This window comes from Protopterus annectens, chromosome 14.part0, assembly GCF_019279795.1.
Source record: "Protopterus annectens isolate FY-2018-M chromosome 14.part0, PAN1.0, whole genome shotgun sequence".
In the NCBI taxonomy this organism is placed as follows: Eukaryota; Metazoa; Chordata; order Ceratodontiformes; family Protopteridae; genus Protopterus; species Protopterus annectens.
Window position 1 is genome coordinate 556,062,766 of NC_056748.1, and position 144,179 is coordinate 556,206,944.

A 144,179-nucleotide genomic window follows, 5' to 3' on the forward strand; every position below is an offset into this window, starting at 1 on the left:
ATGGAATAAGGTGAAGTCCCCAAGACAGGAAATAAACCCTTATCAGCCTCAGTGAAAAGATGAAATCCCTCATCAAATACTACAAAGTTAGCTGTGAGAACAGAATCTGATCACAAGGCCTCATACAGTTATGTAAAGAATCTCCAAGCAATACCAAGATTTGTTCTGAGCTATTAGACAATGGTACCTCCCAGACTAAGCCAACAAATAATGCCAATATACTGGCTGGCATCTTGAGTGCAAACATTACCCCTCACCCCCCAAAGCACCAATCACAATACCAGTACAACACCAGGCACCCAATATTACTGCAGCACAGGTTAAAACACCACTGCCCAAGGCCAAGAATACAGCTTCTATGGGACCTAACAATATCCCTGGCTGTGTTCTACATGAACTACAGAGTAACCTGGCAACTTACCTGTGTGGCCAGTTCAAGCACAGCCTCACCTCAGGCTTTGTCCCAACTAAATTGTGCACTGCTATAGTCACCCCTCTCCAACAAGGTGTGACTATAGACCCTGGGAAATAATGCCCCAACTGCCTGACAAGTCTGTTATGTGAAGCTATGGAATGTATCATCATGCACCTAATAAACAGGGATATGGGAATCTGCAGACTCAGGATCCCACACAGTTTACTTTTGTGAAGGGTAGGTCATACCTGCTCATTCAACCTGGTCATCTTCTTGGTGTCAGTTACCTGAGCTGTGGATAAAGGCAAGGTGACACATACAGCCTACATTAATCTGGCCAAAGCCTTTGATAACATTCCCCACTCACTGAGCTCAGCATCAATCCCTATATCACTAGGTGGGAACAGAGGCACAAATACAGGGGTAGATTGGAATACTGCTGTCATACATTGAGACAGCTGCAGATGTCACTGGGTTTGTTGTAACATCCTTTATGAGGAATATGACATTGGTAATACCAGTAGATGTGAGTATTTACTGACTGCATTCCCCAGAGTCCACAACTGATTTACCAAAGGCACCAACTGTCTGTTGAACACACAAAACATAACAGGCAGACATGTGGCCACTCTGTGGACAGTGTGCCAGTGGAGAGGTATGTCAGAGACATATCACTGTGAGTCATCACATCACACAAAAAATGCAGGCCCACACCAGAATACAATGTGAGCACATACATAGTGTTATGTCAGTAGCAATACCTGACATCTGCACATCTGTACAGAGGACAGACAGAAAGTAGATAGCCAACAGGTTATGCATTAGGATGAATGTTTAGAAAGATACACATATGAAACTGAAAGGTATGCCATTACTAAATGACAGCAGTCCTCAATGACATGTCCAAAAACATAGTAGTCTACAGTTAATATCAACATATCAGATTAATATCCAATATGTGATACATATAAACATACAGCTCAAACACCAAGAACAAGATACTCAGTATTCAGAGTCCAGCTTTGCATGCAGGGTGTATAGTTCCAGTACTACAATCTGCAATCTACTCATACTTGAAAAAGCACTGTTAAAAGTACTAACGTGATGATACAATAAGTGTTAAACTATTTCTGTCAACCAGTGCACTGTAGCTGGTGTAACATGCAAGTGTGACTGCATATAACTGGGATACTACCCATGTATGAAACAAATCCAAAGAGAAAAGATTGTGGTACTACCCATGTATACTCAGGTATCCAATACAGTATACTCACACCCTTTGCTACTATAATGACAGCACATAGAAGCATGTTATGTACAGGGAATTAAATACACTTATTAAAGATGTCATTACTCTGCTATTTTATCAGACTGGAATGTGATCACTAGTTCCCAGGACTGAGCTATGCTTAGCAGGTGTAAGCATTGCTTTAATGTAAACGCTAACCAGATTTGTGCACTGGTAAGTGAAGCCTACACAATGTAAGCGACTATTCATTTAACCATATATTAGCACCGCTTACCGTCGCACAAACCCATGCAAACACACTCAAAGCTAGTAAAAACTGCTTTAACCATTCTATATCCAACAGTTCTTGTTCTACCTAGCAGCAAAATAAACAGCCCTTGCAGGTCATGAACCCAGGACCTTGCACACCATAGCCTATGCAATTTAACAGTAAGCCACCTCAGCTGTATTGCTTGTGGATGTTGCTTTACCTTCCTAATTGCACAATAGGGAAGAGACAAGTGTGCAATTAGGAAGGATTGGTATCTATAAATATATATATATACGAATAGAAACATACATAGAGTGAGATATGTAGGGAGATCCATATATGTGTACAATATATAGATATATTGTCAATAAATACTAAGGTGTAAATATACATATATGTATGTATACAAATATATACATATACACACACACACACACACACACACACACACACACACACATATATATAAAGATATATGATCCGCGGTGGTGGTGCTCCAGTAGCGTTGTCGCCTCACAGTAAGACGCTGACCGGTTCGACTCTCAGCTAGAGCATTTTCTGTGTGGAGACATGCGTGAATGGGTGTACCTTCATTGAAGGTTGTGCGTCAGGGCTGGTAACTCTGCACGTAAAAATCAACTGCCAATCATTAGCAGACCGGAGTTCCGCTGTGGCGACCCCTAACTGGGAGAAGCTGAAAGACACAACAACATATATATATAGACAAGTATATATACATATATATATATATATATATATATATATATATATATATATATATATATATATATATATATATATATACAGATAAATATATATTTATATATATATAAATACATGTCCCAAGATGCCCATACAAACATATGCTGCTGATAGAGCACTCATAACTGGGGCAGCATGCACAGTTGGATACAAAAGCAGTCATGACACTCACATCTGGCCCCCTCAGTCCAAATAAATAAGTGAACAGTATACTGCTTCAAAATCATGATAGGCCATGCACAATGGTCAGACATGCAACAACCTCTTAGCAAAACAAATAAAATATTTGAGCATAGCAAAGAAAAATACAACCAGCCAGTAATTCACACATGTTTATTATGCTCTGATTGCTTGGCCAAAGCCTTCAAGGAGTAAACACTACCAGAAATACATGCCTTAATCACAAGAAGCAATTAACACCTAATTACATAATTGAATGCACAGCCTCCAGTTACACTTATTTTATTTATTTATTTTATTTATTTTACATTTGTTGACCAGGCTAGTCTAACTGGATATATGTCCATTTTCAGTAGAGGCCAGGGGAGAAAAGCTCCACATAATAACAAAGCAGAATATTGCAACTACAAGTACAGTTCACTTGTTAGACAAAACAGCCGTTTACATGGTAACATAGTAATCATGATAGATAACAAACATTTTTTTTTGTTAAGACCAAACAATAATAGAAGAAAAAGTATTTGGAAGGATGGGAGACATTCCAAAATCAAAATTGTATATATGTCACAGAAGAACAGATAATTATTTACAAGGCAGGGACACATTATTTAAAAGGCAGTGACTCATCTTTAAGACAGTGACACATTCATGAAGTCCTTTCTGGGTATGATCATCCTAACCTATAATAGTATATGAGAAGAATGGGTTTTGTACAGTCTCAAGTTAGCTATCTGATCAGATTAACAGAGTGTTTGAAGGTAATGTCTTTAAAATTAGCTATGAAGTGAGTAGTATTTAGTGCTAGAACCTAGGATAACAGGAAGAGGAATCTTAGTCTGGGTTGATACAAGGACATAGTCAGTGGGTTGTAAGATAAATGTTGAGTTTCTTTTTGAATAGTGGAGTTGAAGAAAGAGTTGCGAGTTCACCAGGAAGTAGGTTCCAGATTTTTCCCACAGTATTAGAGAAAAGAGAATCCCCTGCTTTATTGTTGGGTTTTTGTCTAGATACCAGTAGTTTATTTGCTGAGTGTAGGTTTGTAAGATTTTTATATTGGGTGATTAGACTAATGTGTATTGGTGTATTGCTTGGATGATAAAGGGTCTTATGGGCAATAATAGGATGGTGGAATTGAATTTGATTATGCAGCTCCAGCCAACCCAGTTGTTTCAGATTTTAGCAGTTGTGGGTTCTAAAAGGGGAGCCAGTTGAAAATCTGGCAGTGTTATTGTAGGGGGTGGCCAGCTTGATGAGGTTGCTTTTTGATATATTAGTGTATATAGGAAAGGCATAGAGGAGAGTTGAGATAAGGTGGGTGTGGGCAGTAGTAGTTCTAGCTATGAGAGTAATGAAGGGTTTAATCTTATAAAGGAGCCTAGTTTTCTGTTAACTTATTTGATTATGGTGTTGATATGAGTATCATAGTTAAGGTTGTGGTCTATTGTTACTCCTAAGAGTTTGGTGGCAGTGTCAGGAGATATGACCGTGCCATTATTAGATTTGATAATGAAGTCAACTGGAGTGGACTTTTGTGTGGTAGTAAAGAGCAATAATTAAGTCTTTTGGGGGTTAAGGAGGAGACAGCGCTGTAAGAACCAATTTTCTACTAATTCAAAGACATTTTGTGTGATGGACTGCAGTACAGATGGACCAGTAGTGGACCATATTAATGTGGAGTCGTCTGCGTATTGTATGCATGTAGCTTGAGCAATGTTTACATTTAGATCGCTAATAAAAATTGAGAATAGAAGAGGGCCCAATATAGAACCTTTGGGTACACAAGGGTAACAGGAAGGTGGTTAGATTGACTATTATCCCAAAGCACTGCCTGTTGCCTGTTATCTATGTAGGACTTGAACCACAGTAGTGCATGTGTATCAAGTGAGAGGGACTTAAGTATATTCAACAGTAGCTGATGGTTGACCATGTCAAATTCTTTTGAGAGATCAATAAAGACTGTGGAGGAAAGAGTGTTACTGTTATGGTTTTTGTTAATGTGGTCAGAAAATGATAGGAGGGAAGTGGTGGTGCTATGGAAAGGTCTAAAGCCATGCTGAGAGTTAGCTAATAGACTATTTTGGAGAAGGTGGTCTAACAGTTGACTGTGGATGCATTTTTTCATACCTTTAGCTAAGGGAGAGAGTAGGGCAATTGGATGAAAGTTAGAGAATTCTATTGAATTACCACCTTTGTGTAGGGGGATTATATGGGAGATTTTCCAAATGGATGGGATGGTACCTTCTGTTATGGTTCTATTTATTAAGATAGAAATAGGATAGGCTATAACTTTTGCTGCTATTTGCAGATATTTGGCTGGTAATAGGCCAGCAGAGGGGGTAGATGGTTTGAGTTTTTAAAGAAGGGTACAGATGAGGGGTGTTGGAACAGGTTGTAGTTGAAATGAAGGCGGTAAGTTAGTTGAGGAGTAAGGCAGATTGGAGGATATGGGAGGTAATGAGATAACAAGTGATTGGATGGCTTTAGTAAATAAGGTATTAAAGGCATCAGCAATTTGTTTGGGAGTCTCATGGGCTATTCCTGATGGGGTTGGTGTCTGAGTGGCCTGGATGTAGGATTCTACTGATACCGGTCCAGAATTTTTGCGATTTATGTTGGTTAGTTTGTTGAAGTTGAAAGTAGAAGTTTCTTTTATCTAATAGTATTGAGGTTTTACTAGTATTTTTAAGCAGTTTAAATTTTAAATGATCAGCTGCATCTCTAGTAGTGTGTCATTTGGCCCAAAATTTGTTTCTAAGTAGAATTTTTTGCTTAGTTTCCTTTGTTAGCCAAGGAGCAGTTTTTGTCCTGTTCTTAAGAGTACGAGTAGGGGCATGGTAGTCCAAGATTTCTAAGAATTTGGAGTTGAAGTATGTCACAGCATCCTCTAGCTGGAGGTGTTTTAGGGGTGACCAATCGTACACACTAAGTTCATTTTGGAAGTTTTCGGGGTTAAAATGTTTATTGGAACAAGTGGTTCTGTAAGCGGCAGGGTAGGGGATGTTAGTCTTTTGTTTAATTATATAAGTTAGTGAGTGATCACGAATATCATCTAGTAGGGTGCCTGCTTTATATGTTAAGGACTGAGTATTTGTTAGAATCCAAGCTAAGATACTTTCTTTATTGGTATGTTTGTGGATTCTGGTAGGAGAGATGATAGTTTGGGAAAAGCCATGTAGGTTTATATGGTTAGTAGGATTTTCTGTATTACAGCTATTTCAGTCTATATTAAAGTCACCTAGCAATATGGTTTCTAGTGGGTAGTTTGTGGATAGCCAGCAAAGGATATTTTCAAGGGTGGTGATATTATTACCAGCAGGAAGATAGGAGCATATAATGTAGATGGACTTACAAGTGTTTAGTTGAAGCTTAGTGATAAGAATTTCAGTATTGTTATCTGAAGGTGGGTGGATATCTAGTGAAGCAACTTGGATACCTGCTTTATATATTATGGCTATGCCCCCACCCTTCTTGTTCAGGCAATCTAATCTCAAAATATTGTATACTGGAGCGGTGATTTCATAGTCTTGGGTTGCTGGTTTTAACCATGTTTCAGTTAGGCATAAGATGTCAAATTCATGTGTTTCTAGGAGAGCATGAAGGTGAGTCACTTTATTGTTTATACTTCATATATTTAGGTAAAATATGAAGAGGGAGTTAGGAGGCCTTGTAGGGGTGTGAAAGGTAGAGGGAGAGGGTCTAACTGGGTTAGTGGGGCAGTTATTGGTGGGGCCAGGGTTGGGATGAATTTCACCATCCAGTAGGAGGTGTTGGTGTAGTTTGTGTGTGTGAACTAGAGGTTGATACAATATTTTTTTGGGTTTTCTTGGCTTGGAGATGTTTATAGGTGATATGGGCAACTCTATGATACTTTGGGAGGAGATAGCTGGCTGTTGATGTTATGCTGATGTGTTCATGGGTGGCTGATATAGCTGGTAGGGATGTTTGTATAGAGGGCTGGTGGAAATTAGAGTAGTTGATATGTCTATAGGCTGTTATGATATAGGGTAGGAAAAGGAAAGGTAGAAGTGAGTACAAGAGTAAGGGTTTAATGTATGTTGACATGGGTGCAGTAGGCACTGTGATGTAGAAGTTTTAAGGTAGTGAGTGAGAGGTGGAGTATGTAATGATGTGGGAGGAGTGATCAATTACCTAGGGAATACCCCTAATGAGAAGCAGGTTTTGAATGGATAATGGGAATGTGGGTGTGACTAGAGAGGTATAAGCTTAGGAGCAGTGAGGGTGGGTGGAAATTGAGGGTAGGGTAGAGGAGCAGAGTGAGCCCGCAGGGTGAATGGAGAGGATTCAGACAAGTAAGTATGAGAGTTTAGAGAGAACAATCAATGGATTGCTAATTCCTATGAGGGTACTATCATGCAGGTAGAAACCCAGAGAGAGCAATAGAAGAGGGGATCCCTGAGTGCTCTAGTGATGAATGAGGTGGATGTTAGGAGAGATGTACATGTAATCTACTACAGCACTGCTGTATATAAAGTTCAGCTAGGAGAGAGATGGGGAAAGAATGTTGAGAAACACACCTAGTGAACGTAGCCACCTGTAGGAGAAAAGTAAATTGCAGCAGAAGCAGCTGTTATGAAAGAGATAGTGAGAAAACAAGGTAGGGAGTCTCTGGTTATTAACTTCTGGAGGCTATACAAGGAGGAGAAAGGTTTAGTTGCTAAGGGTAGAGAGGGGCATGGCTGCTGTGCATCTGGCTAGGTAGTTTATTAGATATAGCTGTAGGTATTTTAATAAGGTCTGTCATACACCTAGGTTTGTATAACACATACTTCTTTGCTCCATTCAGTGCTAGGACTCTGAACTTCCTTAGATTAGGTTGAGGTGGCTGGTTTTGATTGAAAGGGGTCCTTATTCTCTGGTCAGGAAATCTCTGAAAGTCCCGTACAGTATAATGGAATGGAAAGTGGTGTACATTGGAAAGAGAGGGAGAATAAGAACAAGTCAGTATGAAAAATTAAGCAGAAACAGCTTTACAATAATAAGAGTAGTACCACAGGCATTCAGTCAGTTGCAACACTTGGTTATTAATCTATACATAGTCACATTAGCAAAAATAAAATAAAACAGTATAGGGCTACAAGTAAAACAGGGTGTATCATATTATTAGAAGCACTGCTCAGAAAAGGGAACTACAAATGGTAAGATAACAGTTCTCTTAATCCTTCTACAAGCTAGTTGAGAGAACCTAACAATGATAACAGCTATGTTCTACAGAAACTATGCTGAAGTTCTTCAGTACTAAAATATGCCCCCTAGTTTAACATGTTTGAGGGGAGGCAGTGTGCTAAATACAGCCTTGCACAGCCTTTAAATATTAGTATTTTCCAGCTCCTATGAGCTACACTTGTAATTTAACCCCCATGGGATAAAGTATCACAGTTAATATTAATACATTGAGCCTATACATAACAATTGTCCTTTTATGAATGTTTCATCACACTGAGGAGCAGATGGTTTCAGAAACAGTACATTGAGACCCACTACTGTCCCCATGGTGAGATGTATTCAAATGTACAGCTACAGAATTGACATTTTTCTTATCAGTAATATGTCTGACATGGTCTAACAGCCTAGTTTTAAAACAGGTTACTGTCCCCCACATAAAATAAGTTACAAGGCCATCTAAGAGCATTCTCTATACACCAACCTCTTGAATGTACATTCCCCTAAGCAGGAATTACAGCACTAAATGATAGAGCAGTATACCTGTCCACCTACTACTGTATGACATCTGGACAAAGCTTGGCATAATTGGTGGACAGAAGCCACAATTCACAGCCATACATGAAATATTGCTGTTATACAGTGAGACAGTTGCTGGTGTTACAGGGCTTGTTGTAACATATCTTTTCTGAGGGATATAAAGTCAGAAAAACAAATGGGTGTTACCAGCTACATAATGCAATCACCAGAGTATGCTACTGATTTGCCAAGGACAACACCTGTCTGGGGAACAGCCCATACATAACAGGCTAACCTGTGGCCATTATGTGGAAGGCCCTACAGTTGAGAGCTATGCAGATACAAAACTTTGTCAGACTGAAAACCATGCAGAAGTAGCATCTGCAGACAAACCCTGTCAAACTAGCAGTATTCCAAACATATAACAGCAATACTCACATTCTGCCCCATAAGTCTTGAACCTTCCCCACCATTTAGTTGGCTTGTCTCCACAAGTCTTGTTGTAAGAGGTAGTAGTTCACACAACTCCAGAATGTCTTCCTCACAAGTAAGGGAAAGGGCCAATGCCCACATGGAGTACTCATTTATAGGAGTGTGTTGCCATGACAATGGCTATTGGAAGAACCACACAGCTGCTCTGCATGCAATTAGCAAGTGGGGAATGCCAATAGTTCCACAGGACATCACTTGGTCATGAGCATCACCTACAAAAGCCATGCTGCCACCTATTCAAACCAGCTCTATCCCTGTAGTGCACAGAGAGAGAGAGAGAGAGAGAGAGAGAGAGAGAGAAATAAATTAAACATAATGTGGAAAAGAAAAGAAAGAAAAAAGGTAAGTGGAACATGTAAGCAAGTAATTGAATGTAGTACTTGGTCTGTAATAATAGGAAATATGATTTGGAGGAATATATGGCCCAACAAGACATGCTGTACTAATGTCCTACTAAACAGCTGCAATGACCATAGCATCTGGCCCTCTCTGCAGTGGGAGATATCACAGACATACCTCTCAACTGCACAGATTTTCACAGAATGTCCACATTTTACCATCATGTATTTTTGTCTGTTCCTCCTGAGATCTGTACATTTCTGGCAAATAGCTGAGGATTAAAGTCATCAGGTAATGACAAACACTTGAGTTTAAGACTCCACATCCTTAAGAATATTCACCATAATGCAAAATGCATCATTCTATGAACTTCCTATGCTTGTAACAGGAATATTTAAAGTCAGTTCCTATCTAACCCCATCATTTTAGGCTTTGTCCAGATTTGATGCTCAGAGGTTGTGAGGTGGGATTACAGCTCAGGGGCCTGACTCACCCTGGGAAAGGACAGCTCATACATGACAACCGTTGGGGTGTCTGTCAAACAGTTGTGACTGTGCCACTGCTAGGCCATTTAATGGGATGTTGTCCATATCCATGTTACCTGTGATTATGAGTATGACACGTTTGCCTTGTAAAGCTAAGAGACCTATAGAGGGCATGTGCATAGTAAAGTACTGTTGCAGGCATGTGTGTTGAACTGCATGTGATATATTGAATTAATAATATTCAACTGTACAGTGTTCTGCTGGACAATAAGAACATTTGTGACTGATATCTGTAGTCACATACACATATACCTGTGTTATGTCAGCCAAACCATTGGCAGGCCTGTGAGCAATGACATTATAACATAACAGTCTACTTATGACAGTTGGACATCTTCCAGGTTATTACTGTGATGTCAAACGCTACTGTGCAATCAACGTACTAAGGTATGGTACAGCTATATTAATACAGTACCAATACTGATGCCCCCTTTGACACCCATTTATGTATGCTATTGTCCAGATGTACTGCTGTAACAGGTAGAGAAGTATGACTGAGCGGCAAAAATGTAAATACAGTATACCATACTAACATACAACAGAAATGTTTACCAGGTATCCCCTGAGCACATGTATGTATGCTTATGTTTAAGTAGAAGGCACAAAACTAAATCACATGGGTTTCAAGCATTCAGGTACATAGGTTGTGCATATTGCACTTGTGTAATATCAGTGTCAGTGCATACAACAGACAGAAATGTGTACAGCTACTGGTTGTTGCAGTGCCCTGCCACTGATATGGGTACTAGTGTAGGCATGATATTCAGCTATTAATCAGAGAAGGGTCCACCTGTGTTATGACCGTCTCTCCATGCCTACCAGTACCAGCTATATCCACACCTATATGCAGTGGATATCACAACGGTACACACCTCTGTTAGAATGCCAGGTAAGTGTGCTGTATGACAATCTGACCACAGAAGATCATTTCATAATGTTTCTCATCTTTATGTGACCCCTAACCTGTACAATTCCATTGAAATACAATCAAAGGTGCTTCTAGGATTGTGACCAACTATTGCCAAGTGAAGATGTGCCATGCTGTTAGAGTCCAGACCAAGATGGATGAATGCTGTAACCATCTCAAGAGGTACATACACAACATATCAGTTTAAGGATGTGCACACTCATTCAACTGGCTTATTGTACTGAGTATTATTTCCATATGTTTTCACAGACCTGCTTGTTATGTTTTCAATTGAATTATACAGGTTATAGGTCACACTACAGGTGGGAATTGTTATGAAATAAGTTATTGTGGTGTCATGTTCCAATTGCACAAATACCAGGCAGTGTATCAGGTGTGTGTACCCTTTATATCCACTGTAGCTATATGGACACAGCAGTACCTGACCTGTATATCCAGCCTCCACCAAGGTAGAGTAATCCCCTTTGGTGGATAGCAGCAATACATAAACCTCATAACAATTCCCACCTGTAGTGTGACTTATAGCCTGTACAATTCAATTGAAAACATAACAATTGGGTCTGTGAAAACATATGGAAATAATACTCAGTACAATTGTGTATGCACCACTTGAGATGTTTACAGGAACAGGCAAGCAAAAAATAGGTTGATGCTACTCAGTGCTAGAAGTCTAAATTTCAAAATGCACTCACTCGAGGCACTCCTTAAAATGGAGAACATCAATGTCTGTGCAGTGACTGAGACCTGATTCAAGGCTCCAGAGAGCACTCCTGCATTACCAAGCTAAAACTCATGCCACACTTTTCGGCCATCTAACCTGGACCGGAACACCAAAGGCAGAGGTGTGTCCATATTCATTAAGGATATCCACACCACCAGGCTAGTTGCTCAGCATAATGCAGCCGAGGTTAACCAGGTGCAACTAACTCTGGGCCAAACTGCAATCCAAATTGTAGCTTGTTACAGATCCCCCACCATGCCCCAGGATTCCCACTCCTCTTTGCTTGATATACTGGAAAACATTAGGGTTTAACCAAACACCCTAATGTTGGGCGATTTCAACTACCCCACCATTAACTGGGAAAACTACTCATGTACCAACTCCTTCTCTCAGCGCTTCCTGGAATTCATAAATTCCAATGCCCTGGATCATATTATCCACACCCCCACCAGGGGCAACAATATCCTAGACCTAGTCATTACCAACATGAGTGACCGATGTTCCATACCTGAAGTCAACTCCTTGTTGGTCCGATCTGACCATAAGCTAATCACCCTAGATATCCACATCCCACCCCCATTAAGGAAACCATGGTAAAAAATTTCTCCAAAGCCAATTTCATGCTTCTTAAGACAAAAGTGGTGAACTTCATTACACCCATGCAGATGGACAATACAGTTACGACTGCTGAATCCTACACAAATGCACTCTATAAGCACTTACATGAGTGCATGGATCGTGCTATCCCAAACAGAACCAAGACACTATCCTCCAAAAAAAGTAAGCCAATCTGGTGGTCCCCTGCCATAAACAAACTCTACAACAGAAGGAAGAAATTGTTGCAAAAGAGAGTAAAATCCCATGAGTGGAGGAGCTCCCCGGTCAGCCTCAGCAAGAAGCTGAGATCCCTTATAAGAGCCTCCAAAGCTTGCAATGAAAACAAGATTGCCACTAATTCTAAGGACAACCACAAAGCATTCCACAGCTATGTCAAGAATCTCAATGGCAACACCCAGATCTGCTCGGAGTTATAGCACAATGGCACAAAAATTACAGAACCAACTGATATTGCCAGCATCCTGGCAGATAGGTTCAGTGCTAACTTTATCCCCACTCACCCCCTAAAGGGCCCATATTTATAAAGGAAGAATGCAGAGTCCTTGTAATCACAACTTCACAGGTAAAAGCAGGACTCTCTAAAGCCAAAAACACAGCATCCATGGGACCGGACAACATCCCAGGCTGCATTTTACATGAACTTCAGAATGAACTGGCTCATCACCTAAGCACCATGTTTAGTCATAGCCTCACATCAGGCTTTGTGCCCACTGAATGGTGCACAGCAACAGTTATCCCACTCCACAAATGGGGAGCCACCACTGATCCTAGGAACTATTGCCCTATTAGCCTGACGAGCCTGGTCTGCAAGGCCATGGAATGTATCATCATGGAATTCCTAAACAAAGACATTGGTAATCTCCCAACTCTGGACCCCACCCAGTTCGGGTTTGTGAAAGGCAGATCTTCAAGACTTCTTTGAGGCAGTCACCAAAGCTGTAGATGAGGGTAAGGTGGTTCACACAGCCTATCTTGACCTCGCCACAGCTTTCAACACCATCTCCTATTCTGGAATTATAGCTAAACTCACTAAACTAGGTATAAATCCCTATGTCACAAGATGGGTTGCCAACTGGCTCACTGACAGAACCCACACTGTAAAAGTTGCAGACTCCAACTCTGACTTAAAACCAGTGACAAGTGGAGTACCACAGGGTTCAGTCCTGGGACCTCTCCTGTTTGGTATCTACTTCTCTGAAGTACAGGCTAACACAGAAGGCCTCTGGCTGATGAAGTTCACAGATGACTGCAAACTAGGAGCTATAGTTGAGTCCACAAATGATGTGGACATCCTACAGAGGGGTCTCACTGAAACAGATGCCTGGTGTTAGAGCCATGGCCTCAAGCTCAATGTCAAAAAATGCATTGTCATCCCCTTTGGTAAGAACTCTGTATCCATGAACTACCACATAAGCAGCAGTCTTCTTAACACCGAATGTGTGATAAGAGACTTTGGGACCCAGGTGGACAGTAGTCACTCCTTTGATAATCACATTGCCATAGTAGTCAGGAAATCCTTCTACATGGCGCACCTCATCACTAAAGGGTTCTCACTCAGGAAAAAAGAGGTAATTGCTCCCCTCTACTTGACACTCATTAGATCCATTATAGAGTATAATGCCACTTTTGGAATGTACCTCACAAGACATCTGCAGCAGCTGGAAAGGCTACAGAAGTACCTCACAAAGAGAATTACTGGCCTCAAACTGATGCCCTACACTGATCACCTCAAAAAAACTCCATCTTTACTCTGTAGCATATCGCCTACTCTGAGGTGATCTCTGCCTAACATATAAAGCTATGTCAAACCCAGAGCTGTTGGACATGCTACACCTAAAGAAATCCCAATCCCTCCAAGCTACACGCTCTAGGAATCTAAATCTGGTCACCACAATAAACAGAACTTGCTGGAGGGATAGATTCCTGTTCCAGAGACTTCCCATAGTCTGGAACAGTCTACCCATCTATGTCAAGCAAAGTTCCTCATTAACACTCTTCAAGAAAAATTTTGATGAGTGGATGGGAAATAGGAAATACACCCCAGGGATCACTTCTGTGGCTCTGCTCAATGGGGGCACAGGAAATTAACTTTCTTGGGTTGGCGTAAGCCAGGAAACTTTGTTGGCTAGATAGCCTAGTACCTACATATGAACCTATAATAGGCTGCTACATTGGTTGTACAGGGACACATAGGTGTAGGCAAAAACTTGGAAGCAAGTCCACCTATATCTGAGCAAGCATGTAAGTTCACAAGTGACTTCCTGTAAGAATGACTATGACTATGAATCAGACATATCCACATCACCAAGGACAATTGCAACCGTGTCTCCACATATGTTGTAAGTCTCAGATAAAACAACACAATTCACCCTTTACTGGGGGTAAATAACACCTCATAAACACATGCCATGTATATAGGCAACCTACATCGCACAAGTTAGGTGGGAACATTGCCATCCTGTCCATCCCAGTTGTACAGGGAGATATGCACATCAATCACACTCCTCCCCTCAGCAATGGTGAGCATGTACATATTGCCTATTGATGGCAACAACAGCATATCTCCATGGGGCATAATGACATCAGTGTCTGCCTCCTACATGAACTCAGACCTGTGCTCAGAGCTCCATCACACACCACAGTCAAACACAGACCTGCCATCATCCACACACCATCCACATGGAAGATGCCCACTGTCAACCCTCTACACTGAAATGAATGGAGGATAGAGGATTATGCAATCAAGCGTCCAACATTGGGTGGAATAAGATAGCTCAGGGACAGGTGTGTAATGCAAGCTGTTATAGCCATGACAGCTTGGAGGGTTTCGGTGTAGTGTGGATTATTTGCAAGTAATATCCACTGTTGATGTGCATTTTTACAACCGTATGAGATCTTGTGACCTTTTTCCTGTTTATGTCTTCCAGGTAACATGCAGAGTGCTCACCTACCAGCATTCTGTTGGGAAAATAGACATCATCACCCAATATCCAGCCCCCACTGACACCCACCGAGGAGCTCCTCACCACACTTGGGGCCATACTCTGAACTCACAAGCCATGATGCTGAGGGAAGCATTGTGGAGGTGGGTTGCATACATACACACACACACACACACACACACACACACACACACACACACACACACACACACACACACACACACACACACATACTAGATGAGGAGCATGCAGATAAGGGCCCAATGGGGATTAGTACACTAATGTATCAGACATACATGTATCTGTATTGTATCTAGATGCATGTGTCAGGTCCAATTGCAGTTGTGGATGGGGGTTTATAATGCACAGAGGTGCACATCTATAGTGAGGACAGGACAATGTGTATTATTGCTATTAGTACTGTAGATGTGCAGACATGCTGCATCCATCCTGTACCAAGGCCACATGTGCATCTGCTGACAATAACTCCCTCTCACAACTACCTAGGACCCTCTGGTCTGCATATGGGAAAGCAGCCTGAAGCTGGTGAGTATGGCATTGTTCTGTTGTTGCCTGGCAATGCTGCAGGCATGTGAAGCACATGCAATTTATCATGCACACAACCATCAGTAATAGTTATATTGCTTTATGTAATATCTATATTGCTTGTTGTGCTTGTTCACTTGTGCTGGGGTTAATTGTATTGTATCATAGTGGTCACCACTGCGGCCTATCTGACGTGAATTCAACATTCCTATAGCATACCTCACAACTTGTCAGTGTCAAGACATTTGGACAGAGGCCAGCAAATTGTGCTGGACAAACGGCCTAAGGTAGGGTCATGTGTGACACATTACTGGTATACAGTGGATATAAATTGTGTACACACTCAAGATGCAAGGTGTTCCTGTTACTAATTTGGACCACAATATGACAGTCCACACCTCTTCCAGCCTTTAATGTGACCCATAACAGGTACAGTTCACTTGTAAAATCAAGCATTTGGGACTTATGTATTGCACCTACAAGGCTGGCCACCTGTAAGGGTGGTAGATGTCCTATCAGCATGATGTTTCAGTTAGGTATGATACTTCATGCTGCCATATGTGTCAGTATACTCACTGTGACCTATATGGCTATAATATCACATACATGGGCATTGTTAAGGCATACAGACCACTTCTGACCACATATAGGTTTTAAACATATGGATATTCCAGATGCATCTCTACAGAGGATTATACAATGGTTTAACATGCTGCATGTGAGGCAGATGCTGTTACCACACTATATAAAGTAATGGCAGTGGGAGGTGGTCACCAGCCATGTATGGTATACACATCAAAATGGTAAAAGCCACACAAGATATGATCCTCTCACACACACAAACAGTTGCCAGCATTAGGATTAGAACTTCTGCCTATCCAGGTATTTTTACTATAGTGCTATACAGTTATCAGGCACGCCACAAGGCTTATACATTTCCAACTCTTCCAAAGGTACTTCTCAGGTGGATAACATCAACAGGTCTACTAAATTGGAGTGAAGGGAAGTGTAAAGGGTAGTACACAGGTCAAAAATGGTATGAGCCAGACAGTACAATGATTCACATACACATGCATACACACACTTGCCAGTATTTGGATTAGAACTCCTGCCTATCTAGGTATTCCTACTACAGTGCAAAGCAGTTATCAGATGAGCCACAGAGGTTATACAGTTCTACTTCTTCCAAAGGTACTTCTACAGTGGATGACATCTACAGGTCTACTATATTGGAGTGAAGGGAAGTGTAAAGGGTAGTACACAGGTCAAAAATGGTATGAGCACGACATTACGTGATTCACACATACACACTTACCAGAATTGGGATTAGAATTCCTGCCTATGTAAGTATGTCTACTATAGTGTTACACAGTTACCGCATGAGCTACAGAGCTTACTGAACTTTCACATGGCCAAAGCTGCTGATAACTGGACAGCTGTGGTAAAGTATTACAGGTGGCAGACAGTCTGCCCTCTGTTTCACCCATACATCATGCTAGTTCTTTCTATCTTGCACTTCAACTAGCATTATGGCTTGGCACTTCACCAGGTTATTGTATCAAGAAGTGTGGCACACCTGGGAGCCATAAGCAGTACTCGTTCATTATAGATGTAGCCTCAGTACTTACTAGTCATGTCCACCCCTCCTAGAATGTTTGAAGGGTGGTTATCTGTGCTTTCAACTATTAACCTGGTGCACTTGTCCATTCTGGAGCACTGTTGCAACTGCCTCATGTACGCAGACAACCCTTCCCTCTAAACTCCAAACACTCAGACCTGTGAGGATTACCCATATGTCCACACTCTCTAGCAAAGACTGGACTAGAAAGGTCAAGAGGATAAGATCAACACCTGCACCACACCATGTGGAACATGTAGCTCACCATGACACTCACTTTGACAGCCATGACATACAGTAAAAAGCCACACACCCACATTCCCAGATGCACTTAATGAACATTTACCCAAACAGCACAGACCAGCAAGGCAGACACCCACTCAGACACTGCAACATGGCACATGTCATGGGATACATATTTAACCTACAACATATGCCCCCAACCTAAGCTCCTAAGGCTAACCACCTTGCACAATACAGTGATCATGGGTAACTCAATACTGAGGCACACACATCCCACTCACTAAGGTGAATACAGAGCAAGTAACAGCCAAATATCTATCATATGCCACCATCTAACACATGACACAGCCAGTCATGTCACTTCACAACTACTAGTATCACTCCATATCCATGTGGGTATGAATGACTTGGGACACACCTCCCTGGACTACATGACAGGAGACATGGTTGAACTCTCTGATTATGTGGTCCAGGCAGGTGTGACAGTAGCCCTGGGCAGTGTACCGCTGTCACTCAGAATGATGCTGTGGTACTATCAATAGATGATTGACTCTGAAACATTGGGTTATGTGTTATGTGTCATTCACAGGGGATCCAGAGCCTCTCTGCTTCGGATGACATGATTGACAGAACCCAATGACTTGCCACAGATGTCTTACATCTGTCACTGCTGGGTTGCCAGGTACTGGCTAAGTGTCTTGCCACCCCTATGGTGCCTTATTAGGCAGTGTTTCTAAAGTTATTACCACCATACAACTACACATGTATGCAATCGGTGGGTCATGCTGCTCAACAGTAGACATCTAGCTGTCAGGATACAGTCACTCATAGCAGTTGTTGGAGTGGAGGACACATGCCTGCTGTAATGGAGAGGTGGTTCACAACAGCAGACAGCAGACCTGCAGTATCAGGCTATGTCGTATTCCAAAGCCGTCAGCCCCCAAACATGGACCACACCACACCTCCACAGGTGGTGTTGTCTCCATATTCATTATGGATAGGAACACCTCCAGACTAGTTTCCCATCATAATGTATTGGGGATACTTCCAATACAACTGCCTTGGGGTAATACTGCAATCCAGACCATAGCCTGCTATGGGTCCACATCTATGTCCCTAGACTGTCAATGCACATTCCTCAACACCCTGCCATCTATGATGGCCCAAACCAACAATGACATAGTATGAGTCTTCAATAACATCTCAATCACCTGGGGAATGTAGCCAAGCACCAGTATAGTGGCCCAACACTTCTGGGATTCATCATTTCCATTGCCCTTGACCAGCTCATACTGACACCTGGTAGAAGATGCAACAACCTTGACCTATGTTGACCACTAAAATAAGGGACTGTTGCTCATCTACAGATGTCAATCCCTGCATGGTGAGATTCACACAGGCTGCAATCAACATGGAACTCAACATGTCAGCTACACCCGCCACAAAGATAACCACTTGGCAAAACCTCTCCAAAGCTGACTTTGCAGCCATGAAAACAGGGGTGGATGTCATCACTGTAACCATGGCAATGGGAAATAGCTGCATGACTGTGGAATCATGCACATAGGCAGTGTACAAAGAGGTACATGAATGCATGGTACTAGCCAGAGCCAACAGAACCCAGACACTATCCTTCAAACACTGGGAGATAATGTGATGGTCCCCTGCCATTACTAAAGTGTATATCAGAAGAAGGACACTGTTGCAGGGAAGGGTGGTGTCCCATGGCTGTTGAACTCCCTTATTAGCCTCAAACACAACTTTGGATCCCTCATGGAATCCCCAACAGGCATCTATGCAGCAGACATGCAGTAGACACTGATGACAGTCACAACAGCCTTTGATAGTTGCATCAACAACCTCCACAGCATTAAACACAAGTACTCCAAGTTACTGCACAATGCTAATACCTATCCTGAGACAACAGATATTGGCCACAGTCTTGGAAACACATGCCAGCTTTACCCCACTATCCCCCCACAAGTGAAGTTCTGAGTGAATGTGTTTTCACATGCCGTATCCAATTTCCGTTCTAGGCATCTGTGTGTCACCAGGATGTGGCCCTGCAGCAAGGCCATGGGGTATGGCAGTGTGGTAATACATCCACCATGTCATAGGCAGGCATATGCCTTGCAGATTATAGGGCTGAGGGTTGCACATAGGTATATGTTGATTTACAACATCTGCTATAAAATGGAGAATGGTACATGTTCTGGTTTGGGCACGCCTCCAATTGCTAATAACCACAACCACAGGGGATATTCATCAACCAAACACACTGGGATTACTATTCACACACACACACACACACACACACACACACACACACACACACACACACACACACACACACATTTGCCAGTACTGAAATCCATAGGTTCATTGCTTCATAGGTGTGCATTAGGTGAATGGGCCTGAAGGCTCTACAAGGCTAGCCCAAGGGAATACTCTGGCATCAGGCCACATGAAAATAGTCCCCAGTGTGGGTTAGGAGTATAGTCACTGGAGTGGTCTCCAGGGGTGGGTATTGTATTCCCCATCCACTCATCCAGATTTCTATTGTGGGTGGCCAGTGATGTGCATTGCTTCACATGTATGTGATTTATATTCCATAACGTGGGCAGCATCTGGGTTGTGCACATGTCCAACATGCATGTTCTTTGAAGTGTGGAAGTTCTTTGAAGTGTGGAAGTGTGCTTGAGGTCTCTGGGGCATGTTGTGTGGACAGATTGGTTCTTCTGATGTAGCATTCCTGACTTCATTTGGTGAGACCTGGCTATGTAACTGAGGTAGTGATTGCACCTACATTGACAGTATGATACGGGTATTCATTGGAGTTACTGGCATCTGTCCATACAGGGCATGTGTATAAGGCATGGTATTCCCTTTGTGGGGTATGTTTGTAGACTCTACAGTTGTTGCAGGAGTCCAGTGGGGAACATGACAAAAGGCTCACTGTACACACTGATTCGGCTACTGAGGGGATGGAACAGGGTGTCATGTCCTTTTACTTGCTGGATAACACACAGTCAGTCAAGAGATGTAACACATCAAAGTACTTTCTGATGTCAGTGGCACTGTTGTGGTCAACAGGCATGTAGTCCACTGCAATCACACCGTGGGTACTATCTGTGAGGCAATATGGAGGGGAACTACCGAAATAGTGGTTGTTGCCTAGCCAAGTGTGTTTGTGTATGATTCGTGGCTGGAGAGTGATCTCTGAGTATTAGAAGGGTTGCCTATATTGTTCACTAAGCCATACTGTCAGATAGTCATTGCACATGGCACTAGACATTTAGGGCTGTGGATTGTCTACACCAACCTTTACATTGTTTGACCACTGTTGGCTTTGTAATGTGGACATTGGGACATATACTAGGTCCTTAACATAAAAATTTATCAAAATACACCTCCCAATGGATCCTGTTATTACACAATCACACCAACCCCCACACAGGATACTGATGACACACACACACACACACACACACACACACACACACACACACACACACACACACACACACACACACACACACACACACACTTACCAGTACTGAGTTTTGAACCCCTACCTAGCTATGTATTGCTAGTATAGTGTTATACATTTATCGCACTCGCCATGGAGCTTATAGGATGGATGCTGTCCCAAGGTACTTCTAAGGTGAGGAACATCACCAGCCCTTGTAAATACTGGCATTGGGTGATGTAGTGGGTGAGAGATTCCACAAAATATTTTACCGTACACACAGATTTACATTTGCCAGGAATGAGGTTCAAACCTCTATCTAACTATCTTTTAGGCCTATTATGTTACGCATTTACCACATGCACCATAGACCTTACATGTTTTAGGGTTGTCAACAGGTATCTCTAAGGTGAATGATATCTGCCGGACTGCTAAAGTCAGGCACTGAGATATTTACTGGGTATAAATAGGGCAAAAATCTTTGAGGTATGGACATATACAGGTAGACATATGAACACACACAAACACTTGCCAGGAATGAGATTCAAACACCTACCTATGTAGTTATTACTAGTATATTGTTCCACATTTATCACATGGAGCTTGCATGTTGGAGAGCTGTGCAAAGGTATCTTTGAAGGTGAGTGACAGCAGCAGCAGTACTAAAGGAGGGGTAAGGGGAGTGTTGTAAGTGTGAATGACCACAAAATCAGGTCTCTACAAGGAAACACACACTCTCTAAAACACAAATGCTCACATTTACACAGTTGCCAAGATCAGGATTGGAGCTCCTACCTAACTATTTTGCTATACTATAGTATTATGTAGTTATTGCAAGTTCCACAGAGTTTATATGTCAGAGAGCTGTCCAAAGGTATCGTTGAAGGTGAGTGACATCAGCAGCAGTGCTAAAGGAGGAGTAAGGGAAGTGTATGAATGACCACAAAATCAGGCCTCTACAAGGATACACACAATCTCTCACACAAACACTCACATTTACACAGTTGCCAAGTTGAGGACTGGAACTTATACCTAACTAGTTTACTACACTATAGTATTACACAGATATCGCAAGTGCCACAGAGCTTATATGTTGGACAGCTGTCCAAACATATCTTTGAGGGTGAGTGAAATCAGAAGCAGTGCTGAAGGAGGGGTAAGGGAAGTTTAGTGAGTGTGAATGGCCTCAACCACATTCATCTAGAAAAACACACACACACACACACACACACACACACACACACACACACACACACACACACGCACACACACACACACACACACACACACACACACACACACACACACACACACACACTCACATACAAGTTTACATTTGACAGGACTGAGATTACACAGCTTCTCTGTTCACCAGTGAGAGTGGGGAGCTATGAGCAGCCTATCTGTCCCTGGAGGAGTGGTCTCAGCCCAGAAACTAGTAGCTTATTGGCCATTTTGGGTCAATTCCTATCTCTTTCAGTTTCCCTGCCTTAAAACCCGCATTTGTGTGGTTTTGCACCAGTATACAACTCTGCACAGCTCCTCGTGGTGTCCTGCAGACTGATACAGGCAACAGAGAGACATAAGAAAGACTTTCACCAGATTTAAGTATTTTTTTCTCTGTTTTTTGCAACGAATGTCTTTTCTCACCTAAAAAGCGAGTTTCTAACTGATCTGTGCTTGAAAAAGTTATAATTGTATTGCCTTACCTGCTTTTTACAGTTTGCACTTGTTAAATATCATTTTAAGTCATTTTTGTATTGTTTAACTGTTGTAGGCTACACACTCAAGTGCACTAGCCTGTTTATAACATTTACAGTATTTTCTGTGTGATTTTCTGTTGTTTTCTGCAAAAAAAAATAACAAAAAAACAAAAAAAATTCATTTTTCCCGCCTTTGCTGAACTAGATTAGTCCAGATTTCAGGCTTTGCTGAATTCCGGACTGTGGTATAGGTTCCTGTGTTGCCCATATCCTTAATTGAATAGGAGGAAGCTTCTCTGTTCACCAGTGAGAGTGGGGAGCTTTGAGCAGCCTATCTGTTCCTGGAGGTGTGGTCTCAGCCCAGAAACTAGTAGCTTATTAGCTGTTTTGGTCAATTCCTATCTCTTTCAGTTTCCCTGCTTTAAAACCCGCATTTGCGTGGTTTTGAGCCAGTATACAACTCCACACAGCTCCTTGTGGTGTCCTGCAGAGTGATACAGGCAAGAAAGAGACCTAAGAGAGATTTTCACCAGATTTAAGTATTTTTTTCTCTGTTTTTTGCTCCGAATGTCTTTTCTCGCCTAAAAAGCGAGTTTCTAACTGATCTGTGCTTGAAAAAGTTATAATTGTATTGCCTTACCTGCTTTTTACAGTTTGCACTTGTTAAATATCATTTTAAGTTGTTTTTGTATTGTTTAACTGTTGTAGGCTATACACTCAAGTGCGCTAGCCTGTTTATAGCATTTACAGTGTTTTCTATGTGATTTTCTGTTGTTTTCTGCAAAAAAAAAAAAAAAAAAACAAAAAAATTCTCTTTTCCTGCCTTTGCTGAACAAGATTAGTCCAGATTTCAGGCTTTGCTGAATTGCGGACTGTGGTATAAGTTTCTGTGTTGCCCATATCCTTAATTGGATAGGAGGAAGCTTCTCTGTTCACCAGTGAGAGTGGGGAGCTTTGAGCAGCCTATCTGTCCCTGGAGGAGTGGTCTCAGCCCAGAAACTAGTAGCTTATTGGCCATTTTGGGTCAATTCCTATCTCTTTCAGTTTCTCTGCTTTAAAACCTGCATTTGCACAGTTTTGCATGATTTTGCGCACTGCTCATTATCGGGCAGCGCCTCTTAAACAGGTTTAAACTATTCCCGGCTCCACAAAGTCTACTCTTCACTTTTTCCCTTAGAACTGTTCTAACTCTCAAAGTAAGCACTTTATTTTCATTCCAAAGCCCTGCACTTGTTCTTATAAGTAATCTTATAAGTAAACACTAACAAACTAAAGCACTACACCCTCTTATACATTTTATAAGTACTTGGGTCCCTATTGGTCCTTTCTGATCAGTCAAAAAGCAGTTCCTTACACTATTCTGGCATGTCCAAAAGTCAGTCTCAGGGTTACTCTCCAGTCCAGCTAGTGAGTCTGGGAATCTTGAGGCAATGTTACAATTACCTTATGTATGCAGAACACCCTCTTCTCCTCCCAACAAGCTCAAATATATGTGAGAGATGCAACTATACAGCCAAACTGGAGGATGAGCTCTCTCAACCCAGTACTGGCATAGTCAGTCAGGAGGAGAAGGTAACCACACACACCACAAATCCAGTCTCACATAGACTTATAGCATCAGCAAACCAAACACATAAACACACAAAAACATACTTGGAGGCTCTAAATAAAAATCTGCCAAAGCAACTGAGACCTCCAAAGCAGACATCCAAGCAACAATACCCACGTATCACATATTTCACAAAGTCAGTGTGCCACACAGTCACAGCCCTTAAGGCTAAACAACACACCTAATACACTTGTAATAGGTGACTCTATTGTCAGACACACTGACATCCCACTCACCAGACTGAACAAGGAGAAGATGACTGTAAGCTGCCTGTCGGGTGCCAGGATCCGCCACATAACACAAGCACTCAGGTCACTCCAAAGCAAGTACAAATATGACTCTGTCATTGTCCATGCTGGTGTGAATTACCTGAGACGTACCTCCCTGGACTATATGAAAAGAGACATAGATGAGCTCTCTGCTCATGTAGCCCAGGCCGGTATGACCCTGACCTTGAGTAGCATCTTGGCCTCACCAAGAATGATGCCACAGTATAAAGACAAAATGATCAATTTTAACAATTGGCTAAAATATTGGTGTCATTCAAAGAGGATCCAGAGTCTGTCAGCCTGCGACGACATGCTCGACAAGCCAAGTTGCTTCACTAGGGACGGCTTGCATCTGTCACCTCTGGGCTTTCAAATACTGGCTAAGGCTCTTGCCACCCCCATAGTGCCTTTTTTAGGCAAGGCTCAAAAGACAAACCCACCTCCATAGACAACATAAGGAAAAAAAAACTAAGGGTAATACTGCTCAACGCCAGAAGTCTAAACCTCAAGATGCACGCACTCAAGGCTCTCCTCAGTATGGAGAATATCGATATCTGTGCAGTAACAGAAACCTGGTTCAAGGCTCCCGAGAGCACCCCAGCACTACCAGGTTATACCTCATACCATGCTTTTCGGCCCCAAAACTAGGAATGAATCACAAAAGGAGGGGGAGTATCCATATTCATCAAAGATATCCACACCTCCAGGTTAGTGGCACTGCACGAAGCATCGGAGACCATCCGTATGCAACTAACAGTGGGCAAAACTGCCTTTCAGTTTGTAGTCTGCTACAGACCACCCTCCCAAACTCAGGAACCCCAATCAGCTTTCCTGAGAACACTGGAGAATATGAAGGTTTCTCCAAACACCATAATATAGGGTGACTTCAACTACCCAAACATTGACTGGGAAAACTACTCAAGCCCCAACACCCTCGCCTAACGGTTCCTAGAAGTTATAAACTCAAATGCTATGGAACAACTGGTCACCACTCCCACAAGAGGGGACAACATATTGGACCTGGTCGTCACCAACATGGGGACTCTATGTTCCACACCAGAGGTAAACCCCTCATTGGTAAGATCAGACCATAAATTAACCTCACTGGACATCCATATCTTGTCCCCACCCCCAGCCAAGGAAACCACTGTGAAAATTTCCTCAAAAGCAAACTTCACACTTCTCAAAACCGAGGTGGAATCCTTCAAAGCCCCTGGGCCAGTAGAAAATACTTTACAAACTCATTCTATGGACACCTACAGGAATGCATGGATCATGCTATCCCAAATAAAACCAGGATTCACTCCTCCAAAGGCAGGAAACCTGTCTGGTGGACCCTGGCCATAAATAAGCTATACAACAGAAGGAGGAAGCTACTACATGATAGAGCAAAATCCCAAAAAGGGAAGGCATCTCTGATCAGTACTAGCAAGAAACTATGATCCCTCATAAAATCATCTAAGGCCAGCTTCGAAAGAAAAATTTCACAAGACGCTAAAGATAATCACAAGGCCTTTTTTAGTTATGTCAGGAATCTGGGTGGCAACTCCCAGATATGCTCTGAGTTAGTGTAAAATAACAAAAAATACATTGAACCCACAGCCATTGCCAACATCCTGGCAGACAGGTTCAGTGCAAACTTCTCCCCCCTTCCCCCCAAAAGAGCAAATGTCTATCCCAACAGAATATAGCCTCCCTGACATCACAGATGCATAGGTGAAAGCTGCCCTCTCCAAAGCAAAAAACACAGCATCAATGGGACCGGACGGTGTCCCAGGCTGCATCTTACATGAGCTCCAAGAAGAACTGAACCCTCACATAAAGTCACTGTTCAATCTCAGCCTTACTACAGGATATGTACCCAAAGAATGGCGTACAGCAACAGTGGTCCCACTCCACAAAGGTGGGGCCACAATGGACCCTGGAACTATCGCCCTATAAGCCTGACTAGTCTGGTCTGCAAAGCTATGGAGCGTATCATCATGGAACTCATAAACAAAGACATTGGGAACCTCCAGACACTGGATCCTACCCAATTAGGCTTTGTTAAGGGCAGATCTTGCCTCTTAAACCTAGTTTACTTCTTTGAAACAGTTACCAAGGCCATAGATGAAGGGACGGTAGTCCACACAGCCTACCTAGACCTCGCAAAAGCCTTCGACACAATACCCCACTCGGGCATCATAAATAAGCTCACCAGCTTAAATATCAACCCCTATGTCACAAGATGGGCTGCAAACTGGCTCAGGGATAGAACCCACATGGTCAGAATTGCATGTGCCATGTCAGACTCTAAACCAGTTAAAGTGGCATCCCACAAAGCTCAGTTCTGGGACCTCTCTTGTTGGGTATATACTTCTCTGAGGTACAGGCTAACATGGGAGGACTATGGCTGACCAAGTTCGCAGATGACTGGAAACTGGGAGCCATAATCGACTCTCCGGCTGACACAAGCATCCTCCAAAAGGGTCTCACAGAGATGGATACCTGGTGCCAGAGCCATGGCCTCAAGCTAAATGCTAAACAGTTCATAGTCATCCCCTTTGGGAAAAACAAAGTGCCCACAAATTACCACATAGTTGGTAATCTATTAAGTACAGAAGAAGTAATTAGGGATTTGGGGACCCAAGTAGATAGTAATCTCTCCTTTGACAATCACTTTGCCAAAGTGGTTAGAAAGACCTTCTATATAGCCCACCTTATCACGAAAGGGTTCACATCTAGATCAAGAGAGGTCATTGTGCCCCTCTACTCATCACTCATCAGGCCCATAATTGAATACAATGCCCCATTTGGGATGTACCTTACCCGACACCTGCAGCAACTGGAGAGACCCCAAAAGTACCTCACCAAGAGGATCAAGGGCCTCAAACACATGCCCTATGCAGTTCGGCTAAAGAAACTTCAGCTCTACTCAGTTGCTTACCGCCTACTCAGAGGCAATCTATGCCTGATGTATAAAGCCATGTACAACCCAGAATTAATGGACAGGCTCCACCTCAGGAAATCTAAATCCCTTAGAGATACATGCTCCAGGGACTTAAACCTCAGCACAGAAATAAATAGGACATGCTGGAGTGACAGATTCATATCCCAGTGGCTCCCCTCACTCTGGAACAAAATCCCAATCCATGTTAGGCAGAGCCCCTCACTGACCCTCTTCAAGAGAAATCTTGACGAGTGGATGGGAGATCGTAAGTTTACCCCTGGGATCTCTTCTATGTCTCTGCTAGACAGAGGCACAGTAAACTAACCTTAAAAGAGCTATCTTCTGTGACCTACTATACAGAGGCACAATTAACTAATCTAAAAGGGAGGCGAAAGCCAAACACACTCTGGCTAGGCTTATAAATGCCCTAGGGCAGAAAGCCTAGTATCAACCTATAAACCTATAAACTGCTACATAAATACCTATTTGCACTGCAGTGTTACACAGTTATCACAAGCACCACTGAGACTATAGGGCTGAGGGCTAAGCAAATGTATTTCTACAGTGAATGACATCAGCACATCATGTGATAAAGACCAATGGGATATGTAGTGGGTGGGACAGGCCTAATAATGGGATTCTCTCTGTCACTGTCTGTCTTTCTCTTCCCCACGTCTCTGTGTGTATATGTTTGACATATTATATTATGCTGGCCTTAGATATGTGTGAGTATCAATGGTGTACAGCTTGGTGTATGTGCACAGACAGCTGCGAATAATCGATATCTGTAGTCCACTGTGTTGTGAGACATGGGCTTCATTTCTCTAAGTATAGGAGCATGCCCAGTATGACCTTCTATATTGAGTGTGTGCATCCATTCCAGGGAGGGTTGGACTCTAGTTCAGGGTTTATCGTGCTACAGCTACACCTAGCAAACTGTTTCTGCAGGATATCTGTAGATAGGTTGCCAATATGGAGACACAATGGGCTTAACATATGGGAATACTGTAACTATTGCTGCCTATGCTGCTTGTGTGACATGTTTGGTGGTAGCATAGATTTTCTGACATATGTACAGTTTTACACTGTGATGTGTCATGTCATCAACTACTGACAGTTATCATTCTTTGCTCACAGTTATTTACCGGGAAATACAAGATGAATGAAGCTGAGACAAATATTCTGAGGCATACAGACTACACATTCTGGCAAACACCTGCATTGTGGAGGGGTAGCTATAGACAACAGACTGCTGGTTCTGTGTAAATGGTCCAGCACTTTGTTAGTATGCTGGCCGGGGATCCCCTCCTTGTGCTTTTCTCAACTTCATGGACTGGCTATATCCTGCTAGGGCCATATCTCTCAGCTGTACAGATACACCCAGGTTAGCCAGAGGCAGGACTCATACATCTAGTCAGTTTACCTTCAAATTGTGGTTTACAAGTGGTTTTGTGGCTATTCATTCATGGGTTTGCAGTTGGGAGTAGTATGGGTGGACATTAGTGTTTCAGACTTCACACACTCCATTACATCCATGCTTCAACACCCCCACTCTGTTATTCTCTCTTCCACCTAACATTATGTAAGCAATATCCCAGAAGTATCCCTATAATTGGGCCTTTATCCCAGTAGTATTTATGGCCTGATCCACAGTCCTTGCAGTAGGACATGGGGAGGCATGCTACTGGTATTTGTCAACATGGCCTTGCATCTGTTTTCTGTTTACTGTGTGAGGTTGTTAGTTGGGACCCCCTGACATTCCAAACATTGGCACTATGGGTGAGGCATGGGCCTTTGCCAGAGGACTGTAGGCCATTTGAGAGTGCTGCAGGCAATCTGTTACTGCATTTCTACATGGGATTGTGGGGAGGTGCACACTATGTTGGATGCACATATTACACTCCCTATACATGGTAAAGCTGAGGTAGTGTCATGTTTGGCATACCTTTTACTGTATGTGCGAGTCAGCGAGAGATATCAGTCCCTTGGTCCCTACAGTGTCAGTGTGTGTGCTATGAGTTGCCTCTTTGCCAAGGCCTGGGCATACTGGGCATGCCTCCTTCTGCCTACAGGGGCAGGTACAGGATGTTCCTCCTCTGAGTCACTCTGTGCCTGTGCTGGCCTTGGCAATGGTGGGGGTTTGATGTGGCCCTGCCCCATGCTGTTCCAGCTGCAGCTGTTTCTGCAGGATCAAACTATGTAGCATGGCACATACTATGAACATTTGTGTACAGATAGCTGGAGAATACTGCAAGGCAGTGGAACTATGACTTGAGCATCCTAAACACACTCTCTACAATGATCTTGGTTTGTGCATTTGCCTTATTATAGCGTTCTTGTTCAAGTGTGTGTGCATTTCTGATGGGTGTCATCAGCCATGGCTCCAGTGCATAGCCAGCATCTCCCACTAGATGGCCATATGGGATGTCCTCCCAGGCAAACGCCTGATACAACTGTGAGCAATGCCATATGTGGGAGTTGTGATAGCTTCCAGATCTGCCAGCACACACATTCATGATAATGCCATGGGCATCGCACACAACCTGGCAGTTGATGGAGGGGAAGCCCTTATGATTTATGTAGGCCCTACCCCGCTCACCAGGTGGTGCTTTGATGTGGATGTGCGTGCACTCTATAGCACCAACTACCTCAGGGTATTCTGCTATATGGTGGAAGAGACACATACATCTGGTCAGCGCCTCATGGGTGGTGGGGAAATATATGTGCTCATTGGCATGTTGTGTCATGGCATCCAGGAACTGGTGGAGTAACCTGGATGCTGATGACTGTAAGACTCCCATGATATCCCAAGTTGGTCTTTGGAAGGTACCTGTGGCTATTATTCTTAAGCCTAGACATACCTTGGTATCCACTGGAATGGGTTCCCCTCTATTAGTTCTGTGTGTGAGGCATGGCCGGCACAGCTCAACGATTTGCTGTAAAATGTCCCTGTCCACCCTATAGCAGTCTACCATCTCCAGCTCATATAGGCCCTGGTAGGTTACCCTGGGTCTGTACACTCTTCTCCGTCTCCTCACTGTAGGTCGGTTGTTATCATTCTCCACCTCACCACCCTCATTCTATAGCACATATTGATGGAGTAAAGCAGCAGCCTCTAACATTTTTAGTTAGTTTTGCCAGATAAAAAATCTCCCATCTGTGTACACTGGTGGAGTAGAGTTTGTGGGAAAAAACAGTCTGTAGGGTGTTTGCATAGTTGATATTAGTGTGCTGGGCTGCTGCATGTGTAATTGGCTGATTCTGATACATTCCACCTGCCAGCTTTGCTAGTTCTCCTTGATTGCCTTCCTAGTGCTGTTTCTCCTTCCCAGTTTCTCCCTATTTAAGCCCCGAGGCACACTGCACATACCCAGTGCTCAAATGTAAATGGTGCTGCCATTTCCTCTTTTTCTTTCTTTTTTTTTTGTTTAAACTCGGTGTGCGGCACACACACCCGTTTAGGCTATGTACACAGTGCTCAGGCACATCTGACACACCCCCTTCCTTAGCTGTGCTTAGCTAAGGGGAAACACAGACCACAGAGCTCCAATGAGCTTACAGCAAGCCTGACACACCCCCTTATGAAGTCATTCAGCTCTCACACTTGCACTGTTGTATTGCTGTACCTACACAGTTAGGTATAAGCTGACACTTTGAAGAAATCTGTGATTCAGTATAACCCCTCATTAGCATACCCCCTCATTAGCATACCCCAGTGTGTAGGTCGTTAGTTGCTGCACTAACACAGACCCTTTCCACTTGACAACCAGTGCTTCCTGGTATTGTTTACATTCTGCATGTCATTGACTATAATGGCAAAATGCAGATTTAACTTAAAATTAAGTTTTCCCATTTTTTTTTATTTTCGGCACAGATCCTGTTTGCGCTACGCAGCCCTGTGCTTATACAGCCGAGATTGGTCAAAGAAAGCTTAATTTTTATAATAATGAATCACTTATGTCAATGGCCTTATATTTGGCCATTGGCATGTCTAATGTACATAATACATGCTTTTCCACGAGCTGTCATGTCTCTGTTTTGTCAGTTGCAGAAATGTACTGTTATTTTCTGAATACATTTCTGCACGGACATTGTTCCACTATGGAGACCTGACAGCTTGGTGGATCACAGTATCACCTCATTTGGATGGTTTTCACCAGCAAATGAGGTGATTTGCATATTTGCAGGTTTTCCATGCTAGAACCGTGTAGGACTGATTGTGCACGTGAAAACAGCACTATCCTGAATCGCTCGGTGGCCATTTACCCTGCAGGAGCTCCTATACTGTTCCTGCATGGAAAATACAGCTTCCTGAATCCCGGAGAAGGCTTTTCATTCAGAACTTTCTGCAGCTTACATAGGGCCAACAAAATAATCCAATTTTTTTGTATAATTCTTTTAAGATCACCTGTTCTTATATTAAAAATAGTTACATACCTAATTTTACTACATTGAACTCCCCTTTGTACTACTACTTCTGCCCCTTTAGAAAATATGGGTTTCAGAGAGGTTTCTCTGTCCTTTTTACCCCATGACATATTCTAAGAAGTTCTGTTTGATTATAACCACTATTTATAAATTCGTCAACCATCTTTTCTAGCAGCTGATTAAATTTCTGGTCACCAGTATTTAACTTACTGATCCTACTCAACTGAGCCTTCATTATTCTTGAAAATACATGAGGTGCATGCATACTTTGCTTATGCACATAACGGCAAGCATGAACTTCTTTTTTGTGAATGCTGGTTTCTATTCTTTCTAATTTTTTCTCCACCCAACCTCTTCCTGAGACAATAGGTCTCAGTGGTGGGTTGGTGAGCGACTTATGAATTTTAGGTATACCATACATCTGAGGAATTCTGGGGCAAGCCACAGTAAAGTAATTAAACAATTTAATATTTATATCACCATCAAGCTGCAAGTCATATATAGCCATGTTTACATCACTAATAGATTTTCTAACTTCAGAAAAAGTAATTTTCTTAAAAGTGTGCTCATCATTCAACAACAGTTTTAGTGAGGACATGTATTTAGTTTGATTCATGATTACAGTGGCCCCACCCTTATCAGCTTGTTTAATAATGATGTTACTATCACTCTCCAAGGTTTTCATAGCTTCATACTAATCATACTTTTAATTATAATACTTCTTTTTAACATCTTTGGCATACAGCTGCCTAATTTCATTCTCACAGACATTATGAAATGCTGTTAAAACTGGATTGCTAATTGGTACAACTGTGCTTCATTGTTCACAATTCAAAACATCAGTCTGAGTATAATTTTTATACTGCAATTTCAAATTTAGAGTTCTACAAACAACTTTAAGTCAGTCAGTGTTGTCACTATATGATCTGAACTACTTGGAATAAACTTTAAACTCTTCTCCAACAATGAAATATGGGCATCTGACAAAACAAAGTATGATAAGTTCAAAATACCTTTGTTTAAACCAACTACTTTCATGCTGATTTGTTGTAATGCAGTGGGCTGTTGTTTTTCCTCTTGGCCCCACTCAGTATTTTTCTCTGATGCGACCACCCTCTTGATGGAGTTCTCCGCCGCACTGCAACTTTCTCTGGCAAATTTAGCTGAAAACACTTTTGTGCAGAAGTCAAATTCAATGTTGTTTGCTGTACAGTCATTTTTTTCTCCGATACCACCACTGCATCCATTGAGTCACTCATTCCATTCTAGGCATTCATATTCTTGAAAATAAGAGTATGAATGGATTATTAGATTATGTGCAGAGTTTGAACCTGGTCTTAATACTGTGAGTATTAAACCTGTTTTAGTAAGAATACAAAAACAACATATTTAATGTATTTTTAAAAACATTTTTTATGCAGTGTCATGTGATATGCTGGCTGTGGTCATGTGATACTTGCTTCCTTTAAAAGCCTGGCCATGCAATCCTACCCAATTGTGTCCCTATGTATCTTGGGCATTTATTAAGAGGGGTATGTTAGGAAGTTTCTAGAGGTTATGTGGAAGGGTATGTTAGTTTGGGCATTACTGTCTGCCTCTGTTTGTGGGTAATATATAGTTATTGGATATGGGATGGGTAAGGCTAATCTCTAACCAAATTGTATAGATTAATTTAAGCTCAAAAAGAGAAACTGGTTAGATTTAAAATGGCTCACAAGGGCAACTAACCTAGTACTTACCTGTGAACCTATGAACCTATCATGTACCCTTCATAAGGGATGCCAGCAACAACCTGCTCACCAGTCTATAAGATAAAAAAAAAATCAACAAGTAGTTCCATCAGCTTTTGAATAAAGAAAACCCTACAGAAGCTCTAGTCACCTAGACATAGCCTATGATGAAAGAAGAGGAGCCTGCCCTAGAAGAAGTAAGAACAGCACTAAGGAAAATGTTGTTGTGTCTTTTGGCATTTTCCCGGTTAGGGGTCGCCATAGTGGAACTCCGGTCCGCTAATGATTGGTTGTTGATTTTTACGTGCCAAGTTACCAGCCCTGATGCACAACCTTCAATGAAGGTACGCCCATTCGTGCATGTCTCCACGCAGAAGACACTCTAGCTGAGAATCGAACTGGACAGCATCTTACTGTGAGGCGACAATGCTACCGCAGCACTACCACAGCGGGTTAACAGCACTAAGGAAAATGAAGTCAGTGAATTCCTAGAGTTGAAGAAAGCATATGACAAGGTCTCAAGAACGTTGATTTGGGCAGTCCTGTAATGGTTCGAAGACCCAGCAACATTGGTAGAATTAGTGCAGAATGTGAACAAGGACCAATGACACAAGTAGGAAAAGTGTTCAGATTCACAGAGGGCTTCCTAGTGGGAGTGGGTGTGCACTAAGGTTCAGCTGTGAGCCCTCTGCAGTTCATACTTGGAATGGACTACATTAGTAAACAGATCAGAGGGGACAGATCAACACAGCTGCAGTATGTAGATGTGACATTGCAGGAAGACTCTGAACAAGAAATTCAGCAAAGAATAGGGGGATGTAATGCAAAACTGAATGCGTGATGAGATAAAACTGAGTACAGACACAAGAGTTGTAATGGCAGAAAATGGGGGAAATCAGAAGAAGCTGAGAAGTGTGACAGAAGGGAAAATAGTGGAACAAGTTAAAAGCTTTGAGTACCTGGGAGAGGTGGTTGAATCTGGTTAGCAAAGGATAAATGATATAAATAAATAAGGTCAAAGCTGGAATAGGAGGGGCTATAAACAGTGACACAGAGTGTTATGGGTAGTGTATGACAGAAGAATGCTAAAGAAGCTGAAATGCAAGGTGTACAAAACAATGGTGTGATCAGTACTTCTGCATGGTAGAGAAATCTAGGCAGTGAAGGTAGAGCAGCTAAGGAAGCTAGAAGTGATGGAAATGAAGTTCCTGAAAAAGGTGGTAGGATGCACACTGTGGTACAGCTGAAGAAATGAGGACATCAGAGCAGAAGTCCAAGTAGCTCCACTTGCAGATAATGTCAAAGTTAACACATTATAGTGGTTTGGGCACATGTGCAGAAAGCAAAAGGAAATCTGATGAAGAAGACTTGGGACAGACATTTAGAAGGCAAGAGGAAATGAGGGCATCCAGGAAAGATTTGGATGGATTGTGTGAGTGAAGACCTGTGACAGTCAGAAATGATTATTGAAGAAGGTATGAAAGTGACACTGAATAGAGAGAGAGATGGTAACAGTTGACATAATATCCCAACCAAAAGCAATGTCTTTTGGCTTCTCCTGTTAGGGGTCACCACAGTAGATCACCAGTCTGCAGATTGATTGGCAGTGGAGTTTTTACGGTGTTGAGTTGCCAGCCCAGTGTCCAACCATCACAGAAAGCACGCATACTCGCACTTCCTTAAAACTCACTCGACCGCAAGGTGGACATGCAGATGCCACACAGAAGGTGCTCCAGCCAAGAATCAAACCAGAGAACTTCTTACTGTGAAGTGACAACACTAACCACTGCACTACCACAGCCACTTGACATAATACCCCAACCCCATGTAGAAAATTGGAAAAAGAGATGATGATCATCATTGTACAATGGACATTTTGCTCAGAGGTTGGGATGGCAGCACAGAAGTTAGTTGTGCAAATCTGAAATATGTCTGTATCCTACTTACTATTCATTTTTTCATCTTTGATCCTGACATAAGTAATTATCACTCAACAAAGTCAGACTTTTTGAGAAGCCATAAGGTGAGTGGGTAGCACTTACTAAACTGTGGATTCCATAAGCCTCTGTTAGAAAGAGATGTAAGTAGGATAGGGCAAAGGAGATTGTTGCACCAAGTGCAAGCTGTGAGTGGGCATGATTGCAGGAATGACTTGTTAAAAGCCAAGTGATATTGTGGCTTTTTAAATGAATGCTGGTACTACATTCAGGGTTAGGATCTCATTGTGTTCAAGGACTTGCTACAAGTTCATAGGTTCATAGGTTGGTTCTAGGCTATCAGCCCTAGGGCCTATACAAGCCTAGCCATAACAATTCCCTGGCTATTTCTTCCCACATTATTTACTTTCCTGGACCCCTGTCTAGCAGGGTGACTGACGTGATCCCTGGGGTGAATTTCCTTTCTCCCATCCAATCGTCAAGGTTCCTCTTGAAGAGGTCCAAAGAGGCACTCTGCTTGACATGTATGGGCAATCTATTCCAGAGTGTAGCAGAGCTTGTTACAGTCTGAAATGGAGCTATCTTTTTATTTGTTGCTGTGGTCCAGAGTATCCAGCTTCAGAAAGACCTTTTTTTTGGGTCAACTTTAGATTGAGCGGAGCATCTGTATGGGGAACTGCCCAGTGTGCCAGATGACCTAACTACAGCTTGCTGATAGGATACTTATTCTGTGACTTTAAATGAGTCTATTAGCTGTCCTGTTCCTGTGGATGCTTCAAGGGACATATGCTCTGAGTTGCCATTCTTAGCTAAGAAATTTAAAGAAATAAGTTTATTAGAAAAGGGTCCCTGTAGGCCAGGCCACTTACTGAATGACAAATGGGCTAGTAAATACATTACCAGAAGCTCCAGAACTTACCACCAGAACATGCTCGATACATTTTTTTTCTTTTCTCTGTCAATTGTCCATGATTACAAACTATTTCTTAGATGTATGTATGCCCTGAAATGCATTGGTCTTACTTGTCAGTGATATCCTACTACAGATTAATAGAAGTTTACATTATTTGTAAGCACCTTAGAAAGCTACCTCCAACACCTGAACAATCATTCAGATTACAGTTTGTTTACGTGGCTGTGGAACATTTGTTTCCACTTAACCTCTCCCCTCCTATACCTTACTTTTCAGTATTGATTCAGACAGATTGCTGTCTTTGAAGAATCTCACTTGCCCAATTTAGAACACATTACACTGCAAACAATAACATTCTGTAACATAGGAACAGGAGGACAGGTAAGCTGTAGTGGTATGCAATGAGGTGTACTCATATAAAGCAACAGTATCTGGTGGACTGGGACTGATGCTAGTACTTTCATTATTTCTAAACCTCTGCTGTTGCTGCAATAGTATGCAGTGCTTTAGTGTCATATAGACATCATTTTGTCACCAAGACAAACATGACATCATTCAACCTAGATATCTCATTTAAGGTGGTTCTCTGCATAGCCTTCAGTTTAGAGAGGAATATGATGTAGGTGTCCAGTCTTATTCAGAGTAGCTTTGAGTCATGACTGGACTGTCATGTTTTAATAATTGTCTCATTCATAAAGTCTTACACTATGAAGGGAATGTGCAGGATGCCCAGACTCATCACAGCAATTCACACTTGTGAATGGAATGCATGGCATGTCCTATCTCCTTCACAGTGACTCACACATGTGAACAGTATGTCATGTGATGTTTTGTTTCATTGACAGCAGCTCACACCTGTAAAGGGGCTGTCATATGATAGTCTACCTCATCCACAGGGACTCACACATGTTAAGGAAATGTGTGCTGTCCTCAACCATTTACAGAGACTCACACATGTGAAATGAATGCCATTTGATGACTTTTTCATCGACAGTGACTTGCATTTGTAAAATTAATGTTATGTGATATCTTCTTTCATTCACAGAGAATCACACATGTGAAGCGAATGTCATATGATATCCTGTCTCTTTCAAAGTGACTCACACCTGTGAAGAAGCGTCATATGATGGCCTGTCTCCTTCACAGAGAATCACACATGTGAAGGGGATGTTACATGGTAATCTGTTTCAGGAAAAGTGATCCTCATGTGTGGTGTTATATTCCAGGTCATATATAACAACTTTCACTTATGGAGGGGAGTGCCATATGATGCTTAATCTCACTCATAGCAGCTCTTACTGGTAAGGATGGTATTAATTTCATGCTGTCTCACTCACAACCACTGAACCTCACTGAGGAGGGGGAATGTCATACAGATATAAAGTTACACTCATGGCAAACTTCAGATGGGAAATATAATGTTGTTGTTGTTGTCTTTCGGCTTTTACCGGTTGTATGGTATTCTGTCCCACTTAAGGTGGCTAACCCTTGGTTGGTGAATCTCATGTTCAGTCTTTGTTTCGATCGTAGTAACCCTCATCTTTGAGGATATTGCCATATGAGAGCTGTGCCTCTCCAATGGTTACATTCAGATTGCATGCAGGCAAAGTTTATTCCAGAGGTTAGAGAAGCACTAGTTTATAAACCCATCCCTCTACCATGTTTGATCTGTTCTAGTATTGGTGGAACCATTGGCCTTATGATACAGATGGTACAGAACAACCGAGTTCCCAGCGCCATGGTAAGTGACACAGATATTTTCTATCAAATGTCTATAAGACACTGAATGAAGAGATAGATATTCCAGCTTCTCTTGATAGTTCAGGGACTTTAAGCCTGTGATCTTTTTGATTAAGAACCTTTGGGATTTTTCTAATCATTCAGTTTGGTTAGTAAGATATATTCTACATTTGCTTTAGGTTTTCTGTGTTATTTTACGCTAGATCAAATCAGAGGGTCATTTTATTTTAGCTCAAATGAGGTAGGTCAGGTAATGTTTGTTGGGTGATTTTTGAATGAAGTCTGATTTTAGTGATTTTTTTTTTTGTTTGTTTTTTTGCTTTTGTCAAGTATTTTTTGTTTGCTGGTGTGGGTAAATGTGTGAATGTTTTGTCAAAGTGATGTTTTCTTGTTTCTTTCATTTTGGGATGGTTTGAGATTAAGACTTGGTTTTGATTTTAACAACAATTTAAGCGAATGGCTTTGAATCGATTTTTGTATTTATTTGCAATCTTTTGTTTCATTTGATTGATTCAAATCACTGTTTGCATGAGAACACTGTGCTTTTCAAAAGAGAGATACTTTTTGTGTGACTGAGAAGTTAGTATACATATTTCAGGGACGTGTTGGGTGTTGGGTAGTAGTTTCCTGTAAAAAATACTTCTTTTCAGTTTCTGGCTTTGATTTTCAATGAACATTTTGTTCTTAGAGTGTGGAAAACCAAAACATTTCTCTTACAGTTAGGTGTCAATCCCCTAAAGGCAGAACATGTTAAGTACAATGGATGTGCACAAGCTTTGCTTTTGTTTCTGACACATACGTCATTTCGTTTCATGATTAATTCATAATAAGACAGCATATTTTGCACTAATCTTTGATGGGGCATTATTACATACCATAGCAAAAACACAAAAATATTGCAATGTATCATCAGTAGTAAAGATGATTTTAATGGGGCTATATCATATGAGTTTATCGCACAAATTGCGAACGCTCATAATATTGAACGTACCAGACCTCAAAGTGCTTTTTCTGAGATTGCGGTACAGTGAAGAATGGAATATTTGCCCTTTTCTCACTGTAGTGCGATCTCGGAAGTTCGAGGTCCAGTACGTTCGATATTATGAGCTTTTGTAATTTGTGCGATTCACTCATATGATATAGACCCGATTTTAAGGGTCTATATTAGATCAGCAAACGATTAAAAAAGCGAACGCTGATTGAGCGACCTTATGTAAGAGAAAGATTATAATCTCGAACTGTCAGATCAGCAATTGTTTTCCTAGGGAAAAAAATCGCTGATCCAAAACACATACACACAACACAAGCACACCAAACAAACAGAAATCCACACACATACACCTAAAATCTGACACCTAACCCTACACTAAACTATGCACACACCACTAACTATCCACTTACCTTAACCCAAACCCTAACCCTAAGGTCCGTCACTATTGCACACTCACCTCACCCGCTCCCTAACCCTAACTCACATAAATCCGCCCTAACCCTCATGTCCACACAATCGCACACATACCTAACCCAAGCCCTAACCCTAACTCACCTAACCCACCCTAACACTCACATCCACACAGTCGCACACTTACCTGAATCCGACCCGTAACTTTCCACCACAGCACTGAAAATACCGAAGCAACAGAAATGGACAACCGAATTCTTTCCCTAGGAAAACATTTTAGTTTCTGTTGCTTCGATATTTCTAACTTTCGCTAAAATAAGGTCAATCAATCAGCGTTCACTTGTTTAAGCGTTGCTGATCTAATATAGACCCCGATTTTAAGTACTATTCCTCACTTGGAATAATACAGTTAATGACATTGCAGAACCTTGTCTATATAAGAAATACATCAGCTGCTTGTCATTCTGTGACTCATAATACTATCCTGCAGCTGATTCCTGTTATTTTTTTGTTTGTTTACGAGAATTGTAAACAACTGTCAACTATGTGTATCTACAATGATAGCCTGTATTTTCCTTTTATGTGTAATCATATTTGGAATGTTTTTGTACAATAATTTACTTCCTATGTAATTTTTGTTGGCCTATTGCTCTACATATTGCCTTATTATTATTCATGTTAGTTTAACATTCGTCAGTGTTAACTTTTGGCTGTACTGGAACTTTTCTCCCCGGGCCTTTTCTGAAAATGGGCCTCTGCCCAGTCAGACACTCCTGGTAAACAAATGTAAAATAAATAAATAAATTATTTTATTTTATTTTATTTGTTATGCCCAGGTAAGTCACTTCTAGAATGAAATAGTGATACATAATTAACAAGATGAAATAATTATTGGTTTTAGTATGGCTTGTTTACTTCTCCAAAGATAAAAGTCTGTGGAATAATTTATAATTTAATCTGAGATAGTCCTTGAAGTTATCAAATGGTAGCCATGGTAATTTTAGAGATATGCATACCCTGGGAGGGAGCAAATATCTTCCCGACCCATAGTGAAATCACTGAGGAAAATTTTCAAACTAACAGGTGTTTACACACATGTCCTACTTGGACAGACTCAAGAAACTTCAGCTGTTCTCAATCTCTTATCATCTACTTAGAGGTTATCTCTGCTTGACTTACAAAGCCATGTCTGACCCAGCCCTACTCAAAATGCTAACACCTAAAGAAATCCCAATCCCCCCCTGCCACATATTCCAGAGATCACAACCTCATTACCACAATTAACAGAACATGCTGGAGGGGCAGATTCATCTCCTAAAGACTGCCCCTACTCTGGAATAAGCTTCCCATTCATGTCAAGCAGAGCGCCCCACTGGCCCTCTTCAAGAGAAATTTTGATGAGTGAATGGGTAACAGAAAGTTCACTCCAGGGATCATTCCAGCTGCCCTACTAACATTGAACTAACTAACATTGGGTGGCACAGTGCCTGGGCAATTTTTTGGGGCTAGGCTTGTAAAGGCTCCAGAGCCATTGGCCTAGTACACACCTATGAACCTATGAACCTATGAATACAGTCCATAATTCAAGCTGTAAATCTAATGATATTGCTGAGTACATCTAAAATTATGTTTTTTCTGCTTTTAGTATCTAGCATGTACACAGCATGCATAGTTGTAGAAAAGTAAAACAACACTCATTTGCCTCTTTCATTTGCCTTCTCACTTCTAAAAGGCAGTGGCTGTGAAAAGCACACTTCATGGTACAAATGGTTTCAATCATGATATATGATGCTTCAGAAACCTGTACTTACTTGCTGCAAAGTATTGCACCGAGTGTCAGTGCTTTGAACTCCCAGTCTTCAAAAGTTTCAAACTACTAGGCAGCAGGTGCACATTTGCTGTTTGGATTGCACAACAACAGAGAAATGGAAAAACTTGGTTTATTTGTCAAACTGAGCATTAATACTTTCTCAAGAGTGAGAGAGATTGTGTGACCTTGAGGTTAGTATTTTCAAACTGATGTCGTATAGAGTCTGATACCCTGTGAATACTCAAGGCTTTACTTTTGTTTGACTGAGATTTCTTTGTCAGAACGTAGTTTCATCACATTAGTTTTGCTGGCTTTCTGTTAATATATTTTCTTTCCTCAGTACCAAATTGGATCTGGAAAGTTGAAAATTATTCAAGTGAGTTACAGTGATTTAGTGTAAAAGGGATTCAAACACAAGGTATTATAGAGAGTATTTAGTTCTACACATTAGTATATTACGGAAGAAATCATTCATGTAAACAAGCATTTAACAACTGCATACAACTATGCACTTGCTATACGTAATGAGAGTGGTGTGACTCAAGAAGAGATAAAGCAGAGTCAGATAAGGTTGAGCAGTGTCTGCTGGTAGTGCTCAGACTTGAAGGAGGTATAGTAGTGTAGTGCATGCTGGTAGTACAGAGACTCATGAATGCTAGAAGTGCTAATACTCAGAGAGAGTACAGCTATGCATGGTGGTAGTGCTGAGAGCAGATCAAATAGAGCATCTACATACACATGGTCACACCAGCACATGCGTGCAAACACACACACACACACATACACAGAAACACACCACCCACATACACATTACACTGCTATACTGTGAATATGGCAGTTCCACGTTGCTATTATTTCCAGAAATATGGTCTCTACACATATTGTATACACATAAAATAATGTGTCATATTCCATGTCATCAGAAGACTGGCCTACCTTCTTTAAGTCCTATACTTCACAATTGTTGGTGAGTGTGCCTCACGTTAACTTTGATATTGCTTATGAACAACACTATATGTACCCCTCTGTCAAGTCTTTTCTTTTTTAAACACCTAATGAGCCAATGCATATTTCCCCAAAGCATGTATTTCCTCTGTGAAACAAAAATGTACATTCATTTACAACTACTAGTGAGTAAAAAGCTACACATACTGTAAGCATTTTTTCAACACCTTCTTTATTAATATTACATACAGATGATTAGAACAAATACACACAAAAATAACATAAGCAAGTCTGAAAATCAAATATCCACAGTATTACTTGTTGAAAACAGGTGAAGCTCCACAACTTCTTTGGTAATGTGACGGGGCTGCCCGACACTGCTTTTATTTATATTACTGAGTGTCAGGCCTATGACTGCAATCATTATGCAAATGAGGGCTCAGGTGTCAGGCTTATGACTGCAATCATTATGCAAATGAGATCTGAGGTTGTGAATGTCTCTAAATCAGTCAAACTGCACACCATGCCCATGCGTGGACTCTTGCAGAAAATTCTTCATGGCGTCATGCATATGCCTGAACATCTCTAATATAACAAGAAGGTTCTGTGTAATTTCTAGCTTCATTCTGTATGGCACAGGGTCTCCAAAGAACAATCAATATAACATTCACGCAATAAGCCATACAGCTAAACTTTAATTATCTTATTTCTCACCTATATTGCAGAAGTTCAAAAATGGGAGAATCCATCTCAGACTGTACCACTGATAGTGCTGCTGATCTGTTCTGCAGTGTGCGACAATTATCACAACAGGAAATGGACATAACCACCATGATTCTGGTATGACAGCTGGTGCATGTCTGTGCCTTCTGAAGGCACTGTTTGTTACAAACCACCCTGGTGGTGCTTAAGAGAGAGAGAGAGTATAATCTTTCCCTATTTCTTCCACAGAGACCACCTGAAACATATGATGTGGACTCATACTAGGGGCCCCCTGTATAAAGTGGAGGCCTAGCACTGTCTTGCCAAGGTAGAGATTGAAGCCACTAACAGCCTACAAACTGGTGAGAAGTGAAGGCAGCACTGAAGTGAACTGAAGATGTGCCATTCAGTCCCTCTTCACTGATAGGAAGAAGAGATCAGATTTAGAGATCCTAAGCTGTATTGTAAGTATATTTTATTTATTTTTTTAAAGTAATCCTGCCAGTCTGGACTGTAGTGTACTAATGTCTGTTTCTTCTCCAATGCCCTGGATCAGCTAATCCATAGTCCCACCAAGGGCTCCAATATCCTAGACCTGGTCATTACCAACATGGGAAATCGATGCTCCACACCTATGGTCACCCCCTCATTGGTCAGGTCTGACCATAAGCTAATCACCCTTGACATCTACATCCCTCCCCCACCCCCCACCCCCCAGTAAGGAAACCTCCATAAAAAACATCTCCAAAGCCAACTTCATGCTACTCAAGTCAGAAGTGATAAACTTCATGACACCCATGCAGACGGGAACTGAAAGTTTGACTGCTGAATCTTGCACTAAGGCACTGTACGAGAACATCCACTCGTGCATGAATTGTGCCATCCCAAATAAAACCAAGATGCTCTCCCCAAAAAAAGAAAGCCAATATGGTGGTCCCCTGCCATAAACAAACTTTACAACAAAAGGAAGAAACTGTTGCAGAAAAGAGGAAAATCCCAGGATGCAAAAAACTCCCTTACCAGCCTCAGTAAGAAGCTGAGATCCCTCATAAAATCCTTCAAAGCTAGTTACGAAAATAAAATTGCCAAAGATTCCAAATGCAACCAGAAGGCATTCTATAGCTATGTCAAGAATCTCAATGGCAATGCTCAGATCTGCTCTGAGCTACAACAGAATGGCACTAAATATACTGATCCCAAGGATATTGACAGTATCCAGGCAGATTGATTAAGTGCAAACTTCACCCCCCTCTCACCCCCTAAAGGGCCCATCTCAATACTGAAAAATTGTCAAATTCCATTAATAATGGCCGCACAGGTAAAAACCGCACTCTCCAAATCTAAGAATACAGCATCCATGGGACCAGATGACATCCCGGGCTGTGCACTACATGAACTACAAAATCAACTGGCACCTCACCTAAGCGTCATGTTTCATCATAGCCTCACCTCAGGCTTTGTACCTACTGAGTGTTGCACAACTGCAGTTATCCCACTCCACATGGAGGGATCCATCTTGGATCCTCAGAACTACCGCCTCATCATTCTGATGAGCCTGATCTGCAAGGCCATGGAATGTATTATCATGGAACTTATAAACAAAGACATTGGCAACCTTTAAACACTGGACCCCACCCAGTTTGGGATCGTGAAGGGCCGATCTTGTCTCCTGGACCTGATTGACTTTTTCGAATCAGTCTCCAGAGCTGTGAACAAGGGTAAGGCAATCCACACAGCCTATCTGGACCTCACCAAGGCCTTCAACACCATCCCCCACTCTGGAATCCTAGATAAACTTACTAAACTGGGCATTAATCCATATGTCACTCGATGGGTTGCCAACTGGCTTACTGACAGAACACACACTGTAAAAGTAGGCAACTCCAAATCCAGCTCCAGACAAGTGACAAGTGGAGTACCTCAGGGTTCAGTCCTGGGACCACTCTTGTTTGACATCTACATCTCTGAAGTACAGGCCAATACTAAGAGACTCTGGCTAACAATGTTCGCAGATAACTGCAAACTGGGAGCTATTAGTGAATCCCTTAATCATGTGGATATTCTACAAAAGGACCTTACAAAAACAGATGCTTGGTGCCAGAGCCATGGGCTCAAGCTCAATGGCAAGAAATGTATAGTTATCCCCTTTTGGAAAAAACATGTACCCGTGAATTACCACATAGGTGGCAGTACACTAAACACCGAAAGTGTGATAAGAGACTTAGGGACACAGGTGGACAGTGGTCTCACTTTCGATAACCACATCACCACAACAGTCAATAAATCCTTCTATGTGGCACACCTCATCACCAAGGGCTTTTCATCCAAAAAAAATGGAGGTTATTGTCCTACTGTACTCATCGCTCATTAGACCCATTATAGAATACAACGCCCCATTTGGTATGTACCTCTCAAGGCATCTACAACAACTGGAAAGGCCGCAGAAATACCTCACTAAAAGAATCACAAGCAGATGCCCTATGCTGACCATCTAAAAAAACTCCAGCTATACTCTGTCACATATCGTCTACTCAGAGGCGATCTTTGCTTAACATACAAGGCCATGTCAAACCCAGAGCTGTTGGACAGTCTACATTTAAAGAAATCCCAATCCCTCAGTGCCACACGATCCAGGGATCTAAACCTTGTCATCACAATGAACAAAACATGCTGGAGGGATAGGTTCCTGACCCAGAGACTCCGCCTCTTTGGCCATCTTCAAAGGGAACCTTGACGATTGGATGGGAGATAGGAAATTCACCCCAGGGATCACGTCAGTCACCCTGCTAAACAGGGGTCCAGGGAAGTAAATATTGTGGGAAGAAATAGCCAGGGAATTGTTATGGCTAGGCTTGTATATGCCCTAGGGCCGATAGCCTAGTACCAACCTATGAACCTATGAACTTAGCTCCATAGGCCATTGTAGAGAATTTCCAGCAGCATCAAGTGAGGTTAGCCTGTCTTTCCAGGCACCTATTTTATTCTGTACCATATTTGTCATAATTACAGCCTAGTTAATTGGTGTACCACTATGTATTTAAACATCTTAGGCAATGCCATTGTGGGGACTGTGCTTACACCTGTTGTCTGCTAGGGAGTACCTATCTACTGCTTTTAGCAGTTAGCCATTGTAAGGTATTGTTGGTATATGTACATATCGCCTGATGTTTGGAGGTAGTAGTGGTGCTTGGATGGCTGCACAGAGTGCTTGCCTTTCATAGTGGGAAGTTCCATGTATGATTTCCATAGTAGGTGCCCCCCTTCCATCTGATATACCTGCAGGATTTTATACCATCTGAGGAAGCGAGGCACAGGAACTGCTGTCATGTGAATGAAACTTCTGTCATATCTATGTAGACAGACTTTGAAGTTGCTTCATACTACAGTCAGAGTAGCATTTACTGTGCACAGAGAAGCACTTATGCATAAATACACTTCCATGTAAACACATGACTATGTGAAATGCACCTTTTTGCACACACATTCATTGTGCATTAACAAGAGTCTGTATACATTTGACAGTATTACTGCCACTATGGTATGTAGGTTTGAGGTTCTAGTGAAACAGCAGGTGATTTCCTCCCATCTACATGCACTGCAACATGGGGGGCACAGAGGTTAGTAACATCAAGGTACATATTCTTCCATTTGTAGAACATACTTGTTATAGTCAGTGATGTGTTATCCTTGTGTATTCCAATTACAGTTGAGGTCATCTGTTTTCCTGGTTATCTATTACTGTATGTATCTTTACATTTTTCTCCCCCACCCTTTATGACAGTAACTTTTCTGTTTATTACATTTCTTTCTGGTTTCTTTTGTAGTTTTTCCCCATTTATTTCCCCACCATGGCCCACCAGCAACCAGAACCAGCACCGAGTATTTGCGATCTTTTCATGCTCTGACAGCCTTGAACCTGGATAAGTATACTACAGGTGTATATCACATACTGGCTGAGGAAATGTTTGTTTGCTGTCAAAGCAGTACTAGGCTATAACAACAGTCTTTACTTTTAGGCATACCTATACTCTGGTTTCCATTGAAATATTCCCAAAATGTATCATATATTTAGCAATGAAAGAAGCAGGTCCAGTGTTCCACACATTCAAAAAGTTCCATATTCTTGTTCAAGGTTGCATACATTCAAAAACACCATTTTATTATTACTTTAAGTTCTTTCTTGAGTAATGCTCCCTGTCAGTGCTGTAGATCAGTGAATAACTGCACAACTAAACCTCACTTTATTTATTTAGTTATTTTTTTTTTTATGTTTTTATTTATTTCCATTTGTGTTGACTGGGAATCAATCAATCCATCCATCCATCCACAACCCCCTTTTTCCCATTTTTGCACATGGGGTCAGGGTGTCTCTTCAACAGTGACAATGATAGGCTCATAGGTTTATCTAGAGAAAAGCTCCACAGTTATACAACATAAGTAACAAAAATCAACTGTACACAAACATTTCACTTTTCCCTTCTCTCTGCTCCCTTTCCCACCCACCTATAAAATCCCATCTTCACTAACAGACACTCCTTTTAAGCTATTATCCAGTATGGAAGTGACATTTTACATAATCTGACTATAGTCTTATGGCTAGCCAATCATAATTGCTGCACCCTTTCTCAAACTCTAGTTTTATGATTCTCCAGTTTCACAAATATTCGTTGCTTCTCACTTGTTCCTCAGAGGACTGCTGGATGTGCAGCATCTAAGAATTGTAGTTTTAGCAAGCTGTTTTTTTTTTCTCTACTACTGCAGGTGCTTCATCTAAAATAATACACACATTTACAAATTATTAGCATTATTATTAACAAATTTGTTGAAAAAAGCTTCACAATTCCCTTCCACATAATCCTCTGTATTGGCAACGCTGTCTTTTCTTACTAACGCCTAATCTTTTTTCCCTGTCACAACTTTGTCTATCACTTTCAAATATGAAGTCTGCCTAAAATGGCAGCACAGGCTTCTGCCTCCCTTGAACAACCTATTTTTAGATGCATTTTTTTTTTTTTTTTACTGTTGGGGAACTGTGTTCCCCCAAGGCATGTTAAACAGAGTTTACAGCATGATGACAGCCTGTGACTGCACAACTACTGCACTCAAACTTTAATAATGTTTAATGGGCACAATGTCTTTATTCTAAGGAAGTGCTTAGATTCGGACCCTACATTTCATCAACATTTTGGCTTATTTATTTAATTTACCTTGTTTAAAGCTAAACAGGAATACAATAGCAATTTTGAAATGATATACACGTGGTCTGAATGTAGATGGGGATTACTTACATGGGGACATCCTGGCAAGAGTGCACTCTCTACATAGTACAGTAGTGATTTAACATTTTTTTCTTCTAATGAATTAAATATTTCATTCATAAACCCCTTTCTTAGCTCTGCAGATATATGGAATTTGAACTGCTATCTTCTTTTTGTCCTACTTCCTACAACAAGCAGAATAGAACTTACAATCAGGCTTAGCCTTGTAGCATTGTCGTACTATTGTCTCTTTTTCCAAGTCAAAACAATAATTCTTGCTTCTTTCCCAAAGTCAGATCAACTACACCAAACCCACCTCCTTAGGCTAAGCTGGATAATCAAAGTAACAAAAGCACTTACTAGTTAAGATATGTGGACAAATTTTATTTAGTCTGTTACAACATTGTTCTGTATAACAACACAATTACAAAAACATAAAGAATATGGAAGATAAAGCACCAGTAATCATTTGGTGCATATACCCCAGTAGGTAGTTTTCATCCAGAGGGTTAAATTTCTACAAAAAAAAAAAAATTCCAGCCACTCCATATACTATAAACAAATTTAATCTCTAATAAGGAACACTCCCTCCAAACTGGTCAATACTAACTAAAAAAATATTTTCTTGCAGTCATAACTACAATTTTTCACTTAGCTCTCACAGCTAAGCAAATAAAGAAACAAGTGCAAAGAATTATACTGCAAACAGGAGCTCCATTTAAATGAATTTATGTCTCAGCACAATAGTTACACTTATTTTTGACAGAGACCATCACATTTATGTAGAATAACACCTAAGTTAAAATAATTTCTGTTACACTCCCAACTTTCTCCTACTCACTGCAATCTACCTTGAAAATATCTTCGGTCTCTCCATTGAAAAACTCCAACAAAGCATTTCATAAAAAATATTGCACTGTACACCACAGTTTTAGTGCAGTTATGGTAGCAAGAACTCATAAGTTATGCCATCTGCATAAATAACAAGCAACAAAAAAAAAATAGTCTTTCCTCTTGCAACAGAAAATCATCTCTTGTGTTCACACGGAATATTGCTTAGCTCTTCAGATGATGAACCAAACCATGGACCCCTCCCCCCCCAACACTCCACCAATTAATACAACAGTGCTCACTTGATGATTTACTGGAGAAGATCCTTTACAACAACATTTTGAACACGCTTCCAAGTAATACCTTTCTTGAACAAATGGTATGGATTCAGATCAGAATACAAGACAGTAACAGCAATTTGCCTAGTTGCAAACAAAATATATGACTGTGATAAAATTGTTTTCAGACATTTTATCAATCTCAAACATGCTTTTAGATCCATTAACTACTGTCTCTCTTACAAACAGCACTTCAGAAGTATGTTTTTTTGTGACTAAGCATTTTTTTGTATTTGGTTTTAAAACAACAAATAAATCAGTTATAAAACAAACAAATAACTGTTTACATAGGCCCACACCTGATCAATACATAAAAGTTATACATCATCAACAATTAGTATCTTTCAAGCAAGCCTTTAAGTTTTAGCCAAGATTAATAATATTATTATTATTAGAATAAGTAATAACTAATATTAAGTAATACATAATAACTAGTAATATTAGAAGTTCTCATCTTTATAGTATGCAGTTCACTACTGGAAACAATATTCGCCATACTAATAAATTCAACACTAGAGGGGGTAACTTTATTTTTCTAATTATTAGTAATTATTTTTCTGGATATAACAAGAATAGACCAAAGAAGGCTAATTTTTTTTAATTATCTCAGGAATCAGAACATTAAATAAAACTTGATTTAGAAATATTACATCTATCTGACCATAGAACTTGAATAAAGTTATTCATTTCTTTCCAAAATGGGAAGATGACTTCACATTCATACACCATATGTGTACAATCAGCTATTATTTCAGAATCACATCTCCAGTATTTAATTCTATTTGATTTATACATAATTGTAATTTTGTTAGGAGAAAGAAAAGCTATGTGTAAAAATTTCCAAATGAAACTTTTCCAGTATAATGAAGATGTAGCTTTATCTGTAGATTTTAATATTAATTTCTTGTATTCTTCAGAGAAGTTTTCATTATTAATTTTTGAGGAATAATTCCAATAAGAGTTGTCTAAATATGTGAAATCTAACTTAAGAATTTTATACATTTGTGACAACTATGATTTATTTTTCATTGTATTATCACTGATATTTATTAAGAATTCCAATAATTTGGGGAATGATTTCTTATCTGGGTTAAATATTTGATTTACCTTTGTGGTCGCAAAGTCTGTAAATATTTGTAAAAATAATCAATTCTCACAATCTTGATTGTATTTGGACCTTAAATTGTCAACAGTATATGTATCAGTACCAGTTAAGAATTGATGCCATTAAATTAAATTAATTTGTTATTTCAATACTAGCATTTTGTTGAAGTTATGAGTTTTTAAGCATTCATTTGTATATGCAATTGGAAGCATAGAAAATATTAAGTTTTTAATACAATGGTTAGAATATGTGAACTTTTGGAAAGAATAAGTGTTATTTAAATAGGGAATTTGAGAAGAGGGTTTAATACCATTTATGCAAAAATATTTTGTATTTTCATAGGATGTTACTAGCCTAATGGCCCTAGGGCCTTTACAAGCCTAGCGATGCAAAAAACCCAAGTACCCATATTGACTTTGTTTAGACAGCTATCATTTGCAGATCGATTTTGTGATCAGTGTGAATTTACTCAGAGTTTTATAAGCAGCTAAAACTATTGGGTACTATTTGTTTATGACTGGTTGTTATGTATTTATTACTTACTAATAATATTTCTTAATATATTTGTTTCCATTTTGAATCATAAGATGAATTTATCCACAACACTATGTTTTTTAATTGTTGAAGTAGCATACAATTGAATATCAGGGAATCCTATTCCACCATTATCCCAACCTTTTCTGTGCCAAAGGAAACTTTTGGTTTATTAAGAGGTCAAAAAAATTAAGTAGAATATTATTTATCTTCTTTATCATTTTTTTGGTGGAGATAGTACTAAAGATTGTAGGACAGACAATATTTTAGGAAGAATTTCAGTATTAATAAGCATTAATCATTTTTCCATGGTAAAGAGGAATTTGTTCCAATTTGTGATTAAACTTAAAATTTTACCAACAGCCTGTTGCAAGTTTCTTTGTATTATTTCTTTACTACTAGACATAATGGTTATACCAAGGTAGTTTATTTGTTTACTATTCAAGTTGAAGTTAGAATATTTTTGTATGATTTTTTTTTTTTTTTTTATTAATTATGTACTTGTTTTATTATGATTAAATCTTAAGTTTGAGATTTCTTCAAACTGACTCATAGAACTAATTATATGTTATAATGAATTTTCTATATTTTCTATTGTTAATAAAATATCATCAGCAAAGAGCTGAATCTTTAGTACAAAATCATTTATTTTGTTACCGTTAATGTTCTTATGTGATCTAAAAGTACTAGCAAAGGTTTCTATGGCTAATGCAAAAAGTAAAGGTGGGAACGCACAACCTTGTTTTTGGCCTTTTTGTAATTTAAAGGAATTAATAAGAAAATAACCTATTTTAACATAAGCACAAAAGTTATTGTATAACTTAGAAATTAATGTAATTAGCTCAGGTGAGAAATTATACAGTTTAAGCATTTTAAATAGATACAACCAATTAACTGAGTCAAAAGCCTTATCTAAATCAAGAATAATGATAGAAAGTTATTTTTTATTTTTATTTGCATAGTCTAGCAACTTTATGGTTTTCATAATACATTAGCAGAGCATTCATTACCAAGCACAAAAATACAGCCTATGTTCGTGGTACTTTCAGTGCTGGTTTTCTAGAATAGTTTGTTCCAGGACCTGCACTCTTTCCTTGTGACCTCCCTTCTTTCAGTTGCTGTGCTGACAATATTCTTATCAACAGCTGTGACTCTTCTCCAACCAGACTTCAAGAAAATTTACAAAACAAGTTCAGTCTTGTCTGGAAGTGACTAAAAGAGAGAGAGAGCGAGAGATAGTTATTTAGTGCAACACTTCAGCTAACGTGTTCTTTGGTACTCTGCACAGGCTAGCCAATAATTCTATCCTATTAGTAAACAAACCCATATGTGTCCCCATCAGAAGAAACCTGGTCTATTTTCTGCCCAAGAACTTGCATACAGAGCTGATCACAACTCAAATTAATCAAAACTGAAATATCCTTACAAATACTGCTACCACCTGCCCATTGAAGCAAGGAGACACATTGGAATGCAGAGGTTAATTCTTAAATTTGGACACTGACTACCTATCACATCATTAAATGCTGTCCAAAATATGAATATCTTAAAGATTAACAATACAATCTGTCACTTCTTGTCTTTATCTTCCCAAACATAATATAAATACATTTAAAAAGACAAACTGGCTTTCAGTGACTGCTAGGACAACTCTTCAACTAAACTTCTTAACCTTCAGAGTCTTAAACAATACAAACTGTTCCCACTTTTGCATCAAAACTCTAATCTCCATTCAATAGCTTGCCTAATGAAGAAGCTCATATTCTCATCAGACCTCCATTTAATAAAGCCCTAAGTGAAACTGCATCAGCAGCTTGGAATGCAAATCCCCAAGATGTTAGGAAGCTCAAAGAATTTTCTGATTTCATGAAACAAATCCTGGAATACCTATAGAAGGGATCCAAATGCACCTGTCTAGACAGTATCTGCCTGCCAATTAGCATTTCCAGTATTATGCCATTCTACTGTAACTCGATAATCTGTATCTGCTGTTTTATACTTATATTGTTGATACAGCGGCAATTATCTCTCATATGCTCAAACTTTAAATACCTCTGCCAGTACTCTGCTAATATTACTTTATATAACTGTCTGTATTCTGAATAGTTTATTGCAGGCCCAATTAATGTTAATGCATTCAGATTGAAAATCCTGTAAAAATTATCTGCCAATTGTCCATCTAGCTATTTTTTGATATTGTATAATTTCATTGCAATCTTGTCTCAGGTCATGGCTGAAAAGAGTCCTTGGAGCAGTCCACATATACCAGCCCATATACTAAGTTAACAAATAAATGAATAAATTACAATAAGCCGGAGTGATGACAGCTATTGTGTATGCTCACTGATACTGCCCTATTTTCTGAGATATAACAGCTGTAAAGCATACGATGTTATAGTTTTAGAAACTATAGCAAACCTGACATATTAGAGCTGTCAATGAACACACACTGACAAATGAAAGCAGATTTGAGAAACCCATGCAATAAATTAATTCTTCTAAAGCAACAGTCATCCATTCATTCTTTCCTTGAGTAGCCACTTAGTCCACCTGAAGATTCCTAGCACTGAAGTCCAGCAAGGAAGAGAAACTAATCCTGGATGGGCTGACAGCCTAATGGCTCACACAAATACACAGAAATACAGACACAAACACACACACACACGCACACATACACACACACACACACACACGCATACATACACACACACACACACACACACACACACACACACACACACACACACACACACACACACACACACACACACACCTGTGTGTAATTTGGAGGATAGCAAATTCGCCTATGTCATCTTTAGGATATGGAATACTGCAGTACCCAGTGAAAACCCTCCTGACAGAGGGCTGACATGTAGACTTCACACAGAACATATCCTGATGAGAACCAGACTGACTAATCAAGTCCTGCAAGTCAGCTAATGGGTTTAAGTTTTTTTTTTTTTGTTTTTGAAGTGGTAGCGTTGTTGCCTCACAGCAAAAGGTTCTCCCATTCCATTCTCGGCTTGGGTTAGGAGTGCCTTTTGTGTGGAGTCTGCATATCCTCCCCACAGTCCAGTGGGCATTTGAAAGACATGCGTTGAATGGGCGTGCCTTTGTTGAAGGTTGGGCATCGGGCTGGCAACTCGACACCATAAAAAAAAAAACAACTGCCAATCATTAGTGGACCGGAGTTCCGCTGTGGCGACCCCTAAAACGGGAAAAGCCGAAAGACAAACAACAACAACATTTTACTAAATTTCCACAAATGCAGCTGTAATGTTGTTGCCTCACAGCAAGAGGTTCTCCCGTTTGATTCTTGGCTGGAGTGCGAGGAGTGCCTTCTGTGAGGAGTCTGCATGTCCTCCCCGCAGTTGGGTGGGCGTTCGAAAAACATGCGTAAATGGGTATGCCTTCGTTGAAGGTTGAACATCGAGCTAGCACCTCAGCATTCATGAAAATCTACTGCCAATCATTAGCGGACTGGAGTTCCACTGTGGCGACCCCTAACCGGGAAAAGCCGAAAGACAACAATAACTAAATTTCCACAAATGGAATCTGTGGATATAATTAGGATCAAGTCACTGATGCTGTGGTGTCTTTTTGGGAAGGTTTTAAAATGATGACAGTTTCTGTTAAGAAATGTTGCACCCAGCACATATTTTAAAGTTAAAACGGCCATTTAAAAATGTAGATGTGTCAGCAATTTACAATAGCAATAGATGTTTATAGTATTCCATACTTAAAGGATTTTGTAGGAGATAACATCCTGACTTTCAAACTGACCTGCTAAAGTTTTGCCAGATATTTCTGTGAGTGTAACTACTTCCTGGTTAATGTCAGACTGACATATAGCATACAATGAGGAGATGTATGTGCCATTCTGTCCCTCTTTTTGGAAGGGAAAGTACTCAAGAGTGCACCCTCAGCAAGGGCCCCATGTAGTCCTTTATGTATGAAACCCATTAGGACCCATGCTGTAGCAGGAATACCATGTTTAATAGGTAATGTAGGTCAGTGCAATACTGACATCAGCTCCAAAATCCAGGACAGAAATACAAACACAGTGAAAAAAAGAGGATCCCAGGATAATGTACTGAGTACCTAGTTCAAATAAGTCTATCAGATAAGCATAAGACCAAGCCAGGCACAGGGCAGCTGGGACTTTATGCATCAATAGTGATCAACTACTAGAATATTCATTGTTATGGTGAGTTGCTTGCACAGCTGTTCTATGTTCCCCATATACATAAGTACTGCAGTATCATTTCTTACTCAAAGGAGACTACTGAGCTATAGGAGGAATATCAACAGGGAAGAAGTCAGAAGGTACCCTTCAGGATTGTTGTTGTAAACCATTTTTCTCTTCAGTTCTACATCCAGCTTGTAGTCTGTAAAATAGGTATGGATAGCGGTTCAAGCAGCTACCTCTCAAATTATTTGCAGTGATGCATTCTTGAAAAAGTATACAGCTGTATATGTAGGCCTGGTGGAGAGCACACTGCTAGATTCATAGCAGAACTAATGCAGTTAGCCTGCAGATCAGAAAGGGCCTGCTTGTAGATGTGAGCAATGAGCTGACAAAGGCATTTGACCTCATGGACCTTCATTCAGCATGACAATGAACTGGTCAGGCTGGCTTACATGCTTGGCACTTGAAAAGTAATAAGGCTGTAGTGGTCTTCTAGGAAAGACAAGATTCCTTTCCCCTAATTCTAAGGGCTAAAGGTTTGTTTATTTATTTATTTATTTTTATTTGTTTACTGGGGTAGTGCACTGATCAATATTGACCAATTTCAGGCTCAGTCTGAGTAAAATAAAAATTATACAATGACCCCCCCCCCCCATCAATATTCCAAAACATGCATGCTGATTGGTCAGTGTGCCCATTGTAAATCAGACTTATACTAATGGAAAAAGATCCGGTTGCCCGGACTTTTTCCATTAATATAAGTCTTTTTTTTTTTTTTTTTTTAGACAGCAATGGAGAATGGAAGAGCTCCATTGCTGCAATCTTGCTATGTTAAATGGGTTTAACATAGCAAGATAGCTTAAAAAAAAAAGCAACGGAGATTTTCCTTTCTCTGTTGCTTTTTTTAAAGCTGTCTCGCTATGTTAAATGGGTGTAACATAGCGAGACAGCTTTAAAAAAAGGAATGGAGAAAGGAAGATCTCCGTTGCTTTTTTTAAAGCTATCTTGCTATGTTAAACTTTACATAGCGAGACACTTTTAAAAAGCAATGGAGATCTTCCTTTCTCCATTACTTCCACACACAGCTCTGATGTACTGCGTAAGCATATGCATGCGCAGGACATCAGAACTGCCGCAGAATACTGGACAGCTGCGGAAGGGCAGCACGGAGGCATTATACAATGCCATTATTTAAGAAAAGTATTTTTTTCTTAAATAATGTCATTGTATAATAGCAATAACCCACTTTTGGGTGTGGATAATCCTGGATTTACCCACAGTTGTCTTTGCTTGTCCACTCGGGCTTCGCCCTCATGACCAAACCACACTAACCGTTGGTAAATCCAACATTACCCACACCCAGGTGTGGGTTATTACTTAAATATTTTGCAAAGAAAAAATACAGAATTGTGAGCAATAACAGAATAGTTCAGTCTAATTACTTAAAATATATGTATATCCATTCCAGTGAGCAAGCACAGTGCGATGTACAACCAAGGAGAGTATAACAACACAATATCTATGTTAGTTTCTAAAGTGGGTCAGTCCGCAGTGAAGCTGGACAGAGAAGAGTCTAAGAAAGGAGGTATGTTAAGTCATATGTCCTGTGTTGAAGCAGCAGCATATGGCTTGGATGAAGAAGTGCTTTCTCAGATGCATTCTGAATTTGGAATAAATATTGATTTCCTTGATGTTGATGGTGAGAGCTTGCCAAACAGTGTGTGCTTGAGTGAAGACAAAGCATGTGCAGTGCTGCAGAGTTTGGTTCTAGAGGTAATGAGAGTGGGTGTGGCTTGTGAGTAGTGCCTTAGGTTGTATGAGGAGATGTTTTCCATGACGTCTAGCAACAAGGGGAGTAAATGAGTTTGGAGTCATTTGTAGAGCTGGGAACCTAAAAAGGGGCAGATATTTGTTTTCTGGGTAGCCATTTTCTAGGGTGATACAGTGATGCTCACAGAGAGGTGAGTTTGTAATGAATCAGCGGATGCTGTTATGGATAGTCTCGAGTGTGATAATATTTTTCTTGGATGCAGAAGCAAAAATTGGTAGCCCATATTCAAGCTAAGAAAGAATAACTCCTTTGCCAATAGCTGCTCTGGCTAGTTGGGATAGAAAAGGGGATATCTTTTTAGTCTATAATAAGAGGGAGTTTATTTTGGCTCTCAGTTTTGTCTCTGTGGAAATGGAAGTTTAGTGACTGATCAAGCCATAGTCCTTTGTATCTGAAAGTGGAGGTTGTCTCTATGGAATGGTTGTGTAAGTCAAAGATAGTTAAAGAGTCAGGTGCTTGGTGAATTTTCTGTTGAATTCCAAAAAGCATAGTTTTGGTCTTGGCGAGGTTGAGAAATAGTTTATGGTTTATGAGTCATTGGTGGAGCTCATGTAAGTCTGACTGGAGTTGGCATTGAATGTTGGTGTGAGAGTGACCTGATCAGTAAATGACCATGTCATCAGCATAAGTGGTAGATGGGGTGGTCACGAGGAAGTTTTTTTAATGAATATGGAGAAGAGGATGGGGCAAGAACTGGCCCTTGTGTTACACCTTTGGTAATAAGTGCAGATTCTGATAGGGAGGCTCCTATTTTAACTCTAAAGCTTCTGACATTAAGGAAGTTTTTAAACCAGAGAGCAACATCTGGACTAATACCAATTTCAATTAGTTTGTTTTGGAGAAGATAGTGGTCAATGTGGTCAAATGCCTTTGCCAGGTCTATACATAGGGCACCTGTAAGGATGCCACTATCAGAGTTTAGCAGGATGTCATCAGTTAGGGACTAAAGTGCTGTCATAATACTTTTCCCAGGCCAGAAACCATGTTGTTTGTAGGAGAACAAGTGGTACTGCTAGATACAGATGGAGAATTGCATGTAGACTATCTTTTCAAGAAGTTCGCCCCAAATTGGTTGGACGGATACTGGACGAAAGTGAGGTGCATATTTTTGGGTTGGTTTGTTTTGGGAGGGGTTTAGTTAGAGCAGTTTTCCAAATCTGTGGCATGATGTTTTGTATGAGACATAGATTATATATGTGAGTGAGGAGAAGATGTAGATGCTCTTTGCAGTGATATATGAACAGGGTTTATGTTATCAGGTCCAGGAGGTAGTCAGTGGAAATATTTCCAGGTAGAACAGAAACTTCTTTGGGACATATGCAATTTGAAGTGGAAAAGCAGGATGAATGATGGCAGGGTGAGCAATGCATGATCTGTAGGAGGTATGGGGTTTGAGGGGAGATTGCTAAATTCTTTAAGGAAATATTCCAGAGAATATTTATTATACCACATTGAATGGTGTTTGTAGACAGGGTATCATGAAGAGGTTTTCTTTCTGTAAGTAGATTAACCTTTTTCCAAAAGTGTTGGCAGCTGGATAGCCTTGATCCTTGCTAGCTTGGAGATAACCACTGGTATGAAACATGGGTCTGTGCTAACATTAAGTATATTCCTGCAGAAAACTATAAGGCTGCTTGAATAGTAGAGCCTGGGTAGCAGGGACCTTTCTGGATAAGATGATTACTATCAGAGACAGTATTCTACAAGACAGGAACTTAAGAGGTTACAAAGCATTGGTTTCAATGAGCATAATGTCAGCCTTTGGAACACAGACTGTAAGTCCAAAGGAGGAAAAATATGTTGCATTAGGTGGCTTTAATTGTAAGTCCCCTTCCAAAAGTGCTTTACTATCAGAAATGATTTCAACATACATAAGTACACTGACATGGTTGATGAGTGCAGAGTGCTAGGTATAGGAAAGACCTATAGCTATAAAATCTGCCAGATACTCCATAATTTGTAGCTTTTAGCATAATGTGGATGAAATGTCCTTGGAAGTGAACTACACCGAAAATCACTTCCACTTTGTTAGGTAAAATGTCATAGTGCTGGGGCTTCTGGCTTCCTGCAGTGCTTCAACAACTTAGTCTGAGAGCCTGTTATTGAATGGTATCAGGTTCAGATGACCTGTGCTATTAACCTTATGGTCATTACATTTGGATACATTAGGGTGGTCCTTCCCAGGTCAAACAGACCACAATGAAGAACCATCGTTACTGGGAACAGAAGGAGAAATCAGCAGATTCTTTGATCCATCTGTCCTCACATTCTGTCGCATCCTTGGAATCAGGGCAGTGGGGTGAAGGCATGTAAAAGAACTCTCCTCCATGCCATGCTGAATTTGTCTGCCACCAAAGTATATGGACTGGGGAGCCTGGATCAAAAGATTTTTAGCTGGGGATTTTTTTTTTAATTGAGGAAGTCAGCCAGTGGAAGATCCAGTCTTCTTGACATGTCATGAAATACTTACTAGGGCAGCTTTCATTTGAGGTTGTTGATTTATGGCTTGGCTATTTTGGCTGTAGGAACATTCTGGAATGAGTAAATGTGTAAGGCCTGCAGATGGAGTCCTATCTGGACTGCTCTTCCCCCTCCATCTTTATTTGTCTGCACAGTTGATACTAGTGTGTGTGTTGACTTATTTTTTTCCATACCCCATCAATGTAATCCTGCTTGTCACTATCCTTATTAGGCCCAATTTGAACACAGCTTTGGCAATCCTGAGATCACTATGTAGGCCTATCATTTCCTTCACATTTATATGTTTGCCTTATATGGTCCTGCTGCAGGTTCCACTCACCCTAAGACAAAGTATGCCCTCATGCCATTCAAAATATCTCTGCTTCAAGTTTCCCCACTGGAAGGGTCCATGGGTTATCCTGGTAGACATTTACTTGTGCAGCCAAAAAACAAATATTCTTTTTCATGGCTAGACTAACTGACGGCGTATGACTGTGTTGTACCTAAAGGTTTCTTACACACCGCTGAATCTTTCTCATACATACTCTGACTACAGATACCATAATAATGGATGCTAACATGTGGCTCAGAACTTTTAAAATGCCTTTTTCTAGGCGTCCTTGTCTCTGAGCCATGTTTGTAGAAAAGAGCTGCAACATGTCTGAGGCATTTAGAGATAACCTTTTTCAGTGTGTAACAGTGCCTCCTTAATAGCTTTTGCTGATGTCTGGCCCCAATTCAATTTGGGTAGTTTGAGAAAATACCTTAGACTGACAGCGTTTGGCACTGCTGGGCCGTGGAAATTTTCCTTTTCCTTCTGCTGTCAAGATAACAATTGGATGTGGCAGTTTTTAATGTCTGGGTGAGTGTGAACTACTTTGGTTCTCAAATATAACTACTGGGAACAGGCATTTGGTGAAAACCCTCAGAGTGATGGAAAGACCGAATTGAAGGGATGTAAGTTTGAAATGCTGATCTTCCACTTATCTGAGAAAATGTCTGCGGTCTTATTTAACTGCACTGTACATAAAAGCTTCCTTTAACCTCAGAGTATCTAAAAGAGCCCCTATGTACAGCAAGAAACACAGGTCTTGAAGCACTGGCATCTCTAATGCCTTGATGTCCAGGAAAATTTTTGGTTGAAAGGTATGCTTATGTCTGCAAACATACATCATTATGCAGCCAGAAACACCACTGTTTCATATTTTTTGTACCAGCAGCATAGTGCCTGTTGGGCATTGAACAGTGTCTGAATATCTTCAAATGGTATTTTTTTCAGGCACTCATGCTAGAGGTTGAGGGCTCACCAGGCAGGTGGTTTGTCTGTATGAAAGCCTGTAGCTTTTTCTAGAAAAAGTAGGCCTTAAAATTTCAGACTGCATTGCTTAAGTTTCATATATAAAGTTCATTTAGTACATACAGAAAGACATCTAAAGTTTTTCCCTAAACAAAAAGGCACTGCAAATTTTAAATTTTAGGCATAAGCTGTCTGCAAATTTTAAATTTTAGGCATAAGCTGTCTTCTGCAATTATTTTTTCTGTGCACTTAGCCAGGGTCATTATGGATCTAAAAAGCTTTTGCCAATGCCAGTCTGGTAAAAAATCTGTTAAACCAATATCAATTACTAGAGAGAAAAATATCCCAAACGTTGTTTACTGTTACTTAAAATAAATAAATTAACAAATTAATTAATTAATAGTATCTCTAACAGAATGGCACCCTGGTCCCAGCATCACTGGTACTGTGAGAATAAATGGGTATATATTTACAGCTGCAGTAAGACTAAAAATAAATGCTTATCTTTTTATTGATTACTGTGTTCTGCAGGCAAGCTAAACAAAATGTTAGCAGTGAACATCAGCTAAGTAAATGTGTTAGCAGTGCTGAACATTGAAAAGTTTTATAAAATACATGGTTAAACTATAGCGTTGTCGCCTCACAGTAAGACGTCCTGTTTGATTCTCAGCTAAAGCGTCTTCTGTGTGGAGACATGCGTGAATGGGTGTACCTTCGTTGAATGTTGTGCATCAGAGCTGGCAACTCGGCATGTGAAAATCTACTGCCAATCATTAGCGGACCGGAGTTCCACTGTGGCGACCATTAACTGGGAAAAGCCGAATGACACAACAACAACAACAACTCTGAATGACTGACATGACCACCCCAAAGAGATCTGGGACCTGTGTAGCCATCTTAATTGCTCATATTATAACTTGTCACAGGAAATACCATACTGATGGTGATTCCCTGAATGTACATAAAATAGCTAGTAAAGAGTTAAATAAATAATACTTTGTTGCAAAATTCACACTAATACAATTATTCAGAATTTAAATATTATCTTGCAAAGTCAACATAACTATTGCCCCATTTATCTATTTATTGTACTCAGCTGTGAAATTTCCTTTCACTGATAACAGGAGAGCCTGCATGAAAAAGGCTCAGAAAATGCATCGTAGTGGCAACTAGGATGCTACCATAAACAAATAGAAAATATAAAATAATTGTCAAACATACCTGTCAACCACTTAATGCAAGAAATCTGGACAAAGCTTATAATAATGAGGGGACAAAGGTCCAAAAATAGGGACAAATTTTAAATATTGCCTTATAAACATAGAACATTGCTAGAATAACACAAAATGTGTTAGCGTGCATGTTCTGAAGGATAGGAAGTCTGAAATGCAGATGTATGTCATTATTTATTGACTGCAATCCTTGGTGATTTGCCAGAAAACTATGAATTTTATAAGGAACAGATGAAAAATATGAGGCACAAATCTGGGCATTCTGAGGAAATCTGGACAGTTGAGAGGTATATTGTCAAATCAATAAGTGATAAGGTCTTCAAGACAAATTCAGCTGTTAACCAGGCCAGCAGATGACACAAAACACAGAATTAACAAATAATAGCATACATTGCTATAAATACCAAATATTTAGTATGAATGACATTATAACACCTGCATGTACCATAATGTATTTAGGAGCAAGTATGTTAAAATCTGGTCCATACCCTTTGACCATATCTTTATGATTAGGCATCATGGACAAAGCAAAAATAATAATAATAATAACAATGATAATAATAAATATATAAAAATAATGTGGGACAAGGGTCCAAGAATGATAATACATTTTAAATATTGGTGTTATATACTTAGAAAGGTTTTAGAATAATAGCTTTTGCATTAACACACATTTTCTGAGGGATAAGAAGTCTGAAAATCAAATGTCTGTCATTATTTAGTGACTGCAATCTTCAACAATTTGTCAGAAAACCACATAGTTTACAAGGGGCAGACCAAAAATGTAAGACAAAAATCAAGGACATTCTGCATAATTAGGGACCTAAACCTGCCTTGCTGCTACCATCGTTAGCTGGGTAGTTGTTGACAGTTGTCCAAGTTTGATGTGCAGCTGCAAACACACACACACACACACACACACACACACACACACACACACACACACACACACACACACACACACACACACACACACACCACAGATCAATCACCAGAATAGTTCTGCTTCCATTGTTATGTTTAACATGGTCCTTGAACATGGAAAATAGAGACTTTTCAATATGTAATACAAGTTTAATGGAAAACAATTACAACATTAAAAATGTAGAGCCTGCACCATGTACAGAGAACTTATACATTTGAATTTTCAAAGATCATGAGAACAGTCAGCAAATAACAACAATTTATTACACATTTTCAGTGTAATATCATCCTGCCATTTTAATAGTAAAGAACATCTCGATAAAGCACTTAACATAACAATAAATCTGCAGGTGTATTATTTGCAGCGCATTCTCCTCCAGTCAGAAAGTCAAGACAGTCAGTCCCTCTCATCGGGTCATGTTGCTGTCCTGACTGAAATCACTATTACAGTATTCCTGATAAGTAGGTTGTCACTGCTGACATATGGCTGGGATACTAAAGTTTTACTTTCCCTAGGTTGTATGTCTGATGCATGACCTCAGTTTGTATGCATTGCAGTATATAGATGGATGTACAAGTGTGGATCCCTGGACAATCTCGCCTCCAGCCTGAATGCTGGTCTTGCATCTGTCAGACTGTTCACTGGTTGTTGGTGCCTTTGCTTATCATTTATCTAGATAAGTGCCCTATTGGGGAAACTTCCTTTTTATCTTATGATATTTTGTTGAAAGTTGTAGATGTTAGCTAGGAGAATGAGAGTGTAGTCAGCAGACTCCATACAAGGACTTGCATACTAAGGATAATTTTTGCTAAGTCTAGAACATAATCTCAAATCTTGCTCAGTCTGTCAGTCATTCATTCCAAAATCCTTAGGTCAAGACTTTCTACTCTCAACACCTTTCTTGAGATCCAGTCCAAGATGCCTGGCTCTTTTTTGGCCATCCTTCTGCTGCCAAAGAAAAAAACAAAGAGGCCTTGTATGGATCTGCAGTCCAATATTTCTGACTCTTGTCATACCCACTTAGGTTGCAGAGCCATGGTGCATCAGGTTACTTCTTAGTTGCCCACTACTGAGACCCTGCTGGAGACCTGTATGACCCTTGAAGCCTTTCAGACTGCCGATACAGCTAAGGAACCACATCTTGTCATATCCAAAAAACACACGGTATTCCTCAAATCTTAGTAAGGGAGGAGATCCCAGGCTTTATAATAGAAGTCAGACAGGGTTCTGAACTTTTGTGTCTCAGCAAGGTGGGCATCACACTTGAACAGAAAAAACAGAAGACTAAGCATGTGGCCTTTCCCTCAGCAACCAAGGGGAAGGAGTGCATACACTTCTCACAGGGGCTGTTCAAAGCTATTCTATCTGTTGAACCTTCCTTCCTTTAGGTCTTCACAACCACAGGCTACTCCCCAAAAACCTTCCCTGGTTTCCTCTTCTTTTGATGAGGAGCAGACCTATGACTCTTACCATTCTTTGGACTATTCCTCTTAGCTGCATTCTTCAGGGGAAAATCTCTTCTGTTGAAGGATGCACACTCTCAGTGGATTCCTCTACTGTGGAGGCTTCCTTAGGGAGACTTTACAGAACATGATGAAACATATTAAATGGCAACCCACACAGATCTCTGGTGTTCAGAAGAGGTATTACACCCTCTTCAAGATGAGTATCCATGCCTTTTCTTCAGTCTCTCCTGTGCTTGAGACTTTCCAAGAGACATTTATTTCACCTTTTCTGCAACTGATTCTCAACCACCAGCTCCTAAGAGACTGGGCATGTTTTACAAAGTCCATGATGACCCTAAATATTTATGCAAGAATCCAGTGCAGACCCTTCTACAGTATCACCCTCATCAGATAAACCATCTTAGCTTCTTCCCACTGCAAATGCCCTACCTACTGACAAAGATAGTAGGGCTATGGATAGATGGGGAAATAAGGTTTACACCTCTGCTACACTTGCCTTTAAATCAATTATTCACCAGACTCAAATGACAATGCATTTGATGTCTGTCTTGCATTCCTTAAAGCTAAATAGGACCATCCCACAGCAGAGTCTAAGCATCAAATGCAGAGCTTAGTTTCCCAGGCCACCCAGATTACCAGACACAGCATTATGTTGTTATAATGCTGGTGGTGCTGCTTCTAGATTAGCCCTTGGACAAATACTTACTGTTTGGCTCTCAGGTGGCCAGCCTGTTCAAAGCTCTCCAAGACTCGGGTAAGACCATGAAAGACTGTAGAGAGATTCTACTCTACTCAGTTCTTAGATACCATAGGAACTACCCATCTAAATCTCCCTCCTTCATTAGAAGGGATCCTAGGACAGTTCAGAAACAAAGAAAACCTTTAGGAAAGCATACTCTGAAAAATCCCAGTGAGAACCTCCAGCTGGGAGGCCACCCTTTGGAAGCCAAAACCTATAACTACCTCTGCAGCACCCCTCCCCCTGCCCTCCATTACATTACCCCTATTTCTCAAAGACTGGCTCCTCATATTTTAAGTTTACTGAGCTGCCTTTTAGTCTTTCCACAACTCCAAGAGTGTTCAGAATGTGTCTAGCTGCAGTAGTAGCTTTCTGTACTTAGGGAATTCAAATTTTCCCTATCTGGCTGATTGCCTTATCCAGACTCTCTTTCTCTCTCTCTCTATCTCTCTCTCTTTCTCTCCGGAAGGTTTTCTTCAGCATCTTCTGAGAGGTCTGGGTTTTAGTATAAGCTACAGAAAAGCCCACATGGTCCCTACACAGAAACTGGTGTTTCTGGGCTGCAGACTGGATACAAAGAAAATGCATGCCTTCCTTCTCCAGGAGCAAGTTCACAGTGTGGTCAGTTATTTTCAAAAGCTCTCTTCTGCAACCCATTGCTCAGCAAGGGAGATGCTAATGACTCTGGAATTCATGGCAGCCACCTTTCCAGTGTTCCCCCTGGCCAGACTTCATATGACTCCAGTGGTACCTGAAATCTGTGTGATTCAAACACTACCACCCATTGGACAACAGGATTTCCCTCCTCCCTTGTCTCAAAAGGAACTACTTTGCTGGAAGCTACAGATCATCCTCAACCTAAGACTACCATTCACACCACCTCCTCCTCTTCAACAAGTTTACATGGATGAGGCATGAGCGGCATGGACAGGGTAAAAGTTTACATGGATGAGGCATGAGAGGCATGGACAGGGTAAAAGTTTACATGGACGAGGCATGAGGGACAAGGACAGGATCACGCTGAGCACCGTAGAAATTGCAACCTCATTTCCTGATGGAACGTATCAATCTGAAAGAAATGAGGGCTGTTTTCAAGCTGTTCAGATTTTTGCCCACCTTTAGAAATTCAGGACAGTCCTAGTATACAAGGACAACACTACAGTCACATGTTACATAAACAAACAGGGAGGCACCAGGTCTTAACACCTGTGCAGGTTAGCACAGGAGGCATGGAATTTGTCAGCACAAGTGAAACAAACTCACAGCCCCATACATCCCTTGCTAGGACAATGTGCTAGCAGACTGCTTAATCCACTTCCTAGTGGACCCCCATGAGTGGACTTTGAATAGAGATGTTTTCACATCACCCCCCTCAGTGTGGTACTTCTCAGACAGACCTCTTTGTTGCACAAAACAACCATCAGCTACCTCAGTTCTGCACCAGAGACCCTTATCCAACAGCCTGGAGAACAGATGCCTTTTCCTTCCAGTTGCCAGGGAAGCTCCTCTATGTCTTTCCTCCTCTGCCTCTTCTTCCAAAAGGATTTTCTCAAGCCACAAAAGGAAGCACACAAACTCCATTTAATTGCACCATTTTGGTTGAGGCAACATTGGTTCCCCCTGCTATTTCATCTGGTAAAGGGAATTACAGGAGATTTCCTCTTCAGCTGGAGCTGATAACTCAGCATAAAGGATAGCTGTTCCACCCAAATCTTCCATCTTTCAACTTGACCCTGTTGATGATAAAAAATTCCTCAGGCATACCTCTTCTCTGAAGAGGTTGCTTAAGTCCTGCATATAGCTAGGAGACCCTCTGCTAGAAAATTTTACATTGCTAAGTGGAAAAGGTTTTCCTACTGGTCCTGCAAACTTTGTCAGGACCCACTTTTATCACAAATTCCTGCTGTACTGCAGTATCTCTGCAAACTTCTTTGATCAGGCTTGGCCGACTCTTCCATAAAAGCTCACCTGTCAACTATCAATGCCTGCCTCCCTCTTACTCCTCTATTTATGGCTAGACCAGACGTCAAGCTTTTGACTTCTTAACCCTTCCTTCATGCCTAAGGTAGTGAGCAACTGTCCTTCAGTCAGGCTATTCATTTTCCTACTTTCTTTTCCAATCCCAAAAACAGGGGAGAAAGGATCTTACATTCTTTAGACTTTCGCAAGCAACTGAGATTTTATCTGGACAAAACTAAATCCTTCAGAAAGACTGACCAGTTGTTTGTATCTTTTATGAGCCCTAAGCTCGGCAAGTTAGACTCCAAACAAACTACTGAAGCCTGGATTTTTAAGATCCTCTCTTTCTACTACTCACACTATGTTAAAACATTGCCTTCCTGGCCTAAACCACATTATACTAGGGCAGTGGCTTCATTGGGGTCTTTTCACAAAGGAACAGACATCAGGTCTATCTTTCATGCTGTCACTTGGTATGCTCTACCCACCTTTACCAAACACTATAAAACTGCTGCTTTCTCCAGTTGCAGGGCAGCCTTTGCTAGGTCAGTCCTGTCAAAACTGCTGGGCAACTCTACTACCCAATAGCCAACTATCCTGCCTTCCTCCTTCAGCTCTCAGAATCACACATATGTCAGGAATACTGCAGCAGTGATTTCATTCAGAACATAGTCCAGTTGTGCAATACCTTAGTATTAACAGTAGATGTCCTACTAATCACTGTTGCAGTATTCCATCCTACCCTCCATAACCTCTTCTGTATTTCATTCAACCTTCATTTTCCTTTCCCTCTTTACTTTAGCCTTATTGCTTTTACATGGGAATGGTGGCGCTTTCTTACCTATTTGAGCAACACCCCTCCTGGCTGACCAGTCTCCTCTCTCAGTAGTTGTCAGGCTGCTGGCTTGGAGATAGTCTGTGGATTCACGCTTGTACATCCATCTATATACCCCAATTCATATGAGCTGAGGTCATGTGTTGGACCTATGACCTATGGATGGTCAAGTTTTGGTACCCCAGCCAGATGTCAGCAGTGACAACCCACAGGTCAGGAATACTGCAACAGTGATCAGTAGGACATCTACTCTTATGGCAAGTTCTTACACAACTGTATTTTTTTAAGTAACTTGAATGTTTTTCAGGCAGTTTGAACATTCTCAGACTAATAAGGTTAAAAAAATACACTTTTGTTCCTTCTCTGACTACTGGAAGCTGTCACTCACAGTTGTTTGCTGTCTGTCCCCAGTGTCTTATAGGTTCATAGGAAAGTACTAGGCTATTGGCCCTAGGGCCTATACAAGCCTAGCCAAAAAGGTACCCTGGCTTTCGCCACCCAAGAAAATTAGTTTCCTGTGCCCCTGTCGAGCAGAGCCACAGAGGTGATCCCCGGGTGGAATTTCCTATTTCCCATCCAATCAAGATTTTTCTTAAAGAGTGCTAATGAGGAGCTTTGTTTGATATAGATAGGTAGTTGGTTCCAGAGTATGGGAAGTCCTTGGTACAGGAATCTATCCCTCCAGCATGTTCTATTTATTGTGGTGACAAGGTTTAGGTCCCTAGAGCATGTAGCTCAGAGGGATTGGGATTTGTTTAAGTGGAGCATGTCCAATAGCTCTGGGTTTGACATTGTATGTTAGGCAGAAATCACCTCTGAGTAGGCGATATGCGACGGAGTAAAGCTGGAGTTTTTTTAGATGGTCTGCATAGGGCACACTGAGTTTGTGGGCTATGTGTCATTTGGGTTGTGTTGGGGGAGTGGAGGTTGCATGCATTTCTGCTTTGGAGGTCTCTGTTGCTTGAACAGATTTTTATTGAGAGCCTCTGTGAATGTAGGTGTGTTTTGTGTTGCTATGTGTGTGTTTTGGTGGTGTAGGTTTTGAGGGACTGTGTGATGAGTGTGGTGAGGTGCAAGTGTTTACCTTCTCCTCTTGACTGTCTCGTCCAGTCTTGGGTGAAGAGAGCTTAGCTTTCAGTTTGGCTATATAAGTGCATCTCTCACAGGTTGTAGTGTTGGGTGGTAGAAGGAGAGGGTTGTCTGTGTACATGAGGCAATTACTGCATTGCCCCAAGATGCCCAGATTCATCAGGTAGACAGGGGAAAACACTGAGAGCTGACCCTTAGACATGCCTGGATATGTGCTTATTTATTAAGTACTGAAAACTGTTTTCCTCTAGACAAGCGAGTGCTTTAGTAATTTGTAGTTTATTTAATACTTACAATGAGTTCTGAACAAGTGCTGAGCTCAAAGAAACAGATTTGAGTGCTAAAACTAAAAAACTGGCTAGTTCTAAGGGAAAATTTGAAGAGCAGACTTAATGGCACCAGGTATAGTTTAACCCTAGCTAAGCGGCAATGCATAAGTGTATTTATATATATGTACATATATATATATATATATATATATATATATATATATATATATATATATTTATATATAGATATAAAACAGTAGCAAATGAGCGAACTGATTTAAACAAATTAACCAATAAAAAGCTAAACACTGAGCCCGGTTCCAGCAGTCTTTGATCAGACAAGTTCTAACTGCACACTCCTGCCACTGGGGTGCAGGGGAACCTTCTCCAAAAAAAAGATGCTCTGGATTACTGCTCAAGTTATACAAACAAAGCTAGATTCAGCAGGTCTGAATTTAGTCTATGCTACAGCAAACAAGGTGTACCAATTTCAGAAAGAAACAGTTCAAATAAGCAGGCACAATAAGCCTTTAACCAGAAACTTTCAGCAAAGAAGGGTAGAATCTACCTTCTCCTCCCACAAGAGTGCAAACCACACCTTCTTAATGTAAAATAAATGGACTGAAGCCCAAATGCTTAATCCAGAACTAATACACTTTTAGAATAACAGACACTAAACCTTCAATCAGCAACTCCCAACTTAGAAGGATGTAAGTTATCTGCCCTGCCACAACAGTGCAGGCCACAAACATTCTTAATGTAAAACAACTAGTCTGAAGCCCAAGTGCTTCAACCAAAGGCTTAGAATAACAGTTACAATTGAATCAGGCTACTAACATATTAGACCTGATACTACTTTGCTGTTGAAATCTACCATCATAATTAGCCTCTGGAAGGAAGTCATCTACTAACTATAGCAATACTTTATTGTGGAATGCTGCACTCCCCAAAATGAAGGCACATTGCAGGAAGTCATGTACTAACTATAGCAATACTTTATTGTGGAATGCTGCACTCCCCAAAATGAAGGCACACAGCAGAATGTCATGTACTAACTATAGCAATACTTTATTGTGAAATGCTGCACTCCCCAAAATGAAGGCACACATTTACAAATGAAAATGAATGATTATCCACAACAAATTAGTGCACAACTGATGGCCTCAAGGCGTGAACTTACAACTCTTTGAGGCTGCATCCAAATGCAATCTGAGAATCCTTCTGTTGTTTTGCTGGCTATGCACAATTCTACAGTGTGATGCACTATCATTTAAAACAAGTCATCCACTAATAATTAAAAAAAACTTTAATAACTTCAAAAAATGTAATACAAATGTATGCAGCTGTGTAGACTACATATGCCTCACTATGTATTTTCCAACTGATGAAAAGCTGGGCAAAATTTATCCACATTTAAAATGTCATTATACTCCAAGTTTGTGTGTACAGTGTCAGTGTCTAATTGTTGCTTTTAAAGAAGGTGGTATCACTGAGGAGTTTGCACTCAAACTCACCTAAACTGATCTCTGCAATGACTAAGACCCATCTGAGGCTGCAGTGATGATTGGCAGTGACAGTCTAAGCAGCTCTTCTAACTGCACATATATTGTAATGGTTCAGTTGTGACATACAGAGCCTAGGATTTTATATTTGAACTACAGTAGAAATTAGAGGTCAAAATGGACAGAAGGCCTGGCCCTGCCCTGCATTGCTGAAGTGGTGCCAGAGTTAATAAAAACAATGACCTCAGCAAAAACAATTTTATATATTTATTTATTTTACATTTGTTAACTGGGATAGTCCGACTGGATACATGTTCATTTTCAGTGGAGGCCCGGAGAGAAAAGCTCCAACAGAGTTACAATGACAATTTGTTACAGAGAATAGTAAATAAGATGAACAATAATGAGGAAGAGAGAAAAAAGAACAAAGAAAATAGATTTACAAACTAGTACAAAACTACCATGCTCTATCTTATGAATATACTACTAATCGTTAGAATATACATTGATAACATACTAGCAAAGTCGATAGGCAGTATTATGCCTTAGAGTTTGACAACATATATAGTTCTTACCACCTTAGCTAGGTTGTTTTTTTTTTTTTTTTTTTTTTGGTATGGAAAATACGAAGAACTAGTATGGGCTTGGTTTTGGTTTTAGTTTATGGCACAGAGCTAGTCTGGGTTTGAGCAAGGACACAGCCAATGTGACTTACAGTGGAGTTTTAGACTATTTTTGAATTGAGCTAGTGAAGTTACAAGCATGAGGTTATTGGGGAGAGAGTTCCATATTTTACCAGTGGTATTGGCAAACAGTGCGTTGCCGCCTAGGTTGAAAGATTTAGTTGTTTGGACAAGGAGTCTGCTTGCTGAGCGAAGGCAACTTAGATTAGAGTAAGGAGTCATTAAGTTTTTTAGAGCAGGGGTATTCTCAGGTTGTTTAAGGATTTTGAATGCCTCTATGAGTTGGTACTGCTGAAGAAGGTATGGGAAGAACAACAAACTGTCACAGCCGGTATTAAATACCTGTCACTCTTTCATTGTTTCAATGTATTTAGGACACAACCTGGCATCCCTGTTATGGGCATATTAGAGTTTGCTATAACATCCCTGTTATGGGCATATTAGAGTTTGCTATAAGTAAAACCCAAAACAAACATATTGTCATCAAACCATTCATCAAGATATTTCTTAAACTTAGGAGCACTCTCAGCCAATCTAGTATTAATGGGCTACTTATTCCACAAATCGTCTGACTTATAATAAAAGAACCTTAGTATAAATGTGGAGTAATCAGGCAATACTACCAAATACCTATTATTCCTAATAGCAAAGCAACAGGACAGAGGAACTATCCCCAGGATTCATGAATGACAATTTTCCATGCAGGAACAGTGTACCCGCTCTTGCATGGAAAATGGCCACTGAATGATCCAGATATATGCTGTTTTGATGTGCATGAGTGCTCTAACACATACAAAAAACATGCAGGATGCTAATCACCTCATTTGCTGGTGAAAACCATGCAAATGAGGTGAATTAGTGATTTACCAACCTACCAGGTCTCTGTGCAGCAACAGTGTTATAGAAATGTATTCACTAACCAAATACATTTCTGCAAAAAAACACAATGGAGGCATGTCACGTCTCAATAAAGCATGTATTAGAGCAGTTATGCATGTCAATGGCCAAATATATGGCCACTGGCATGGAAAACCAGTTCCTACAAATAAAAATTAAACTTTTATTTTTGTTGGCCGATCTCGGCCATTGAATGTGTGAGAAGTGGCATGCAAACGGGAGGGGGTGCAGAAGAAAAAACAAAGGAGGAAAGCAGAAGTATTACAGAAATCTGCATTCTGCTATTATAGTCAAGGGCGCGCAGAATGTAAACAATGGCAGGGAAGAGTGGTTGCTAAGGGGGAAGGCTCATGTGTAGTGCAGTAACTAGGGATTAAGGCAGTGGGGTATGTTAATGAGGGGACTTATTTTGAATCACAAATTTCTTCTAAGTGTAGGTGCTCCAACACTACCATGTAGACAGGAGGAGCAACTAACAAGAAAAGGGGCTGTGTCATGCTTGTTGTAAGCACATTGGAGCTCTGCTGGCCGAGTTTGTGCTTAGCTAAGCACAGCTAAGTGAGGAGGTGTGTCTGAGGCTGTATAGTCTTATTCCATGAAGTGAGAAGCATGTTCATGGGCAGGGGAGGGCCATTTATTGCTGTTTACACTAATGGGTCTGGGCGGTGTGCTGGGGATTAAACAGGAAGGACATAGGAAAAGTAAAAAGAAATACCAGACCAAGGGAAATGCAGTATGAACAGCAATATGGGATACTACAACACACAATGGGCCATTGAAAGCACTCATTAATACAGCTGGCAGGTGGCTGCATAGCTGAAAATAGGAGGAGATGTAAAAAAATAAATAAATAAAGGGCAACAGCACAATAAAGGGAAATGAAGTAGAAATCACCAATATGGGACTCTTGCAACTTACAATGGGCAGGCAAAACACATAATACAGCTGGCAGGTGGCTGCATAGCTGAAAGTGGGAGGAGATGGAAGTAAAAAAATAATTAAAAAAGGCAACAGCAGAATAATGGCAATCATGCACAAATTACCTGTAATGCCTCTAACACTCACAGTGGCCAAATCAAAGCCATGAGTAATATAGGTGGCAGCTGAAATGTATCATAGTCAGCCAATCATACAGGCAGCATCTGCAAAACCACAGTATAAAGTATGGAATCACCTTACAGTATGTTTTTTCCCACAAACTCTGCACCATTGGTGTATATGTGCTGGGGAATTTTAACCAGAAGAATGTTAGGGGCTGCCATTGCTTTAGTCCATCAGTATGTGCTAGAGGCTGAGGGCAGTGAGTAGGATAATGCTGACAACCACCACAGACCAAGGAGGAGGAAAAAAGTGTTCAGACCCAGGGTAACCTATCAGGGGCTGCATGATCTGGAGATAGTAGAGCACTACAGGGTAACAGAGACATACCTCAGCAACTCACCAAGCTGTGCGGCCTCAACTCAGAGCTACAACCAACAGAGGGGAACCCATCCCAGTGGATACCAAGGTATGTGTAGCCTTAAGAATTCTAGCTACAGATACTTTCCAAAGACCTACTGGGAATATCATGGGGGTCTCACAGGCATCTGCATCTAGAGTACTCCACCAGTTCCTGGATGCCATGCATCAAATGCCCGTGACCACATATACTTCCCCAACACCTATGAGGAATTGACCAGCAATATGCATCTCTTGCACCATATAGCTTAATACCCAGAAGTACTGGGTGCCATAGACTGCACACACATCCACATCAAACCACCACCCAGTGAACAGGGTAAGGTTAACATTATAGTAAAATAAAGAAGTTGCAGAGTTCCACGACAGATTTACCTTTTATTTATACAAAAAGAGAGTAAGCCCTTTCGCGATCTACCCAGATCACTTCTTCAGACTGTATTACAATGTCATCCTATCTAACCAAGCATTTTGAACCTTCAACCATTAACACATTGCAGTTAATTAATCACAGTTACTTAATTAAAACATGGGAGTGATTCCCTTTCAATAAAAACTTTTTAAAAATCCAAAACATCTTACTTTGCCATTCTTTTGTATCAGCTTATATCTAAACAAAATACTTATAAAAACAGCTCCGTACATATGATACAATAGAAACATAAAATGTTAATAAAAAGTATTAGCAAAACATTACCTATGAAAATGCATGTAAATGTATGTGCATATTATTATAATATAGGCCTAACTAGGACCATTTGGCAGACATAATTCTTAATTTCATTTAATATACTTGAATTCATTATAAATATAGACATAAAGCAAAGACCTTAAACTGCAAGGGCTTCCCCCCCATCAACTATCAGGTCATGTGCAATGCCCAGGGCATTATCATGAATGTGTGTGCTGGCAGCCTTGGAAGCTATCACAACTCGCACATCTGACATTCCTCACAGCTGTATCAGGGATTTTCTAGGGGGCACATCCTGTATGGCCATCTGGTGTGGGATGCTGGCTATGCACTGCAGCCGTGGATGATGGCACCCATCAGAAATGCACACCCACCTATGCAAAAATGCCATAATGAGACACACACACACAAACCAGGATCATTATGTGGTTGGGATGCTGAAGTCACAGTTCCACTGCTTGGACATATCTGGTGGAGCCTTGCAGTACTCTACAGTAACATGTGCACACATGGTCATAGTATGTGCCATGCTACACAATATGATCCTGCGGAAACAGCTGCAACAGGAACAGGATAAGGAAGGGACACACAGCCCTCCACCATTGCCAAGGTTCCCACAGGCACAAAGGGACTCAGATGAGGAACCCCCTGAGCCAGCCCCTGTAGGCAGATGGAGACATGCCCAGTATGGCCTGGCCTTGGCAAAGAGGCAATGCATAGCACTTACACTGACACTGTAGGTACCTAGGGACTGACACCTCTCTCTACTCACACACACAGTAAAAAGGGATGACACACACATCACGCTACCTATAACTTATCATGTATAGGCAGTGTACTGTGTGCATCCAACATAGGCTACCCTCAAGCTCTGTACACACAACTGCCACAGGCACAGGGTAAGTCAGTTGCCTTAACAGTAAATGAATGTATCGGTATGTTCTGCTAGCATATGTATGGTATTCTTGCATGCATGGAAGGGAATGGGGTGGACTACTGGGCTAGCAGCAAACAACTGACAGTTATGTGGGACACCAGGAAATGTCTGCCCAATACTGGCCTCCCAACACTATGCAGTAGTACCCAAGGTGGCAAATCCCACTGCAGTATATGTGTAGGACCAACTAACTAGGGTGTCATAGCTCACAACCATGGAGGTCTGTGTGGGTCCCCTACCCACCCCTCAGACCCACACAGCAAGTCAGCTGTAGAAAACCATAGCAAAATGTCAGGAAAAGCTCAAAAAATGGCAGCAATTTTGAATCACACCCCTACAGACCCACACAGTCATAGCACAGTAGGTCTTGCAGTTGCAGTAAGGCTCTGAAGGGTAACAAGTCTGACATGCAAATGTATGCCATTACAATTTCACATGTGCTCTTTACTGATATGCCTGTAGTCCGCAAACCAGGGTAAAATAGTATGGTAAATGGAATCAAAATGTAAAGTAAATATCAGCACAATCTCTGCAAATGTCTACAGTTGACAGGTGTACCCCCCATATACCCACAGAAATGCAGTAACATGTATGCTTGCAGGGAAATAGCAGCATAACATAGATTGGTAGGGCTGTCCCAATATACATGAAAGCATGCTGCATGTACTCAATATGCAGGGGTCAATGAGCTATGTCCATGCGGGGTCAATACTGACCGGATCTGGCCAGCATGTTCTCCTGGTTGTCATCTTATACTGCCCTAGATACAGGCTGTCTGTCACAGGGCCATGTGCAGATAACTGCAGTGCCAATGATTATGCATGTCAGTGATGCCTACTGCTCTACCACTAACATACCTGAAAGTCACAGTACTATATGGAATATACTACACATATAATGGACTTCTTGAGGGCTGTGTAGCCAAGGTGCTAGGGCTTTTGTGAATAATCATGCTTCTTAGTACTGTTGCCAGTGGTCATTGTCAATATGGCTTTTTTCCTTGTTTTATGTCTGCTTTTGTATATAATGGACATGCTTACACTGTACAATGCAGTCTATACCCACACCCATAACACCAAACCTCTGACAGCAACATGTCTGAACAAGGGCAGAAGTAAATGTGGAACAAAGGTACAATGATAGGCATGTGTGGTAAATATTGCCCTGACATCCTGAGAATGTTGGTAGGGGAGGGATTTGCAGTAGTGGGAATTGTCTGAAGGTTATGTAGGCTAACACAGTAATGTCTGTCAATATTTTGTAACATCACTCTTCAATTATATTGAAATAACTTGCCATAAAACACATATTTATGCAGACTGGACAAAACCTCTAGCCAAACACCAAGACAATCTGCCAAAAAATGTACAGCAGACAGGTATGGCCACACCAGGATATCATATCTCAGGTTACACAGATACCACAGAAGCAGAAGATCCCCAGCCAGTATATCAACAAGTTGCTGGACTATCACTCAATTGGCTGTAGCCACACCTCCCAACTGGCCTTGTTGGGCAAGAATGTACATAGCTGCCATTATAATATCAGTCTGTGCATCATATGACTGGTATTCCTCTGGTAAAGCACTGTGATGATTTGAGGATGTCTGACACTAGGTAATGCCACAATACATTACGATGTCAGAATACAGATATGTCAGAAAATGTCTGCCAAAACAAACCATTACCCCAAGGAAAGTCCTCTATACTTCTGAGAGGCATGTCTGTAGCACACAAAACCCAGGACTAGAGTAGACTTATCTCTGGAATGGAGTCCCACTCTAACTATACAAGGTCACACTGGGCATGCTCCTACACTTAGAGAATCACATGACATGTTGGAACCTCCATTGGTCTATATGACTATATTGTGTACATATATCTGTGCATACAGACAGCTATGTACACCTTAACTGTCCCTACATGCACACATCAGGCAGGATTACCCTCGGCTATCTGTAGGTGGCCCATATGTGATATATCCGCATCTGTTGTGTGTGACACACATGCAGACATATATGGCCAACAGATAACTATGAATGTTAAGCATACACACACATAGATGTGAGGAAGTGAGAGACAGACAATAATAGATAGAGAGACACAGGGGGACAGACAGCAGAATGGGGCACATATATGGGTACCCTGAATGGCATACAGTGATGTCCTGCTGTGGACAGAGGCCTACTGGTTTCAAACAGTGGCACATGCAAGCATAAAAGGTGAGCCCCATTGTGTAATAGTACTGAGGTTGGAGTCTTAATATCACATCACCTGCCTGTGTGTGTGTGCCTCTGTAGATATAAGTATTAGCAAACTGTTTCCACTCAGTACACTTTACATTGCCCAACTGCACAAAATCTGCTTCTGTCAGTCACCTTAGAAGTACCATTGGACACCTACTACCCCTATAAGCTCTGTAGCACATGTGATAATTGTGTAACACTATAGTACAAGTAAATAGATAGGTAGGAGTTCTAAACTCAATACTGGCAACTGTGTGTATGTGATGGGTTCCTATTATATAATCGAAGATGCAATCCTTCGAATGCATCTTGATCAAACTTGAAAGCACAAAACGGCATATAGGCGATTTCTTTCCCTGGGAAAGAAATTGCTTGGCTGCCTCCATTACTTTGCTGTTGCCATCAATGTAGTGCAATCTCAGAGTTGGTATATTTAAGTAGGGGGGTATGGGGTGCACAGCCCCCATGTTATGTAATATTTTGAAGTTTTTATTTTTATTTTTTTGTGAAACAGTGATTTTTTTTTCCCCTGGGAACAAAAAATTGCTGTTTCGAGTGTTCAGGATTGTAAGCTTTCACTTACATGGGATCAGTAAATCAGCATTCACTTTTTTAAGCATTCGTTGATTTAATATAGACCCTATGTGACAGTTATGTGTGCAAGACTGAGGGAGTTGTGTGTTTGTTTGTAGGTGACAGTTTTATGCCATTCCCACCCACAATTCCCACTGCCTTACTTTATCAATCCAGATTATGTCATTCCCTTTGTCAGCAACTTTGGCCAGCTATCAGCCCACTAAGCTCAGTAGTGTATGCAATAAATGCCTAATACTGTAGTAGAAATAACTAGTTGGGCAGGGGATCTACTCTCATATCTGGCAAATGTGTGTGTGTGTATGTCTGCATGTTTGTAGGTAGAAGCATTTTGATATGTTTCCCACCCACTGCCCTACTTTCAGTCCTGCTGATGTCATTCCCCATATCAGTACCTTTGTCCAGCTATCAGCTCAGTAAGCTCTGTAGCGCATGTGATAACTAATTAACACTATGGTACAAATAACTAGTTAGGGAGGGGTTCTACTCTCGCATCTAGCAAATGTGTGTGTGTAAGTGTCTCTGTAGGGAAAAGTATTTTGATATGTTTAACTCTCACTGCCCTACTTTATCAGTCCTGCTGATGTCATTCCCCATATCAGTACCTTTGGCCTGCTGTTAATCCAGTAAGTTCTGTAGCATGTGCAATAACTGCCTAGCACTATAGTACAAATAACTGCCTTAGGCAGGGGTTCTACTTTTGTATCTGTCAAATATGTGTGTATGTTTGTAGGCAAAAGTGTTTTGATACATTTCCCACCCACTTTCCTAATTTATCAGTCCTCTGATGTCATTCCTCTTAAAGGTGTGTAGTAGGATAATGGCCCAGGAGCCTTTACAAGCCTAGCCCATAGAAGGTCCTGCCATTCTGCCACCCAATGTTACTTCCCAGTGCCCGTATCAAGTAGAGCTACTGCAGTATTCCTTGGGATGAACTGTCTATTACCCATCCACTTATCAAGATTTCTGTGAAACAGGGTCAGCTAGGTGGTCTGCATGACATGTATGAGACATGTATTCCAGGGCATGTGCAGTATCTTGGTGAGGGACCTGTTCCAAAAGCATGTCGTGTCGATTGTGGTAATGAGGTAGAAGTCTCTGCAATTTGTGGTGTGGAGGGATTGGGGTGTCTTCATATGTAGAATTTCTAAAACAGCTGGGTCAGACATGGCTTTGTACGTCAAGCACATATAGCCTCTAACTAGGTGATATGACATAGAGAATAGCTGGAGTCATCTGAGTCTGTCTGTGTAGGACATGTGTTTAATGCCTAGGAACCTCTTTATGAGGTACTTATGTGGCCTCCCCAGCTACTGCAGGTGTCTAGTGAGGTACATGCCAAATGGGCCATAATACTTGATGAGTGGTCTAATGAGGGAAGAGTAGACAGAGATGATTACCTCTGTCTTCCTGGATGCAAACCCTTGGTAATGAGATGTGCCACATAGAAGGAATTCTTGACCACAGTGCCAATGTGGTGGTTCAAGGAGAAGTTGCTGTCAACCTGTGTCCCCACATCTCTTATAATGCCTACAGTGTTCATTGGGCTCCAATCAATGTGGTACTTACTGGGAACTGAGTGTTTTACTAAAGGGGATGATAATGCATTTTGTCGTGTTAAGCTTCTGGCTATGGTTTCCATACCACTCATTGGTCTCAGTGAGGCTTTTCTTTAGAATGTCTGCATCACTTGTGGAGTTAACAATAGCTCCCAGCTTGCAGTTCTCCATGAACTTGATCAGCCAGAGTTGCACTGTGTTGGGCTGGACTCCTGAGAAGTAGATGCTGGACAGGAGACTACCCAGTACTGATCCCTGTGGGACTCCACTCATGACTGCTTGTCAGTCTGACATGGAGTTTGTCACGGTCACACTGTGTGTTCTCTGAACCAGTTTGCAATCCACCTAGTGATATAGGGGTTGATGCCTAGTTTGGTGGGTTTATCAATAATTCCTGACTGAGGAATGGCATCAAAAGACTTGGCCAGATCGAGGCAGTGCCTTACCATCATACATAGCCCTGGTGACTCACTCAAAGAAGTCAACCAGGTTGAGCAGACATGATCTGCCATTCACAAAGCCAAACTGTGTGGGGTCCAGAGTTAGGAGATTACCTATATCTTTGTCAATCAGGTCCCTGATGATGTGTTCCATACCTGTACATAGTAGACTCATCAAGCTAATGGGCCAATAATCCACAGGGTCTGTAATTGCTACCCCTTTATGGAGTGGGATGACTGTAACAGTGCACCATTTTGGAGGGACAAAGCCTGAGGTGAGGATGTGACTGAACAGGGCACACAGATGTGGTGCCAGGTCTCTTTGTATATCATGTAGAACACAGTCACAGATATGTTTGGGTCCCATGGGAGCTGTATTCTTGCATGTGGACAATGGAGGTCTAACCTGGGCTGCAGTAATGCTGGGTGCCTGGCATTCATCTGCATTTGTGATTGTTCCCTTAGGGGGTGTGAGGGGTAAAGCTGGCATTGAATGTATTGGCAAGATTGTTGCCAATATCTGTTAGCTCAGGATAGGAGTTAGCATTGTGCAGTAACTCAGAGAACTTGTGGGTATTGCTGTGGAGGTTGTTGGTATAACTATTAAAGGATTTTGTGATTGTGTCAGTGTCTCCTGCAATTCTACCTTCATAGCTGGCTGTAAATGATTCCAAGAGGGATCTCACATTGTTGTTGAGGCTAATAAGGGGGTTTACCAGTCTTGGGACACTACTTATTTCTGCAACAATGTCTTCCCTCTGTTGTACACTTTAGTAATGGCAGGGGACCATCACATTGCCTTCCAGTGTGTCTATATTACTAGAACAAATGCTTAAATGTTCGAACCTGTAAAGGTCGACCTTTACAGATCGAACACTTAAACGTTCAAAATAGTAAAAAGGTAAATAAAAAAACAAATAAGTAGAAAGGGTTTAGGCAGGGGGGGCAAGCCCCCCTGCACCCCCACACCCCTGCTACTTAAATATACCAACTCCAAGATCACACTTGTGAACTACAGTGCGGAAATGGGAAATTTCCCATTCCTTACACTGTAGCACGATCTTGGACTTGGTATTTTAAAGAAGGGGGTGTGGGGGGCACAGGGGGGCTTGCCCCCCTGCATAAACCCTAGTTTTTTTTTTTGTGTTGTGTATTTTTTTTTAGAGATTCGAACATTTAAGTGGTCATGCATCTAATAAAGACCCCCTTCCATTGTTTGGAGGACAGTGTCTTGGTTCTGTTGGCTATGGCTAGTACCATGCATTCATGCACATTTATGTACAGTGCATTTGTGTATGAGTTGACAGTCATGCAGCTATTTTCCATTGGCATGGGTGCAGTGAAGTCATCAACCCCTGTTTTTATGACTCCAAAGTCAGCTTTGGAGAGGTTTTTCAAGGTGGTTACCTTTGTGGGGGTGTGGGTGAGATGTGGATTGCCATGATGATTACATCATGTTTGGATATAACCAGGTAGGGATTGACTACTGTTGAGTAATGGTCCCATATGTAAGTAATCAACACAGGTCAAGGTTATTGCATCCTCTACTGGGGGTCAGTATGATCCAGTCCAGGGCATTGGAACTGATGAATTTCAGGAAGTGTTGGGCCAGTCTATTGGTGCTGGACTCCTCTTCCTAGTTGACAGAGGGGTAGCTGAAGTCTACTACTATAACAGTGTTGGGTCGGACCTTGATGGATTCCATGGTGTTGAGGAATGTGGATTGTCAGTCTAGGGACATGGATATGGACTCATATCAGGTTATGAACTGGATTGCTCTATTACCCAAACACAGTTGTACCTAAAGTATCTTAGATGCATTGTGGTGGGATACTAGTCTGGAGGTGTGCATATCTGTTATGAATATGGAGACACCCCCACCTGTGGAGCTGTGGCCCATGTTTTGGGGTTGACAGCTGTGGAATGCATCATAGCCTGTTAGCGCAGGGCTGCTGTCTGCTGCTGTAAACCAGGTCTCCGTTAGAGCACAACTGCCAATATTCTCCATTTTGAGGAGTGCTTTGAGTGACTGCATCTTGAGAGTTAGATGTCTACTGTTGAGCAGCATGACCCTCAGATTGCATTCATGTCTAGCTGTTACAGTGGTAATGTGATTTGGAACACTGCCTAAAAAGGCACTATAGGGCTGGCAATAGACTTAGCCAGTACCTAGAAACCCAAGTGTAACAGATGCCAGACATATCTAGCAAGGCATTGAGGGCTTTCAATCATGTTATCATAAGCAGAGAGAGACTGGATCCCCTGAGAATGACAAACAACATGTAAGTCAATGTTGAAGTTAATCATTTGTTGATAGTAATGCCGCATCATTCTGGGTGATGGTAGTATACTACTCAGGGCTACTTTCATACCTGCCTGGATCACATAATCCGAGAGCTCAACCATGTCTCTTGTCATGTAGTCCAGGGAGGTGCATCTCAGGTCATTCGCACCCACATGGATGATGACAGAGTGATACTTGTAGTTGTTGTGGAGTGACCTGACAGGGTGTGTCATGTGTTAGATGCTGGCATGGGATAGACAGCTGGCTGTTACCTTCTCCATATTCAACCTAGTGAGTTGGACATCTGTGAGCTTCAGTATTGAGTCACCCATGATTACTGTATTGGGCAAGGTGGTTAACCTTACAGGCTTAGGTTGAGGTGCACACTGTGTAGGTGACATATGTCTCCTTTGACATGTGCTGTGTTGCGGTGGCCAAGTGTGTGTCTGTCTTGCTGGTCTGTGCTGTTGGGTAAATGTCCATTGAGTGCCTCTGTGAAGGTGGGTGTGTGGTTTGTGAGTGTATGTCAGGGCTGTGATAGTGGGTGTTGTGGTGAGCTATGTGTTCCACATGGTGTGGTGCATGTGTTGACCTCATCCTCTTGAGAAGCTAGTCCAGTCTTTGCTGGAGAGTGCATATTTCCAAAGTTAGTGATGTCTGGGTAACTCGCACAAGGCTGAGTGTTTGCTGTTTATAGCAGAGGGTTGTCTGTGTACATGAAGCAGTTGCAACAGTGACTCAGAATGGCCAAGTGCACCAGGTTAATGGGCAAAAGCATAGAAAACTGCACTTCAATCAAGCCAGGAAGGGTGGTCATAACTATTAAGTACTGTGGCTAATTCTGTGAGGAACGACTGCTGATGGCTCCCAGGTGTGCTACACTTATTGAAACAATAATCCGTTGAAGTGCAAAGCCATTATGCTATTTGAAGTGCAAGAGAGAAAGAACTAGGAAGATCCAAGGGAAAAACTGAAGGCAGACTTTCTACCACCTGTAATACTTTACCTCAGATGTGGAGTTATCAGCACCTTTGGCCAGTTGTGAGGCCAGTAAGCTCTGTAGCACGTGCGGTAACTGTGTAACACTGTAGTACAAATAACCAGATAGGCAGGAGTTCTAATCCCAATACTAGCAAGTAAGTGTGTGCTTGCGTGTGTGTGTGTGTGTGTGTGTGTGTGTGTGTGTGTGTGTGTGTGTGTGTGTGTGTGTGTGTGTATGTGTGTGAGAATCATATGATGTGTGGTTTATACCATTTTAAGTTGTGTACCACCCTCTACACTTCCAATCACCTGAATTTACTAGTCCTGTTGATGTCATTTACCTTAGAAGTACCTTTGGATAAGATGAAATCATGTAAGCTCTGTGGAGCATCTGATATTGTTGCCAAATATGCCACAGTGAGTGTACTGACATATGGCAACATCAGTTATCACACCTTACTGAAACATCATGCTGATACAACATCTACTACCCTAACACTTGTCCAGGGTTGTAGGAGCAATACATGATTCCAGATGCAATTTCTCATGGGTTAACTCAGCATCCATGAAGGCATTCACAACAGTATGTGTTGTAACAGGTAGTGGGTAATGTCCCATGCATATCTTCTATGTATGGCATGTCATGTATGTAGTAGTACAGTACAAAGTGGATATGTACCTTTAATAATCTGTTTATTGCCATCTGTGTTTGTGTTGCTGTATGCACATCCCCTGTGTCAGTCCTGACTGTGTGTATGCAAAAGATATACCATTTTGTTTCCATGTTCCACCCTGTGAACTCAGGAATACATAGCACAACCATGTCATACACATTTCATGCATGCCCTCACCAACTGCATCACGGCTTGTTGTATAGGAAAGAAATAGCAGGGCCAACAGGTGTTGCCAGGTGAATCTGTTGTGGTTAATGTAATGGCTATGCTTGTGAGGGACCTGCTGACAGTACTGTAGTAACCTGTTCTGCATGTATCAACCTGTGGTAGCACACAACACTGAGGTGACATGTTTGAAGGCTACCTGTCTGTGACAGGGGTATGTATGGAAGGTCACACTGTCTGACAACAGTGTCACCCACACAATGTTGCATGCATACACACTTGGTAGATGTACATATAAAGGTGTACCTTACCTATGACACAGGTGGTATATTCCCACTCTGCCATACTCCCTCTTGGTCATGTCTGCAGGGCCACAGCCAACAGACTCACAGACACCTGTAAGACAAACAGAATACAGCTTGTCAGACTACAGGCAGTCAGTGGTACTAACAGCAATAATGCATTCTGCCTAATAAGGTACACACACCTGTATGTGCACTCACAACAAATGCAGGCAGACAGCATCTTACACAGTATTACACAGCTACACTGTTACATTCTCCCTGTGCATCAAACCATATTAGCATATCCCTGCATCAATGGTATGGATGACAGGGATGTGGCACAGGTATCATCATATGCATAGGGTGTAGTGTGGGTTTGCAAGAAGCCTAGGCTGGGCCATATGGTTGACATCACGTGTATGTGTGTGTGTGTGTGTGTGTGTGTGTGTGTGTGTGTGTGTGTGTGTGTGTGTGTGTGTGTGTGTCTGTAGGGGTATGCTGCAGATGGCCTGTGCAGAAGTGCTGTGTGTGTCTGGGGGTGATCTGCGTGTGATATGGATATGTGTATGTATGTATGTACACAGTCATGCCATGTGGCTGTCCTACACAGGGGTATGTTGGACAGTTGTGGACCATACATAACAGGGTGTCCAGTTCACCATCTCCGGCCATGGACAAAAGAACATGTCTTGCCTCTGCTCTCACTGGCACCACCAGGCTAAAGGCAGATGCAGTACTGCTTCCTGGGGGTGACTGTTGTCTGCTGGATCTGTGTGCCTGACGGGACTGGCCAGGACCACATGCCTATGGCCTGCTCCAGTGTGATGTGGACAGCAATGATGTAGACAGCACCCCCCCCCTGTTAGTGCTGGTGTCACTACCAGTATAGGAGTGTGAAGGGGCATGGCCCTGTAGACTGTCAGCTAATGTCATTGCTGACCTACATCCACGTGGCTGATGCCCATCACCCACCACAGACATAGCATGGTCGAGGATTGTCAGCGTCTCACTCCACTGTGTATTCATGACCTCAGTATTTTGATGTGTGGCCTCAACTAGGTCATGTATGTCACCACTTAAAGCAGGAAGAGTTTCATCCACCACCCTGAGTATGTGTCTGGTGTTGAATTCACTTTGTGCCTCTGCATCCATTACAGCCCAAAGCATGCATCTGGTGATACCTGCTGTGGCACTTAAGACAGCAGCTTGATGGTCAGCAGTCCTCCTTTGGGAACCCCTACCCATCTGCCTGTGTAGGACCTTGCCAGCACTCTAGCTATGGCTAGTGGCTGCAGTCACACTTGCCATAGTCACCACACTAGCCTGTTCCATGCCACCACCTTCCAACTGTCCATTATCTATGGCTACTGGGGTTGGGGTATGTGTTGGCATTGTGACTGTGTTAGGACAGTGTTGAGTACTGTTGGATGCCAACCCATGACACAGATTCAGCCCCTGACAAAATCACCTGTGCCTGACTATGACTATCATCATTGTCAGAGTCTGCAGAGACACTGACATCAGATTCTGAACAGGAGGGACCACGACTACCATGACCACCTGTGGGGGGAAGACAACATATGTAAATTACTATCTGCGCTATAACATTTGCTGCTACACATGCACACACACACACACACACACACACACACACACACATACACACATATGAGGTGGCAGCCAGGCATTATACAGACCTCACAACAGCCAAATGGTGACATTCACAACACAGTCAGACCATTACATACACACCCTGGCAGGCCCTTTACATCATGCAGTGCAGCCTTTTCCAATTAATGTCATTACTTATTTACACCTCTGTAATACATGCATACTGTTAGTAGGTGAATGGCCTTCAAGTGGCACACACTGCATCCATGTATATATAATTGCTGTTTATCTGTATAGCACAATGGCAAATCGTGCAGAACATACCTCTCAACTGTGTATAGTGTTGCTGAATGTGTACATGTATGGCTCATATTTCTGGTCTGTTCCTCATAAATCCTGTGTTAGTCTGACATATTATTGGGATAATCTGAGGACTGGTGTCACTAATTAAGGAGATATTTTGGGTTTCACACTAAAACCTGCAGTACATGTATGTTACAATAGAACCAGTTACAACAACAACCTCACAAGCTTACAATGGATGTCATAAGTGTAGACACCTCTGTTAACATACCAGGTTTGCCTGATAAATGACATGAGACCACTGAAATCATGTGATAACTATTCTCACCTCTACTGTGACATAGAACATGTGCAATGCAACAGAAGAACAAACAGATTTGTTAGGGGTGACATAGAATTTGAAATACATACTATTAAAGTGCTACTTTGTTAAAGTACCTTTGAATATCATAACAGCAGTCAGTCCTCTTGGGAAGGTGTGTATCAACATGGCACATATCAGCTTATCAATATTTGTACACTCTCCCTGCAAAAGCCCTCCAACTCTATCAGATTGCAAGGGCATGTCTTCAGCACAGCCCTATACAGGGCACCCCATGGGTTTTCTATTGGATGTAGGTGTGGACTGTGGCTGGGCCATTCCAAACCACGTATTGTCTTGTGGTGAACACATCCATGTTTTGATATGGATATATGGTTTGCGCCATTGTTGTGTGGAAAGGTGTAATTCCTCCCCAGCTACAGCTTTCTAGCAGACACAGGAAGATTTTGGGCCAAAAGGGACTAGTATTTAATACTGTTCATAATCCCCTCCACCTTTGCTAAAGGCACACTTCTAGTTTATGAACAGCAACCCCAAAGCAGGGTATTGCCATCACCATGCTTCACCGCAGGGACAGTATTCTTTTGGTAATGCACAGTGATGTTAATATGCCAAACAAACCTGTCGGTATTGTGGCCAAAATATGCAACCATGGTCTCATGCCACCATAACACATTTCCCCACATGTGTTTGGGAGGCCTGATGTATTGTTCTTGAGACATTTGCCAGACTTGGATGTTGTTCTTTGTGTGACAAGGCTGCCATCTTCTAACCCTACATCATAGGCCAGACATGTGGAGGATACAGGAGATTGTTGTCATATTTAGTACACAAGCAGTACTTGCCAGAGTTCCTACAATTATTTTACTGTTACTGTAGGTGTTTTAATTTACCCCTTCTATTTAAGGGGCAAAATAAAATATTTCAGAGCTTTACTGGAAAGGCTCACCCAGACTCTGCAACTCTTTAACATGAGGGAAAGGTTACTTTGCTTTTCATTTGTTGTATTACTTTATTGCCTTTTTCTATTTTGAATACTGTAGTTTGTTTTATTTACCTTGTGTTTTACTTGTATTCTGCTTTTAACTGCATATTAAAACTTGAAAAAAGACCTCAGTTCTGTCTCTTCTGAGTCAGGCAGAATTTTTTTCCCACCCTCCCACTTGGTTGCTGTAGTGTTCTTAAACACCACTGTCTTTCTAGTTGCCTACCCGTTATGTTAATTTGACCATAAATCTCATTTCCTTTCTGTTATTACTGGCTTGTGTGAGTAAGCACAAAATTATCTTTTTGTGAAATCACTCCCCTTCAACTATTTAAATTATTAGCCATCCTACTGTATTCCATAGTACCAGAATACAAAATTGACCACCCCTTTCAATCTATCTTGCTGTTTTAAAAATAGTAACTCTCTACTAAAACTTAACTGTTTAGACAGGTAAAACTTAAGATACCTACTTTCTCATCTAACTCCTCTAGTGCACACTGCAATGTTTAGGATAAACCATTTTTCTCAGCTTACCTTTAAGCATCCCTGTGACAAGAACTTGCTTTAAAACCTGCTGGAAAGCACTAGGAAGTCTTAAACTGATACAAGCACTCAACTCTCCTTGTTAATAAGGAGAAATTAACTGTAGACACTAAACAGCCTATAATTGCAAAGTACCTTACTAGCCAGGCATGTCCAAGGGTCAGTTCCAGTGATTTCTCCTGTCCACCTGATGAATCTGGGCATACTGGGGCAATGCAGCAATTGCCTCATGTACACAGACAACCCTCACCTCCTACCACCCGATACTACAACCTGCGAGAGATGCAATTACATAGCTAAACTGGAAGCAAATCTCTCTCCACCCAAGATTGTGCTAGACAGTCAAGAGGAAAAGGTTAATACCCACACTACACTTCAAGCAACACATAGCCCTTCTAAACCCACACCACCAACACCCACAAATAGCAACAGTAAACCCACATATGTGGAGGCCCTTAACAGTAACCGGCCCAAGCAACAAGGACCTCCAAAGCTGAAGCACAAATATCATTCACAACCAAAGTGTCACATAGCTCACAACACCAGTGGGCCACCCAACAACAGCCCCCAAGGCAGGACAATGTACCCAACATTTTAGTCATAGGTGACTCTATAGTCAGGCACTCTGATGGCCCACTCACCAGGCTGAACAAGGAGAAAATTACAGTCAGCTGCCTGTTGGGTGCCAGGACCTGCCACATAATGCATGCACTCAAGTCACTCCACAACAAGTACAAGCATGACTCTGTTCTTGTCCATGTTGGAGTGAATGACTTGAGATGTACCTCCTTGGACTACATGAAAAGAGACATGGAAGAGCTCTTGGATCATGTGGCCCAGGCAGGTATGACTCTAGCCCTGAGTAGCATCCTGGCTTCACCCAGAATGATACCACAGTATAAGGACAAAACTATTGACTTCAACAATTGGCTAAGCTTGTGGTGTCATTCGAATGGGATCCAGTATCTGTCTGCCTGGGACGAAATGATTGACAGACCACGATGCTTTGCCAGAGATGGTCTGCACCTGTCACCCCTGGGATTCAGGTTACTGGCTAAGGCTCTTGCCACTCTTATAGTGCCTTTTTAGGCAAAGTTCAAAGGACAAAACCACCACCGTAACAGGTACAAGCATGCAGAATCTGAAGATAATGCTACTCAATGCTAGAAGTCTAAACCTTAAAATGCACTCTCTCGAGGTACTCCTAAAAACGGAGAGGATTTACATTTGTGCATTAACTGAGACCTGGTTCAAACCTCCAGAGAGCACCCCTGCAATACCAAGCTACAACTCTTACCACACTTTTCAGCCACCAAACCAGAACCGAAACACTAAAGGTGGAGGAGTGTACATATTAACCAAGGATATTCACAACACCAGGCTAGTTGCCCAACACAATGCATCTGAAATTCTCCAGGTGCAACTAACACTAGGTAAGACTGCAATCCAAACTGTAGCTTACTACAGATTCCCCACCATGCCCCAAGATTCTCACTATACCTTTCTAAACATACTGGAAAATATTAAGATACAACCAAACTCCCTAATACTGGGTGCTTTCAACTACCCTGCTATTAACTGGGAAAACTACTCGTGTACCAACACCTTTGCCCAACGGTTCTTGGAATTCATAAATTCCAATGCCCTGTATCAACTAATCCTTAATCCCACCAGGGGCTCCAATATCCTAGACCTAGTCATTACCAACATGGGAAATCGATGATCCACATCTATGGTCACCCCCTCAGTGGTCAGGTCTGACCATAAGCTAATCACCTTTGACATCCACATCCCACTCCCACCCCCCCCCAGTAAGGAAACCTCTGTAAAAAACCTCTCTAAAGCCAACTTCATGCTACTCAAGTCAGAAGTGACAAACTTCATGGGAGCTGAATGTTTGACTGCTGAATCCTACACTAAGGCACTGTACGAGCACAGTCACTCATGCATGAATCATGCCATCGCAAATAGTACCAAGACATTCTCCTCCAAAAAAGGAAGCCAATATGGTGGTCCCTTGCCATCAACAAACTTTACAACAAAAGGAAGAAACTGTTGCAGAAAAAAGGAAAATCCCAGGATGCAAAAAACTCCCTTACCAGCCTCAGTAAGAAGCTGAGATCCCTCATAAAATCCACCAAAGCTAGCTAAGAAAATAAAATTGCCAAAGATTCCAAAGACAATCTCAAGGCATTCTACAGCTATGTCAAGAATCTAAATGGCAATGCTCAGATATGCTCTGAGCTACAACAGAATGGCATTAAATATATTGATCCCAATGATATTGGCAATATCCTGGCAGATTGATTCAGTGCAAACTTCACCCTCTAAAGGGCCCATTTCAACACCAAAAGATTGCCAAATTCCAGTAATAATGGCCACACAGGTAAAAAATGCACTGTCCAAAGCTAAGAATACAGCAGACATGGGACCACATGACATACCAGGCTGTGTACTACATGAACTACAAAATGAACTGGCACCTCATGCCCACTGAGTGGTGCACAGCTGCAGTTATCCCACTCCACAAGGGTACCACCCCATCAGTCTGATGAGCCTGAACTGCAAGGCCATGGAATGTATTATCATGGAACTTATAAACAAAGACATTGGCACCCTTCAAACACTGGACCGCATGCAGTTTAGGTTCATGAAGGGCCGATCTTGTCTCCTGAACCTAATTGACTTTTTCAAATCAGTCTCCAGAGCTGTGGACAAGGGTAAGGTGGTCCACACAACCTATCTGGTCATTGCCAAGGCCTTCGATACCATTCCCCACTCTGGAATCATAGATAAACTTATTAATCTGGGTATTAATCCCTACATCACTCGATAGGTTGCCAACTGGCCTACTGATAGAACCCACACTGTAAAAGTAGCCGACTCCAAATCCAACTCCAGACAAGTGACAAGTGGAGTACTTCAAGGTTCAGTCCTGGGACCGCTCTTGTTTGGCATCTATTTCTTTGAAGTACAGGCCAACACTAAGGGACTCTGGCTTACTGTTCGCAGATGACTGCAAACTGGGAGCCATTATTGAATCCCCAAATGATGTGGATATTCTACAAAAAGGCATTACAGAAACAGATGCTTGGTGCCAGAGCCATGGGCTCAAGCTCAATGCCAAGAAATATATAGTTATCCCCTTTGGGAAAAAAACAAGTACCCATGAATTACCACATAGGTGGCAGTACACTAAACACCAAAAGTGTATTAAGAAACTTAGGGACACAGATGGACAGTGGTCTCACCTTCGATAACCACATCACCACAACAGTCAGGAAATCCTTCTATGTGGCACACCTCATCACTAAGGGCTTTTCATCCAGAAAAAAGGAGGTCATTGTCCCACTGTGCTCATCCCTCATTAGACCCATTATAGAATACAATGCCCCATTTAGTATGTACCTCTCAAGACATCTGCAACAACTGGAAAGGCCGCAGAAATACCTCACTAAAAGAATCACAGGCCTAAAACAGATGCCCTATGCTGACCGTCTAAAAAAAAAAATCTACCTATACTCTGTCGCATATTGTCTACTCAGAGGCGATCTCTGCTGAACATACAAGGCCTTGTCAAACTCAGAGCTGTTGGACATGCTACACTTAAAAGAAATCCTAATCCCTCAGAGACACACGCTCCAGGGATCTAAACCTTGTCATCACAATGAACAAAACATGCTGAAGGGATAGGTTCCTGACCCAGAGATACCCCAGACTCTGGAATAGACTGCCCATACATGTCAAGCAGAGCGCCTCTTTGGCCCTCTTCAAAAGGAACCTTGATGATTGGATGGGAGATAGGAAATTCACCCCGGGGATCATGTCAGTCACCCTGCTAGACAGGGGTCCAGGGAAGTAAATACTGTGGGAAGAAATAGCCAGAGAATTGTTATGACTAGGCTTGTATAGGCCCTAGGGCTGATGGCCTAGTACCAACCTATGACTCTATGAACCTATGGCAGCTACCCTGACCAGTGTGGGTCTTATCTTTCCATAAATTTGGAGGGATGTCCATTTCATTGCAATATCACTGTTGGCCCATATTTTCACCACTGTTTGGTGACTGTCTTCACTGTGTTCCATGGTATCTGCAATGTTGTGGAAATGTGTATGTACCCTTCTCTGGGCTGATACCTCTTGCAGATGTGATCCTCTTGCTGCTTTGTAAGCTCTATGCAAACTATGGCTGTTGCAGGCAACTGAGTAAATGTTATGTTAACCCTGGTAGGACAGCTGACTGTTATATGTTGTTAATCAAAATGTCAGTGATGGTTGATGTGTACCCAAAAAGATGTAATAATGTCATCATATGCAAAGCTAATTCATTACAGTAGTACCTTCAGCCTGGCCACACGTATGCATTCTTGTACGTTTTCCATGTGTCATAATTGTTCCCCTAACAGATTTGTCTGTTGAACAATGGAATTGTACAGATTATAGGTAACATGAAAGTTTGGAAGGGATTAGTATTGGGTTCTTCTGCTCTCATTTTTGCATTTCACAAATACCTGCCATTGAAACAGATGTGTGTACACCTTTTATATGCACTGTATATCATTAAGTTGTAAAATATGTCCCTAGTTTTGGCCCTTTTACCCCCATGTTGTCAGTATTTTTCCACATTTCATGCAATGACAGATTGTGAGGTATGCTACAGATATGTGACATCTCCTGCAAGTAGGCCACTGTGATGCACTGCAGCTAACCCCACCACAAGTATACATGAAGATATTGCAGAATAGCTGAGAGTAACAGGTGTGTGCATGATCACTTACATGATCTCAACATTACTGGAGTACTGGTGAACCAAAACAGGAAAATCACATACTCACCATCTTCAGGCTGCTGTCCCACATGCAGACCAGAGGTACCTATCTAGTTGTGGGAGAGAGGTATTGTCAGCAGACTCACATTTGGCAGTGTTACAAGATGAATGCTACTTTTCTGCATATGTACATCACAATCTGTGATGGTATACAATTTGATATCCTTCACCATAGATCTGCACTTGTGTGCATTACTAAACCCCAGCCACAAATACAGTTTTTCCTGAAATATGCATATAGATACTGTACAGCAGACAGTATTAGTGCAACAATATTACAATTATGTGCACTGTGTCCTTACCTGAACATACCCCACCTGTTGCCTGGGTGCCACCCACCTTCATGACTGATGTTACATTTGATGGTTGTTGTGTGGGGGCTACCCCAATGTTGGCAAGGAGTTCTTCCATTGGTGTAAGTGGGGCCTGTGTAGATGGGCCCACACCTGTCATGGAATGGTCCCTGGCCATGGCACAGCCCTCTGCTGGGCATGACATAGCATGTCAGTTGCTCAATACCTGACCTGCACATATGTGCGACAATGGTGGCCCAAGGTTTTGATTCTGTGGAGAAGTTCATCCCACATGATAGTCTGCTCCTGCCTATTTTAGCTGGTCCGATCAAACAACATTGCATAGTGTTGCAGGATTGTTTCAGTTATTGCTGCATTCTCCTGAGCAGTGTAAGATGGCTGTCTTTGCATGGCACCTGGAGACATAAATGGGAAAACACATCACAGGACCTCTGACATTAGCCAGAGTAATTTCCAGAGCCAGCACATCAACATTGCCTAGCATCAGCCACCAAGTACCACCACATCATACCCCTGTTGTATCAGTACAATATGAACCTGCATTGCATTCCTGGTCCTGATGTGTCATGTTCCCCCCAATGAGGGCCAGTACATTGCATAAACCACCACTCATCATTCATGTTTGTGTAGAGGGATGACAGTGGACATCTTCCTTGCAGAAGGGATGTCAATGGTGCTCAGGCGTTGCTTGCATGCAGTGTGTAATGGAGCTGGAAGTATATGCCTGAGTTCATGTAGGATGCAGACAGAAATGTTCTCAGGTCCCATGGAGACCTGCTTTTGTTGACTTTGATTAGGCAGTATGCACCGTCTCCCATATGATGAGGGGAGGGGTGCAGGTGCTGTGCATATCCACCTACACTGATGGTGAGCCAGGGGGTGATGTTTCCCCTAAACCTGTCTATAGCAGGTTGCCTATAGCTATGATGTGTGTGTATGTGGTGATTGACCACCATTACAGGGCAGGTTGTGTTGTCACCTCTGAGATTGCAGGCATATGTGAAGATGGCCTTGTGATTGCCATGTCGTTCAGACAAAGAATGACTCACTGCCAAGTTGGTCCCTCCACCTACTCTGACCTGTACAGCCGACATTGCAACCAATCATGTGTTTTGTGTATTGCTGCTTTTCAGCAAAGGGTATTACTCTACTTTGGTGGAGACAGGTTTTACAGGTAAGATATTGCTGAGTCCATACAGCTATGTCGGTGGTCATATGGCTGTGTGTAGTAGGCATGGACAAAAGTTCATAACATGGTTGGACACCTCTAACATGTCAACATGATAATCATGCTTATCCTACTACCCATGTCTATGTCAGGGCAATACAACAACCAGTATATGTAGAAATCAAACTCTGTTGGATGCACAGTAACTAACATTACAGATGTACAACATGTACAGCTTATTTAACTGAAATTTTGCATTCCATGTCTGTTGTTATGAGGTAGCCAGATACACCCACTCATACTGACATGTGCACAGGTAATAACTGATATACATTTCTTTTCTGTGTCAGTATGGCACCCTTTATTTACACTTTTGATGTCCACTCATCCCTCTCCACCCACTACAGCAGGACATCTGTAGGACACCACATATACATGGGGGGGGGGCAATGTGACAAAATGAGTGACACTGTCTTCAAATTGCTGTAACACACCTGAGTCATTCTATAGCACAGTAGTATTTGCATTGACAGATATACCCTGGATGATGTCCAACACTCATGTGGCAGGAAGGGAGGAGAAAGGCTAGAAGTGTGGTAGTGAGGGTAGGAACCTTTAATGTTGGCAGTATGACTGGTACAGGGACAGAGCTAGCTGATACGATGGCCAGAAGAAAGACTGATATACTGTGTGTGCAAAACACCAGACTGAAAGGGAGGACAGCTAGGTGTATCGGAGGCAGGTCAAACTTGTGCTATCATGGTGTGGATGGGAGAAGAAAGGGGGTAGGGGTTATCCTGAAGGGACAGTATGCCAGGAGTGGTTTTGGAGGATGAAATGACTGTCTGATAGAGTCATGTTTATGAAGATGGAAATTGATTGTGTAATGATAAATGTTGTTAGTAAATATACTACTCAAGCCGATTGTGCAATGGATGAGTAAGAGAAATGTGAAGTCAGTTGGATGACGTGATGATGACACAGGTATATACTTCGTTCGATGCATTACCTGCCCATACTGAACTAAATGCTCACTCATATATTTAACATATATGTATGCTACCTTAATTGTTTTTTATAAGTGTTGTTTAAGTGATTGACTATCTCTAGTACATTACTAGGCTTAATATCTATTGTTTAAGTGACTGATTACCTGTTACCCTAAGTGTATAACTGTTACAGATTGGCACAATATCTGCTGTTTAAGTGATTGAATTCTTACTTATTTGACTTGGACCATCTCATGCAATGTTTAAACAAGTTCTGCAAACTATAATAGTGTCTCACTGCTTTTGTGTCTTCAGTGCCCCCACCACACTAATCCCACACCACTGCCCCCTACCCCCACTCATATCTCACCCTATCCTACCTTACACTCACTTCAGTAGTCCCCCCATATTAATCAGTTATTTAGCCACTCTCCTAGCTCCTATTCCCTTAGCCCCTTGCAACTCACTTGTCTTATGTATTTTTATTTTGTTTTACAGGTTATTTAACACTACCTGTGCTTCCCTGAATCTACTTCTGGCCCAAACTTTCCAGAAAACCACCTCCTGCCAAACATTTGTGGACTGTGTCCTCTCTTAGTGGAGTTAAAGTATGTATTGCTCACCTGGAACATATATATGCTGCCTGTAATGTCAGGGCTACCCGTGTTTTGGCTGTAGTTCACCTGCTGACCGCTCCCTCTCCACTACCCCATTCCCCTACTCTAACCTGCTTATCCCTCAGTCTTCCTACCCCACATTCAGCCCTACTCCTTTCCACTGTTAAGCATGCCCCCCACAGTCCAAACTACTCTTTCCATATACCCATTCCTCCTTGTATCTGCTTGTTTCGTCTCTACCACAGCAAGAGATCCTGAGCACCCCCTTATTCCTTGCCCTACCTTGCTCTTCCTTAAGCTTCTATACTTGTGCTTTGCTTCTAACCCCCTGCTACAATAATCTCAGGCCCACTACCTCTGATTATAGCTAGAACCCTACACTCTCTTTTCTCCCCCTTTCTCCTCTTTCACTGATTGGGTCCTTCCTTGTCGGTGCAGCCCTGCTCCATTCACCCTCGGTATGTTCGGGCTCACTTTGCTCCCCTATCCTACCCCCATTCCCACCCACCCCAGTACAGTTTACTTTATACTTAACCATCCCTCCCCTTCCTGCCAAGCCATCCACTATAAATCCACTTCTAGCTTATCACCACTCCCACACTTTAACTTCCAATCAAGCATAGCATATTCCCCTACTATACATCCTTTCCTAACTTCCTCTCTCCACACCCAATCCAAACTTTTCATCATGCTGCATCTACTTATATCTGCAACACTACTCACCTCTGCTCTCTATCTCTACCTCCTATCACTACCACCTCACATATCCATTCCTCTGTTCTGCAACTTCTCACTCATAATACAACTTTCCTACTTCTTCCTTTATCATCTCTCCAAACCTATTTAACACTTCTACCTCAACTCTGTCTAAACGACACATATTACAAGTTCTCAAACAATCTAATAAGACTAAGTCTAAACCACCCAAATACTGTCAACCTTTCACATCAATTGTTCTTCTCACTAAAGACCTACTCTTCTCCGGGGACATCCACCCCAATCCAGGCCCCTCTACACCTCCCCTCTCTCCACCTTATCTACCTCCTCCTCACAATTCTCTTCAAACAACTTACCAAACATACAACCTCTGTTCCATAACCCACCTCCATGTAAACACCTAACCTTTTATTCACTGAATATTCAAAGCCTAGCTAATAAAACTACTGAGCTGCACTCTTGGATTGCTTACAAAACCCCTCACTTCATATCCCTATCTGAAAATGGTTCAAGCCACATATCTCTAATAGTGAAATACTCCCTCCTGGCTACAACATATACCACTCTGACAGACCTTAAAAGAAAGGTGGAGGCATAGCCATCCTCCAATCTAATAGCCTTAACCTTTCACCTTACCCCACACCTATTCCCATCTTCCACCCTGCTGAACTTCTCATTCTAAACTTTCATCTGAATACCCACAAAAAACTGGCTACTGCTTTCATCCATCTTCCTCCTGGCAACAATATACCCATTCTGGAAAACATCTTATTCTGGTTCACTCTCAACATACCTTATGAAACACTCATCCTTGGCAATGTCAATATAGACTGGTCAAAACTCTCTACTGACTCTCCCTTACATAGTATTCACATTCATGGTTTCCACCAACTCATTTTTACCCCCACTAGCTTCCACAAAACCTCAACCTGCAGCTCCATAATAGACACCTCCCATCACTACCACCAGCCCACAACCTTACCAGACTCCCTTAGTGACCATCTCCCTACCTCCATCCTGAGATATGAGTCACATACTCCTAAACCCCAACTTTTTAAATACTGTAGAAAACTATCTACATTTAATTATTCTCAGTTTAACTCTATTCTACAAAACATTGACTGGTCCATCCTTAGACAACTTCCTCTAAATGATTCTAACACTTTTAACAACATTTTCCTGAATACTCTGGACTCCCTAGCTCCCTCCAGGAATATTAGAGTGAAATCCAATCATGCTCCCTGGCTTTCAAAGGAAACAAAGTCCATCATGAAACAAAGAGACAGTGTCCGGAAAGCCTGGATCAAATCTAAACAAACACATCTTCTTCTCAAATACAAACAGCTATGCAATCTTGCTAAAACAGGCAATAATAGACAAAAAGTCATTCTATAACTCAGACCAGCACAAATATAATTCAAATCCTCAGAAATTTTGGACAGCACTTAACAGCATCCTTTACCCAGGTAGTCCCTCTAATCCCTCCCCCTACCCAAACACAACTCCTGAGGAAACAGCTACCCTACTTAATTCACATTTTATCTCCTCCATCCAAAATCTCCTACCCTCTCAACCTACCTCTTCCTCTTTACCTGACCCCACACCTGCCCCCAACACTACTTATTTTTCCTTTAAGCCTGTTCTCATTTCCTACATCAAATCTCTACTGCTCAAACTCAAACCCTGCTCTCCCTCTACTGACAAATTATCTCCTACCTTCCTCAAACTCGCAGCTGACTCTATTGCCTACCCAGTGACAACATTAATAAATAGATCTATGCAAGAATCTACTGTTCCTACCCTTTGGAAATCTTTCTACACTATCCCTCTCCATAAAGGAGGTAACTCCACTGGCCCTTCCAACTATCGACCTATTGCCATTCTGTCCCCACTATCTAAGATACTAGAAAAATGTATCCACACTCAACTTCTCAATCACCTTCTCAATCACAACTTACTCACCCCTACCCAACATGCCTTTCACCCCTCTCACAGCACAACTACTGATCTACTCTCCTTCACTCACACTATTGCAGAATCTTTGGACAACAATAAACTTACTTTCTGTCTCTTTCTTGACCCCTCCAAAGCTTTTGATACAGTGTCTCATCCATTACTTCTATCTAAACTTGCCAACTTTCACATATCCACCTCCACCCTCAGCTGGTTTGCTAGCTATCTGTCTGGATGCGAACAGTCAAATGGCTCTCTTCCTCTTCTCCTTTCTTGCCTATCTCTACTGGTGTTCCACACGGTTCCATCTTGGGTCCCCTCTTATTCAACATCTTCACCAATGATCTTTTCACCTCGTGCTATCACTCTTCTCTCATACAATATGCAGACAAGTTCACAATTATTTTTACAGCCAACAACATCTCTGACCTACACTCCCTAACCCAAAAAGCTCTACTTTCCACTGAACAATGGCTTTCAGAAAACCTACTGATCCTCAATCCCACAAAAACCAAACTCTTACTCTTTCTGCCCCATTCTCTTACTCATCATAAATCCTCCTTTGTCATTAAGTCTTGTAATGATATAGCTATCCAACCTAACACCAGAAACTAGGTCTCTTATACCGGAACAAAAATATCTCAATCCCAAGGCTAGACTCACCCTAGAACAAGCACTCCTCCTCCCCTCTCTCCTCTATGCCACTCCAGTTCTCACAAATATCCAAAAAACTACCCTAAACAAACTCCAATAATCCTAGCACAAAATAGCCAGATTCATCACTAATTCACCAAACAACACACACCACTGTATTGCTTTAAAGTCTCTACAATGGCTAGAACTCCCACAACTACTACATCTCTACCAATTTCACATGCTGCACTCTATGCTCTTTAAACCCTCCTACTGTCCATTTATATCTCTCCTTGTCTCTGTCTACACCCCATCTTGACCCCTCCACACCTCTAATCAACAACTGCTTGATATTTTGCCACCCAAATAAGTCAGTAGGTAAGCTACTCTACAAACACTCTGTGGCCCAAGCCTACATAGTATTTTCCTGAAAAAAAAAACACATGCTGTCATTTAACTGTTGCTAGTATTTGTTTCTATTGTTTGCTGTGCTTTTTTACTACTGTAATGCTAGTGTTTATTTCTATTGTTTGCAGTGCTGGTTTACTACTGTAATGATTTATTGTACTGTCTGGAGCTTTTCTCCTCGGGTCTCCACTGAAAATGGGACAAAATCCCAGTTGGACTAACCTGGTTAACAAATGTCAATACATAAATAAATAAATAAATGACTGTACCCAAGGGTGAGAGAGTGGTGATTGCAGAAAATTGTAATGGGCATGTTGAAGGGAATAGATGGGATAAGGAAGTGATGGGTATGATTGGTGTTAAGCAAAGGAATGCAGATGATGAGATCGTAGTGGATTTTGCAAAAAGGATGGACATGGCTGTGGTGAATACATACTATAACAAGAGAAAGGAGCATAGGAGGACATACAAGAATGGAGGGAGATGCACACAGGAGGAATATATACAATGTAGGAGGGCCAGTTTGAAGGAGATTGGTGACTGTAAAGTGGTTACAGGGGGCAGTGTAGTTAGGCAGCAGAGACTGTTGGTCTGTAAGATGACGTTGATGATCAAGAAGAGGAGGAGTGTGAGGGCAGCACCAAGGATCAAATGGTGGGAACTGGAAAAAGGTGATTGTGAGGTGGAGTTCAGGGAAGAGTTAAGACAGGCACTGGGTGGCAGTGATGATTTACCAAATATCTGGGTAATACAGCAGAGCTAGTAAGGGAGATGGCTAGAACGGTGCTTGGTGTCACATGTGGATAGAGGAAGGAGTACAAGGACACTTGGTGGTGGACTGAGGAAGTACAGGGCAGTATACAGAGAAAGAGGTTGGAGATGAAGGAATGGGACTGTCGGAGAGATGAGGAAAGTTGACAGGAGTATAAGGAGATGAGTTGCATGACAAAGAGAGAGGTGGCAAAGGCTAAAGATGAGACATATTTGCTGTTCTTTGTGCTTTTAAGTGTTCAAGTGCTCTTATTCTGCACTTGGTGCCTCCATTTTGATTTTTCATAACTTGCTGCTCTCTGCACTTGTTTTGTCATTTTTAGTATTTAAAGTGTTTTTGCTACTGCCATTAGCTCATTCTAATACAGAGAAGACGTTTGAGAAAACCAACCCACTTAAGATCTTATCCTTGAATTATCTTCTGTTCCTCCTTTCTCCTTTTTTAATATATATATATATATATATATATATATATATATATATATATATATATATATATATATGTAAATTCCAAGTTTGTTTTCTGCCTTTCCTGTATCTAGACTAGTCCAGATATAAATTTGCTGTATCCAGAACTGTTTGTAAGCTTCTGAGCCCCCCCCCAAGCCTTTCTGTGTTGGAGGAAAGCCTTCTAGCTTATTAGTGGGAATGGTAAGCACTAGGTAGCCTATCTACCACAAGTGGGGTGGTTTCAGGCCAAACAATTGTAATTTATTGTCTGTTTAGGCAGTTTTTCCATCTCTTTCAACCTTCTAATTTAAAAGCCCACATTTGCACTTGTTTCCTGCCTTTCCTATATCTAGTCTAGTTCAGATACAGACTTGCTGTAGCCAGGACTGTTTGTAAGCTTCTGAGCCCCCAATCCTTCCTGTGTTGGATCAGTGGGAGTGGTAAGCACTAGGTAGCCTATCTACCACAAGTAGAGTGGTTTCTGGCTCAGAAATTGTAGTGTACTGGCCATTTGTGCAGTTTGTTTCCATCTCTTTTAACTTTCTGGTTTAAAACCCTGCATTTTGCTTGTTTCCCACCTTTCCTGTAACTAGTTTAGTCCAGATACAGATTTGCTGTATCCACGACTGTTTGTGGGCTTCTGAGCCCCCCAAGCCTTTCTGTGTTGGAGGGAAGCCTTCTAGCTAATCAGTGGGAGTGGTAAGCACTAGGTAACCTATCTACCACAAGTGGAGTGGCTTCTGGCCCAAAAATTATAGTTTATTGGCTGTTTGGGCAGTTTTTTTCATCTCTTTTAACTTTCTAGTTTAAAACCCTGCATTTGTGCTTGTTTCCCGCCTTTCCTGTAACTAGCCTAGTCCAGATGCAGATTTGCTGGATCCAGGACTGTTTGTGAGTTTCTGATGCCCCCAAGCATTTCTGTGTTGGGTGGAAGCCTTCTAGCTAATCAGTGGGAGTGGTAAGCACTAGGTAGCCTATCTACCACAAGTGGAGTGGTTTCTGGCTCAGAAATGGTAGTTTATTGGCTGTTTGGGCAGTTTTTCCATCTCTTTCAACTTTCTGGTTTAAAATCCCACGTTTGCACTAGTTTCCCACCTTTCCTGTAACTAGTCTATTCCAGATAGAGATTTGCTGTATCCAGGACTGTTTGTAAGCTTTTGAGCTCCAAGCCTTCCTGTGTTGGAGGGAAGCCTTCTTGCTTATCAGTGGGAGTGGTAAGCACTAGGTAGCCTATCTACCACAGGAGGAGTGGTTTCTGGCTGTGAAATCATAATGTATTGGCCATTTGGGCAGTTTGTTTCCATCTCTTTCAACTTTCTGGTTTAAAACCCTGCATTTTGCTTGTTTCCCACCTTTCCTGTAACTAGTCTAGTCCAGATACAGAGTTGCTGTATCCACAACTGTTTGTGAGCTTCTGAGCCCCTCAAGCCTTTCTGTGTTGGAGGGAAGCCTTCTAGCTAATCAGTGGGAGTGGTAAGCACTAGGTAGCCTATCTACCACAAGTGAAGTGGTTTCTGGCACAGAACTTGTAGTTTATTGGCCGTTTGGGCAGTTTTTCCATCTCTTTCAACTTTCTGGTTTAAATGCCCGCGTTTGTGCTAGTTTTCCACCTTTCCTGTAACTAGTCTAGTACAGATAGAGATTTACTGTATCCAGGGCTGTTTGTAAGCTTCTGAGCCCCAAGCCTTCCTGTGTTGGAGGAAAGCCTTCTTGCTTATCAGTGGAAGTGGTAAGCACTAGGTAGCCTATCTACCACAGGAGGAGTTGTTTCTGGTCAGAAATTGTAGTGTATTTGGCCGTTTGGGCAGTTTTTTCCATCTCTTTTAACTTTCTGGTTTAAAACCCTGCATTTGTGCTTGTTTCTCACCTTAACTGTAACTAGTCTAGTCCAGATAGAGATTTGCTGTATCCAGGACTGTTTGTAAGCTTCTGAGCAGTGCCAAAAAGTCTGCTCTTCTATTTTTCCCTTAGATCTGCTAGTTCTCTCCTCTCCTGCACTTTTACTAGCTTATTAGTCTAGCACTTTACCAGACATCTTGTAGCAGTTATTGTAGCACACAAAAGTGCTACCAGCACTAAACATTCTACAAGGAAACAGCTCCAGTACTTATTATTAATGCCCACCCCTCCAGGCATGTCTAAAGGTCAGTTCCCTGTGCTTTCTCTTTTTAACCTGGTGAACTTGAGCATCCTGAGGCAATGTAGCAACTGCCTCATGTACACTGACAACCCTCTCTTCTTACCTCCCAACATGCAGACTTTCGACAGATGCACTTATATATCCAAATTGGAAGCCACGCACTCTCCAGCCAAGACAGGAATAGCTGGTCAAGAGGAGAAGGTCACCACTTGCACCACACCACATGGAACACATAGCCCTCTAGAACACACACCAGCTCTGCCTTCTCATAAAAAACAAACCACACACCCACCATCATGCAGGCTCTCAGTAAAAATCTACCCAAACAGCAGAGACCTCCAAGGCAGAAACACACTCGACCACCACAACACAACACTAATCACAAGGCACATAACTCTCCTAAACAGTGTGCCTCTCAACCAACACCCCTAAGGCAAAACAGCATGCCCAACATGAAAAAATATTTTGAGCTCTTTCTGCTTACTGCTTGCTGCTTCTTGCTGTGGGATGGATTTGTTCTTAAGACACTCAGTCTTGCTGGCTGGATTCTGCTAAAATTCAAAGTTTAGTTATATTTGCATTCACAGTCTGTTGCATACAGAAACTTGCAGAATATACACTGATGAGAGAATATACTTTGCAGCATCAACTTTAGAGAGCAGTAACAAATAACTTTTTATAATAAACCAAACGGAAACACGTTACAGCTTAAAAGTACTGTTCCAACTTTACTTCTCATATAGTACAGATGATGTGAGAGATATAACATTTACCTTAGGACTTGTGTCCCTATCATACCTCTCTAACATAGCTGGATTTATACAGCTCTTTATATACACTTTTTAGTCATGCATAAACATATTTTTGAGGAAACACATTGTTCTGTATTCTATTTTAGAGAATTGCTTATCCTGTAGAAACAATAATAAGCTTCCTTGTTTAACAATGTCTTGTAAGAGACCAGCTTTTCTGACAGTGTGAATATCCTGTAACAGTGTCCTGATGTCCATGTAGAAAAACATATTTTTGAGGAAACACATTGTCTGTATTCTATTTGGATCTGTGTATATGACCATATGTTCTTGTACCAATACTGATAAGCATATCCTGTTTTTTATGCAGAAAAATATATTTTTGAGAAAACACATTGTCAGAGATCAGCTTTTCTGACAGTGTGAACATCCTGTATTTTATTTGGATCTTTGTATAAAAAACATCTGTTCCATGCAGAATAACATGTCAGTGTTCTTTAAAAGCAGATTTTGCATTTTTGTTCTTGCATACGTCCTGTTTCTGAGTCTGTAAGGGAAAAATGTCCATTCTTTAAAAGCAGATTTTGTATTTTTGCTCTTGCATACATCCTGTTTTGAGTCTGTAAGGGAAGAATGTCCATTCAGCAGATTCCTTTTCCAAGCCATGGTCATTTAGTATGACTGCTGATCACATATTACTTAAACTTTGTTTCTGCATTTAAGCAAGCCTTTTCTTTCAGCATATTTACAACATAATTAATTTCAGATTTATATCCATAAAATCTAACAATTCCCTCTGTTTTTAAACATACTCAAAACATTTTATATAGAAAACACAAGAAACAAACCTTTAGTTTGATACAACAAATCAAAATGCAATTTTACATAGTTAATACAATGATATTAAAGTATTACTACCAAAACTGAATGTATTTAAAACTTTTTCTTTTGCAGACCATTCTGTGAAAATATTTTATCAGTTATGAGCTGTGTCTGCTTTAATGTTATTATTTTTTTTTTAACATGATCAATTTATTCTTTTGCAATCACAGAATTTAATTTATGACTTAGAACTGTTCCATTAACTCTTTGCAGCTGTTAAATTAACTATGAGACAATAACTATGTGCTACTGCAAGCATTTATACACTACTGAAAACACACAATTTCAATGTCATTTTAACCATCACATTGTGTTCATGTCTCTGAACTGCCCATTAACATCTTGGTAAAGTACTGAACTGGGCTTAGATAATAAATATTTGAAAGCAATTATTTTACTGGGGTAAACCAGTGATATTACAGCTTGACAAATTACTTTTGAACTTATTACGATGTATCCTGTACAGTATGTATTTACATAGACTGTTTGCTGTTCATGCAGTTCAATCTAGTAGGTACCCTGGACCCACTTTTTATTAAATATGGTTTTTCACACATATTACTAGACATTAATCTCATTTGTACTGAATTATTCTGCATTTGTACATACAAAGACTATAAAGTACATTTAGTCTAATCTTACAAATTTAATAACATTAATATTGAGCAAAATCTTGGAAAATGTTTATGTCTCTTTAGAAATATCTAGTGGAACTGGCACCAAATGCATATGTCATGTTATTTTAAACTACATACTCAGCAATTAAAAATAACCATTATGATAGCTATTAACAACTTGTAAAATATCTTATCCTGTCAGGTTTAATCCAGTTTACCAGTATTTCTAATACACTAATACCTGTTTTTTCCTCTCCCTAAAAGAGTATTGTCAAGAAGGAATGAGATATTTTTTCCTCTAGCTTTATTTTAGACCCTTATTATTTATTTTTATGTAGCTTTATTTCAGACCCTTGTGGTTTATTTTTTCTGTAGCTTTATTTCAGACCCTTGTTGTTTATTTTTATGTAGCTTTATTTCAGACCCTTGTTGTTTATTTTCTCTGTAACTTTATTTCAGACCCTTGTGCAGTACTGCTTATACAGTCAGTGTAAAACTGAGAAAGTGCCCCTCCCCCTGTAGTACATCAGCACTGTTTACCTGCCCTATGCTGTGAGAATAGAATGTATGTCAGCCCAACACTTTGGCCATACATTTACGTTATTTGGTTACTAATAAACTATGGACTTTTATCTGATTTGATCATTTTTTATAAAGCTTTTGCTCTTTACTACCACTAGTAGGCATTTACACCCTCCTGCACAATTGATTTGAACTGTATATATACTATAGCCCATTTGCTGGCTGTACTTGATACAACTGAGGTTTTTTTTTGTCCTTTTAACATTTACTTGCAAACAGATTATCAGTGACATATATGCACAATTGTGACATTTTATTACAATTACTAAATAGTGTTGCCTGTAACCATTTTAACAATTATGTTTTAATAACAATGATGCTTTAGAAAAACTCAAGCTACTTGTCTGGCAATCAGTCTTGTTTATCTTATCTTTTCAACATTTCCTGTAACTATTCATTCAGTCTAGGAAGGTCAGAGCTCACATTTCATACTCTGTAAACTATAGTTAATTCTTTTGGCATTTTTCCTTTAATGTGATTGTGATTTGCATAACTATGCATTTATACAACATAAATAGACATCATTTTACAATTACCTTACATGGATTTCAGTATTTTTTTTTTATTTATTTAACTATTTAACTGTCCTGCCATTAATTTTACAAAACTTGTTTGACTAATACCATCTGTGATTTTCTTTTTAAAATTCAGAACTTTAACTGTTTGGTGTTACTATATAATTATAAACAAATTGTAAAAAACAAAATAGATATTAGTTTAACCAACACATTTATATTTATATTATTTATATTTGCTGTTGTCTGACTGTTATTCTTGTGTATTGTAAAATATGTACTCTAAATGAAAAGAACACACATGCATGTCTGTCTTGTATATGTATATCTTTATACAAGCATGTCATGTCTTGTGACTTTAAATCTTTATTCTTATTAACTATTTTTATTTAATTTATATATTATAATACACTAGAACAGTTTTGTTTACCTTTTGACTATGCTAATGAATGGCATTCATATGCTTTACTTTACTGTAGTACTGATAGATGTCTTGCTTTAACTGAATGAAAGTAAAACATTTAAGAATGATTTGTCCAGACATCAGATCCTACCATCCTACCATGTATGTTTAACCATTTTCAAAACATAAACATATTATAAAATATATTTCTTTTGCACAGATTAACTGTGTATGCAGGAAGTTCCCAGTCTTTGTCAGTTCAGCTAATTTATTTCCTTTATCCTGCAACTGCTGTTGAATTTCCTGGAATGTTGTATGGTCTTTCTGACATTATTTAGTAAGCTGTTCTGCTGAATTTGAAACTCCTATGCACTTTTGAAAAGATGTATGTATAACTTGTCTAAGCTTCCTGAACTCATTATGTCTGTCTTTTAGAAGTTTACTACATTCCTTTGTAACAAAATGTACTAGGGGTTCTATCAGTAACTGATTTGACTCACATGTGGTGACAGGACATAACTGTTCAACATCAGAATGTAATGGAAACACTTTACCCTTAGTTAATTCTTCAGATCTGTCTTTACAGTCTATTTTTTTAGCAATATGATGCAATATTATTTTATGACATAATACACAAAATGCAGTTTTTGTTGAAGCACACAGTAAACATTTCTCATATTTCACATGGTTTTCTTTGAGATACCAGTCAAATATTGTAATACATTTGCATAATGCCTTACTATCAACCTGCCCTAATAAGGTTTTACATTTACTAATGTGCTGTGTATACCAACATAGAAATTTTTTACATTTGCTTAAATTATGCATGAAAATATCCATACTGTCGAATAGCAACCATACTAAAAAATGTGACGTAGAAAAAAGTCTTACCAGTGAGCAAGAAAACAGGTGATCAGGCTGTTGTTGCAGATGGCTGGAAATTTTTCAAAGTCACTTGAGAAGCTGGGAAAGCACAACAGGCAGTGGGCTGATGGGCTAGTGGATATCCCCCTTTTCTTGAAGAATTTATGGCACTGCGAATTTCTTGAACTAGTCTCACTCCGGATTGTAGACGTCTAAAAAAACTTTACTACTGCAAGCTGCATAAACTGGAATACTTCTGTTTAGGATTTACACATATGTACAAATGTTAGTTACTGCAATTTAACTGAAGTGACCCTCTGCAGGGCTTACCATCACTCCCCCTGTGTTTGAATTGCAGATTGTAGGTTCAAATGCAGACTAACTTGCCATTGAAAAATTATATGGTGCTAGTCACTCAGCTGCCTCGCCATTGAAAAAATATTTTGAGCTCTTTCTGCTTACTGCTTGCTGCTTCTTGCTGTGGGATGGATTTGAAGTGTTCTTAAGACACTCAGTCTTGCTGGCTGGATTCTGTTAAAATTCAAAGTCTAGTTATATTTGCATTCACAGTCTGTTGCATACAGAAACTTGCAGAATATACACTAATGAGAGAATATACTTTGCAGCATCAACTTTAGAGAGCAGTAACAAATAACTTTTTATAATAAACCAAATGGAAACACGTTACAGCTTAAAAGTACTGTTCCAACTTTACTTCTCATATAGTACAGATGATGTGAGAGCTATAACATTTACCTTAGGACTTGTGTCCCTATCATACCTCTCTAACATAGCTGGATTTATACAGCTCTTTATATACACTTTTTAGTCATGCATAAACATATTTTTGAGGAAACACATTGTTCTGTATTCTATTTTAGAGAATTGCTTATCCTGTAGAAACAATAATAAGCTTCCTTGTTTAACAATGTCTTGTAAGAGACCAGCTTTTCTGACAGTGTGAATATCCTGTAACAGTGTCCTGATGTCCATGTAGAAAAACATATTTTTGAGGAAACACTGTCTGTATTCTATTTGGATCTGTGTATATGACCATATGTTCTTGTACCAATGCTGATAAGCATATCCTGTTTTTTATGCAGAAAAACATATTTTTTAGAAAACACATTGTCAGAGATCAGCTTTTCTGACAGTGTGAACATCCTGTATTTTATTTGGATCTTTGTATAAAAAACATCTGTTCCATGCAGAATAACATGTCAGTGTTCTTTAAAAGCAGATTTTGCATTTTTGTTCTTGCATACATCCTGTTTCTGAGTCTGTAAGGGAAAAATGCCCATTCTTTAAAAGCAGATTTTGTATTTTTGCTCTTGCATACATCCTGTTTTGAGTCTGTAAGGGAAGAATGTCCATTCAGCAGATTCCTTTTCCAAGCCATAGTCATTTAGTATGACTGCTGATCACATATTACTTAAACTTTATTTCTGCATTTAAGCAAGCCTTTTCTTTCAGCATATTTACAACATAATTAATTTCAGATTTATATTCATAAAATCTAACACAACATACTAGTCATAGGTGACTTGATACTGAGGCAAACTGATGTCCCACTCACTAGGTTGAATAAGGAGAAAGTAACAGTCAGCTGCCTGTCTGGTGCCAAGCTCCACCACATAACGCACACACTCAGGTCCCTCAATAACAGGTACAAGTATGATTCTGTCATTGTCCATGTTGGAGTGAATGACTTGAGACGTACCACCCTGGACTACATGAAAAGAGACATGGAAGAGCTCTCAGATCATGTGGCCCAGGCAAGTATGACTCTAGCCCTGAGTAGCATCCTGCCTTCACCCAGAATGATACCACAGTATAAGGACAAAATTATTGACTTCAACAATTGGCTAAGCTTCTGGTGTCATTTGAATGGGATCCAGTATCTGTCTGCCTGGGACGACATGATTGACAGACCACGATGCTTTGCCAGAGATGGTCTGCACCTGTCACCCCTGGGATTCAGGTTACTGGCTAAGGCTCTTGCCACCCCTATAGTGCCTTTTTTAGGCAAAGTTCAAAGGACAAAACCACCACCGTAACAGGTACAAGCATGCAGAATCTGAAGATAATGCTACTCAATGCTAGAAGTCTAAACCTCAAAATTCACTCTCTCGAGGCACTCCTAAAAATGGAGAACATTGATACTGGTGCATTAACTGAGACCTGGTTCAAATCTCCAGAGAGCACCCCTGCAATACCAGGCTACAACTCATATCACACTTTTCGGCCACCAAACCAGGACCGAGACACTAAAGGTGGAGGAGTGTCCATATTCACCAAGGATATTCACAACACCAGGCTAGTTGCCCAACACAATGCATCTGAAATTCTCCAGGTGCAACTAACACTAGGTAAGACTGCAAGCCAAATTGTAGCTTGCTACAGATCCCCACCATGCCCCAAGATTCTCACTACACCTTTCTAAACATACTGGAAAATATTAAGATACAACCAAACTCCCTAATACTGGGTGCTTTCAACTACCCTGCTATTAACTGGGAAAACTACTCGTGTACCAACACCTTTGCCCAACGGTTCTTGGAATTCATAAATTCCAATGCCCTGTATCAACTAATCATTAATCCCACCAGGGGCTCCAATATCCTAGACCTAGTCATTACCAACATGGGAAATCGAAGCTCCACACCTATGGTCACCCCCTCGGTGGTCAGGTTGACCTAATCAAGCTTGACATCCACATCCTACCCCCCAGTAAGGAAACCTCCGTAAAAAACTTCTCCAAAGCCAACTTCATGCTACTCAAGTCAAAAGTGACAAACTTCATGGGAGCTGAATGTTCGACTGCTGAATCCTGCACCAAGGCATTGTACGAGCACATTCACTCGTGCATGAATCATGCCATCACAAATAGTACAAAGACACTCTCCTCCAAAAAAGGAAGCCAATATGGTGGTACCTTGCTATCAACAAACTTTACAACAAAAGGAAGAAACTGTTGCAGAAAAGAGGAAAATTCCAGGATGCAAAAAACTCCCTTACCAGCCTCAGTAAGAAGCTGAGATCACCCATAAAATCCACCAAAGCTAGCTAAGAAAATAAAATTGCCAAAGATTCCAAAGACAACCACAAGGCATTCTACAGCTATGTCAAAAATCTAAACGGCAATGCTCAGATCTGCTCTGAGCTACAAAAGATTGGCATTAAATATATTGATCCCAAGGATATTGCCAATATGCTGGCAGATTAATTCTGTGCAAACTTCACCTCCTAAATGGCCCATCTCAACACCGAAAGATTGCCAAATTCTGGTAATAATGGCCACACAGGTAAAAAAATGCACTGTCCAAAGCTAAGAATACAGCATCCATGGGACCACATGATATACCAGGCTGTGTACTACATGAACTACAAAATGAACTGGCACCTCACCTAAGTGTCATGTTTAATCATAGCCTCTCCTTAGGCTTCATGCCCACTGAGTGGCACACAGCTGCAGTTATCCCACTCCACAAGGGTACCACCCCATCAGTCTGATGAGCAAGGCCATGGAATGTATTATCATGGAACTTATAAACAAAGACATTGGCAACCTTCAAACACTGGACCCCACGCAGGTTAGGTTTGTGAAGGGCCGATCTTGTCTCCTGAACCTAATTGACTTCTTCAAATCAGTCTCCAGAGCTGTGGAAAAGGGGAAGGAGGTCCACACAACCTATCTGGACCTTGCCAAGGCCTTCAACACCATCCCCCACTCTGGAATCATAGAGAAACTTACTAATCTGGGCATTAATCCTTACATCACTCGATGGGTTGCTAACTGGCTTACTGATAGAACCCACACTGTAAAAGTAGCTGACTCCAAATCCAACTCCAGACAAGTGGAGTACCTCAGGGTTCAGTCCTGGAACCGCTCTTGTTTGGCATCTACTTCTCTGAAGTACAGGCCAACACTAAGGGACTCTGGCTAACAATGTTCGCAGATGACTGCAAACTGGGAGCCATTACTGAATCCCCAAATGATGTGGATATTCCACAAAAAGGCCTTACAGAAACAGATGCTTGATGCCAGAGCCATGGGCTCAAGCTCAATGCCAAGAAATATATAGATATCCCCTTTGGGAAAAAACATGTACCCGTGAATTACCACATAGGTGGCAGTACACTAAACACCAAATGTGTATTAAGAGACTTAGGGACACAGGTGGACAGTGGTCTCACCCTCGATAACCACATCACCATAACAGTCAGGAAATCCTTCTATGTGGCACACCTCATCACTAAGGGCTTTTCATCCAGAAAAAAGGAGGAGGTCATTGTCCCACTGTACTCATCCCTCATTAGACCCATTATAAAATACAACACCCCGTTTAGTGTGTACCTCTCAAGACATCTGCAGCAAATGGAAAGGCCACAGAAATACCTCACTAAAAGAATCACAGGCCTAAAACAGATGCTCTATGCTGACCATCTAAAAAAAAAAAAAATCTACCTATACTCTGTCGTATATTGTCTACTCAGAGGTGATCTCTGCTTAACATACAACGCCATGTCAAACCCAGAGCTGTTGGATATGTTACACTTAAAGCTATCCTAATCCCTCAGAGACACATGCTCCAGGGATCTAAACTTTGTCATCACAATGAACAAAACATGCTGGAGGGATAGGTTTCTGACCCAGAGATACCCCAGACTCTGGAATAGACTGCCCATACATGTCAAGCAGAGCGCCTCTTTGGCCCTCTTCAAAAGGAACCTTGATGATTGGATGGGAGATAGGAAATTCACCCAGGGGATCACGTCAGTCACCCTGCTAGACAGGGGTCCAGGGAAGTAAATACTGTTGGAAGAAATAGCCAGGGAATTGTTATGACTAGGCTTGTATAGGCCCTATGGCCGATAGCCTAGTACTAACCTATGACTCTATGAACCTATGGCAGCTACCCTGACCAGTGTGGGCCTGTCTTTCCATACATTTGGAGTGATGTCCATTTCATTGCAATATCACTGTTGGCCCATATTATCACCTCTGTTTGATGACGGTCTTCACTGTGTTCCATGGTATATGCAATGTTGTGGAAATGTGTGTGTACCCTTCTCTGGGCTGATACCTCTCACAGATGGGATCCTCTTGTTGCTATGTAAGCTCTTTGTAAACTATGGCTGTTTCAGTCAACTGAGTAAATGTTATGATAATCCTGGTAGGACACCTGACTGTTATATGCTGTTAATCAACGAGTCTCTGTCAATGACGGTGGATGTGTACCCAAGAAGATGTTATAATGTCATCATATGCAAAGCTAACTCACTACAGTAGTACCTTCAGCCTGGCTACATGTATGCATCCAGCTTCTTGTACGTTTTTCATGTGTCATAATTGTTCCCCTAACAGATTTGTCGTTGAACAATAGAGTCCCTTGACTGCCTGGCAGTTAAATGGTTCAAGTCCTACCTTACCAATAGGCAACAGGCAGTTCTTTGTAAAAATAATATATCATCCCTTCTGCCTGTCACACTCGGAGTCCGTCAGGGCTCTATTCTAGGTCCACTTTTTTTCTCACTGTTTATCAACGACCTCCATGTAGCCATTCCACAAGCCACCTGCATTCAATATGCAGATGATTCTACACTAATATGCTCAGCAAACTCCCCAACTGATCTGCATTCTCTTACTCAGAATGTTTTAAACATAGTTGAAACATGGTTCACTAAACGTTGCCACCTGCTCAATGCCAAAAAAACTAAACTCCTTCTCTTCACACCCACCAGCAAATCCTCCCCCATAGAATTCTCTGTCATCTCCAATAATGGCACACGTATATTCCCCGATTCTACCACTAAATTGCTAGGAATTACTATTGACAATAACCTTACATTTGACAGCCACATAAATAACACCATCAAAACTGTCAACAGAAAAATAGGCTCCTTATACAGAATTAAACCTTTCCTAACACCAATAGCCAGAACTAAGATTGCACACTCCCATTTAATTTCAACTCTTCTGTATGCCTTACCAATATACACTAATCTAAAGAAAAATATCTCATTAAACTAGCTAATTCCTATAATGACATCGCCAGATTTGCTACTGGAAATCCTTTTAGAACTCACCATTGTCTGAATCTAATGCAGCTAGGCTGGCTTGAATTTCAAAACCAATTGGAACTCTCCCAACTCACCATTGCCCACAAGATATTTTATAAACCTAACAGCACTCCTATACTATTTTTGCATTTCACAAATACCTGCCATTGAAACAGATGTGTGTACACCTTTTATATGCACTGTATAGCATTAAATTATAAAATATGCCCCTAGTTTTGGCCCTTTGTACCCCCATGTTGTCAGACTTTGTCCACATTTCATGCAATGACAGGTTGTGAGGTATGCTACAGATATGTGACATCTCGTGCAAGTAGGACCCTGTGATGACCACTGTGATGCACTGTAGTTAACCCCACAACAAGTAAACATGCAGATATTGCAGAATAGCTGAGAGTAACAGGTCTGTGCATGATCACATGCATGACCTCAACATTACTGGGGTACTGGTGAACCAAAACAGGAAAATCACATAATCACCATCTTCAGGCTGTTGTCCCACATGCAGACCAGAGGTAACTATGTAGTTGTGGGGGAGAGGTATTGTCAGCAGACTCACATTTGGCAGTGTTACAAGATGAATACTACTTTTCTGCATATGTACATCACAAGCTGTGATAGTACACAATTTGCTATCCTTCACCATAGATCTGCACTTGTGTGCATTACTAAGCCCCAGCCACAAATACAGTTTTACCTGAAATATGCATCTAGATACTGTATAGCAGACAGTATTAGTGCAACAATATTAAAATTATGTGCACTGTGTCCTTACCTGAACATTCCCCACCTGTTGACTGGGTGCCACCCACCTTCATGACTGATGTTACACGTGATGGTTGTTGTGTGGGGCTACCCCAATGTTGGCAAGGAGTTCCTCTATTGGTGTAAGTGGGGACTGTGTAGGTGGGCCCCCACCTGCCATGGAATGGTCCCTGGCCATGGCAGCAGCCCTCTGCCGGGCATGACATAGCAGGTCAGTTGCACGATGCCTGACCTGCTCATATGTGCGGCGATGGTGACCCAAGGTTTTGATTCTGTGGAGAAGTTCATCCCACAGGATAGTCTCCTCCTGCCTATTTTGGCAGCTCCGGACAAACAGCACTGCATAGTGTTGCAGGATGGCTTCAGTTATTGCTGCATTCTCCTGAGCAGTGTAAGATGGTTGTCTTTGCATGGCACCTGGAGACATAAATGGGAAAACACATCACAGCACCTCAGACATTTGCCAGAGTCATTTACAGAGCCAGCACAACAACATTGCTTAGCATCGGCCACCACTTACCTCCACATCATACCCCTGTTCTATCAGTACAATATGAACCTGCATTGCATTCCTGGTCCTGATGTGTCATGTTTCCCCAATGAGGGCCAGTACATTGCATAAACCACCACTCATCATTCATTTTTGTGTAGAGGGATTACAGTGGACATCTTCCTTGCAGAAGGGATGTCAATGGTGCTCAGGATTTGCTTGCATGCAGTGTGTAATGGAGCTGGAAGTATATGCCTGAGTTCATGTTGGATGCAGACAGGAATGTTCTCAGGTCCCATGGAGACCTGCTTTCATTGACTTTGATTAGGCAGTATGCACCTGATCCCATATGATTAGTGGAGGGGTGCAGGTGCTGTGCATATCCACCTACACTGATAGTGAGCCAGGGGGATGATGTTTCCCCTAAACCTGTCTGCAGCAGGTTGCCTATAGCTATGGTGTGTGTGTATGTGGTGTGACTGACCACCATTACAGGGCGGATTGTGTTGTCACCTCTGAGATTGTGGACATATGTGAAGACAGCCTTGTGATTGCCCTTGGTGGATGTGTCCAATTTGTACTCATAGTTAGCCTTACAGTAATCCACCTAGGACCTCATATGGTCATTCAGACAAAGATTGACTCACTGCCAAGTTGGTGCCTCCACCTACTCTGACCTGTACAGCCGACATAACAAACAATCATGTGTTTTGTGTATTGCTGCTGTTCAGCAAAGGGGATTACTCTATTTTGGTTGAAACAGGTTTTACAGGCAAGATATTGCTGAGTCCATACAGCTATGTCGGTGGTCATATGGCAGTGTGTAGTAGGCTTGGATAAAAGTTCATAACATGGTTGGACACCTCTAACATGTCAATATGATAATCATGCTTATTCTACTACCCATGTCTGTGTCAGGGCAATGCAACAACCAGTATCTGTAGAAATCAAACTCTGTTGGATGCACAGTAACTAACATTACACACGTACAACATGTACAGCTTATTTAACTGACATTTTGCATCCCATGTCTGTTGTTATGAGGTAGCCAGATACACCCACTCATACTGACATGTGCACAGGTAATAACTGATACACATTTCTGTTCTTTGTCAGTATGGCACACTGTATTCACACTTTTGATGTCCACTCATCCCTCTCCACCCATTACAGCAGGACATCTGTAGGACACCACATATAAATGGGGGGCAATGTGACAAAATTAGTGACACTGTCTTCAAATTGCTGTAGCACACCTGAGTCATTCTATAGCACAGTAGTCTTTGCATTGACAGATATACCCTGGAGGATGTCAAACACTCATATGGCAGGAAGGGAGAAGAAAGGCTAGGAGTGTGGTAGTGAGGGTAGGAACCTTTAGTGTTGGCAGTATGATTGGTACAGGGGCAGAGCTAGCTGATATGATGACCAGAAGGAAGACTGATATACTGTGTGTGCAAGACACCAGACTGAAAGGGAGTACAGCTAGGTGTATCAGGGGCAGGTCAAACTTGTGCTATCATGGTGTGGATGGGAGGAGAAAGGGGGTAGGGTTATCCTGAAGGGACAGTATGCCAGGAGTGTTTTTGGAGGATGAAATGACTGTCTGACAGAGTCATGTTTATGAAGCTGGAAATTTATTGTGTAATGATAAATGTTGTTAGTAAATATGCTACGCAAGCTGATTGTGCAATGGATGAGTAAGAGGAATGTGAAGTCAGTTGGATGACGTGATGATGACATAGACATATACTTTGTTCAATGCATTACCTGCCCATACTGAACTAAATGCTCACTCATATATTTAACATATATGTATGCTACCTTAATTGTTTTCAATAAGTGTTGTTTAAGTGATTGACTATCTCTAGTGCATTACTAGGCTTAATATCTGCTGTTTAAGTGATTGATTACCTGTTACACTAAGTGTATAACTGTTACAGATTGGCACAATATCTGCTGTTTAAGTGATTGAATTCTGATTTATTTGACTTGGACCATCTCATGCAATGTTTAAACAAATTCTGTAAACTGTAATAGTGTCCCACTGCTTTTGTGTCCCCAGTGCCCACATCACACTAATCCCACACCACTTCCCACCTACCCCACTCACATCTCACCCTATCCTACCTTACACTCACTTCAGTAGTCCCCCCATATTAATCAGTTACTTAGCCACTCTCCTAGCTCCTATTCCCTTAGCCCCTTGCAACTCACTTGTCTCATGTATTTTTATTTTGTATTACAGGTTATTTAACGCTACCTGTGCTTCCCTGAACTCTACTTCTGGCCCAAACTTTCTGGAAAACCACCTCCTGCCAAACATCTGTGGACTGTGTCCTCTCTTAGTGGATGTAACAAAGTATTTACTGCTCACCTGGAACATATATATGCTGCCTGTAATGTCAGGGCTACCTCTGTGTTGATTGTAGCTCACCTGCTGACCACTCCCTCTCCACTACCCCAGTCTCCTACTCTAACCCAATTATCCCTCAGTCTTCCTACCCCCCCCACTCAGCCCTACTCCTTTCCACTGTTAAGCATACCCCCGCAGTCCAAACTACTCGTTTCATATACCCATTCCTCCGTGTATCTGCTTGTTTCCTCTCTACCACAGCAACAGATCCTGAGCACCCCCTTATTCCTTGCCCTACCTTGCTATTCCTTAAGCTTCTATACTTGTGCTTTGCTTCTAACCCCCTGCTACACTAATCTCAGGCCTACTACCTCTGCTTATAGCTAGAACCATACACCCCCTTTCCTCTCCCTTTCTCCTCTTTCACTGATTGTTTTTTTTTTACTGGGTCCTTCCTTGTCGGTGCAGCCCCACTCCGTTCGCCCTCAGTACACTCGGGCTCACTTCACTCCCCTATCCTACCCCCATTCTCACCCACCCCAGTACAGTTTCCTTTATACTTAACCATCCCTCCCCTTCCTGCCAAGCCATCCACTACAAATCCACTTCCTGCTTATCATCACTCCCACACTTTAACTTCCAATCAAGCATAGCATATTCCCCTACTATACATCCTAACTTCCTCTCTCCTCACCCAATCCAAACTACTCATCATGCTGCATCTACTTATATCTGCAACACTACTCACTCTGCTCTCGATCTCCTATCACTATCACCTCACATATCCATTCCTCTGTTCTCCAACTTCTCACTCATACTACAGCTTTCCTATTTCTTCTTCCTTTACCATCTCTCCAAACCTATTTAATACTTCTACCTCAACTCTGTATAAAAGACACATATTACAAGTTTTCAAACCATCTAATAAGACTAAATCTAAACCACCCAAATACTGTCAACCTTTCACATCAATTGCTCTTCTCACTAAAGTCCTACTCTCCTCCGGGGACATCCACCCCAATCCAGGCCCCTCTACACCTCCCCTCTCTCCATCCCCCCATCTTACTTATCTACCTCCTCCTCACAATTCTCTTCCAACAACTTACCAAACATATAGTAAAATGCAATGATAACTGAAACTAAAAATACTGCGAGAACGCCAATAAGTGCCTCTACCAATAAAGGAATAAACGCGATAACCAAACTGTGTATCAATTGCGTTTTAATATAATATAATGTAATATAATGTAAAATAACAAAACGGACAACTCCAAACTAACAGACAAACTGATGGTAAAAAGGACAAACAGGTGGAAAAAGAACAAGCAAACAAACAAGCTAGTTAAGCGCATTCACCCAAAAAACTGGGCTTCATCAGAACTGGCTTTCATTTATTACATAACCAAATTTAAGCCTTTTTTGGCGCCAAAAGGAAGTTACAAATTTAAAGTGATATGCACACTACACTAAGAGGTGTTTCATAGTCCTAAACCACCTATCAACCATGCTAATACAAAACACATATAAATAAATAAAACACATCAAATACAAAAATAAGTGCAGAAATAACTAAACCTGCTAAATGCATCTGGCTGATATTCAAATGCCAAAGATGCGATAAATTGAAAACTGTGAAATGAATAAAGTTAATATATATTTTATGCCAACTATAACGTAAAATACATAAATGCATTCAGTACATACTATAACACACAATATAAAATATAACTCAAAATGTAGCATGTACTGAGCAATGCTGGACACAATAATATCACACTGTAATATAAAGAAGAATGTGTAAAACTGCGTAAAAATTGCATAAAAAATTCAATGAAAATTAATACGTTAAAAATTGTGAAATAGGGGCAAAAACTGATGTACTAATTACTGAAAAAAAAATTTTTTTTAATTTTTTAAAATTTCTTGAAAAAACATTGTATGAAAAAATTCCACATATGGTCAAGGATTCTTGGATGTTTTTAAAAAATTATCCAAAAAAAGGAATTTTGACAATATTTATTTTTGACCATAGATGTAATTGATTTATTTTCTTGTATACCCAAGGAAAAAGGGTTAGAAGCATTCACCAGTAGTATAAGGAAACATGCAAATATGACATGGGATGACACCTGCTTATTAGAAGAGATGATGGCTATTGTATTAGACAATAACTTTATATTTTTTGAAGGTGAATATTTTAAGCAAATTAGAGGGGTCGTGATGGGAGCTGCGTGCACCCCCATTTACGCTAATCTAGTGATGCTTCATTGGGAAGAAACTGTTTTGTTCAACAATGAATTTTTTCAATACATTTTGTACTACTCACGTTTTTTGGATGATATTTATATTTTATGGGAGGCCGATGAGAATAGATTAAAATTATTTTTAAATTTTTTAAATAGTAGTAGTGAATATTTAAAATTTATGCATTCAGTTAATAAAACTGGAGTACCATACCTGGACACTTTTATATCATATCAAGACCAGAAATTAAACTCTATTATATATAGAAAAAATACTTTTTTCCAACAACTATTTAAAATACACCAGCTGCCACCCAGAAAAATTAAAGAAAAATATTTTCAAGGGACAATGCATTAGGGCAGCTCGAATGACATCAGGTGATGAACATTTAAATGTGGAATTGGAATATATAAAAGATTTATTCATACAAAGAGGATATCCTATCAGTATGTTGGAAGACATAATTACTTATATAATGCATTTCAAAAATATTAGGTACAAACCTTTATTAGGTAGTCAGTCTATGTGTGATTTACAAGAGGGGAATGCACTTCCAGTAAAAGACACAATTTTAAACCCTGAAAGATTTAATAGAGCATGTATTGTATAGTTTAATTTGGCCACTTACCATATTAAGAAAATTCTAAGCAATTTTTGGTACATTCTAGCTGATGATACCCACTTGTCCAAAATAGTTTGTAATGGACCCAATTTTATTTATAGAATGGGGATGAATATCAAACAGTAAGTGGAACTAAAGAATTATAACATCAACAGTAATAAAACTAGTGGACTGGGTACTTTTATTGGGACTAGAAAATGTGGGTCTTGCAATCAGTGTAAAGATATTTTGGAAGAAAGACATTTACAGCTAGATAATGTACATAGGAGTAGAATCACAAGCAAGGCAGGTAACTGTAACAGTAAAATGGTTGTTTACCTAAGTAAATGTCAAACATGCTCTGTTTTTTATATAGGAAAAACGGAGAGAAATTTTAGGAAAAGGATATATGACCATTTATACTGTATAAGGACTAAAGATAATAATAATGCTCTTTATAGACATATTGATAGGGAAGGGTCTGACCATATATTTAAATTTATTATTTTAGAAGTTATAAAGGCAGACCCTAAAGGAGGAGATTGTAAAGGTTTATTGAAATATAAGGAAGCGAAGTGGCAAATTTTGTTAGACGCCACAACTCCCCAGGATTTCAGTAAAACCATTTCTGGAGATTATGTAAAAATTCACTATATCATCTAGTTTTTATCGCATAAAAAATTTGTATTATTATTTTTTTAAAACATTTTTTTTAATGTTTTTTCAAAAAATTTTAAAAAATTAAAAAAAATTTTTTTTTCAGTAATTAGTACATCAAGTTTTGCCCCTATTTCACAATTTTTAATGTATTAATTTTCATGGAATTTTTTATGCTATTTTTACACAGTTTTACGCATTCTTCTTTATATTACAGTGTGATATTATTGTGTCCAGCATCGCTCAGTACATGCTACATTTTGAGTTATATTTTATATTGTGTGTTATAGTATGTACTGAATGCATTTACGTATTTTACATTATAGTTGGCATAAAATATATATTAACTTTATTCATTTCACAGTTTTCAATTTATCGCATTTTTGGCATTTGAATATCAGCCAGATGCATTTAGCAGGTTTAGTTATTTCTGCACTTATTTTTGTATTTGATGTGTTTTATTTATTTATATGTGTTTTGTACTAGCTTGGTTGATAGGTGGTTTATGACTATGAAACACCTCTTAATGTAGTGTACATATCACTTTAAATGTGTAACTTCCTTTTGGCGCCAAAAAAGGCTTAAATTTGGTGATGTAATAACTGAAAGCCAGTTCTGATGAAGCCCAGTTTTTTGAGTGAAAGTGCTTAACTAGCTTGTTTGTTTGCTTGTTCTTTTTCCACCAGTTTGTCCTTTTTACCATCAGTTTGTCTGTTAGTTTGGAGTTGTCCATTTTGTTATTTTACGTTCTATTACGTTATATTATATTAAAACACAATTGATACACAGTTTGGTTATCGAGTTTATTCCTTTATTGGTAGAGGCACTTATTGGCGTTCTCACAGTATTTTTAGTTTAACTTACCATACAACCTCTGTCCCATAACTCACCTGCATGTAAACACCCAATCTTTTAATCACTGAATATTCAAAGCCTAGCTAATAAAACTACTGAACTGCACTCTTGGATTGCTTACAAAACCCCTCACATCCTATCCCTATCAGAAACATGGCTCAAGCCACATATCTCTAATAGTGAAATACTCCCTCCTGGCTACAACATCTACCCGTCTGACAGACCTTCAAAGAAAGGTGGTGGCGTAGCCATCCTCTTCTCCAACAGCCTTAACCTTTCACCTTACCTCACACCTATTCCCAGCTTCCACCTTGCTGAACTTCTCATTCTAAACTTTCATCTGAATCCCCACAAAAAACTAGCTATTGCTTCCATCTATCTTCCTCCTGGCAACAATATATACATTCTGGAAAACATCTTATCCTGGTACACTCTCAACATACCTTATGAAACACTCATCCTTAGCGATGTCAATATAGACTGGTCAAAACTCTCTACTGACTTTCCCTTGCATAGTATTCACCTTCATGTTTTCAACCAACTAATTTCTACCCCCACTCGCTTCCACAAAACCTCAACCTCCAGCTCCATAATAGACTGGATTCTTACCAGCACCCCCCTCCCATCACTACCACCAGCTCACAATCTTACCAGACTCCCTTAGTGACCATCTCCCTACCTTCATCCTGAGATATGACTCTCATACTCTTAAACCCCACCTTTTCAAAGACTGTAGAAAACTTATCTACATTTAATTATTCTCAGTTTAACTCTATTCTACAAAACATGGACTGGTCCATCCTTAGACAACTCCCTCTAAATGATTCTGTTAACACTTTTAACAGCATTTTCCTGAATACTCTGGACTCCCTAGCTCCCTCCAGGAAGATTAGAGTGAAATCTAATCATGGTCCCTGGCTTTCAAAGTAAACTAAGTCCATCATGAAACAAAGAGACAATGTCTGGAAAGCCTGGATCAAATCTAAACAAACACCTCTTCTTCTCAAATATAAACAACTACTCAATCTTGCTAAAAACAGGCAATAATAGACAAAAAGTCATTCTATAACTCAGGCCAGCACAAATATAATTCAAATCCTCAGATATTTTGGACAACACTTAACAGCATCCTTTACCCAGGTAGTCCCTCTAACCCCTCCTCCTACCCAAACACAACTCCTGAGAAAACAGCTACTCTACTTAATTCACATTTTATCTCTGAGTCCTCCATCCAAAATCTCCTACCCTCTCAACCTATATCTACCTCTTTACCTGACCCCACGCCCACCCCCAACACTATGTCTTTTTTCCTTTGAGCCTGTTCCCATTTCCTACATCAAATCTCTACTGCTCAAACTCAAACCCTGCTCTCCCTCTACTGAAAAATTACCTCCTACCTTCCTCAAACTCACAGCTGACTCTATTGCCTACCCAGTGACAATATTAATAAACAGATCTATGCAAGAATCTACTGTTCCTACCCTTTGGAAAGCTTTCTACACTATCCCTCTCCATAAAGGAGGTAACTCCACTAACCCTTCCAACTATCAACCTATTGCCATTCTGTCCCCACTATCTAAGATACTAGAAAAATGTATCCACACTCAACTTCTCAATCACCTTCTCAATCACAACTTACTCACTCCTACCCAACTTGGCTTTCGCCCCTGTCACAGCACAACTACTGCTCTATTCTCTTTCACTCACACTATTGCAGAATCTTTGGAAAACAATAAACTTAATCCCTGTCTCTTTCTTGACCTCTCCAAAGCTTTTGATACAGTGTCTCATCCATTACTTCTATCTAAACTTGCCAACTTTCACCTATCCACCTCCACCCTCAGCTGGTTCGCTAGCTATCTGTCTGGACACGAACAATCAGTCAAATGGCTCTCTTCCTCTACTCCTTTCTTGCCTATCTCTACTGGCGTTCCACAAGGTTCCATCTTGGGTGCCCTCTTATTCAACATCTTCACCAATGATCTTTTCACCTCATGCTATCAGTCTTCTCTCATACAATATGCAGACGACTCCACAATTATTTCTACAGCCAACATGTCTGACCTACACTCTCTAACCCATAAAGCTCTACTTTCCACTGAACAACGGCTTTCAAAAAACTTACTTATCCTCAATCCCACAAAAACCAAACTCTTACTCTTTCTGCCCCATTCTCTTACTCATCATAAATCCTCCTTTGTCATTAAGTCTTGTAATAATATAGGTATCCAACCTAACACCTACACCAAACTCCTAGGGGTCATCATCGACGATGAACTAAAATTCAATCAACACATACAGCAATGCATAAAGAAAACACATCAGAAGCTAGGTCTCTTATACCAGAACAAAAAAATATCTCAGTCCTGAGGCTAGACTCACCCTAGGACAACAAGCACTTCTCCTCTGCTCTCTCCTCTATGCCACTCCAGTTCTCACAAATATCCAAAAAACTATCCAAAAAACTACCCTAAACAAACTCCAACAATCCTACCACAAAATAGCCAGATTCATCACTAACTCCCCAAAAAACACACCACAACATTGCTTTAAAGTCTCTACAATGGCTAGAACTCCCATAACTACTACATCTCTACCAATTTCACATGTTGCACTCTATGCTCTTTAAAACCCTCCTACTGTTCATCTATATCTATCCTTGTCTGTCTATACCACATATCAACCCCTCCACATCTCTAATCAACAATTTCTTGATATTTACCACCCAAATAAGTCAGTAGGTAAGCTACTCTACAAACACTCTGTGGCCCAAGCCTGGAAGAAACTTCCCCTGGACATACGCTCAATCTCTCACACCCCACTATATAAAAAGAGTCTTAAGACACATTTACTCAATTCCAGAATCTGCCCCTGCTATGATCCTACATAGTTCTCTCCCCCCCTACATTAAAATCACTCTCAGTTGATCCTACTCACCCTCTGCACTCTTCCTCACTAGTACAGTTACATAGTATTTTCCTGAAAAAAAAAAAGAACACCTGCTGTCATTTAACTGTTGCTAGTATTTGTTTCTATTGTTTGCTGTGCTTGTTTACTACTGTAATGCTAGTGTTTATTTCTATTATTTGCAGTGCTGGTTTACTACTGTAATGATTTCTTGTACTGTCTGGAGCTTTTCTCCTCGGGTCTCCACTGAAAATGGGACAAAAATCCCAGTTGGACTAACCCGGTTAACAAATGTCAATAAATAAATAAATGACTGTACCCAAGGGTGAGAGAGTGGTGATTGCAGAAGATTTTATTGGACATGCTGAAGGGAATAGATGGGATAAGGAAGTGATGGGTTTGTATGGTGTTAAGCAAAGGAATGCAGATGAAGAGATGGTAGTAGATTTTGCAAAAAAGGATGGACATGGCTGTGGTGAATACATACTATAACAAGAGGGAGGAGCATAGGAGGACATGCAAGTGTGGAGGGAGATGCACACAGGTGGAATATATCCAATCTAGGAAGGCCAGTATGAAGGAGACTGGCGACTGTAAAGTGGTGACAGGGGACAGTGTAGTTAGGCAGCAGAGACTGTTGGTCTGTAAGATGACATTGATGATCAAGAAGAGGAGGAGAGTGAGGGCAGTACCAAGGATCAAATGGTGGGAACTGGAAAAGGATGATTGTGAGGTGGAGTTCAGGGAAGAGTTAAGACAGGCACTGGGTGGCAGTGATGATTTACCAAATATCTGGGTAAGTACAGCAGAGCTAGTAAGGGAGATGGCTAGAAAGGTGCTTGGTGTTACATGTGGATGGAGGAAGGAGTACAAGGACACCTGGTGGTGGACTGAGGAAGTACAGGGCAGTATAGAGAGGAAAAAGGTTGGAGATGAAGGAGGGGGACTGTCGGAGAGTTGAGGAAAGTTGAGAGGAGTATAAGGAGATGAGATGGATGACAAAGTGAGAGTTGGCAAAGGCTAAAGATGAGACATATTTGCTGTTCTGTGTGCTTTTAAGTGTTCAAGTGCTCTTATTCTGCACTTGGTGCCTCCATTTTAATTTATTATAACTTACTGCTCTCTGCACTTGTTTTTGCCATTTTTAGCATTTAAAGTGTTTTTGCTACTGCCATTAGCTCATTCTAATACAGAGAGGACTTTTGAGAAAGCCAACCCACTTAAGATTTTAACCTTGAATTATCTTCTATTCCTCCTTTCTCCCATTTCACTTTACTAAAAAAAAATAATATATATGTAAATTCCAAGTTTGTTTTCTGCCTTTCCTGTATCTAGTCTAGTCCAGATATAGATTTGCTGTATCCAGGACTGTTTGTAAGCTTCTGAGCCCCCAAGTCTTTCAGTGTTGGAGGGAAGCCTTCTAGCTTATCAGTGGGAATGGTAAGCAATAGGTAGCCTATCAACCACAAGTGGGGAGGTTTCAGGTCCAGAAATTGTAATTTATTGCCCGTTTGGGCAGTTTTTCCATCTCTTTCTACCTTCTAATTTAAAAGCCCATGTTCGCACTTGTTTCCCACCTTTCCTATATCTAGTCTAGTTCAGATACAGAATTGCTGTAGCCAGGACTGTTTGTAAACTTCTGAGCCCCCAATCCATGTTTGCACTTGTTTCCTGCCTTTCCTATATCTAGTCTAGTTCAGATACAGACTTGCTGTAGCCAGGAATGTTTGTAAGCTTCTGAGCCCCCAATCCTTCCTGTGTTGGAGGGAAGCCTTCCAGCTTATCAGTGGGAGTGGTAAGCACTAGGTAGCCTACCTACCTCAGAAGGAGTGGTTTCTGGCCCAGAAATTGTAGTTTATTGGCTGTCTGGGCAGTTTTTTCCATCTCTTTTAACTTTCTGGTTTAAAGCCCTACATTTGTGCTTGTTTTCTGCCTTTCCTGTAACTAGTCTAGTCCAGATACAGATGTGCTGTATCCAGGACTGCTTGTGAGCTTCTGATGCCCCCAAGCCTTTCTGTGTTGGAGGGAAGCCTTCTAGCTAATCAGTGGGAGTGGTAAGCACTAGGTAGCCTATCTACCACAAACGGAGTGGTTTCTGGCTCAGAAATTGTAGTTTATTGGCTGTTTGGGCAGTTTTTCCATCTCTTTCAACTTTCTGGTTTAAAAGCCTGTGTTTGCATAGTTTCCCACCTTTCCTGTAACTAGTCTAGTCCAGATAGAGATTTGCTGTATCCAGGAATGTTTATAAGCTTCTGAGCCCCAAGCCTTCCTGTGTTGGAGGGAAGCCTTCTTGCTTATCAGTGGGAGTGGTAAGCACTAGGTAGCCGATCTACCACAGGAGGAGTGGTTTCTGCTCAGAAATTGTAGTGTATTGGCCATTTGGACAGTTTTTTTTCCATCTCTTTTAACTTTCTGGTTTAAAACCCTGCATTTTGCTTGTTTCCCACCTTTCCTGTAACTAGTCTAGTCTAGATACAGAGTTGCTGTACCCACGACTGTTTGTGAGCTTCTGAGCCCCTCAAGCCTTTCTGTGTTGGAGGGAAGCCTTCTAGCTAATCAGTGGGAGTGGTAAGCACTAGGTAGCCTATCTACCACAAGTGGAGTGGTTTCTGGCCCAGAAATTGTAGTTTATTGGCCGTTTGGGCAGTTTTTCCATCTCTTTCAACTTTCTGGTTTAAAAGCCCGCATTTGCGCTAGTTTCCCACCTTTCCTGTAACTAGTCTAGTCCAGATAGAGATTTGTTGTATCCAGGACTGTCTGTAAGCTTCTGAGCAGTGCCAAAAAGTCTGCTCTTCAATTTTTCCCTTAGATCTGCTAGTTCTCTCCTCTGCTGCACTTTTACTAGCTTATTAATCTAGCACTTTACCAGACTTCTTGTAGCAGTTATTGTAGTACACAAAAGTGCTACCAGCACTAAACATTCTACAAGGAAACAGCTCCAGTACTTATTATTATTGCCCACCCCTCCAGGCATGTCTAAAGGTCACTTCCCTGTGTTTTCCCCTTTTAACATGGTGAACTTGAGCATCCTGAGGCAATGTAGCAACTGCCTCATGTACACTGACAATCCTCTCCTCTTACCTCCCAACATGCAGACTTGCAACAGATGCACTTATATATCCAATTTGGAATCAATGCACTCTCCAGCCAAGACAGGAATAGCTGGTCAAGAGGAGAAGGTCACCACTTGCCCCACACCACATGGTACACATAGCCCTTCAGAACACACACCAGCAATGCTTTCTCATAAAAGCACAAACCACACACCCACCATCATGCAGGCTCTCAGTAAAAATCTACCCAAACAGCAGAGACCTCCAAGGCAGAAATGCACTCGACCACCACAACACAACACTAATCAAGAGACACATAACTCTCCTAAACAGTGTGCCACTCAACCAATGCCCCTAAGGCAAAACAGCATGCCCAACACACTAGTCATAGGTGACTTGATACTGAGGCACACTGATGTCCCACTCACTAGGATGAATAAGGAGAAATTAACAGTCAGCTGCCTGTCTGGTGCCAAGTTCCACCACATAACGCACACACTCCCTCAACAAAAGGTACAAATATGATTCTGTCATTGTACATGTGGGTGTGAATGACCTGAGATGTACCTCCCTGAACTACATGAAAAGAGACGTGGAGGAGCTCACGGATTATGTAGCCCAGGCGGGTATGACCCTAGTGGTGAGGAGCCTTCTACCGGTGAGGAGCCTCCTACCATCACTCAGAATGATACCACAGTACAATCAGAAAATGTTCGATTTCAACAATTGGCTAAGTTTCTGGTGTCATTGTAAGGGGATCCAGTATCTGTCTGCGTGGGATGACATGATTTACAGACATCATTGCTTTGCTAGAGATGGCCTGCAACTATCACCCCTGGGCTTCCAGATACTGGCCAAGGCTTTTGCCACCCCTATAATGCCTTTTTAGGCAGTGTTCAAAAGACCAAATTACCACCGCAACAGCTACAAACAAATGCAATCTGAGGGTCATACTGCTCAATGCTAGAAGTCTAAATCTCAAAAGGCACTCACTCAGAGCACTCCTTAAAATGGAGAACATCGACATTTGTGATGTAACAGTGATCTGGTTCAAGACAGCAGAAAGTACTCCTACACGACCAGGCTATAACTCATTCCACACCTTTCAGCCCCAGAACTAAGTCTAAATCTCAAAAGGCACTCACTCAGAGCACTCCTTAAAATGGAGAACATCGACATTTGTGATGTAACAGTGATCTGGTTCAAGACAGCAGAAAGTACTCCTACATGACCAGGCTATAACTCATTCCACACCTTTCAGCCCCAGAACTTGGACTGAAGCTCTAAAGGTGGTGGTGTTTCCATATTCATAAAGGATGCACACACCTCCAGACTGGTAGCCCAACATAACACATCCAAAATACTTCAGGTGCAGCTAATATTGGGTAAGACAGTGATTCAGGTCATAGCCTCCTACAGATCCCAAACCATGACCCAAGACTCACACTCCATGTTCCTATGCACCCTAGAGAATATTATGGTCCAACCTAACACCCTCATAATGGGCAACTTCAACTACCCCTCCATTAACTGGGAAAACTACTTGTGTATTAATAAACTTACCCAAACATTTCCTGGAATTCATTAATTCCATTACCTTGGACTAGCTCGTTCTTACCCCGACTAGAGGAAGCACCATCCTTGACCTGGAGATTACTAACATGGGTGACCAATAGTCAACTCCTCCCTAGTTAGATCCGACCAAAAACTAATCACCTTGGAAATCCACATCCCTCCCACCTCCCCTGCAAAGGTAACCACCATGAAAAACTTCTCCAAAGCTAACTTTGGGCTCCAAAAACAGAGGTGGTTAACTTCACAGCACCCATGCAACTGGAGATTAGTTGCATGACCGCTAAATCATACACCAATGTACTGTATGAACACATACACAAATGCATGGATCTCGCCATACCCAATAGAACCAAGGCACTCTCTTCCAAAAAAAGGAAGCCAATCTGTTGGTCCCCTGCCATAAAGAAACTCTACAACAGAAGGAAGAAACTGATGTGGAATAACGTGAAGTCCCAAGACTGGAAAAACTCCCTTATCAGCCTCAGCAAAAAATTGAGATCCCTCATCAAATCTGCTAAAGCTAGCTATGAAAACAGAATTGCAGCAGATAGTAAAGCCAACCACAAGGCCTTCTATAGTAATGTAAAGAATCTCCACGGCAATACCCAGATTTGCTCTAAGCGACTGCACCATGGTACCTCCTATACCGAGTTAACAGATATTGCCAATGTACTGATCAACAGATTCAGTGCCAACTTTACCACTATCTCTCCCCCACCAATGGACCAATTACAATACCAGTAGATTGCCAGGCACCCAGTATTACTGCTACACAGGTTAAAACAGCACTGTCCAAGGCCAAGAATACAGCTTCTATGGGACCTGACAATATTCCAGGCTGTGTTCTACATGAACTACAGAGTGAATTGGCACCTCACCTGTGTGCCCTGTTCAATCACAGCCTCACCTCAGGCTTTGTCCCTACAGAATGGTGTACTATTACAGTCATTCCTCTCCACAAAGGAGGAGCAACTGCAGACCCTGGGAACTATCGTCCCATTAGCCTGACAGGTCTGATATGCAAAGCTATGGAATGCATCATCATGGACCTAATAAACAAGGATATAGGGAATCTCCAAACCCTGGATCCCACGCAGTTTGGTTTTTGTCAAGGGTAGATCATGCCTGCTCAACCTGGTTGACTTCTTTGAGTCAGTCACCAGAGCTGTGGATGAAGGCAAGGTGGTTCATACAGCCTACCTTGATCTTGCCAAAGCCTTTGATACCATTCCCCACTTAGGAATCATAGAAAAACTCACTAAGCTAGGCATCAACAACTATATCACTAGGTGGGTTGCAAACTGGCTTACAGATAGAACCCTACATTGTGAAAGTACCTGACTCCAAGTCAGACTGCTGATCAGTCACAAGTGGTGTCCCACAGGGTTCGGTCCTGGGTCCTCTCCTGTTTGGTATCTATTTCTCTGAAGTCCAGGCCAACATGAAGGGACTCTGGCTGACAAAGAAGTTTGCAGAAGATTGCAAGTTGGGAGCTATTGTTAACTCCCCAAGTGATGTTGAGTTCTTACAGAAAGTCCTCACCTAGACCAACAACTGTTTTCAGAACCAATACCTTAAGCTCAATGTCAAAAAATGTGTCATCATCCCCTTTGGGAAAAACCCAGTTCCCAAGAATTACCACATAGATGGTAGTCCACTGACCACAGAAGGCATTATAAGAGATCTGGGAACATAGGTTGACAGCAACCTCTCTTTTGACCACCACATTGCCACTGTGGTCAGAAAGTCCTTCTATGTGGCACATCTCATTACTAAGGGTTTTGCATCCAGGAAGAAAGAGGTCATTGTCTCCCTCTACTCTTCCCTCATTAGGCCAATCACCGAGTACAATGCCCCATTTGGCATGTACCTCACTAGACACCTGCAACAACTGGAAAGGCCACAAAAGTACCTCACAAAGAGGATCCTAGTCCTTAAACACTTGTCCTATATGGACAGACTCAAAAAAACTTCAACTATTTTCTGTCTCATATCACCTACTTAGAGATGATCTCTGCTTGACTTATAAAGCCATGTCTGACCCACCTCTGTTAGAAATGCTACATCTAAAGAAATCCCAATCACTGTGGACCACATGCTCTAGAGACCTCAACATCATTAGCACAATCAACAGAACAAGCTGGAGGGACAGGTTCATAACCCAGAGACTGGCCATGCTATGGAACAGACTTCCCATACATGTCAAACAGAGCACCTCACTGGCCCTCTTCAAGAGAAATCTTGATGCGTGGATGGGAAATAGAAAATTCATCCTGGTGATCACTCCAGTGGCTCTACTCGACAGAGGCACTGGAAACTAAGGTTAGGGGGTATGATGACAAGGTAATCCTATGGGCTAGTCATGTAAAGGCTCCAAGGCCATTAGCCTAGTACACACCTATGAACCCATGAACCTATGATGACTTGTATGACAGAATGGACAGTAAGGAGGGATGAAAGGACTTGTACTGGTTGGCTAGACAGAGGAACTGAGGCAGGAAAGATGTGCAGCAGATAAGGGTGGTAAAGGATAATGAGGGACACATACTCACAAGCGAGGAGAGTGTGTTGAGCAGATGGCCAAAGTACTTTGTGAGGCAGATGAATGGAGAGAATGATAGAGAAATAGTTGGATGATGTGGGTATGGTGAATCAGGAAGTGCAATGGCTTACCAAGGAGGAAGTAAGGATCGCTATGAAGAGGATGAAGCCTGTTGGTCCACATGACATACTTGTGGTAGCATGGACGTGTTTAGGGGAAATGGCAGTGGTGCTTTTCATCAGATCGTTTAATGATATCTTAGAAAGTGAGAGGTTACATGTGGAGTGGAGAGAAAGTGTTTGATTACTGTTTTAGGAATAAGGTTGATGTGCAGAGCTGTAGTAACTACAGAGGGAAAACATTAGTCAGTCACAGCATGAAGTCATGGGAAGTAGTAGTGGAAGCTAGGTTAAGCAGGGCAGTGATGAGTAGTGGTCAGCAGTATGTTGTCATGCCAGATAAGAGCACTACAGATGTGATGTTTGCTCTGATAGTGTTGATGGAGTAGTACAGAGAAGGTCAGGAGTTTGTGTCTTTCTGGATGTAGAGAAAGCATATGACAGGGTGCCTAGTGGGGAGTTGTGGTATTGTATGAGGAAGTCATGAGTGGCAGAGATATATGTAACACTGGTACAGGATGTGTACAAGGATGGTGTGACAGCTGTGAGGTCTGTGGTGGGAGTGACAGATGCATTTAAGGTGGAGGTGGGATGACATCAGGGATCAGCTGTGAGCCCTTTCTTATTTGCAATGGTGATAGACAGGTTGATAGACAAGATCATACAGGAGTCCCCATCGACTATAATGTTTGCAGATGACATTTTGATCTGTACTGAGAGTAGGGTACAGATGTAGGAGACCCTGTAGAGGTGGAGATATGCTGTAGAGAAGAGAGGAATGAAGGTCAGCAGGACTATGACAGAATATCTGTGTGTGAATGAGAGGGTGGGTAGTCGAATGTTGAGGATGCAGGAAGTAGTGTTGGCAAAGGTAGATAACTATAAATGATTGGGATCAACATTTCAGAGTAATGACGACTGTGGAGGACAGGTGAGGATGAGAGTACAGGGAAGATGCAGAGGATGGAGAAGATTGGCAGTACTGATGTGTGACAGATGAGTACCAGTAAAAGTGAAAGGGAAGGGCTACAACAGGGTAATGAGACCAGCTGTGTTATATGATTTAGAGACAGTGTCATCGACAAAAAAGGCACGAGTCAGAGTTGGACGTGGCAGAGTTACAGATGTTAGGATTTGCATTGGTTGTGACAAGGGTGGACAGGAGTAGCAATATGTATATGACAGAGTCAGCCCGTGTTGGACAGTTTTGAGACAAAGCCAGAGAGGCAAGATTACATAAGTCTGGACATGTGATGCAGAGGGATGCTGAGTATATTGGGAAAAGGATGGCAAGGAAAAGGCTGCCAGGTGAGAGGAAAAGAGGAAGGCCTCAGATAAGGTTCCTGGATGTAGTGAGAGAGGACATGCAGGTGGTTGGTCTGACAGAACATGATGCAGAGGACAGGCAGAAATGGCAACAGATGATCCACTTTAGAGACCCCTAATGAAAACAGCCAGAAGAAAAAGAAGGCGATGTTGTAATCTTCACAGATTTGTCAATGATCTGCTAGATGTAACACAATTGTATGAGTAAATGACTACACATATGAGGCACACATATGGTCAGTGTGCATAACACTGGACAGTTTAATGGTATGAGCTCAGTATATCACATGCAGTTCAACACACACATGTGCAACAGTACTTTACTATGCAAAGACCATGTATAGGTCTCTCACATTTTTGAGACAACCAAGTATATCATGGTTGTATTCACAAGTAAGATGTGGATATGTACAACATCCCAGTAGCTGGCCTGTCATTGTCACAGTCAGTATTGCTTAACACACACTGCAGTAGTAGTCATATGTGAGCCATCCATTCCTGGGTGACTCAGGGGCCTAACCTATGATCTATGTCACTGCAGATAGAGCAGATACTATGGCCATAGGTTCTGATCAGCAATATATCAGTAGGGTAATTCTTGTTGAGACATATATGTTAGAGTTCCTATTTCCTCTTCTTACATACCCCCTACTGCAGTCCATTACATGCTTATTTGTTTGACATATCTGTTCGTTTATTCAAGTGTAGGTGGTTATGTCCTGCTTGGCTTTTCCTTTTGCTGTTTTTATCTCTCTCTCTCTCAAGGATGTAGGGTGTACATCTGTTTTTCATAGGCAGCAGTCTGCCTTTTGTAGGTAATTCTCATGAGCAGCTGATGGCCTGTGCACCTATTGGTGTCCCCCACTTGATAATTGCATGCAGGACAGCTGTGTTGTTATTCATATAGCCAATGGCATGGAAAGATACTCCTATCATTGAGTACGCCATGTGAGCATTGGCCCTTTCCCTTGCCAGCGAGGGGGACTTCATGGAGGTGTGTGAACAATAGGATCACAGAGGGTGTTTGGAAATACCTCTTACAACCAAATCTTTGGAAATAGGCCAACAGACTCAGGAAGATGTTCCAGAGATAGTTACAGAATGTAAGTATTGCTGTTATACATTTGGATTAATGCTAGTTTAAAAGGGTTTGTGCGGACATGGAGATCATGGGTGATTTTAACTCTGACAGTATTATGTGTTTGGCATAACTCTCACCTGTAGGGCTATCCACAGAATGGCTAGAATTTGGACTCCTATGTTTGGCGTGTTCCTCAGACATTTTTTTGTCTTTGGAAAATCACTAGCATACTCTGGGGATTGCAGTCAGTATCTGCTAACATCCGTTTATGTTTCTGATCTCATATCCCTCAGAAAAGATATGTTACAACAGGTCTATTTTAGGAAGATGAAAATGCAAAATGTCGAACGCTCACGAGTGAAAAATCAAGAATTCGATATTGACTTTTTGGGATCGCAGTACAGTAAAGATTGGAATATTTGCCCTTTCCTCACTGTAGTGAGATCTCAGAGTAGGAATATATATTTGGTGGGGGTATGGGGGAAGCAGCCCCCCACAATAGTGATTTTGAGTTCCTGATTATTTGCACGTGTAAGCGTTTGATAGTTTGATTTTTCGTTGTTCTGACACAGATCCGTTACAACAGCAACATTCTCAGTTGTATAGCAGCAATATTTCAAATATGTCCCTGTTTTTGGGCCTCTGCCCCACAATTATGTCAGGCTTTGTCCAATGCAATGCAGTAAGAGGTTGATAGGTATGGTATATAATTATTTAGTGCCTACATTCTTGACATTATCCCAGTGATGTATCAGACTGCCAGACATGTTATGGGAAAGAGGCCTTATATATGAAGGGAAGGCCTGGACATTCTGTGGGACTCTGTACAGTTGAGAGGTCTGTGTATTTCTGGCAATTGTTGGCAGATTATCCGGATTGTGTAGCAGTGTGCTGTGTCAATGTTATTTGGCCTGTGTAGGGAGGGGTGTGGATGTATGTATTATGGCTCCTTTTCTATTTGCCTGTACATGCTGCTCCTGTTTCTGGTGGTCTATCAGCTGTATATGTTTGTAGGGACAGACTGACATGTCCCATACCACAATCAAGCATCATACTACACTGTGAATTGGACCAGTATATGTGGGGTAGTGTGTGAGTGGCAAACATGTTGAGATGTTTTTGTTCACACAGTCCTTATACAGTACCATTCCTTTGGCTTACTGGTATGTCACTGTGACTGTGGTTGAATTGGTTTTGGGTTTACACTTTCACACTGGTGTCTGTTTTTCAGTGCTGTGACATCCCTGTAGTGCCTGATATATTTTCCAATACATGTGTAATTCCCCATAGCAGGTTTGGGTTAGTGTTGTGTCAGTCTGACTGTAGTTTGGACAGTGCTTGGTGACATGCTTAGCAGCCGAGTGTAGTTTCCATGATGTGATGTTATGTCCAGATATTTGTAGGACATAGTGTTGCCTGGCCCCCATAAGTGTTGTGTATTTGACACATTAGTGGGCTGATGTGAGGATTTCAGTCACTAACTAGTGGGAAGTAAATGAGTGCTGGACTTGTGCTATTTCAGTCAATATATGTTAGGACAGACATGAGGGTGTTACTGCTGCAACTGTGTCAGCTTATCTACTCTAGTATTTCAGATATGTCCATATTGCCATGGCTGTCTTCCCCCACTTTGTCAGGGCTGGTCCAAGTTCATTGCACTAAGGGGTTCTGAGCCTACCTCAAGACTGTCTGGATTGTTGCAGTATGTCCAGGTTTATTGCTCATATTTCTGGTCTGTTCCACAGATGCACATTTTTCATATCTCTGGTAAATAGATCTGAGCATCTGAGGATTTCTGATAGTAAATGATGACATACATTTCAGTTTCTGAACTCACATCCTTCAGAACATGTATGCTGAAACAAACCATGTCACTCTAGCAACATTCTACATTTATAAAAGCAATATTTGACTTATGTCGCTAGTTTGGTCCCATTGTTCCCACATCTGGATAGCCTTGGGCCAGGTTTCTTGCAGTAAGGGGTTGGTAAGTATGGTTCTGAGTTATGACTCCACTAGTTTCTCTTTATATATCTACCTGATTACGCCAAAAGCTGAAAAGAACAACAACGAGATAACCAACACTGGAAGATCGACAAGAGAGAAGACCGACAGTTGAGAATCCCGATGCTGAGAACACCGACATGTTAAGGTAAGTGTGCGATAGGGACAGACGTTAGGATCAGGGTGTGGGTAAGGTAAGTGTGTGATAGTGACAGATGTTAGGGTAGGGTGCGAGTGAGGTAAGTGTGCGATAATGACGGACATTAGGTTTAGGGGTGGGTTAACTGAGTTAGGGTTAGGGTGCAGGTAAGGTAAGTGTGCGATAGTGACGGACTTAAGGATTAGGGGTGGATTAAGTGAGTTAGGGTTAGGCTGCGGTAAGGTAAGTGTGCAATAGTGACAGACATAAAGGTTAGGGGTGGATTAAGTGAATTAGGGTTAGGGTGTGGATAAGATAAGTGTGTGATAGTGATGGACCTTAGGGTTAGGGTTTGGGTTAAGGTTAGTGCATATATAGTTGTGTATGTAAGGTTTAGTGTAAGTTTGTAAGTTTTTTTGTGTGCTTGTGTGGTGTGTGTGTTTTTCGGGAAAGTTATTTGTTTTGTTGATTGTCGGGATTTTGGTTTGTCGGGCATGTAAAGTTTCATGTTTTTGAACTTTCGGTTTTGTCGTGTCGGTTATTTTATTGTCTGTGTTTTGGCGTGTTGGTGTTATCAGGCAGACCCATATAGATAGATAGATCGATATATATATATATATATATATATATATATATATATATATATATATATATATATATATATATATATATATATATATATATATATATATATATATATATATATATATATATATATATATATATATATATATATATATATATATATATCACTATTTATATTATGTATATATTTGTCCAAATATATGCATCTCCATACATAGATATATATATATATATATATATATATATATATATATATATATATATATATATATATATATACACACATACATATATACATACATACATACATATCGATATGTAATACAAAACTTGACTGATTCTACAGAATCTTTTCCTTACTGTTGAATGAGCATATGCTTAATAAAAGCATCAGCAATCCCTACAGCTCTAGTGGTGTTGTGGTCCATTGCTCTGACTATGGTTTACTAGGCCCTGGGTTCAAGATACTGCAGGGATGATAATTTTGTTGCTCTTATTCCTGCTTACACCCGCATAGATTCTTTTAAATAAAATAGAAAGGAGTGATAGGAAGGTGGTGGAAAAGGGGCACGCAGAAGGAGAAACAATATGGCCGATAGCTACGGAAGTGCAGGATAGGTGTATGGAAGGTCCATATCTGTCCATTTCTTATACAGTAACAGCTGTGCATTTTTGCTGAATTGAGAGGTGAATTTGGACACTCAAACCCCAGAGGGAGGAGTGAGGACAACAGAAATGTGTTGTTAAACCTGCTGAGCATTGCTAACCATTGCTCACAGTTCATTTTCATAATATACCACACTAATGACTTCATTTAGTAAGTGTATATGATTTCCATTACACGACATGGCTGTATGCACTTTCATTACAGTAGCAAGGGGTGTAACTATATTGTATGGGACACGTGTATATATGGGTGTTTGCACATGTTATATGCACTCACACATCCATGTTACACCAGCTACACTACCCTGGGTGACAAAAATAACTTACCACATATTTTAATATGAACATAGCACTTTTAACACTGCTTTCCCATGTAAATTTGGAATGTCTGTTGTATTACTCGAGCCACATACGCCTGCATGCAAAGCTGGGACTCTTGACCACTACACTATCTTGGTTTGTGGAGTTGAACTGTATATTTTTATTTCTTCCATATTGGATATTACTATTATATTACTATATTAAAGGGAGAGTATTGAAGTTTTTGGCCATGTCATTGAAGACTGCTGTCATGACATGATGGCATACATTTCAGTTTCAGACTTGTATCCTTGTGAACATTAATGCTAATGCATAACCTGTTTTCTATCAACTTTCTATCTGTCCTCTGTGCAGATGGGATGATGCCAGTGCTCAGGCTGTGGTTGACTACACTGCAGAATGGGTCTGAGATCCCATGCCTGTGATCATGTTGGATGTAGCCCGGAATAGTATTAGGCCTATGGAGACCTCTATGTGTTGCCTTTGAGGAGGGCATTACAGACCTGCTTCCTGATCATGAGGGGAGGGGGGCAGGTGCTGTACATGCACATGTGTACCTATGGGGGGACAGGGAGGTGATGTTTACACTTCACCTGTCTGCAGCCAGTTGCCTATATCCATGGAATATGTGTATATGGTGTTATTGAGCACCACTACAGAGCAAATATGTGTGTTGCCTCTGGAATTTCAGACACATGTCTGGAAGGCCTAGTGATTGGCCTTGATGGACGTTTCCATTTTTCACTCATAGACAGCTTTAGGGTACAACACCTGTGACCTTATTTGCTTGTGCAGAACAAAGTGACATGGCTTCCAATGAGGCACATTTTCCTTCTGGCCCATCCTGCGATTATTTCCACCTATGATGATAGTTGTGTATTGCTGTCCAACACAGGCGTTCAGCCTACCTTGAGGGGGTTGATGTTGTCCTGTCGGGTATTGCTGAGGCTGTAAAGCTATGTAGGTGCCCACATAGTATTTTGGTGTGGGCCTGGACACTGCTGTTAGTTCCAACATATGGGATACCCTTCATGTGGGCTTTGCCCATTTTCCTTGCCTGTGCAGGGGTCATTATGGAGGTGTGGGAGCTACAGCTTCAAATACAGTATGTGGAAATACCCCACAAGACAGGACATGTGGAGACAGCCCAACAACATGGGGGGGGGGCAAAGCTCCAGAATTGGGTATAGATTGTATGTCATTAGTGCTGATATATTCATGGAAGGTTGCTAGATTGACAGGGTTCACTTGGACATGCATTTACTGGGTGACTTGACATTTAACAGTGATATGCCTTTGACATACCACTCAACTGGCATGTTGTCCACAGACTGGCCAAATATTTGCCTGTTATGCTTGGTCTGTTCCTCAAACAACATTATGTGTGATATGTTCCTCTTTCCAGCCCCCTGTCCCACAAGTACATCATGCGTTGTCCAGATGTCCTGCACCATGAGGAGCAGAGGTATGGTATATCATTAATTAGCAATTGCACTCCTGGCAGACTCCTGGCCATGGTATGCAGCACTGGCCAGGATTAGGGTTCCATACCCTGGTAATTCTGTGTCAGTCTGTATATATGACAGTTATGTATGTCTGGCTATTGTGAACAGACTGGCAAGATTGTGTAGCAGTGTGGTGTGTAGATGTTTGTTGGGCTGGGTAGGGAGAGTAGCAGATGTGAGTTCCATACATCTTTCACCTATCTGACTCTGCATGCTGGTGCAGCTGCTAGTGGTCTATTAGGTCTGTATGCTTGTAGGGGATGACTGTGCAATGCCCTGTAACACCTCAAGGTTTCCCAGTACATTGTGAATTGGGCCAGTATATGTCGGCATAGTGTGTGACTGGCAGTCAGGATACGTTTGTTCAGACAGTTGTTGTACTCTTGAGTTTATTTTGGGTACTGGTATGTTGCTGTGACTGTGGTGCACACGTTTTCTGTTGGACATTTTTGCACCATTCTCTTCTTTTCACTACAGTTCAATCTCTGTAGTGCATGTTATATTTGAATATACATGGGTAATTGCCCAGAGGTGATGTGGGGGAGTGTCATTTTGGTCTTACTGTGCTTCATAGGGTACTGGGTGACATTTTTGGCATCTGTCAGGGGATTTCCATTCTGTTACATCACTGCAGTCATACCTCTACACTGGCCAGAGGCCTAGACGCTGTCCAGATGTATGGCTCATATGTTTGGTCTGTTCCCAAGACAGTTGTTGTCCTTGGCTAATCAGTAGGATACTCTGGGGAATAAAGTCAGTAAATGCTAACATTCCCTGGTGTTACTGACTTCATATCCCTCAGAAAAGATATATTACAACAAAGCCAGTAACACCAGCAACTGTCTACATTTATGACAGCAATATTTCCAATATACCCTTGTGTTTGGGCTTCTGTCCCCCAATGATGTCAGATTTTGTCCAGATGTCATGCACTAAGAGGCTCAGCAGTATGTATTAACATTTATTACTGCATTCATTCCTGCTACCTGTGGTTGGTGTGGTTTGGTCATGACGGTGAAGCCTGAGTGAGCAAACAAAGCCAACTGTGGGTAGATCCAGCATTGCCCACACCCAGCCGTGGGTTATTGCTATTATACAATGGCATTATTTAAGAAAAACAATACTTACCTTTCTTAAATAATGTCATTGTATAATGCCTCCATGCTACTCTTCCATGGTTTCCTGGTATCCTTGGGCATTTTTGATGTACTGCACATGCACATGGGACATGTTCCCATGTTGATGTGGTACATTAATGCTGTGTTGAGGTAGCAACAGAGGTAGGAAGATCTTCATTGCATTTTTTTAACATATCAAGGTGTGTTATACAAGTTGAAGAACTCATATACCATAGTGAGATATATTACAAAAAGCAACATAGATCTTCCTTTCTCTGTTGAAAGGAAGATCTCCACTGTATTTTTTTATGATATCTTGCTATGTTATATGAGTTCTTCAAGTTGTAAAACATAGTGAGATATGTTAAAAGCAATGGAGATCTTCATTTCTCCATTGCTACTGCTGCAGATAAAAAACAAACAAAGAACAGGGAATATATAAATGGAAAAAGTCCAGGCAACCGGACCTTTAACCATTAGTATACTCTCAGATTTACAATGGGGACTCTGGTTGGGCTGGCCAATTAGCGTATTCGTTTTTGTATCTTAATGCCCAGTCATTATATAATATAAAATAATATTTGCATACACATTATAATTTAAAATTTACCTTCTATGACATCCCCTTATGTGCTTTTATTACATTATATTCTTGTGTAACTATACTGTATGGGGCACATGTGTTTATATGGAGGTTTCACATGTTTTCTAAGCTGACATCTCACTTTTAGAACTGCTACACTACCCTGGTTGGCAAAATAATAGTTGCTACATAATTTGTGTTTACTAAAATAATTTTAACACTATTTTCACATGGGAAAATAAGTTGTCTATGTTGGAACTCAAACCATGAATGCTTGTATGTAAAGCTGGAACTCTAACCACTACACTACCTTGGCTTGGAATGTTCATCTCTCTATTTTCATTTAGCTCCTATGGGATGTTTAAGCTATGCTAAGGGGATGACCATAATGTACACACCTACTTAGCTACACTTAAACATTCCTTAGGTTATTAAAAATAAGTATATATTATTATTAGGTTATATGTGTGTGTATTGTGGTGTTCTGACAACTACTTGGGACTGTTTTTGCGAAATACTGGCACTGATTAGGCTTTCAGGCTTCTATGTGTGTTTCATGCTGATCCATGACATGTTCTCTATCAACTTTGTATGTTTGTGGGGTTGGGTTTGTGCTTTTTAAATTTTGGGGATTTATCACCTGTTATGTGTGCATTTGCACACATTTCCTGCTTTTGCAGTATGCAGAAGTACCGTGCAGCACTTTAGCAATACAGGGGGTGTGTCACAGAAGCTGTCACACACCCCCGGTATTGCTTTGTTCTTGCCATTTTAATTTTAATGTCCATGGACACCAAAATTATTAATTGCACATTTCAGTGTCTGCGGACAATGAAATACTGGCATAATATTAGAGCAAAGCTCTAATATTATGCCAGTACAGCTTAGAAAGTGTCGTACAGCATTTTCAGAGTGCAGGGGGTGTGTTTAGTGTCCATGCACTGCTCAGATACGCCCCCTGTGTTCTTACATGGATCGTGTCCATGTAGAGAATACAGCAGCGTGCCTTCATGAATATACAAGGCGTGCTGCTGTACTGAATGGGCACAATTCTTTCCATGCAGGAATAGCACTATTCCTGCATGGAGTTTAATAAATCCCGGAGAATATCTAATGTAGCTGAAAATCCTTCATTATTTTTACATTTAAAAGGTAATATTAAATCCCCTATTATTAGTTAATAACCAGCTGAAGTGATATTGAATTTCTACAAGATTTCCTGATAAGATGTTTCTTAACCCCCTTTCAACATCCTAATATATGTTTTTCTTTTTTGTATCTGTTCTAATATCCAAATCTGAATGGAACTGTTCACACAAAAAGAACCACAACATTCCATCACTGGTCTTATTACAGACACATACATTGGGAATAATTCTCTTGAAGACCTGCTAGAAAAGCCTCGTCTAGTGCTACTCAAAATGCTATAGTGTCTACTTAATACTAGAGAAAGATGATCATTACATTTAAATTCATCATCTACCAGAATTCCCAGGTTTCTCACCGGCTCTACTTCAGATGGTAAATGCCAGGATATCTGTGCTTATTATTTACCAAATGAATAACAGAGTATCTCTTAGTAGTAAAACTAGTGCTAGACTTGTCAGCCCACTGAAATAGCTGGTCTTAATAATTCAATAGATATTTCTGCTCAGATACATAAGAGATGACTCATCCAGTTTTTGAGTCATCTGCATATCTGCTGACCCATACAACATTAAATTCTAGGACCAGAGTCATAAAAATGCCAAATAGTATAGCTCCAATGACCAATCCCTGAGGTACTCCTCTATGAATGTACTCAAATGAAGATAGAGTTACTGCCTCTGACTTCCTGTCTTTCAGCCAGCCACTCACTAATGCAATTATGTGTGTGTGTGTGTATATATATATATATATATATATATATATATATATATGTGTGTGTGTGTGTGTGTGTGTGTGTGTGTGTATAAAATTATTTTAAGATCAGACATAGCCTTGATTATCATTTTATTTATTTTTTATTTTACATTTGTTGACCGGGCTGGTCCAATTGGATTTGAAATAAACACTTGAAAATAAACTCGTAAAAATAATAATAAAGCGAGTTGCAACCTGAAAATTCATGTAACTACATTTATTAACAAAAAACAAAAAACATACAATTCCTTTCCTTAGCGCTTTCACCCATTCGTATCATGGGTTTCATCAGAGTAAAATCATATAGAAGCAGCTACCTTATATACTTAATGTTATCCAATCGCAGTACATTGTTAATTTACAAATTTGTAAATTGAAAATTACCTAAAATAGAGCAGCAAACTTGAACAAAAATTTTTTCTTTAAAATTTTTTTAAAAAAGTTCTTTA